The 108,775-nt window shown below is 49.7% G+C and overlaps 4 protein-coding genes and 1 non-coding gene across 16 annotated transcripts; 2 read left to right on the top strand and 3 right to left on the bottom strand.

The window, feature by feature from the left end:
• Positions 1-2,567: 2,567 nt before the first annotated feature.
• Positions 2,568-42,360, bottom strand: USP20 (ubiquitin specific peptidase 20). 7 transcript variants are annotated; one of them, XM_054236999.2, is made up of 27 exons: positions 42,313-42,360; positions 40,660-41,941; positions 32,328-32,439; positions 29,701-29,797; positions 25,717-25,770; positions 23,963-24,025; positions 23,499-23,630; positions 21,486-21,582; positions 20,984-21,053; positions 19,322-19,435; positions 17,917-17,995; positions 14,642-15,086; positions 14,085-14,225; positions 13,658-13,773; positions 13,240-13,412; positions 12,566-12,660; positions 10,275-10,308; positions 10,055-10,100; positions 9,005-9,185; positions 8,806-8,932; positions 8,274-8,443; positions 8,095-8,176; positions 7,543-7,651; positions 5,706-5,808; positions 4,623-4,694; positions 4,002-4,181; positions 2,568-3,844 (listed from the first exon to the last, which is right to left on the bottom strand). In XM_054236999.2, exons 4-26 carry the CDS (start codon positions 29,779-29,781, stop codon positions 4,018-4,020), a joined length of 2,748 nt encoding a protein of 915 aa, XP_054092974.2. In that variant the 5' UTR covers positions 29,782-29,797; positions 32,328-32,439; positions 40,660-41,941; positions 42,313-42,360; the 3' UTR covers positions 2,568-3,844; positions 4,002-4,017. The 7 variants fall into 7 exon arrangements, with proteins under 7 accessions (XP_054092974.2, XP_017832235.3, XP_078185479.1 ...); XM_017976746.4 differs by lacking the exon at positions 40,660-41,941 and having other exon boundaries at positions 42,191-42,360; XM_078329353.1 differs by lacking the exon at positions 29,701-29,797.
• Positions 42,361-42,550: 190 nt separating this feature from the next.
• Positions 42,551-51,123, top strand: C1H9orf78 (chromosome 1 C9orf78 homolog). 2 transcript variants are annotated; one of them, XM_002743377.7, is made up of 9 exons: positions 42,551-42,685; positions 43,058-43,117; positions 44,116-44,167; positions 44,304-44,374; positions 46,628-46,705; positions 47,532-47,729; positions 48,911-49,047; positions 49,155-49,253; positions 50,512-51,123. In XM_002743377.7, exons 1-9 carry the CDS (start codon positions 42,603-42,605, stop codon positions 50,601-50,603), a joined length of 870 nt encoding a protein of 289 aa, XP_002743423.1. In that variant the 5' UTR covers positions 42,551-42,602; the 3' UTR covers positions 50,604-51,123. The 2 variants fall into 2 exon arrangements, with proteins under 2 accessions (XP_002743423.1, XP_078185640.1); XM_078329514.1 differs by lacking the exons at positions 44,116-44,167; positions 44,304-44,374.
• Positions 51,124-54,796: 3,673 nt separating this feature from the next.
• TOR1A (torsin family 1 member A) lies at positions 54,797-66,465 on the top strand. Its single transcript, XM_002743376.4, has 5 exons — positions 54,797-55,038; positions 55,773-56,038; positions 59,836-60,011; positions 60,109-60,236; positions 65,211-66,465. Exons 1-5 carry the CDS (start codon positions 54,861-54,863, stop codon positions 65,459-65,461), a joined length of 999 nt encoding a protein of 332 aa, XP_002743422.2. The 5' UTR covers positions 54,797-54,860; the 3' UTR covers positions 65,462-66,465.
• A 1,232-nt stretch (positions 66,466-67,697) lies between these two features.
• TOR1B (torsin family 1 member B) lies at positions 67,698-75,516 on the bottom strand. 5 transcript variants are annotated; one of them, XR_013519524.1, is made up of 5 exons: positions 75,255-75,516; positions 74,154-74,560; positions 71,111-71,679; positions 70,146-70,273; positions 67,698-69,829 (listed from the first exon to the last, which is right to left on the bottom strand). XR_013519524.1 is itself a non-coding variant. In XM_002743375.6 (5 exons), exons 1-5 carry the CDS (start codon positions 75,451-75,453, stop codon positions 69,588-69,590), a joined length of 1,011 nt encoding a protein of 336 aa, XP_002743421.1. In that variant the 5' UTR covers positions 75,454-75,516; the 3' UTR covers positions 67,698-69,587. The 5 variants fall into 5 exon arrangements, 1 of the variants encoding a protein (XP_002743421.1); XR_013519525.1 differs by having other exon boundaries at positions 71,504-71,679; XR_001913808.3 differs by having other exon boundaries at positions 74,295-74,560.
• Positions 75,517-79,655: 4,139 nt separating this feature from the next.
• Positions 79,656-79,762, bottom strand: LOC118148059 (U6 spliceosomal RNA). The gene has a single exon (XR_004734840.1). It is a non-coding gene; the product is annotated as a U6 spliceosomal RNA (small nuclear RNA).
• Between the last annotated feature and the right edge of the window lie 29,013 nt (positions 79,763-108,775).

The following is a 108,775-nucleotide window of genomic DNA, read 5'->3' as shown; positions in this document are numbered from 1 at the left end:
GAGTTGGTGGGGACCCCTGGCGGGAGCAGATAACACACTGCAGCAGTGGAGGGGAGCAAGGAGGCCACCTTGAGGTGAGGAATGAGATGGAAGTGGGCAGAGCTGGGGCTCAGGCATGCCCCCTGCTATTTTTTTTTTGTTTTATTGAAGCGAAAGACTCAGAAATCATGAAATTCATGGGACAGCCTGGAAGCCCAACTCTGAACTGCTGCTGCCAGAGATGTATGGTGGGAAAGAGCCACCTTCCAGACTGGTCCCCAGCTCTGTGCACCCGTGTGGGGACGGCCTCCTCCTCCCTGGCCCCTGCAGCCCCCTCCAGAGAGGGAAGGCTGGGATCTGTGTTGCCAGCGCCCTCTGAGACCTGGCATGAGCACTTGAAGGTTGCCAGCAGGCACGTGGCGGTCCCTTGGTGTGTCAGCTGCTTCTCCAGGGCTTGGCCTTGACTTGCGCCCTCCTGCCTCCTGTTAGGCCTCCAGATGGTATAGTGACAATGCCCAGGCACATCTCCGGACCACAAGAGAAGCAGAGAAACTACCATATCTTTGTCCTCAGAGCTAAGGGGACAGAAGCTGCGGAGGGAACACACCCCACTCTCCCCATGGGGATGGAGAAAAGGCTCCCCTCTGCCCTGCGCCACCTGCTGGAACCCAGGACGGGTGGCATTCAGTCCACACAGCCTCTGGCTGCTGCGCTGGGCCAAGCTCAGCCCTTCAGAACCTGTCCCAGCTCCAGCTCTCCACACCCCCCCATCTAGGCTGGTCACTGGGGTCAAATCAAAGGAAGGAATGGAGGCTGCACCCTGAGAAACTGGGACACCTTTCCACAGCATGCACTGTCCAGGCTATCTACTGCTCCTAGCTTTCCCAAAGGCATGCATTTCTTCTGCACCCATCTCACCCTTGCTCCCTCCAGTTAGCAGGTGTCTCTGTGTAACTGGAGTTAGAGGAGGGAGGAGCCAGAGATGGCTGTGATTCCGAAACCCATGCTCACTTCCCCCAAGGCTCTCCGTGGCTCAACATTAGGTAGCATTAAGACTCTCAGGATAATTTATGTTTGTACTGAATTTAAAACAGAACGAAGGTAGGAAGCTGTACTTTTTGGGGGCTGCACCTTGCAAATATATTCAGATGCAGGTTTGTGAGCAGTGCCATGGTTGACAGAACCACAGGCAGGCGGCAGGTGCCCCTACAACACCCCACACTGTGCAGGGGCGGCTTTCCGACTCCTCTAAGAGGCGCTGCTGGAGCCACACCCTGGCTCAGTGCAGAGGAGCAGCCACCGTGGGCAGCACACTCAGAGTGAGGCCTGAGCCCAGCCTCCCCAGCCAGAGGGCACTCCCTGTCCCTGCTCAGTAATCAATCACAGACTACAGATCCCAGCATCTAAGTTTGACCGAAATCCTTGAAAGCCAGGTATTTTAAAGGAAGATATAAGGAAGCGTTTTAAGGCAAATTGGTACCTACTTCTAGTTCACCTTCCAGTAGTGCAAGAACTGTCTCCAAACCTCCTGTCTTCCAGACAAAGCTCTTTCATTCTCATTTTCCATGTTAAACATCAATCACATTGACATGTAGCTAACCTTCAAATGTGAACAAAGCCAAAAATACTGCTTAGAGATTCCCACATACATGTAACCATGAAGACCATGGTTGCCTTTTCCTCTTCTGGGGACACTGTCCTCAGGCACTCAGCATGGTCCAGTTTCACAAACCGTCACAGACTTTCCTAGAATGCAGCCTCTAACAACGCTAGGCCATCCTGCACCCCTGGGAAAAGAAACATTTACCTTTATACCAAGATTGGGAGAGAGCCAAAGTCTGCACGTGGCATGGGCTGGGCTGACTTTGAGGGGTTTGTGCTGTGAGACCTAATGTGCCTGTAAGACTGTCCAAGACCAAAAGCACGTCCGCAAGCGGCTGGGTGTCGTGGCTCACACCAGTCATCCCAGTCATACCCCGCGTTGGGAGGCTGAGGCAGAAGGATCACTTGAGCCCAGGAGTTTGAGGCCAGCCTGGGCAACAAGGTGAGACCCTGTGTACAAACAAACCAACCCGTCAGCAAAGTGTCTGGTGCTTCCATGTGAATGTGTTCCTGACAGGATCAAGTGTGCTTTCCTCATCAAGGAGCAGAAAGTTGCTGGGAAGGTGTTAAAGGCACAAGCACAGTCAGAAAGCTCAATTTTAAAATGACGCTTTTTTCAGCAATAAAAAAAAAGAAAAAGGAGGATGAGGGAACTGCGTCCAAGGAGCTACCTCGGGTGGGGCAAGGCGTGCTGGTGGGATGTGCTGGCCATATCTGGTCCTACTTCTCTGAGGCTGGGGCTGATTCCAGGAAAGGAGACACAATGGGCCTTTAAAGCAACTGGGTTCCCTCTTCCGCTCGCCCCTGCAGCCTCCAGGTGGTCTCTGGTTTCAGAAAGTCACATGGAAAGCCCCTTCCCGGGCCTGGTGACCTGCAATGTGAGCCCCGGGGCTCGGCGGGCTATCCCCATGGCACAGAGGCTCACCTTCCCTCCAGTAACAGAATTAACCTCAGTGAAGGAGAGACGACAGTGCGGCCATGGGAACGTTTGTTCTGTGTTTATTCTGACATTCTGAACACACACTAGACAGCGCAGATGTGGGGTCAGATCACAGCCTGCACAGCAGCCTCACTGTGTCACCACAGTGCAGCCTGTGGCCTCTGGCTGCAGCAGTGGCTTTGGGGCTGATGCCAGGGAACCCCAGGCTCAGCAGGAAGGGAGCAGGATCTGGGAGAGAAGATCTGAAAAGTGAGGCCTCAGGGCCTCTGACGGACCCACCTGCTAGAATTTCCACCAGCATCTGCTTCTAGAGACTAATGACCAGTTGTGAGGGGGGCCTGGTCCCAGAGCCCCTTCCCCACCCACGCCCTGACTGCTTTGACCCTGATGATGGCAGCACCTCTCACCCTGGTGGTTTCTCCAGGGGCTTTGGTGCCTTGCTGTGCTCAGTGGGTCCCTCCACTCAGCATCCAGAGGCCACTTCCCAGGATCCGCCTGAGCGCTGCCCCATGCACACCGGCTCTGCACTGCTGCAGCTGGGAGGAAGGGAAAGTCTGTCTTCCCTGGTGTCGGCCCGGGAAGCTGCCTCCGCAGCAAATGGCAGTGCTGTGAGGTATCCCTGTTTCATCATCTGGGTCCCTGGTGGGGGCTCGGCAAATTTCCCGTGAAGATGAACTGCTGAACTTCGAGGCAAATTACAATCCATCCAGAGGGCAGGCTCAGCAGGACGCAGTGCAGGGGACCAGCTGCCTCCAGAAACCACTAGTGGAAATCCAACCTCTCCTCCTGGCACTCCAATCACCAATGAGTCCAGAGTCCTGAGTCTGCAGGAAAAGTGCTGAGAGCAGCCTGGGACTTCAGGGCCTTTCTGGTGACAACCAGGAGAGGCAGGGGTGCAGGGAGCTCCTCCCTGGCAGGGGCTTCTGGCTGCGCTCACCGGCTCTGAGCAGCTCCCTCCAAGTCTTCAGTCTGGGCTGAGTGGAAGCAGCAGCTTCTCCCCAACTCTGTCCCAGGTCAAAGCCTCTGACTGAGGCGGGTGGCATTGGGCTCCAGGGATAAAGCTGGGCTGAGCTAGCAAGAGGGCAGTTGTAGGGGACACAATGATGACAGTGACTGGCAGGGGCACTGTCAGGACAAAGACCCAGATTAACATCACAGAGTCTTGGTCGTTTAAACAAGCCTGAAGTGCATGTATTTTCTAGATGCAGCATTACTCACTGCGAACCAAACCAGCTTTACTGCCTCTTTACACAGCAGGGTTCTGCAGCGGCCTGGCCTCTCTTCTGGGCATAAACACGCCCTCTGCGGGTGGGGCACACGGGGCTGTGGGGACAAGGGCACTCAGCGGGTGGGGCCTCCCACGGCCTCCAGAAGGTGCCTTCAGCGACCTGCTCTTCAGATGCTCAAGGGGACACAGGAGATCCCTGGAGAGGGAGGAGAGGACCCAGAGTGCCATGGAGGGAGCAGCCAGGCAACTTACAGACCAGCCCAGCGAGTCACACGGCCCGGGTCTCGGCTTCAATCTTCTGCTCCCCGTGCAGGCTCTCTGGGGCCAGCGGTTGCTGTGCCACGCTCTGGCGGATGGCGATTTCAGGGCCGCCCCCGTACAGGCTGTTCAGGTAGGTCCATGTCTCCTCTGAAATCTGCCCGTAGTCAGCTCCTGCAGGGCACAAGAGACACCCCTGGGCTCACCCTCACCGCCTCGAGGAGGCCACCAGCCTGGGCAGTGGGAGTTCCTGAGGCCCAGGACCTGAATTGGGGAGAGGGCAACCAGGACTTCTATGCAAAACTGTCAGATGGAAACAAGGATTTCCCAGAGGAACGCCCGTCCCTGAGAACCCATCTCTGACTGTGTCCTCTGTTCCTGGGGGTGGGGCTGACAGAAACAGCAGGGCAGGCAGGCGGAGGGGTGGGGCCTGGAGGACACAAGCAGAGACCAAGTCCCGTGGGCCATCTCTCAGCCACCTGGGCCTGGACTCAAGTGGACGTCTCAGCCTGGCTCTAAGACAGGTGACAAGGGGGCTCCTGAAGGGCAGGACTGAGCAGCAACCTGGCAGCCAGGAGGGGCAGAGGGGAGTCTGGCTGGCCCCAGGGGACTCACCCTGCTTCAGCTGGACGTGGCCACTTCCTTTGACCTGTGCGATCCTGCTGTTGTCAATGGGCCCTGGGGGCTCTGGAAGACACAGCAGACTTGGGTTCAGCCCCTCCACGCCCTCCACTCTCCACAGCAGCAGAGCCATCCCAAGTGAGGCCACCCAGCCCTGGGATCAGCATGGAGTCTCTAAGGGAGCCAGGCACCTGGGCCACCCAATGCTCCTCTGCAGCAGTCCGAGGACCCAGCAGAGGGAATTTCTAGGACACACGAGATAGTTTGTGCTGGCAGCAGGAGCTGGGGTGGGTGGCCACGCCCTCATCTCTGTTGGCAGCTGCCACTCACTGTGCCCCTTCCCCTGTGCCCAGCTGTCTCATTTAGCCTCGGCAACCACAGAACAAGACAGAGGTTTACGGAGTCAGAGCTGAGGCCTGAGCAGGTGAAGTAACCACTCAGGTCACAGCTGGTAGAAGGCCAGCATCCAGGCCAGGGTAGGGACTCTGCAGTTACATTCTCAACCACAGCCACCCTGAAGGCCTCAGCCAACACCAGAGAGGCCTCAGGGTGGCCCTGGTACCTTCCCTGACAAGCAGGATGGCAGCGAGACTTCCCGTTTCCCAAGCACAGGTGGCTGCTCGGGCTTCACACAAAGGGTCCCACAAGCAGAACCACAGGCTCTGCCCACCCTGCTGGAAACCTGAGCCACAGGCAACCATGACTTGGTTCTGCTGCTCTGCACTGGGGACTTGGGGGCCCTGGGAGCTTCCTCGTGATGGCACCTGTCTCTACCTCTATAAATTCAAGGGGTCAGAAAACAATCTGTCATTTCGGGCAACATCTTCTGAGGAAAGAGCCTTGCAGGTGGGCGGAGCAGCTTGCTGGGCATGCCAAGGAGGTGAGCCTCTGGGGAGGGACAGCGATCCCCGCTGGGGACTGGTAGAGCCCAATGCTCTCTCCTCGCCCTGGATGGGTGGCACCCGGGGGTCAGGCCCAGGACCTGCAGGAGCCCCTGTGTGCTGGCCCTCCCCTGCCAGCGTCCCATCTCCCAGGAGGCCCCCACGGTGGGAAACAGCCAGGCCCCCCTCAGCTCACCGTTGTCCTTCCCCTTGACGAAGGCCTCCCACTCCCGGAACCACTGCATGCTGATGCAGTAGATGACGCCCGGCGACTCCTCAGCCTGGAAGGCCTTGTTCAGCTGGGCCGGCCGACAGGGTCAGGAGGGGAGAGAGGGCAGGTCAGCCTCTATTTACCTTCAGCAGGGATTTCCCAAAGGCCCCTGCCCAGTCCCTCACCCAAGACTCTTACAAAAACATCAGATACTCAAGGTGAAAAACCAGAACCCCCAGATATGCTCAAACAAAATAAACACACCCGTCACTCAGAGAGGACTGCGGTGACATTCTGGGGACTCATTTCAATAACTGACCTAATTGAGAGCACAAGGGAGATGCTACTTCTCCCTGTGGAATAAAATGTTCCTATCTGCTCAGAGCAGCAACTCTCCTTCTGACAGAAGCATTTTCTTTCTTTTTTTTTTTAACGGCGGCGGGGGGGGGTCTCTCTCTGTACCCAGGTGGGAGCAGAGCAGCACAAATCATGGCTCACTGCAGCCTTGACCGCCTGGGCTCAAGTGATCCTCCCACCATAGCCTCCTGAGGAGGCTGAACCACAGGTGCTCACCACTATGCCCAGCCCTGACAGCATCTTTTTTTTGTTTTGAGACAGGGGTTCACTCTATTGCCCAGGCTGGGGTATAGTGGCACGATCACCACTCACTGCAGCCTCAATCTCCCAGGCTTAGGTGATCCTTCCACCTCACTCAGCCCTCCAGGTAGCAGGGACTACAGGTGTGCACCACCACACCCGGCTAGTTTTTGTATTTTTTGTAAAGATGGGGTTTCACCATATTGGCCAGGCTGGTCTTGAACTTTGGGGCTCAAGTGATCCTCCTGCCTCAGCCTCCCAAATTGCTAGGATCACAGGCATGAGCCGTAGCGCCGGGCTGACAGAATCCCTTCTTAGAGGCCACAAAGCATGGGCGGCCCTCAGTGTCTGTCACCCGGCCCTCCCTGTGAGTGGAGCGTGTCCTGTCCCTGTCAGAAGCAGCGTGGCAGGGAAGGAGTGTGCCAGGAGCCTCAAGTGCACTCAGCTCCCTTGCAGAAGTCCCTCTTCTAAACACACTCACACGTGAATCCTTGTTTGCACCTTGTTTTCACTTCCTGCTTATCTCGGGCAGTTGGAGAGCCCAGTGGTTCTCACCCGGAGCACAGAGGGTACGCTGCACCCCAGGGGACCCTTGGCAATGTCTGGAGGTCATTTTGGTTGCCACTGGCACTAGTGGGTAGAGGCCAAGGATGCTGCTAAACATCCTACCATGCATAGGACAGCCCCGCAATAAAGAATGGTTCGGCCCAAAATAACACAGCCAAAGCTGAGCCTTCACTTACTCAAGCCAACCCTCCCACCAGGAAAAGTCTCTTACACACCTGGCCATCTAGTCTCCTGCAGATGACTCCTTTCTTTCCTTTTTTTTTTTTTTTTTTTTTTGAGATGGAGTCTCACTTTGTTGCCCAGTCTAAGTGCAGGGGCACAATTTCAGCTCACTGCAACCTCTGCCTCCCAGGTTCAAGCAATTCTCCTGCCTCAGCTCCTGAGTAGTTGGGACTACAGGCATACACCACCATGTGTAGCTAAGTTTTGTATTTTTAGTAGAGATGGGGTTTCACCATGTTGGCCAGGCTGGTCTCGAACTCCTGGCCTCAAGTCTGCCCACCTCAGCCTCCCAAAGTGTTGGGATTACAGGTGTGAGCTACCACGCCTAGCCTCAAGACTCCTTTCAAACTTCCTCAGGGACTGCACAGGGCTCTTTTGTCCCCAAGTCCCCAGCCGCCCTAGGCAGAGGCTGGCAGAGCTGTCCCGCCACACACACCTTGATAAAGGTGTCGATCTCGATCCTCCTGCGCTTGGCCAGTGCCTCGATCTCCACCTGGCAGATGGAGCACACGTACAGGTGGTTCACGGCGGGGCCACCACCAAATCTGCCCAGGTTGGAGGGAGAGAGAGACACGGTCTGAGGCAGGACCGGTGAGGGGAGAGTGATCACTACCTTCCACTTCCCCCTCACGCCTGCTGCAGGCCTGCGTGCACCTCTGTCTTCTTCACGCCCTGTGAGCACCACGGAGCCTGCAAGGGAGCAGCACCCACAGCCCCCAGGAGACCCTGCTTCAAGGCTGAGGGGCTGACGGGCCAATGCACTCGGCTGTGCTTCAGCCAGTTTCCTGTCCCTTTCGACTGGAAGAATCCAAACGGGTACCCACAGACGACGTGGACAAATGAAGGCAGCTCTGTGCTGCCCGAGGAGGCCAGCCAGGAGGGGGTGCCCAGCGTGGGGTCCTGGCAGCATTCCTTCCCTGCCCTCCCCTCCTTTCCTGCCAGCAGGGCCCAGACAGGATGGAGGCAGGACAGCCTCCCGGGCTCTCACCTGTTGTACAGGTGCTCCCAGACGTTCTGCGGCAGGATGACCACCAGGTCGTCGATGTAGTGGTATTTGTTGGGTGGGATGCCTGGGAAGCAGGTACAGGGAGGGAAGCTGGGGCTTGGCTGCCCACCCACCCTGCTCTCCCACCCACCCTGCTCTCCCACCACAAGGAGGCGCCTCACCTCCATGGGAGCAGAGGAAGGTCTGGTTGGTGATGGGCCCCGGCTCTGCAAAGGTGTTGAACTTGTTGAGCCACTCACGGGACACGTAGAACCGCAGCAGGCTGGGCTCCCGCATGGCAGCCAGGGATACCACCTGCTGCCGCTCCCGCACAGCCTCCTCGCTGCTCTTCCTGCAGGATGAGGAGGTGGCAAGGAGCTGTGCCTGATGGCTGCCATGTCCAGATACATGCAGAGCCCCTCATCCCAGCGCACCTGGAGCTACTGGCCCTGTCTACCACCTCCTGGGTCCCCCAGGGGTCCTCGACATGTGAGCAGCCAGCCCTTGCCACCAGCCAGGGCCCTACGGAAGGCCCCAAGCTGACTTCTCCGGTTCCCCACAGCAGCCAGAGGGCTCTTTCTTAACAATTCAAGTCCTTACTTCCCTGGCTCAAAACCCTTCCAGGCGCTGTCCCCTACACACATGCAGAAGGCCCACAGGTCCCAGGCGACAGGGGTGGGGAGGCTCTTCCACCAGGCCAGGCCTGGTGCCCACCTGTAGAAGAGCACGTAGCCCTCGGCATTCTGCACCACGGTCTCATGGACCTCCGTGACATACTGGTCGTCGAACTCGTACCACTGCCCGTTGATCACATTCTGGCAGTAGGCAATGTAGTGCCCACCTGTGGCAACAGAGCAGATGGGTCACAGGGAACCCAGCAGATGGGGACGGTGGGGAAGGGGATGCGACTCACTGCCTGCCGTGCCGTGGTGGCAGATGACCGAGAGGAGGTCGTAGGTGGTGATCTGGGATGTGCACTCCTTGGCAAGGAAGGGCCGCAGGTCGAGCCCCTCGAGTGGGAAGGAGACGTGGCTGTTGATCTTGAACGAGTACATCACCTCATGCCGAAAGCGCTTCAGGTGAATGCACAGGATCTGTGGGGACAGAGAGAGAGCACCAGTCATCTAGGCAGAAGCAATACGGCTCCTCACAGGGGAGTGCTGGTCATCTAGGCAGAAACGACATGGACCCTTGCAGCCTTGCCCTCGGGCCCAGGCCACCTGATGGGATCATGCAAGCTGACTCCATTGGAACAAATACAAGAGTTCCACATAGGGGCCAGACCGGGCTCGCTCTAAGTCACACCGATCACTCCCAGATCCACTGCTGAGAACCGGACCCTGACAGCTGGACTGGGCCATCAAGTTTACCAGTCTGTCAGCACTGCCTTTGAGAAGCCACAAACCTTCCCCGAGGCAGCACAGCCCCATCCTGCACCCCCTCACCTGAGGCCCTCCTCTGTGCTCCAGCCATGCATGCCTTCCTTGGTGCAGACAGGCCTGCTCCTGCACTGGGGTTTTGTCTGCTCCTTCTGTGCCTTCCCTTGTCAACGTTGACCCCAGCCTATACCCTCCAGGCCTCACTCAGATGTCACTCCTCAGAAAGGCCAAGACAACAGCCCCGGCCAGGCCAGCTCTCCTCTGGCCACTCTGCAGCTGGCAGGGGCCACACCTGTCTCACTGGGGGTGGGGCCTCAGCGTCCCACACATCTGCTTCCCATTGGGCCCTCACACAACATGACCACATATGTGCTGAGGCACCGAGAGAGGGCACCAAGTCACAGTCAGAAAAATGTGTCCCATGCCCACTCTTCCCAGAGGTCTCTCAACCAAAGCTATGGAATCTCCATGGTCCCTGCGGCACAGAAGCTCCCGAGCAGTGGAGCAGGGTCAGCCCCCACCCAGTGTGTGCTAGTGTGCACCTTAAGATAGCTGAGAAGGAGGCTGCCAAGGCCGGCCCTCACCTCAGGCAACCGGAGGACTTTGCAGTACTTCACTCCGTTCCGCAACCTGGGAAGGAAGCACGAGCCAGAGTCAGGGGCAGGGCTAAGGGGAGCAGCCCTCCACCCAGGTCCCTTCCAGGAAGGCAGGATTGGGGGGGGGTGGGCTCTCTCCAAGAACCCAAGGGAAGTATGTAGGGCACAGAAACGGACAGTTAGGGAAAAGGCTCAGGAAGGCTCTTACTTCTTACAGCGCTCACAGCTGTACATGTTGTCACCTAGGGTATTAAAACAAGAGTCAGAAGTTAGCAGGGATGGGAAATGGGGGAGCAGAAAAACTGATTATGATTTCTGCTTAAGAAATAAAACCTGGTGGCTCATGCCTGTAAGCCTAGCACTTTGGGAGGCCGAAGCAGGCGGATCACCTGAGGTCAGGAGTTCGAGACCAGCCTAGTCAACATAGTGAAACTCCGTTTCTACCAAAAATACAAAAATTAGCAGGGCGTGGTTGTGTGCGCCTGTAATCACAGCTACTCAGGAGGCTGAGGCAGAAGAATTGCTCAAACCTGGAGGGCGGAGGGAGGAGGTTGCCGGGAGCTAAGATCGTATCACTGCACTCCAGCCTGGGTGACAGAGTGAGACTCTGTCTCAAGAAAAAAAAAAACCTCCTATAACAACAAAAAACAAAACAGGCAAAGGACTCACACAGATGTTTTTTCCAAAGATTTACAAATGGCCAGCAAGCACATGGAAAGACACACAACATCACTACTCATTAGGAAACGCAAATCAAAACCACAATGAAAACTTTGGGAGGCTGAGGCAGGTGGATCATCTGAGGTCAGGAGTTCAAGACCAGCCTGGACAACATAGTGAAATCCTGTGCTACTAAAAATACAAAAATTAGGCGGGTATGGTAGTGCATGCCTGTAATCCCAGCTACTAGGGAGGCGGGAAGCTGAGGCAGGAGAATTGCTTGAACCCGGGAGACAGAGGTTGCAATGAGCCAAGATCATACCATTGCACTCTAGCCTAGGTGACAAGAGCGAGACTCTGTCTCAAAAACAAAATAAAACAACACAAAAAAACCCACAATGAGGCCAGGTGCAGTGGCTCATGCCTGTAATCCCAGCACTTTGGGAGGCAGGTGGATCACAAGGTCAGGAGTTTGAGATCAGCCCGGCCAATATGGTGAAACCCCGTCTCTACTAAAAATACAAAAATTAGCCAGGCACAGTGGCAGGCACCTGTAGCCTCACCTACTCGAGAGGATGAGGCAAGAGAATCGCTTGAACCCAGGAGATGGAGGCTGCAGTAAGCCAAGATCACATCATCACTACAGCCTGAGCAACAAGAGCAAGACTCCGTCTCAACAAAGACAAAACAACAACACAAAACCACAATGAGACACCACCTCACACCCATGAGGCTGACTCCTATCAAAAAAGTAAACAGAAAGTAAGTGTGGGCAAGGATGTGGAGAAACTGGAACTCTTGTGCGTCACTGGTGGGAATGTGAAATGGGCCAGCCACTGTGGAACACAGTACGGTGGCTCCTCAATAAATTAAAAATGCACATATACCCAAAGGGATGAAAAGAGAGAGGGGTGCAACATACGCACAATAGTTAAAACGGAAGCAGCCCACGGCTGCTAATGGATGAACGAATAAGCAGAATGACCCCAGGTACCCATACAGCAGGACAATTATGAGCCGAAAAAAGGCAGGACCTTTGGACACACGCTGCAACGCATATGACGCTTAAGGACATCCTACTCAGTAAAAGCCATCAGTCACAGAACGGCAAGTACTGTCTAATTCCACTTATCTGAGGTCCTTAGAATAGTCATATTCACAGAGACTCGAATGCAGAGGTTGCCAGGGGCTGGAAGGGGGGACTAGGAGCTATTTCAAGGATGCTGAGTTTCAGGCTTGCAAGATGAAAAAGTTCTGGAGATGAATGGGGAGGATGGGCTGTACCACCATGTAAATGTATTTAACACTAATGAACTGTGCACTTTCTGCTCAAAATAGCATTTCAAATGGTTATGGTGGTAAATTTTAAATTCTGTGTATTTTACCACGATTGAAAATTGAAAAAAAAAATTTTTTTCTCAAAGGTTTAAATGCCAAATAGCCAACAGAGAAAAAGGGGAAGAACAGGAATGGGCAACGTTTAAATAAATACAAATAGTCAGTATATTTAACAAAAAATGTAGACACTCATCAGTAATCAAGGAAATGCAAAATTAACGTACAATATCATTTTTGCCCACCAAATTGGTAAAAAAAAAAATAAAAAATAAGTAAACACCCAAGAGCTGTAGTAAGATGGTCGGAGTGGGAGGGCGCGTGGCCCCGGCCCAGCCTGGCTGGCAGAGGGAGTGGGAATCTGATGGGTTCAACCTTGGAGGCAAAGTCTAGCCTGGCCATGTGTCCCACAAGCCCTGGGCTGCATGCTGGCCTGCAGGGGTCTGCATACCCCTGTCCCTGTAACTCCCCACCTCCCGCACCCTTGCCAGCCAGGCCACTCACCCTTCAGCTCATCAGCGGCAAAGAAGGCAGCCAGACAGTCTTCCAGGGTGATGACAGGCCCCCAAAACCAGCTGGGGGTACAGGATACCACAAACCTACAGAGAAGAAGAGTGCAGCTGCTACCAGGGCCTGGGCAAGAACAGGAGCTGAGGGGACTCTGGCTGAGTTCTGTCAGACCTGAGGCCCAGAGGCAGCTGGGCATGGTGGGTTGGGGCAGAGGCCTGGAGCCAGACCCCTCCATGTCCTGGGCCACATGACATCACCTCTCCCCAAGCTTGGCCTTCATCTGTGATGGGGCCATGATTATGCTGCCCCCTCCTTGGGGCAGTATGGGTCCATGACCTTGGACAAGTGAGGCGGTCCGGGGAAAGCTGCTGCCCTTCCTGCCCACCAGGCCTGTGTCCTGCTGCTGTCCTCCCTTCAACCTGCCACATGGTCACCTCCCTGCTGTTATTGCCCTCCAGCTCCAAGGGACCATCCAATCCTGGCCACTTGAAAGTAGCCAAGAAATACCCTGCTTATTAAGCCAACTCCTCTCCAGCCTTCGGCCTCCAGCTCCTTCCAGGATCTTCCTGGTCCCTCAACTCTGTGGACTTGGCTGTGTAGTATCTCCCACCCAGGAAAACCAGGGCAAGGCCTGGCCCATGTCACCACTAATGGCAAGGTGGGCGCACCGTCGGATGTACTCCACAATGAAGGCCAGCCAGCCCTGGGTGGCGTAGCTGTCTCCACAGGTGCCCGGCTTGGCGGGCACATTCTGGTAGATGGCTGAGTGGAGTTTGGCCAGGTCCTCCTTGCCAGGAATGGGCAGTGACAGGTCCTGGAACGTCTCCACCGTGGTGGACACCTGTGGGGTTGAAGGTCAGTCTGGTGCCCGCTCTCTGGCAATGTCTGCACCCCAACCCCCAGCCCGCAGGTGAGGGGCAGAGGGCCTGCTCCCCAGGCCATAGACATGGGATCCACACAGGAAGGGCCCTAGCCTCAACAAAAGCAGGGAGCACCCATGGAGAGCCCACCCTGCACCCAGTCAGGGCAAGAGCTGCCAAGGCCGCTGGCAGCCAGGCCCAGCTCCCCCATCCCTGGGGCACCCACCCGGTCACAAGTGAGACACTGCACAAGGCTGAGGATGGAGCCGTCGAAGATGTCGGAGATGACACTGCGGTAGCACTGCTCCTTCCGCCTCCGGCTGCCAGCACTCGAGACCTGGGCTAGAGAGACAGTGCAGGACTAGCCCAGCCTCCACCAGCCTGGCCGGGGCAAGGTGCAGGCACTGGGGCTTCCTTTGCCAGGATGTGCAGTGGCATCTGTGAGTCATGTGACTGGATAAGCAATTCACCTCCTTGTGTCTCCATGTCATCCTCTGCAAAATGGGGCTCCCCATACTGTTATCTCAGAGCTGTGCCTGAGAGGAACCTATAGCCTGTCCCTCAGCCACATGGGAGCCATGAGAAAGGCAGCCACAGGCGCAATCCGCACTCCCAGCCCTGAGCTGACCGACCCTCCCCTCTGCCCCCCGAACCTTTCTTGAGCACATACGACGGTGCTGTCCTCACGGGGCTTGCACGAGGGGGGCTGCTGGACAGCTTGGCATGGCCCTCGTGGTGGTGGACGGGGCTGCAGGGGCGAGAGGAGCTTCGCAGGTGGGCATCATTGTCCGGCTCTGGGGGCAGAGAGGGGAACTTGCTGGACCAGGACAGCCACGCCAGCTCCATAAGTGGGCAGGAAGAGGGCCTGCCAGCCCCTCCTAAAGGGACGAAGGCCTGACCCCAATGTATCTCCTCTGTCACATGCCCACTCTGGGCCCCAGCACACAGGCCAGAGCAGAGCTGTCCACTCCCATTTCTGGCTGAAGGCTCAGGGCTCCAGGAGAGGGCTGTGAATGAGGCTCCAGTATTAACTTGGGGGAACCTGGGCGCATCACTTAGTCCCCTGGAAGCTGACTTCCCAACTGTCATTTGAGTCTAGTGGAAGAACCTATCCCCCGGGGACTACTGCATGTCAATGCTCAGCACCCAGTAGGTACTGGGTCACAGGCTGACATTCCTGCCGAAGCCCCTGGCCAACTGATACTGATACCTGGCGTCCGGCAGGGGCTGGTGGACCGTGGTGTCAGGGGCTGGGCCTCCTCAGGCTGGTCATCAAGGGCAGCCATGGCGGTGTCCACATCAGCGTCCTCGTCCACTTGCTCCGAGTTTGTGCGCTGCTGGCCCCAGGAGAACTTTCGGTCCTTCATCCGTTCCTTCTCGGAGATGGCTCTGCCCGCCTCTTCTGGGATCAGCAGCTCCATCTCTGCCTGCGAGTTGGCCCCGCCACGACCCTGCCCGTCACCCTCACCCCGGTCGCTGCTCGAGTCGCAGGACAAAAACTCGTCTTCTGACGGGCTCCGGTCGCCCTCCCGTTTCTCATCCGTGTCACTTGAGTCTGAGTCCCGTGCCTCCATCAGCGTCACCGTGGCCACTGCTGGCTCCTTGAGCTCCTCGTGCAGCTGGTCCATCAGGCAGCGAAGGAACTCTTGGGTGTCCTAGAACCCGGGGTTGTGTCAACAGGGATCTACTGGGGGCAGGAGGAAGCAGACTGCAACACCCTGCGGCTGATGAGAGAGCACCAGCCTCCACCTAAAAGGGCCTCATGGGTGCCCCCTGCAGAGAAGCTGCTCATCCCCACAGTGGCCTCCCAGAGTGGTCTGTCCTAATCCCATTCTTCTGTGGATGACACTGAGGCTCCGAGCTGCTAAAGGACTCCCACCAGGACACACAGCTGTCAAGTGGCAGAGCCAAGTATGCACCTAGGTCAGTGCAACTCCCGGTTCATGCTCGGAATCGCCTGCCTCTGCTGAGAGCTCAGCGCAGGGAGGGAGAAAGGCAGTACCACATTCAGCCCAGTGACCTTTCACCCTACAGAAGAGGCAGTGGAGATGGGCAGGGAGCTGGCAGAAAGACAAGGGAGTGTGATGCCAATAAGGAGGGCTCACCTGAGTCCTGCCCCGAGCCATGCCACCCACAGGCCAGGCCGCCTTCGTGCTCCACCTTTCCTCGGGCTCCTCGTTCCCTCAATCCCTGTGCCAGCCCCCACATACTCTCGATCCCTGTCTCACCTTCCCACAGACCTGCGTATGACTCAGACTAAGCTGCCTCTGCAGGCTGCCTGGGTCTAAAATGACCATTTTGTCCTGACCACTCTGTGACTGGGCCACCAGCACAGCAGGAAGCCAAGGCAGCAGGGGCTCAGGCAGAGGCGCCCAGTGAGCCCCACTGAGAGCTGTGCACTCACCAGGTGCGCTGGGAGGTCAGAACGTGGTGGCAGCAGCAGACCCCTGGCAACTGGGGGGTGCTCGAGTGGTGCTGGGCAATGGAGAAGGACCTGGGTTCCAGGCCCAAATCAGCCCCAGCAGTCCCTGACCTGGATGTTATAAGTAGCCCCCAGCCCAGGCCCTGACCCCCAGGAGGCAGCAGTCACGTAGCAACCAGAGCCAGCCTTATGTCACACATCTGGAGAGAGGAGCCCGGCTATCTCCGCTCAGGTGCAGGGAAGGGGGGTTTGAGTGGGACTCCCCGCGGCAGTGTCAGATTCCAAGATCAGAGGAAGGAACCACTAGCTTATGTTGCATCAGGGTGGGGACACGTGACCTGTGGCAGGCATGATCAAGGGCCCTTTCAAGAATAGGCTTTCAATACACCATCTACTTCTCTTTCTGGTTCTTCCTTTCAACAAAAGTACTGTGTTCCTTGCCAAAATCTCAATCCATGTGGAAGCATGAAAGCATCCTTTGGCCCTTAAGAGGGGCCCACAGCTGCCTCTACAGTTCAGCCTCAGAAATGTCCTCTGCATTACGTCATAGAACCAGAGGAAGGGATGCTTCTGCTGGAATCCAAGTGGAGTCCTGTAGCAGCGCGTGGCCCTCCGTAACAGCATCCTGACCCAGAGCTGAGAACCGGCAGGACACCTTGCACAGAGTCGGGGCAGCACTGTGCTGAGGGATGGGCTCGGCTAGGCCTGAATGCCATCTCTGCCAGGATGAGCTGTGTGACACAGGTGAGGGGAATAAGCTCTCTGAGCCTCAGCTCTTTACCTATAACATGGGGGTGACAATACTGCCCACTTGGTGAGAGTTCTGTGAGGACTAAGTCGTGGCCACTTAAATGGTGCACAAGGAATGTTAGTGAGGTGTCCAGGCAGTGCTGAACCTCTCAAGCAGGAGCCAAAGGCCCCACAGCCCTCACCCTGGGACTGCCTGCAGGGGCAGCTTAGTCTGAGTCATGCCCAGGTCTGTGGGAAGGTGAGACAGGGAGTGAGGGAGCAGGGGGAGCCAGAGGAAAGGTGAGTCACGAAGGTGGCCTGGCCTGTGGGTGGCACGGCTCGGGGCAGGACTCAGGTGAGCCCTCCTTTTTGACATCACGTCGTAGAACCAGAGGTCCTTCTGCCAGCTCCCTGCCCACCTCCACTGCCTCTCCTGTAGGGTGAAAGGTCACTGGGCTGAATGTGGTACCGCCTTTTTCCCTCCCCGTGAGCTCGAAGGTAGAGGGTAAAGGAGAGGGTGGAAGTGTCCCCACATGACTGCTTCTCCATCCATGGTTCTCATTCAGGCAGCAAAAGAGGGGACCCCGCCAGGTCCAGCTCTGCCGTGGGCCATCTGGGGCAGGAGGCTAGAGGGCAGAGCCATCAGCCCAGGGCTGAGGTGTATGTGTGGCTGCACTCTTTGTCTTGGTCTTATGATCTTATAAAATAGAAAAGTGTGGTTGGTTTCAAAGGGGCTCTCTAGGTTAAAAAAAAAATTCTTAATCAAAATTTTTGCTTTAATAAAAGTGCAATTTCACCTGTAGTTTGGGGAAGTGAAACCCCGTGCCGTTTCGGGTTCAATGCAGAGGGGCAAAGGCCCTGCAGCAAGGCTGCCCAGGTTCAAATCTCCCCTCTGCCGGGTGCAGTGGCTCATGCCAATCATTGCAACACTTTAGGAGCCTGAGGCAGGACTGCTTCAGCCCAGGAGGTCAGGGCTGCAGTAAGCCATGACTGCACCACTGCACTCCAGCCTGGATGACAGAGTGAGACCCTGTACCATGCCCCCACAAAAAAGAATTCCCTCCACCATTTGCCAGCTGTGTGGCCTGTGCAAATGACTCGGGCCCCCTGAACCCCAGTCTGCCTGTCTGTGAAGTGGGGTTAAATATCAGCAGGCTGCTGGGAGGCACCACTGTCCCCACACATATGAAGGGCTTAGGAGTGACAGCCTGGTCCATGAGACTTACCAACCAGTGCTCAGCTGCCATTGCGATTCTCCACTCTGGTTTTGGCATCAAAGCCAGGCCTAATGGGTCACAGCCTTAGGTGTTCCCTGGGAAGCTCAGATGGCTTACCTGCTGGGCATAGCCTCGGAACATTGGGTTGACCAACTTGATCCCATGAGACAGACTTGTGGGGACCACGTAGCTTGGCCTGTAGGAAGGCCAAACCCATTAGTACAGGGAGGCTGCTTTGAGCTGCTCATTCCTGAGAGAAGCAGGCAGCTGGCCAGCCAGGCTGGACTGACATTTGTTTCCTGACATTTGGGGAGGCGCCTACCCAGCCAGAAGCCCCAAGAGGATCACACATCTCTACAGACAAGAAGAAAACGTGAAGTCATAGCTGCCTCAATTAAGCAAAGAGCTCAAGTAAGATGGCACCATTTCCTGCTGGCGCACAACAAACTCACCTAAACATGATTTGTTTTTGTTCTAAAATGCTTACTGTGGTTTTCTCATTTCAATGTTCATTACTGACAAATCTAAAATTTCAGAAAAGCGCAGGAGAAAAACACTACCACTAGTGGCACCAGATACTTACCATTAGATTTCTGGATTTTTCTGTGAAACTCCGAATGCATATATAAAAATACATATAGATAGACACTGAAAGTTGGCTCCTGACATGGGAGGAATTACACTGTTATCATGCTGGGTTGTTTTCTGTTTTTGTTTCTCCGGGACGGAGTCTCGCTCTGTCGCCCAGGCTGGAGTGCAGTGGCACAATCTAGGCTCACTATAACCTTCACCTCCTGGGTTCAAGCTATTCTCCTGCCTCAGCCTCCCGAGTAGCTGGGACTACAGGCACCTGCTACCATGCTCGGCTGATTTTTATATTTTTTGTAGAGACGGTGTTTTTCACCACTTTGGTTAGGCTGGTCTTGAACTCCCAACCTGTGATCTGCTGGCCTTGGCCTCCCAAAATGCTGGAATTACAGACATAAGCCACCATGCCTGGCCCCACGCTGGTTTGTAATCTGCTTCTACATGTAATACATACTTCTATGTGCTCATTTTTAATTCCCAACTTCGACTTTTCCTGGAGAAACAGGTCAAATCCCAGGCTCTGGTCTTTCAATTCATTTCATTCTGTGCCAGAAGCTCCATCTGATCTGCGCCCCCTGCCCCATACCTCCTTCCACACACACAGTTGTGGCTCAGGCCAGGTCACCGTGTCTTTTGGCAAAGACACCTACCCGTGCCTGCCGGCTAGGGTTGACAGCAGGTCAAATTCTAGCTCACCTTTCGCAGGTTCCATGACCTGAGCAAGATCCTTAAAGCTCTCTGCACCTTAGTTTCCCTATTTGCACAACAGGACTGGATGCAACTTCCACCCCACAGGCTTGCTGCAAGAATTACCCGGGACAAAGTGAGGCAAGTGCTCCCTGGGGGCTGAATCCACAGGAAGTGCTCAATCTTGGGTGCTGACAAGAAACCCCTGCCCCACACACCACCCGAGGCTAGGGATGCAATGGCTCACCGTTTCTTGTGCCAGACCTCAGAGACCAGCTTCTGGTAGCTCTTGCACAGGGCTGGCTTCTTGTCTGTGCGCACCAGGCCTCCACACTCCAAGAAGAACTGAGTCAGTGGAGGGCTGGGGGCAGGGGAGAGAGAACCAGGTCAGGAGAGCAAATGAGGGACATGGCATGGTTTAGAAAAGGCTGTGTAGTGGGGAGCCATGAGCGCTGGCACAGAGAACACAGTGGACCTGGACCCAGAAACATCTGAAGACGACTAGAAGGATCCTACCAGTTATGGGCAAAATTGGATTCTCCAGAATTAATCTGTGAAGCCCTAACCCCCAGTACCTGAGTGTGGCTGTATCTACAAACAGGGCATTTTTACTTTATCTTATTTTATTCTTTTATTTTGAGACAGAGTCTCACTCTGTCGCTCAGACTGGAGTTCAGTAGTACAATCTCAGGTCATTGCAACCTCTGCCTCCTGAGTTCAAGTGATTCTCCTCCCTCAACCTCCAGAGTAGCTGGGATTATAGGCACATGCCACCACGCCAAGCTAATTTTTTTGTATTTTTAGTAGAGACGGGGTTTCCCTATGTTGGCTAGGCTGGTGAACTCCTGCCTCAGGCAATCCACCCACCGTGGCCTCCCAAAGTGCTGGGATTACAGGTATGAGCCACTGCGCCCAGCCAAGACAGGGCTTTTAAAGAGGTGAGCCTGGGTGTGGTCAATTATTTCATTTTATTTTGTTTTATTTGAGACAGAGTCTCACTCTGTTGGCTAGGATGGAGTGCTATGGCATGATCTTGGCTCACTGCAACCTCCACTTCCTGGGTTCAAGAGATTATCCTGCCTCAGCCTTCCAAGTAGCTGGGACTACAGGCACATGCCACCACACCCAGCTGATTTTTTGTAATTTTAGTAGAGATGGGGTTTCACCTTGTTAGTCAGGCTGGTCTCAATCTCCTGCCTTCCTCAGTCTCCCAAAGTGGTGGGATTACAGGCATGAGCCACTGTGCCCAGTTTGGGTGTGGTCAATTATTAACAATAATTGACCTTCATTCTGCCACCTGATGTTACTAGGAACATTTTGGAACGCAGCCTTCCATACTTGTCTGCGCATCTGTACTCATTCCCTCTCTGCTTCCTGAATACATATACTGCCATCTCTAATCTCCACTGCGTAGAAGCATGTCCGGCACAGGAGACATCCCTGGCCTCATGGAGCTGAGAGCCTATCCCTAATGGAAAATTGCATTTCTCCCCTAAAACGGGATTGTACCATGCAATGCCTTATAACCTCCTTTTTCTCCCCCCATCACCAGATTCTGAACTCCTTCTTGTTTCCATGTATGTTGTCTTGTGCCATTTTTCCTGCACTTCCTGCAAGGCTGGGCTATGAGAATTTACATTCTCTTGCAGATGGGCCTTTCAACCGCTTCCAATAAACAACAGAGCATGGAGCCTCCTGGCACGTCCAACCTCCCCAGCATCTCTGGTTATCTCCTCAGGGTACGTTCCCACTTTGGGGATTGCTGGGTCAAAGGGCCTGGGTGTTTTTGGGAATTTGGCTGTGCATCCTAAGCATGTGTTTGTGGGCAACTGCCTGGGGGTGCTACCGATACTGTTTCCAGGGCTTTGCCAGGGGCAGCTCTCTGCTCTCTGACAAAGCATCGACTTACCAATTGGACAGGGCCTGCAGGGCCGCATTCATGTAGCAGGAGTTCCCAAGGTTCTTCATGCCCGTGAGGCCTGGCAAATAAACACAATGGGGAGGAGCAGGTGAGCACCCAGCCCGCCAAGGACACCTTGCAATTCACATTTATCACAATGTGGCTCTCAACTGCCCAGGACCCAAGAAGAGGACATGGTGGAAGTGTTCCACCCCAGGAATCTTCCCAGTAAATTAACGTGCTTCCTGCTCACAACAGTGGCGATTACCTGAGCATTTTAAACAGATGAACTGCTTTGCCCCTTTGCCCAGCCAGGCCGCCTGCCCAGGGTCACACAACTGGGAGAGGGAACAAAATGGCTAGCTCTCCAGAACACTGGCTGGGCCAGCCAGCTTCCAGAGGGAAGCCATCATGCTACACAGCTCATCCGTCACACCCCACCCTTCCTTGCCCAGATAGCAGGTGCAAATAGAGACAAGACTGTGGCACTCTCCAGCCTCCAGGCCGTTACCTCGAGGTTTCAGGTCATCATCCTCTGACTCAGACTCTCCTTCGTCGGCCACCGCAATAGGAACAGCTTTCAGAGGGTGGGAGGGTGGTGGGGAGTCCTGTGTTAAAGACCCAAAATGAGGAAAATGGGGAACACAGGAGCTGGGGTCAGAGGCCCAGGTGTCTCCTAAGGGCTGGAAATACAGTTCCACTGCCCAGAAGCCCCTGCTGGGCTGAGTCAGTCTATCTGTGCAGGAGGCACTGTGAAAAGAGAGAGGACTGGTGGCCTTTCCCTGGGAACTCCTTGATTTGTGTGTGTGTGTGTTTTTTTTAGACAGAGTCTTGATTTGTCCCCCAGGCTGGAGTGCAGTGGCACAATCAGAGCTCACTGCTGACTCCAACTTCTGGGCTCGAGGGATCCTCTCACCTCACCCTCCTCAGTAGTTGAGACTACAGGTGCATGCCACAGCGCCCAGCTAACATTTTTATATTTTGTAGCGATAGAATCTCACCATCTTGCCCAGGCTGGTCTCAAACTCCTAGGCTCCAATGATCCTCTCAAAGTGCTAGGATTACATGTGTGAGCCTCTGCGCCTGGCCTATGTAGACTTTTTTTAAGAGACAGAGTCTTGCTCTGTCACCCAGGCTGGAGTGCAGTAGCACAACTATAGGCCACTGCAACCTTGAACTCCTTGGCTCAAGTGACCCTCCCACCTCAGCATCCTAAGTCGCTGGGACAAGCATATGCTACCACGCCTGGCTCATTTGATTTTTTGTAGAGACAGGGTCTCACTATGCTGCCCAGGCTGGTCTCAAACTTCTGGGCTCAAGTGATCCTCCTGCTCAGCCTTCCAAAGGGCTGGTATTAAAGGCATGTGCCACTGCGCCCAGCCTGTATTATACAGACATTTAACTGTTAATACACATGCACAATAAAAACAAGATATTGCATATACTGTTTTAAAGCCTTTTCTACACAAATTCATAAACATCTACCAAGTTCACAGATGCATTCAATAAGCACTTATTGAGCCCTATTATGTGACTGTCTAAACAGAACAGGCTGGGTGCAGTGGCTCACGATTGTAATCCCAGCACTTTGGGAGGCCAGGGCAGGCAGATCACTTAAGGTCAGGAGTTCAAGAGCAGCCTGGTCAACATGGTGAAACCCCGACTCTACTAAAAACAAAAATTAGCCAGGCATGGTGGCAGGCACCTGTAGTCCCAGCTACTTAGGAAGCTGAGGCAGGAGAATCACTTGAATCAAGGAGGCAGAGGTTGCAGTGAGCTGAGATTGTACCACTGCACTCCAGCCTGGGCAACGAGCAAGACTTGATCTCAAAAACTAAAACTAAACTAAACTAAAACAAAATATTAAAAATATGGAGGAGACAGCCATGCAGATCTGCACACACATGTCCTGGCTTCTCCTCTAGCAGGCAGCTCTGCCATCCAGGGTGACTGACCATTCCCTGAGGACAGGCCTGGGGCTGGGACCTCCAGGGTGTGGGCTTGGTGACCCGCCACCTCTAAAGCTGCACAGTACTGCTGATGAAAGGCCCATTCTCTGGTTGATGTTACCGAGGTAGTTTCTGGGCATTTCCCATAGAAAAGTGTGCTGTAGTAACTACCTGGAATTCCCTTAGGAACGGTTTCACATCTGGGATGGCCCAGGCCATCTGTGACCTTATCGACCCTCTCCATAAGGCCTGGAAGGGTCTACACTTACCCCACAGCCCTGGGCCCACCCGACCCCTGTACTCTGCAGGGCCACCCCATGGCCCCTGAGCTCCTCAAGGGAGGCCCTACTCTCAGTCACCTCTGCACCCTCAGGGCCTCACTCACACCTTGGCACAGAGTGGGCTCAGTGAGCACGTGTGGGTGTGAGCTCCTCAAAGTCACCTGAAAACATGCTGACCCAGGAACAGACACCTCTGAGACCTACTGACCCAAGCTCCACGAATGCTTAAGTTACACCACCCCATCCTCAACACAGTGTTGCCAACAACCAAACAGAGCCCACCACACAGCTTACCTGTTCAGAGAACGTGGAGGAGGAGCCCGGCAGAGGGGCCACCAGCCGCTGCTCCAGGAACACCTCCTTCTCACAGGCATAACACCACAGCCGGAACGTGGTCAGGTTCACAGTCAAGTTGTGCTTTTTTGTCTAGAGGGTGATATCCAAAACAAGGTCCAGGGTACTCTGGCCTGACAGGTGCCCCAACCTGTGATGGCTGCTCCACGCCCCAGACTCTCGGTAAGTGGCCCTGTCAGGACAGAGGCTGGAAGCTTGAATTTCGATTACCCTGAGGGCTACTGTTTATCAAATGGTGCAGGTGCAAAATGTTTTTACCTGCATCATCTCTTGCTTCTTTGCAGAAGCCATGCTAGTATGACATCATTTATCGCCCTAGCATTTAGGCCCAGAGCAGGAAGGTGGAGTTGGAGTTTGAACCCCAGGCCATCTGTAGGGCCCACACTGTCAGCCACCACACTCACCTGTGCATGAATTGTGCTGTGGTCAGCAAAAGATTCTCCACAGCCAACATAGGGGCAGGCGACCTGTGGACACAGGGGAGGAGAGTGGACTGGAGCTTGCCAAAAGGATGGTGTCAACATAGTGTCTCTGGTTCCAGCCCAAAGTCAGTGCCCACCCCCTCCTGAACAGGGACCACAAGGGACTGAGGCTCTGCCATCTCAAAGGAACACGGGCCTGTGGGTTTGTACACCTGAAGTTCTGTTGAGTAGTGAGGGACGGTAAACAAAACCAAGGTATTTCATGTTTCTGAAGCCTTTTTTATAAAAATTCATAAACACTGTTACCGCCGTCTGCATGAAATAAGCAGTATGTCCTGGGCTGCAGCTCTCCAGCAAGAAGCCCAGACGGGGTCCCAGATGAGGACTGGCTGCTCGGAACCCAGATCCTTTCCCTCCAGGAAAACCCTACGTGGAAGGGGGGCAGTTATTGGGACCTACGTTTTTGGTGGGGATGCTAGGCCTCACAGCCATTTTCTAGTGGGGGATGCTGAATGGGTTCCAGGTGTTTGAAACAAGGTGCACAGGTAGTGGGAGCCCAGTATCAACCAAGTGCCCCACAGCAGGGCCTGCATGTCCCTGAAGACGCTGCCTTTGCCCTCACACTCTCCTATCCAAATCTACCTACCCTCCAAGGCCCACTCAGTGCCTCCACTGTGGGCCTCCATGCCAGCCAGGAGCCAATGGCCAAGGCTTCTCTACAGGATCAGCACTGCACAGGCTAGTGAGGGCCTTTTGGGGAAAACGGTGGAATAATTGGATCTTTACTATGTGGCTGATTCAGAAAGCACGTACCATGTTCTGCATCGGGCTCCCACATCTGTCTGAGGGGACTGTGGCTCCTATGAGGGAGGACCACGTCCTGCACTTTTAACAGCCCAGGAGATAACATCTGGCACTCCTTGCTGCCCCCTGGATACCCCAGTGTCTTGCCATCTACTTTGTGCTGAGTGACAGGCCAGAGCAGAAGAGGCCAGAGTCCCACCCAGGCCCCTGTGCTTCTGCAAAGACTGACTAGATGGCTTCACCCGCTGAGGCTATCTGTTGTTTCTACTCCTGGGTTTTTGTTTCTTTTAAAGAAATTTTAAGTAACAGTCCTTTTTGGTATGACCATAAAAATATATACTTGAAAACATTTTTAAAATACTATAGAGAAAAAAAATCAAAATTACCCGTAATTCTACCACTCAGGGGAAACTGTCATGTTTTCATACACTCCTTTTAGTAACCAGTAATCATCCAAACCCTTCCAGCTTCTCCTGGATGCAGTCTACAGGCCAGCCACAGGCACCTGCCTTGTCCAGTTCCACCCTAACCCCATGAGGTGGGGACAGCTGTCAGCTGTCAGTGTTGCATCCCCTCTCTTATCGATGGGAAATGAAGGTTCAGGGAAAAAATGAGACTGGCCCAAGGAGAGATGCTACTAAGCAGCAGTGCCAGGCCTCAACACCAAGACGCCCACGTCGACTCTCACATACACATGCCAAGCTAGAATTATGTGTCCTATGAAGACAGGAGCCTTCGGTCCAGAGCCTTCTCCAACCTGTTTTGTTCTTCTGTCATTTTTAATGGCTGGCAGAATGGCCAGCTCAGATTCGCTGACTCTGGAGCCCTGTGCCCCTGCCCAAGGTTCCTGGCAGTGCCCACCAGGGATGGAAGTTCCCAGCCCAGAGTCTAGAAGCAGCTCCATACCCCCAATACCCACAAGGATCTTTTACCTGGAGACAGGCCCAAAGGTTTGGTCCAGTGACCCCACACGACTGACAGGTTCCCTGTGTGGGTTGAGAGGAGAGAGAAAGAGCAGGTGTGAGGAGCCCATGGGGGGCTAAGCTCTGGAGCTGCTCCTGCCTGGAGGCCCCACCTGGCTGACACTCACTGAAAAGGTCTCAGTGTCAAGCCCTGGCCCTGGAAGGCCTTACCCAGACTACCTGTCCAAATCAGGCTCCCAGGGGAACCCTGTACATGCTACTGTTTGAATTCTATCATGTGCCTGTAAAAACATAATCAACATTTTATTTTAGTGTCTATAACCTAATCTTGGAAAATAAAATCATGTAAGAGACTTGTTAACATGCTCTCTTACTATTCCTTCTATGCTTCCTTCCTTGCAGTGAATTATTTCAGCCTTTCTACCCATTAGACCAGGGCTCTGTGAAAGAGGGATGGCCTGTTTTACCAGCCCCTGTGAGTCCACAGGGCCTGGTATAAATGAAGAGGTCAAGGACCTGGCAAATCACAGGATATGCCCAGGTTTCTGGTGGTCTGGGCGACAGGGCCTGCTCTGTGTCTATTTGTATACTTTCTACTCCTTACTTTAATAAGCAGATGCATGGATTTGAGCTGAGCACACAGCTAGTCTGCTGCAGATGATATTTTCCAGCTTCCACCATGATCACATGGCTCAGTTCTAGTCAATGAGATGACAGCAAAAATGATGTGTGCCACTTCTGAGCTGTGTGCTACCCTTGCTCCTTCTCCTCTTACCATTGGCTGGAATGTAGATGTGATGGCAGGAGCTGAAGCAACCACCTTGGACTCGGAGATGAAAGCCCCATGTTGAGAATGGCAGAGGCACCCTACCAGTCCTACCTACCTCTGGTCTGTTCTGTGAGAGAAACAGAAACTTCTATCTCATTTAAGCCACTCTATTTCAGGGACTCTTTATTACAGCAACTCAAGTTGTACCCCAAATAACTGTATCTGCATTTCTATAACAGCAGTTCCCAGCTGAGGCCCTACAGCATCTGTCTTGCTTCCATCAGTTGTGGGAGGAACTACGGGTGCTGGTCGACAGCAGCTATAGTATCAGGCTCCACCATGGTGGGAGTGGACTCTTGAAGAGAGATTACAACAAGCCAGGCCTCCAGCTGAATTCTTTTTTGAGACAGAGTCTTAATCTGTCACCCAGGCTGAAGTGCAGTGATGAGATCTTGGCTAATTGCAACCTCCACCTCCTGTGTTCAAGCAATTGTCCTGCCTCAGCCTCCTGATTAGCTGGAACTACAGGTGTGCACCACCATGCCCAGCTAATTTTGTATTTTTTAGTACAGACAGGGTTTCGCCATATTGGCCAGGCTGGTCTCACACTCCTGACCTCAGGTCATCCACCCACCTACGCCTCCCAAAGTGCTGGGATTATAGGTGTGAGCCACCGCACCTGGCCTCCAGCAGAGTTCTTTACACAATGCTCACATAATCCCCTCCAGTCTCTGTAGCAGGGCCCACCAACATCCCCCTTTCACTGATGATGGGGACTCATAGAGGTCACACCCTTGTCACAGAACAAGATCAGCAGATGCAGCCAAGGAGCCTGGACCCCAGTGCAGCAAGGTCACCAAATCTCCCAACAAGAAAGCCTGGCTTCCCCCACGGTGGCCATGTCGGCTCACTACACCCAGATCCCAGTCGTGTTTGTAAAAAGCCTGAACAAGGGATTGAAGTGAAGCAGCTCATCCCATAGATGAAGCTGAGATCTGCAGTCTGTGGTTTAGGGTCTCTCATGGAAGATGCTAGGGGTGCCAAGAGATCAGCCTGCTTAGCAAAAATCAAAGCTGCTGCCATGAACCTTCCAGAATTTGTCATCTCTCTTGTGATTTTTTGATTTCACAATTCACCCACCTCTTCTCAGGTTTTTCTTTCCATTTCAGTTATTTGATTTATAAAAGTGTCTTATATATTTTTACTATACTTACTTAACAATTCAGATGACATCTATATGCTGTATATGATATGAAATATTTCCCTCTGTACCTTCTTCTTATATAAAACATGGATGCCTAGATCTTGAAGGGTTGACTTTTAGTAAAAATAAGATCACCTAATACATATTTCTCTATAATGAATGTACCTGTGTCTCCTTTTAGCATCACCCAAGCTTGTACATAAAGACTGCATCTCCTCTGTGTGATAACTGCACACCCTGGACACAGCCATGCAATCAATTCCCTTCTTGAGCAATATTCAGGTGGCATCAGTTTTTCCCTTTTACAAGTAATGCTCAATAAATCACTGCTGTATCATATCTTTATAAATGTGATTACATTCTACGGGATAAATTCCCAGAAGCAGAATTGCTTCCCTAAAAGTTACAGTAACTCCCAGCCCTTCCACAACGTGAGTGGCTCATTTTCTCCCTGTCAGCTATGAGTGGGATCAGTCTCTTTCCACCCATCTGTAAAATGGTTATCATCCTGTTTCATTAGTAATATCCATAAGCACGAGAGTGAGGTCAGCCATCTTTTTCCAAAAGTTTGTCATTTCCATCTCCTTTACTGAGAAATACCTGCTCATATCTTTACCCTTTATGAGTATTGTAGAACAGTGCTGGTTTTCTTTTGTAACTTTCTGGATACCCAGAGAGGAATTGAAGTTGTGCTCTCTGACACACAGGCCCAGAGCACCCCAAACATGCCCAGTCTCTGCCCTAGAGGCACTAACAGGCTTCTGAACGGCTGCCAGTCCCAGTGCAAACCTTTCTGTGCTCTACCTCCCTTCTCCCACCTGCTTCATACTGTCCCTGCTCTCAGATTGCTTAAGAAGTGGAGAGAAACCCATCATCAGACAGTGCAAATACACCCAAGCCTCACTCTGCCCCACTTCATGCTGCAAGAGGCAATGTCACTTCAAAAGCAGCTATAAACACTATGAAGAACCGCTCCCATGTCAGGCCCCATGATGAAACCAGCTCAGGCCAAAGGCCACCAAGGACCTGCTGGTGCAGTGAGGCCACAGGAGCAGCATTAGGTGCCAACATGCCCAGGAATTCCACTCCTGGGAACATGCCTGCCTGCAGTTCTGCCCATGGATGCACTGACTTTTCTACAAGGTCATTCATCACAGCATCTTTTTACTGGCAAGAGGTTGCAAAAGGTCCAGGTGTCTATCCACAGTGCATCAGTCACTGTGGCCACACAATAAAATATGATGCAGCTTCAAGGTAACAAATGAGAAAGCTGTCTCTATGCACTGACGTCCAAAGAGCTCCGAGATACACTGTCATATAAATAAAGCAAGTTTCAAGACAGAGAGGGTGGTATACCACCTTTTATGTAAGAAAGGGCAAAACTGAAAATGACTTTATCTGCTTGTATTCACATTAAGAAACTCTGAAAAGATACAAAAGAGAATAAGTGGTTACCCGAGGATGGGCTGGGGAGAGGGGGCACTGGGGTAAGAGGAGGACTTCTTGACATTTATCTTTTTATACTGTTTCATTTTTATTTTTAAGTGAGAACAGAAATATACTGTTTCACTTTTAACCATGTTCAAGTATTACCTTTTCAAAAACTTTGATTTAACAACACAAAAAGGATGGCAATGCATCCTCCTACTCTGAGAGGAGGCCCAGCTTCCTGCCCAGGCCTCCCCGAGCTCTCCTCAGGCCACATTTATAAAAACACTCCTGGATTCTGAAAGCAGCTTTCATTCCCTGCTTTGGAGAGGCTCTGTGCACCTGCCCCAACAGCTAATGGACAGAGAGCATTAGTGGTTCCCAAATGGCCTGGTATAAATTATAATTAATGGCTATTAGGACAGAGACCCGGAAGGTGGCCTCACAAGCAGAAGCCAGCATTTCCATTTACACAGAAGGCTGAGCACAGACTGTCAGGGAGCCAGTTTTTCTACTCCTTCAAAAATGTCCACACCCCAAGAAAGAGGTGGCCCTGGGTGTGGGCCCTGGCCCCTAAGGTCTGACCCTTTACCTTAGATTTGAGCAGCAAGTCCTCTTTGGTCACCTCCCCTATAGAGTCAAGGTGAGGGCAAAGGTCCCTGGAGTCCCCCATCCTGGCCTGGGCTCACCTATGAGAAGACACAAGCAATCCTGGGTTAATGGCAGCCAGTGCTGACAGGAGGTGGGGAGGTGAGTGGTTAAGTACATGACTGTGCCCTTAAGTCCTGGTCTGCCACAAACCAGCTGGTAACCTGGGGACAGTGCTTAACCTCTCTGAGTATCACTTCCCTTATCTAAGAAGGTAACAGTTTTCCCAGTGGGCCACTCCTAGGATTCATGGAGACAATGTCTGTCAAATGCCTGGCATAGTCCCTGATAGAGGAAAAGCCCAGGGCAGGTGGCAGGTATCATGACTGAAATTATTGGTAGGGAAGACACAGGAGTCCTGCCTGCATGCAGGGAGCTGCACACCAGACAATCTAAAACCACGGATGTTTTGTTAGAAGGACGCCAAATCCATGTCCATCCAAGGATGCAGGCAGAGGAGGGGCAGTGTAGAAAGGCTGGGTTTCAAAAAGGCAAGCAGCTGATGTTGACTCTGGTCTTCTTAAGAGCCTCTGGGAGGCCATGTGCTGGCAGGCCACTTATCCCACTTCTTGTGGGAGCCCCACAGGGAGTGGGGCTTGAACACCAGACCACCATGGAGACAGGCCATGTGGCACTGCCTCCAGAGAATGTCTTCTGAGAGTATGGAGAAAGTGAGAGAAAAGCAGGAGAACAACCTAGAAAGCAGTCTGGAAGCATTTACAAATGAGTAAATAAATAAATCCTGTTTGCAAAACATCACCAGTGGTGCATCTGGGTGATGGGTTTCAAGATGAAAAAAAAGCTCTGTTGCTTTTGTTTAACTGATAGATTTTCATTACAGAAACAAAACTCAAACAAGAAAGCACAAAGTGAAATAAATCACTGCTAACATGTAGCAAACATCTTTCCCGACATTCTTCTGCATTTCTTTCTTTTAAATCGGGGGGGAAAAAAGATTTCTGCCTTAGAAGATAAATGCTTCACTCAAGGGAGTGCTGTGGTGGTGCTGAGCAGCTCTGTATCTTGATTGTGGGGTGGTTACATGATCTACACGTGTGTTAAAAGTGCAAAGAACTGAACATATACCAGTGCCTGCAGAACTAGTAAAACTGGAAAAGCTCCATGGATTAAGTCAATGTCACTTTACTGATTGTTCTACAGACATACTAAGATGTATTATTAACTGGGATGGTGGTGCATGCCTATAGTCCCAGCTACTTGAGAGGCTGCGGTAGGAGACTGCTTGAACCCAGGAGTTCAAGGCTGCAGTGAGCCATGACCATGCCACTGCACTCCTGCCTGAGTAAAAGAGCAAGACCTTGTCTTGGCCAGCGTGGTGGCTCAAGCCTATAATCCCAGCACTTTGGGAGGCCGAGGTGGGTGGATCACAAGGTCAAGAGATCGAGACCATCCTGGTCAACAAGGTGAAACCCCATCTCTACTAAAAATACAAAATTTAGTTGAGCATGGTGGTGCGCCTGTAGTCCCAGCTACTCGGGAGGCTGAGGCAGAAGAATTGCTTGAACCCAGGAGGCAGAGGTTGCGGTGAGCCGAGATCGTGCCATTGCACTCCAGCCTGGGCAAGAAGAGTGAAACTCTGTCTCAAAAAAAAAAAAAAAAATGAGTAACTAAATAAATCCTTCACCTACAGTATGTTAGCAGAATCACATCCAGGAATCTGACTGCTGATTATAGCTTCAAACTGTTGCCAAATAAGGTCCAAACCAACCAAAGCTGTAACTGGAGCCAAGACTGCTTTACCCAAATGCAGAACACAGTGGGACTGCATGTGTTTTAAAAACAGAACAAAAACGAAGACAGAAGCCACATGTGTGCCCACCTGATCTAAGAGGCGGACCCCAGATTCCTCCTTACATGCCCTTCCCTGTTCCAAATGGTCAGCCGGGGTCAAGGCCAGATTCGCAGCTGGTGCATGAGTTACTAGCACTGATTAGGTATCAGATACTAAGCTAAGTGCTTTCCGTGCATTCGTTTATGAAAAACTCTCCCAGCCCATCGATGGTTGAGGCAGCTGTGATTAGCCCCATATCACAGACTAAGAAACAGAGGCTCCTTCTTGTCCAAGGACTCACAGGACTGTTGACGCTAAAGCTAAAACTCAAGTTGCTCAGATCCTAAGGGCCTGCTCAGTTGCTTTCGAACTTATAGAAAGTGTAAATGTGCTCGTCACTGACGTGAGGGGGCAAAGAAAAAAAAGTGTAAATGTGCAAAAGCAGGCAGAACTTACTGGCACACTGAAGACAAGGGCAAAGAAAAAAAAAGTCGACAGAACTGTGTAACACACTTCCACGTGTCCATGTACCTAGACTCATCAATTAACAACTCATGGCCAATCTTGCTTCATCTCAACCTCCTGCTTCCTCTTGCATTTTGTAGCAAATCCCAGTCACACAGGCAATCACATTTCATCTGTGTATTTTTCTAAGAGATAAGAACTTAAAAAAAAAGAACCATAATCACAATTCCATGATTTCACCTAAAGAGAAAAATTCATGTGTCCTCCTGAGTCCATGCTGAAGGGACACACCTGAGAGGAGGCCATGGGCTTACCTCTGGGTGAAGCAAAGCCTGCAGGAAGTGGCCAGCATTCGCATCCTTCTTTGACAGCTGACAGCGATGGGCTCCAGTGGTCTGGAGTGAGTAGAGGCCTCTGGCAAGGAACCTGGGGGATGAACCAGTGCATTTCACACAGCTCTGTTATTACTATTTTTGAGTCAGGGTCTTATTCTGTTGCCCAGGCTGGACACTGCAACCTTGACCTTCCAGGCCCAAGTGATCCTCTCACCACAACTTCCTAAGTAGCTGGGACTATAGGTATGCATCACCACACCCAGCTAATTTCTTTAAAATTTTTTGTAGGGACAGGGTCCTGCTTTGTTGTCCAGCTGGTCTTCAACTCCTGGGCTCAAGTAATCCTCCCACCTTGAGCCTCCCAAAGTGCTGGGATAACAGGCATGAGCCACTGTGCCCAGCCAGTTCCCTTATTTTAAAATCACTCTTACCACCAACTAGAAGCTAAAAAGGGCCCAGCATTCCTCCTGGGAGAAACAAGTGGATTTTGGAATATTCAGGATGTCCACAGGCTAGAACTCCTCCCTGTGAATCCACATCACTCCTGGAATAGCTAACCAAGGCTCAGGAAGAGCTGGCAACGGGGCAGCCCCTCCTAGGGAGTGCTGGCCTCCACCAGTCACTGTTGGGGCATTACCTTGGTGATTCCCCAGGACGAAACCTTCACAGGTCGGCTGGAGGGGTCTGCAGGGCCTCTCTATTATCCACTCAGGCTGCCACAACCTATCAACCTTCTACACATAAAAGCCCAGCCCCTTCCATACATGCCCACCAGGTCCCTCAGATCATCCCTGAGAACCCCCAACCCTTAAGTGTTCAGCAAACCCAGGCCATAGGCAAATGGGTTCATACACACATTGCCACTACCCACACTTCACTGGCAGGTCACCATCTCCCAGATGCAGACTCTCAAAGAGGGAGAGGCAGTTAGAAGCTACCATTTAAAATAGTCACATGACAATGACAGGTTCAAGATTCCAAATTCCAAACCTCCTCACTTGAAGCCAAGTGTTTTGGTTTTCTTGGCTGTTTCTGCTGAGGCCACGTGCCCTGTGCTGGTACTGGTCCTACCCTGTAAGCTGCAAGGTGCGGGTTTTGTAGCATTTTTGGTACGTGCTCATCTCTCCAGGCGGATGGCGGGGTGGGAGGGGCAGATTACAACTTGGCACGTTCTTTTGTTTGTTTGTTTGTTTTGACAGTCTTACTCTGCCAACTCAGGCTGGAGTATGCTGGTACAATCTTGGCTCATTGCAACCTCTGCCTCCCGGGTTCAAGTGATTCTCCTGCCTCAGCCTCCTAAGTAGCTGGGATTACAGGCGTGTGCCACCACGCCTGACTAATTTAACAGGCCTATTCTTGATTTGCAAGTGCAATTGGACTTACATTCCTGCAACTTCAGATAGAAAACTCTGTCCTGTAGCTAACAACCCTCAATGTATTCTCACTACTCTCATTTTACATATGAAGAAACAGAATTGGAACTTAACTAACTCAGGAACTCGGCTGAGGTCGATCACTTGGCTAGTTTGTAACAGGTGTAGCCCTGATCAGATCTGTCTGGTGCAGTCTTGCTTTAAATCATGAGTCGAATTTAGAGAAGCATTACACTGAGAGAAAAAAAAAAATCAGATACAAAAACACACTGTATGATTCTATTTATATAAAATTTCTAAACAGACAAAACTAACCTATGATGATAGAAACAGGATCAGTGGTTGCCTGGGACAAAGGGCACAGCTATATTGCAGAGACGAGAAGAAACTTTCTATGTTGTTGGAATGTTCTAGATCTTCTCTGGGTTGGGGATTAATCAGGTGCATACACCTGTCAAATCGTGTAACTGTATCTTTAAAGTGCGTGTATTTTATTACATGTAAATTATACCTCAAAAAAATTGATTACAAGCTCTTTAAATCAGAATGAGACCGGGTACAGTGGCTCATACCTGTAATCTCAGCACTTTGGGAGGCTGAGGTGGGCAAATCACGAGGTCAGGAGTTCAAGACCAGCATGGCCAACATGGTGAAACATGCCTCTAAAAAAAATACAAAAATGAGCTGGGCGTGCTGACAGGTGCCTGTAATTCTAGCTACTCGGGAGGCTGAGGTGGGAGAATCACTTGAATCTGGGAGGCGGAGGCTGCAGTGAGTTGAGATCACCTACTGCACTTCAGTCTAGGCAACAGATCGAGACTCTATCTAAAAAAAAAGTGTTGGCGAGGATGTGGATAGATTGGAGCCCTGTGCACTGCTGGTGGGAATGTAAAATGGTACAGTTGCTGCAGAATGCAGTATGGTGGTCCCTCAAGAACTGTAAAATAGTACCACACTATTGAGCAATCCACATCTGGGTATACACCCAAAAGCACTTAAAAGCAGCAACTCAAAGAGATATCTGTGCACCCATGTTCACAACTGCATTACTGCAGCAGCCAAAAGACAATGCAAACCAAATGCCCATCGATAAATGAACAGACAAAATATGATATATCCCTACAATGAAATATGATTCAGCCCACAAAAGGAAATTCTGACACATGCTACAACACAGATGCCCCTTAAAGACATCTGCTCAGTAAAACAAGTCAGGTTGGGTGCGGGGGCTCACGCCTGAAATCCCAACACTTTGGGAGGCTGAAGTGGATAGTCACTTGAGGTCAGGAGTTCGAGACCAGCCTGACCAACATGGTGAAACCTCATTTCTGCTAAAAACACAAAACTTAGCAGGGCGCAGTGGCGGATGCCTGTAATCCCAGGTATGGGTGACAAGAGCAAAACTCCATCTCAAAAAAAAAGAACAAGTCAGTAACTTCTCAGAAAATATTTGCTGAATGGTTCAAAAATACAGTTAACAAAACACTATTAGACCATGTTGCGTGGCTCATGCCTGTAATTCCAGAACTTCTGGAGGTTGAGGCAGGAGGATTGCTTGAGCCCAGGAGTTTGAGATCAGCCTGGGCAACACAGTGAAACCCCATCACCAGGAAAAATTTAAAACTTAGGTGGGCATGGTGGCGTGCACCTGTAGTCCCAGCTACTCAGGAAGCTGAGACGAGAGGATAGTTTGCACCCAGCAGTAAGAGGCTGCAGTGAGCTATGATGGCGCCACCGCATTCCAGCCTGGGCAACACAGCAAGGCCCTATCAAGGTGGGGGAAAGAACTTTTATTATAATAAACTCTTATTTTGGTGAAATAATGTTGTGTTTTGGGCCTAAGGAAAGGATGCTATTATCACTTCTGGAGGATAGAGCCAAGTGATTTTTATTTCCTTTTGCTTGTCTGCATTTTCTACAGTGAACTAGTGTTGCCTTTTTTCTTCCTATACTTGCTTCCTGAATGACTGTGCTATCATCATTCTAATCTAATAATCTAGTAACGCCAGTCACAGTGGCTCACACCTGTAATCCTAGTGCTTCTGGGAAGCTGAGGAGGGGGGCTCCCTTAAGCTCAGAGCTGCAGTGAGCTAGGATGGTGGCACTGCACTACAGCCTGGGCGACAGAGCAAGGCCCCATCTCTAAAAAACCAGCATCCAAAAACAACAAATGCTTTTCCTCTCTGCAGTTCCCTCACTCTCACTAGAGACAAAGCTGTTTTCCTTTATTTCTTTTGCCTGTAAAACCTCTGCTCCTATAAACAAAAACAAAAAAGAACACCAAGATTGGTTACTTTTAATGGTTTTTAAAGTTTCCATAATAAGAAATAGGAAGAGTGTGTATCTGGCTTCCTACGTATGCTGCTTTTCCCAATTCCCGAGGGCACCATAGGGGACAGACCCTCTGTCCCCTGGAGTTCTCCAGGTCCCTGTGCCAGATATGGCCCTGGGCCTACACAGGGTGGTTTTCAGAGAAGGGGCAGCAGCATCTGAGTGGTCCCAGAAGTCCCCGAAGCTGCTACCTGGATGGCTCCCAAGCACACCTCTCCACGTGACTCACTCAGGTCAAGATGTGCACTCAACAACATGTTTTTTTGTATTTTTGTTTTTAATTTTTACCTATTTATTATTTATTTATTTAGAGACCAGTTTATGAGGCTGGCTAATTTTTATATTTTTGGTAGAGACAAGGTTTTGCCATGTTGCCCAGGCTGGTCTTGAACTCCTGACCTCAGGTGATCTGCCCACCTTAGCTTCCCAAGTCCTGGGATTACAGGTATGAGTGGCTGCACCCAGCCTGTTCTTTATTGTTGTTGTTGAGACGCAGTCTTAGTCTGTCACCTAGGCTGGAGTGCAGTGGCATGATCTCAGCTCACTGCAACCTCTGCCTCCAGGGTTCAAGCATTTCTCCTGCCTCAGCTTCTCGAGTAGCTGGGATTACAGGCACCCACCATTACACCCAGGTAATTTTTGTATTTTTAGTAGAGACGAGGTTTCACTACATTGGCCAGGCTAATCTCAAACTCCTGACCTCAAGTGATCCAATCACCTCGGCCTCCCTAAGTGCTGGGAGTACAGGTGTAAGCCACCACGCCCAGCCTACATCTTTGACCAAAAGAAAAATTACTAGGTCAAAATGTGTGCTTTGAAGGCTCCACATAGATACTGATAAGCTTCCCTTTAGATTATATAAATTTATCTGCCTATCAGCAGTATATGAATACGTGCAACATAGAAAGTTAAGGGTTTATTAACATTTTTTAAATTAATGGTTAAAAATTATTTATACAAAGGGAAAGAGCAGTAGCATGGAAAACACTGGGTACTTAATATTACACACACAGGGCTGTGCACGGGGACTCACACATGTAATCCCAGTACTCTGGGAGACCGAGGCAGACGGATCACAAGGTCAGGAGTTTGAGACCAGGTTGACAAACATGGTGAAACCCCATCTCTACTAAAAATACAAAAATCAGCCAGGCGTGGTGGTGCATGCCAGTAGACCCAGCTACTCAGGAGGCTGAGGCAGGAGAATAGCTTGAACCTAGGAGGCAGAGGTTGCAATGAGCCAAGATCATGCCACTGCACTCCAAGCATGGGTGACAGAAAGAGACCCCATCTCAAAAAAAAAAAAAAAAAAAAATCCCACACACAGGACCTAAAATATCTGAAGCACGTGGGTCGACAAGAGGGTGCACATCTCAGCTGTCTGAAAGTTATCATTTTGCTTTCTTTTGGTACCCAACCAATACTGACCATGTAACCTCCTCAAGAATAGTGACCTGGGGTCCTGGGAAACAGCCAGGCACAGGTCCTGCTCTTGTGGGGCACAGAGTCCCATACTTCAACCTCAGGGTACTTGCAAGCAGCCACTAGGGAGGTAATAATCACCACCAGCACCACCTTTTCCTACACTCACTGAGGGTCAGCTGCTGTACATACATTATCCCAGGAGGTGACGGTCACTATGGAAGGAAATTACAGAGACAAGTAGCCCTGGGTTCAACACCTCACTCTGCCCCTTGCAAGTCTGTGACTTTAGATAAATACATCGCCTGGTCTCCACATCCATAAAATGGGGACAATGACAGCACCAAGGGTTCCTGAGAAGATGAAGTGACCCAATGCACAGTAAACACTGTTTAATGACTTTCTGGGTGGCTCAGATTTTCTACTGATTTGCATGACAAGAATGCTCAAAAAATGTTTACTACTATAATTTGTGTCACTGGCTGGTTTTTTTTTTTTTTTTGAGATGGAGTTTCGCTCTTGTTACCCAGGCTGGAGTGCAATGGCATGATCTCGGCTCACCCCAACCTCCGCCTCCGGGTTCAAGCAATTCTTCTGCCTCAGCCTCCCGAGTAGCTGGGACTACAGGTACGTGCCACAACGCCCAGCTAATTTTTGTATTTTTAGTAGAGACAGGGTTTCACCATGTTGACCAGGATAGTCTCGATCTCTTGACCTCGTGATCCACCCGCCTTAGCCTCCCAAAGTGCTGGGATTATAGGCGTGAGCCACCGCGCCTGGCTGTCACTGGCTGTTTTATACATTAGGACACTGAAATTCGTAGGAATGGAAATCACATGTTCAAAGTCACTCAAAGCCCTCCATGAGGCCACTCAGGGCTCTGCAGGCTAACCAGCCCGGCAACAAACAGGCACCATGGTGATGGAGTCAGACACACAGCAGGTGACTCATTCACGGAGTCCTGGTGCACTTAAGATCCAAACTCACCTCCTGGTGCTTTTGACATCAAAGAAAAAGCCAGGAAAGGCAACTTCATGGACAAGAGCAAATCCTTCAACTGCTTTCCTGTCCTGGGTCAGCCTGTGCTCCTGAACCCTCATTCCTGCTGAGCACTTCTGCTTCCTTGCAAATTGAAGATTCCCTTTCTCCACCAAGGCTGAGACAAGGTTTGACTGTTCCAGGCAAGACACTAAGAGACATGACAAAACTGGGTGGTGGATCAAGTGGGGGGATGCCACAAAGAACATCACTGGGACAACCAGCACGTCTGAGTACGGACTACCTATTGCAGTACAGTATTTGTTATAGACTGAATTGTTCTCTCCCCCATTCATATGCCAAATTTCTAACCACCAGTACCTCAGAATGTAATCAGATTTGAAGATAACGTCTTTAAACAGGTAATTAAGTTAAAATAAGATCTTAGGGCAGGCCTTAATCTAATCTTACTGATATCTTTATGAGATGAGAAATGTGGATTCACAGAGAAGAAAGACCAAGCCACTACACAGCAAGAAGACAGCCATCTGCAGGCCAAGGAAAGGTCCTTCAGAAGAACCAAACCCGTCGTTCCCTTGATCTGAGATTTCCAGCCTCCAGAACTGTGAGAAAATAAATCTCTGTTGTTTAAGCCATCCAGTCTATGGTACTTTGTTACAGCAGGTTTGGGAAACAAATATATGATTCCATCAATAGGAACGCTACTAGGCCGGGAGCAGTGGCTCATGCCTGTATTCCCAGCGCTTTGAGAGGCTGAGGCTGGCAGATCATCTGAGGCCAGGAGTTTGAGACCAACCCGACCAACAGGGTGAAACCCGTCTCTACTATAAATACAAAAATTAATCAGGCATGGTGACAGGTGCCTGTAGTCATAGCTACTTGGGAGGCTGAGACAAAAGAGTCACTTGAACCCAGGAGGCAGAGATTGCTGTGAGCCGGGATTGAGCCACTGCACTCTAGCCTGGGTGACAGAGAGAGACTATCTCAAAAAAAAAAAAAAAAAAAAAATTGTTGTCAACTCACATGACTTCTCCAAGTGTCCTCTTTCATCCTAATAAGAACCAGCTGGATATTTGTTTGTCTTGTTAAGGTGAAAAGCTAAGAAAAGCCTGGCTTTCATCAACCTTAAATACTCCACAATCAGGACCTGAGTTCAAGGTGTACATTCTAAATAAAAGCTTTTGTAAAATAAAGTTCAAGCTTACAGACCCTTAAAACCACCAGGCAGCGACTGGAACCCAAGGCCTATCAGTCCATCCTCTGCTGTGTCCGTCACTTCCTAGCCAAATCACAAACGAGAATGCGCTAATTTTAATTTGCAGCTCCACTCTCCCTCCCTCCTGGAGGCAATTCCCTTGCCTTGCCCTATTTTTTACTTTTCCATAGCACTTATCATCTTCTAACATATTTTATATACTTTATTATCAGAACACACACTCAACTAAATCAGGGATCTTTTGGGTCTTCTGCTCACTGATTTATTTCAAGCACCTAGAACAGCACCTGCTTCATATAGTAAATGCTAAGCATCTGTTGAATACATTGATCCAATAAATGCATTTATTGAATCCTGACTCTAGCTGGGCTGTGAACTGTAACACGATGCTGGATCCCAAATCCACCCAGACATGAATGCTCCCTGAACCCTGAAACAACCCACATTTCATCTGGCTCCAGAAAGGAGCTAGGAAACCAATCCAAACCTAGTTTGCACCTGTACAAACAACTAAACTCCCAAACAAGACTAAGATCTAGGACTCGTCTTGGAACTGCATAGAACCTGTATTTCTGGGAGGGTCTTTTTGAGAGGCAGTCTCACCCTACCCTCAAAGGGGCCCAGCAAGGGCCGGGCGCAGTGGCTAACACCTGGAATCCCAGAACTTTGGGAGGCTGAGGCAGGTAGATCAAGAGCTCAGGAGATTAAGACCATCCTGGCCAACATGGTGAAACCCCATCTCTACTAAAAATGCAAAAATTAGGTTGGCGTGGTGACGTGCACCTGCAATCCCAACTACTCCGGAGGCTGAGGCAGAATTGCTTGAACCCAGGAGGTGGAGGTTGCAGTGACCAGAGATTGCGCCACTGCATTCCAGCCTGGCAACAGAGCAAGACTACATCTCAAACAAAACAAAACAAAAAAGAACCCAGCAAGACTTGGGCTGCAGTCTCTCCGCAAAGTCACTTACTGCCGGATTCATAGCTGCCACTTTTTCAGCCTTCCTTTTGCTGCACAGCACTCAATTAGATCTGCCACAGCACAAGTGGTGGGTATCACTGGGTACTCTAGCCTCATGGAGCAAGGGTGTGGGCAGCTCATCTGTAACCTGGGACTACAGATGATGATGAGGGTCCAGAAATGCCCCTGGCCTTCTTGCCCTTTCCTTAGTAGTGTCTGGTAACCCCTGGTGGATGGGCTGCTGGATGGGCAGATTCAGAGCCACCTCTGAGAGCGTGAGAGCTGCAGATGCTGACTTCCTGGGTTCCTGCAGCAATGCCCAAGGAGTCTCCATCATCTGACAGGGACTCCACATCCAGTGAGTGCACGTGCATCTGGCTTTGGCTGAACCAGTCTGCAGAGGGCAAGGCTTTGAGACTTTAATATATGGCTTTTGACCAAAGATAAAAGGCTGCTGAAGGAAGTCGTGAGTCTATTTTTTCCAGTCCAAAGAAGAGAAGAACAATCTCAGTGGAGATTGTGCCAGAGAAAACACAAGGCATTCCAGAAAAGCTGCCTTGCTTCGGAGTGGTCTTCCAGAGGAGGGAACCCCAAACAGTCCCCATCGCCCCTTCTCCCCAGCCAATGAGATGTAACAGCAGCTGCAGCAGCAAACACCTATAGCACTCCTTCTGTGCAAGGCCCTGTGCAAACCGTGCGGCAGACACAGACCTGCAATCAATTCCTGCTCCACCTCCCAGCTGTGTAACTTGAGGCGCGCACTGCCCCTCCGAGACTCCGCATTCTCATTTGTGAACAAAAAACAAGCTACCTCAAAGGATTGCTGGGAGAATTCAATGAGATTATGCTTAGCCCAAGGCCTGCCACATAGTAACTGGTTCATAAGAGGTAGTTCTCAAAGGGATGATACTGAGAAAAGGAAAACTACTGTTGCTTAAGGGGTTCTTAAAAGTCCTAGAAGCCATTATTTATACATGTTGGTATTTCCTAAGCGTTTGCTGATACCAATTTTTCGAATAAACTTTATCCTCACTGCATCTTCGGGGTGGAAGGGGCGGAGGGTAGAGCGACAGACCTCCTGACCAAAGGAGGAAAATGAGACCCATGAAGGTCCAGAGGGGTGGCCGGCAAGCATTGAGGAGGAGCCTCCCTGGCCTCAAACCCTCCTGCGTGGCTGGCTTCAAAACATCAGACGCGCCTCTCCTCGCGGAGAAGCTGGAGGCCATTATTTGCGGGGCTGTCGGCGCTGGGACTCTAATTCAGCACCGCAGGGAAGTGGTCATCCTTTGTTCCTAAAGAAAAACATGCACGTCAGGGCTCAGAGCCCGAGGAAAGAAAAGTCAGCGCCCCAGCCGCGAGACGCCACGCGGATGCTTTCAACGCTAGGTGAGGCCCCGGCAGAAATGAGAGGGGGGCGGCCAGGGTTCTGGAGAAGGCACGAGCCCCCACGGGGCTCAGAGTCGGGTGCTGGGGCCCTGAGGACCCCCTGGACGCCGACCCGAGGAGGGGAGAGGGGCGGCGGCCGGGGTTCCCGGGCTCACCTGGCCGCGGCGTCTGGCGCACCTGGCGAGGCCAGGCCCTGTCAGCCCGCAGCTGGGCTGGGGTCGCCCAAGCTCGGAGAGGCCCGGCCCACAGAAGCGGCCGGTGGCGGCCCTGAACTCACCTGCACTAGCAACGGCGCCGCCGCCGCCTGTCAGTCAAGCGCGCCCCCTCCGCTGCGCCGCACAGGGTTGTGGGGCCGTCCGATGACGCCCCACCTCCTTCCCTCTGCTGTCCAACCGGAAGAGGCTGACGTTGAGGAGGGGGCGTGGACACGCGGGCAGTGTGTGCCTACGGCGGGGAACGCCCGGCTGGGGGCGGGGCCAGGCGGGACTGGCGCTCTGACAGTGCTGCGGCGCGCCGGAAGCAGCCTGGGCCGCGGCGCGGCGGCTGGACAGCCGGGACGTTGTCAACATGCCGGTCATCAGGAAGATTTTCCGTCGCCGCCGGGGCGACTCGGAGTCAGAGGAAGATGAGCAGGACTCAGAGGAGGTTCGGTGCGTTTGGGGCGGAGCTCCCATGGGCCTAGAAGAGACAGACTTACTTGGGGGACTCACCACCCGCCGGGCGCTTCGCTGACTTTAAGTGAGCCGGGGCGGTTATTCCTTCTGCTAACGCAGAAATTGAGGCTGAAGGAGTGAGGCCACCTCCGCAAGCTCGCACAGTTGGGCGACATGCTTCTGGGATGCGCAGTGGCTCTGACTCCGGGTGGGTCTAGGCACAAGGTCGTCCTCTGGACCCCTGTGGTGGTGGCTCAGCAGCCGGGCTGGGATGCCCTCGAAGGTGCCTTGCTGTCTCTGTTGGTTTTGGATTCCGCGGGAAGTCACTCAGCCTATGCTTTCCTTCTTATTCTTTTTTTATTTTTTAAGATTAAAACTGGAAGAGACCAGAGAGGTACAGAACTTGAGGAAGAGGCCCAACGGGGTGAGGTGGGTACCACGGGGGGAGGGGGAGGAGGAGGAGGAGGCGGGGACAACAGACACACCTGCGCCGGGGTTGCTGTCACAACTATCTCCAGAGACGTAGATTCTTCTCTTGACACAGTATACACCTTCCACTGCCACTGCCCAAAGAGGAGAACAGCATTCTTTGCAAATGTTTAACCAGGACATGCCCTAAGCTGTGTCGTCTTGGGGTGTGCTCCAGAGGTACAGAAACAGGTCACTAATTCGCATTTTTTATTAAAACCAATTAATTGTGAGATGCGTATCGATCGTTAAGAGTTTGGATGATTTAGGAAAGTATAGTCAATACAATAAAAAGCACCCGTAATTCTCCCATCCAGAAATAACCAGTGTTAACATATTTTTTCCTTGCAAAGCCACCCAAGAATGCGCTGGTGTTAATATTTAATACTCTTTCCAATTTGTTTTCTCTCTCTCACTCTCTCAGATTGTAAACAACTTCCTAAGTACTTTTATTCCCTGCTCTTTTCAACTCATTATGGCATTGTGGGCATTCACACGTATTGTGGAATATTTTTCAGAAAACCTTTTTAATGGCTGCATAATATTCTACCAGACGTGTGTATCATAATTTGTTAACAAATTCTCTATTTTGGGACATGTAGGTGATTTTGTAAATTTTTACTATCAAATAAAGCTGCAGTGGATATTCTCTTAAAATTATCTTTAGCTGCACTTTCCATGATGAGAATATCTTAGAAATGAGATTTCTGGGCCAAGATAATGCCAAATGGCTTTAGAGGAAAGTGGGAAAGTGTACTGCTTCACCACCAGCCCACCCTTCTTCCACCATCTATGGTGCTTGTTGAGCCCTGTTTTATGCTTACAGGCTCTTCCAGCTGGCTTGCCTGCCCACCCCCCAAATCCCTCAAATGTTGCAATCCACAAACTTGAGAGGGTTCTTCCTTATCTCTGAATGATGCCATTTCTCTCTCTCCCTCTCCTTTTTTGGTTTTGCTCAGTGCTGTGGCCCTGCTGGTGGGAGAGAAGGTACAGGAAGAGACCACTCTAGTGGTAAGTTATGGGGTCTTCCCTGGGTTTTATGGCAGCCCTCCCTGCAGTGCTCTTCAGTGAGTGGTTGTGCTTTAAAAAATATATTCCACTACCATTTACTTAGATGCTTCCTCTTAACTGTGTTTGCTTTCCACAGGATGATCCATTTCAGATGAAGACAGGTGGTATGGTGGATATGAAGAAACTGAAGGAAAGGGGCAAAGATAAGTGAGTGCAGAACAGGCTGATATACAAATTCACCTTTAGCCGCCGCCTGGGTCTGGGTTCCCTCAGAGAGCTGGGGCCTGTAGCAGAGCTGGGACATCTTGAAGCAGGTTTTGTGCTTTGCAAAGGGTATGTTCTTTAAAAACAAAAGAAAGCAAAAACTCTTTAAAAGTTAACCTAGAGCCAAGTTGGTAGACTCCTTTTGTAAACGTATATTGTAGACATGATGACTCATGCCTATAATCCCAACACTTTGGGAGGCTGAGGCAGGGTGATAGCTTGAGACCAGGAGTTCAAGACCAGCCTGGGCAACATAATGAGACCCCTGTCTCTAAAAAAAAAAAAAAAAAAAAAACTATTTGGGTGTGGTGGCATTTAAAAAAAAAAAAAACTATTTGGGTGTGGTGAATAGTCCCAGGTACTCAGGAAGCTAAAGTGGGAGAGCTTGAGCCAGGGAGGTTGAGTGAGCTGTGATCACACCACTGCACTCCAGAGAAAGACCCTGTCTCAAAAAAATAAAATAAGTGAACCCCTGGGGAAATTTCATATAAAAACACAATTATAAAAATAATACATACAGACCAGCTGCAGTGGCTCATGCCTATAATACAAGCACTTTGGGAGACTGAGGTGGGCTGATTACCTGAGGTTGGGAGTTTGAGACCAGTCTGGCCAAAAAGGTGAAACCCTGTCTCTATTAAAAATATAAAAATTAGCCGGGCATAGTGGCTCATGCCTGTAATCCCAGCTCTTTGGGAGGCTGAGGTAGGCGGATCATGAGGTCAGGAGTTCAAGACTAGCCTGGCCAATACGGTGAAACCCTGTCTCTAAATTAGCTGGGCATGGTGGTACGCACCTGTAGTCCCAGCTACTCAGGAGGCTGAGGCAGGAGAATAGCTTGAACCCGGGAGGTAGAGGTTGTGAGCTGAGATCGCACCACTGCACTCCAGCCTGGGCAACAGAGCAAGACTCCGTCTCAAAAAAAAAAAAAAATATATATATATATATATATATATATATATATATATGTTAGTGGGTGGCAGGCGCCTGTAATCCCAACTATTTGAGAGGCTGAGGCAGGAGAATTGCTTCAACTCAGGAGGCGGAGGTTGCAGTGAGCCTAGATCACGCTGCTGCACTCCAGCCTGGGTGACAGAGCAAGGCTCCATCTCAAAAAAAAAAAAATAAATAAAACATTCAGCCGAGCGCAGTGGCTCACGCCTGTAATCCCAGCACTTTGGGAGGCTGAGGCAGGCGGATCACGAGGTCAGGAGATTGAGAACATCCTGGCTAACACGGTGAAACCTTGTCTCTACTAAAAATACAAAAAATTAGCTGGGCAAGGCTGGGCATAATGGCTCACACCTGTAATCCAAGCACTTTGGAAGCCAAGGTGGGCGGATCACCTGAGGTTGGGAGTTCAAGACCAGCCTGACCAACATGGTGAAACCCCATCTTTAAAAAACAAAAAAAGAAAGAAAATTGGCTGGGCGTGATGGCTCACGCCTGTAATCCTAGCACTTTGGGAGGCCAAGGTGGGTGGATCACCTGAGGTCAGGAGTTCAAGACCAGCCTGGCCATCATGGTGAAACCCTGTCTTTAAAAAGAAAAAAAATTATAATTAAAAAAAAGATAAATTAGCTGGGCAAGGTGGCACACACCTGTAGTTCCAGCTACTCAGGAGGCTGAGGGAAGAGAATCACTTGAATCTGGGAGCCAGAGGTTGTAGTGAGCCAAGATCACGCTGTTGCACTCCAGCCTGGGTAACAAGAGCAAAATGCCCTCTCAAAAAAAAAAAATTAATACATTCAAATAATTCAAAAGCTTAAAAAATAAAAGTACACTGTGTATTTTTATTTTGTGACAGCTATATAGCATTTACAATTTATTAGGCATTATATGTAACCTATAGATGATTTAAAGTAGATGGGAGAATGTGCATAGGTTACACTATTTTATATAAGGGACTTCACTAGCCGCAGATTTCGGTATCCTTGAGGGGTACTAGAACCAATCCCCCATGGATACCTAAGTATGACTGTATCCTCTCAATCTTTGGAGGTATCACTAGCAGCCACCAGTTTGTTTGCATATATTTCTAGAGTTTCTTTTATTTACATGTTATACTATAGCATATTTTTTCTGCCAACCATAAATACGATATAAATTCCTGTTGTCTTTGTTTTCTCAGAACATAAGACTCAGCCACACTGAGTTGTGACTTGAAAGCTCTGCCTCATTGTTCTCTCCCTTCAGGATTAGTGACGAGGAGGACCTGCACCTGGGGACGTCATTTTCTGCAGAAACCAACCGAAGGGATGAGGATGCAGACATGTAAGTGTCAGTCTGTTTGGCTGTGAGCAACTGGGGCTGGACTCCAGTCAGAGTCCAAGATATTTAATCGCAGGTGACATTTCTAGAATTTTCTAGAAGACGTCTAAGTTGGCCCCTCTCTTTCTACCTCCCAGCCTAAGAACTTTGAAAACCTCTTAAAAATTCTTTTCAGGTTGGGTGTGGTGGCTCACGCCTGTAATCTCAGCACTTTGGGAGGCCAAGGCACGCAGATCACCTGAGTTCAGGAGTTCGAGACCAGCGTGACCAACATGGAGAAACCCCATCTCTATTAAAAACAAAATTAGCCAGGTGTTATGGCAAGCACCTGTAATCCCAGCTGCTTGGGAGACTAGGGCAGGAGAATCGCTTGAACCCAGGAGGGGGAGGTTGTGGTGAGCTGAGATTGCCCCATTGCACTCCAGCCTGGGCAACAAGAGCGAAACTTCATCTCCCTCCCTGCAAAAAAAGTTCTTTTCAAAGGTGGTTCTATGACTAGTAATATTTCCCCAAAACATTGCAGGGATAAAACATAGGCTTGCCCACTTTTTATTTTGCCAACAAGGCATTGGCAACTATCATCTTTCTGTCTTCAAAGAATCTTATACATCATAACACCAATAGATTAATAGGCCATAATCTCATAGGTTGGTGCTTCTTTAAGTGGAAAATTTCTAACTTGATGAAAAAACTCAGGCTTTTTAAAAATTTTTCTCATTTCTCCATGGACCGTCACTGGTCTGTGGGACAGTGTTGGGGACCAGTCATTTAGAGAGCACCTGGTATGTCTTTCCCACCCCTCCCTGACGCGTGTGGGTTTCTACTTCAGGATGAAGTACATTGAGACAGAGCTAAAGAAGAGGAAAGGAATTGTGGAACATGAGGAACAGAAAGTGAAGCCAAAGAACGCAGAGGACTGTCTTTATGAACTTCCAGAAAATATCCGTGTTTCTTCAGCAAAGAAAACTGAGGAGATGCTTTCCAACCAGATGCTGAGTGGCATTCCTGAGGTGGACCTGGGCATCGAGTACGTTTCAGACCCCCTAGGCAGAAGACACAGTGCTTTCTAGTTAAAAGTTATAGGGGACAGGTGTGGTGGCTCATGTCTATAATCCCAGCACTTGGGAGGCCAAGGCAGGAGGATCACATGGGGCCAGGAGCTAGAGACAGCCTGAGAAGCCTAGCAAGACCCCTGTCTCTACAAAAATTAAAAAATTAGCTGGGCTCTCACTTGAGCTCGGAGTTGAGGCTAGAGTGAGCCATGATTGAACCATTGCACCTCAGCCTGGGTGACAGAGCAAGACCCTGTCTTAAAAAAAAAAAAGGCTAGACGTGGTCACTTGTGCCTGTTATCCTAGTTCTTTGGGAGGCCAAGATGGGAGGATCGTTTGAGCCCAGGAGTTCAAGACCATCCTGGGCAATGTAGTGAAACCCCATGTTCTTATCTGTGTCCTTAGAATCCTACAAATAGAAACGAGAGTGTCTCTGGCAGGTGGTTGTTAGAAGTTTCGCTGAAGGCTTGGTCAGAGTAGGAAGGGTCCCTGACTGCTGAAAGCAAAAGTGCTTCTTTAGCCTCTGTTGACAGCTGTTCAGCTGGATCAGGCCCTTTATTCCTCTTTTCTTCTAGCAGGAGCCATGTTAAAGTCTCACTCATCCTTTCTCCCCATGGTCCTTCTTTCATTTTAACTATAAAATATCTACTTTAAAAGGGGATTATCATGGGAGAAGTGCAATTGTCAGAATCATCTTTTAGTACAGTCAAAAGCTGGGAGGATTCTGGGCTCTTTTCTGGCCTTGCAAACTTTGAGCCAGAAAAAGGTTTTGATGACCTTGATGGTTTGAGGAGTACTGGCCAAATCTTTGGTAGGCTGGCCCTCTGTAGGAATTTGAGATTTTTCTCATGATGAGACTAGTGATACGGGGTTTTGGAAGGAAGATCACAGAGGTAAAGTGATCTTTACCCAAAATGCCTAAGGCATTTTACTCCTCTGAAGCTCAATTTGCTCTTGATCAGAAGAGCAGAGTAACTCTAGTTCTCTGATGGTGTGAGAATAGGACTACAAGTGTGCTTGGTAAACTGGAGAGCTGTGCCCCAGGACACATGATTTTCTTATCATGTGGCTGGGCTGCCAGCCTCAATGCTCATTTCTGTCTGAGGAGTAAGGTGCTATGATCTTATAAGTGGTGTGGTTTTCTTTCTCTCTATAGTGCTAAAATAAAAAATATCATTTCCACGGAGGATGCCAAGGCTCGTCTGCTGGCAGAGCAGCAGAACAAGAAGAAAGACAGCGAGACCTCCTTTGTGCCTACCAACATGGCTGTGAATTACGTGCAGCACAACAGATGTAAGCCCCTCGGAGAGAGCAGTCTTGTGCCCACTCCCCTGTTTGGGTTGAGGTCCCTAGGAACCTCATGTTCTGTCTGACATGTCCCCTGGTCTGTTTTGGTTCAGTTTATCATGAGGAGCTCAATGCGCCCATACGGAGAAACAAAGAAGAGCCCAAAGCCCGGCCCTTGAGAGTAGGCGACACGGAGAAGCCAGAGCCTGAGCGTGAGTGCAGCAAAGGCATCAGGGCTGCCTGGAGTGCTCGGCGCTGTGGCGGGGGGGGGGGGAGGTCCATGGAGGCAGGGTGCAGCGGGGGCAGGGCAGAACTTGGCATTGGAGCCGGGCATCTGGACCATGACTATGTGCCTTCCGTTTCTAAGCCTCAGTTTCCTTATCGATAGAATGGGAATCCTAATAGAACCTACCTCTTAGGATTGCTCTGAGAATTTGCCATCAAGCATACTGTCTCATATTCTCAAGCACAGCAGAGACTCAAGAAGTTAGAAAATTTCAGTAAGGACAAATAAATTAAAAGCTACTCATAAAATTAGCTGGGTGCAGCAGCACACACTTGTAGTCTCAGCTGCTGGGGAAGCTGGGGCAGGAGGATCACTTGAGACTAGAGTTTAAGGCTGCAGTGAGCTATGATTGGACCACTGCACTCTAGCCTGGGTGACAAAGTGAGACCACATTTTTTTTTTTTTTTAAGAAAAAAAAAAGGTATCAGCCAGGCACAGTGGCTCATACCTCTAATCCCAGCACTTTGGGAGGCTGAGGTGGGCTGATCACTTAAGGTCAGGAGTTCAAGACCAGCTTAGCCAACATGGTGAAACCCCATCTCTACTAAAAATAAAAAAAATTAGCCAGCTATGGTGGCACATGCCTGTAATCCCAGCTACTCAGGAGGCTGAGGCAGGAGAATTGCTTGAACCTGGGAGACTGAGGCTTCAGTCTCACTGTACTCCATTGCCCCACAGCACTCCAGCCTGGGCAACAGAGCAAGACTCTGTCTCAAAAAAAAAAAAAGTATCAGCTTGGTGCAGTGGCTCACACCTGTAATCCCAGCACTTTGGGAGACTGAGACAGGCAGATCACCTGAGGGCAGAAGTTCGAGACCAGCCTGGCCAACATGGTGAAACCTTGTCGCTACTAAAAATATAAAAGTCAGCCGGGCATGGTGGCAGTTGCTTGAAACCCCAGCTACTCGGGAGGCTGAGGCAGGAGAATCACTTGAACCTGAGAGACAGAGGTTGCAGTGAGCTGAGATCGTGCCATTACACTCTAGCCTGGGCGACAGGGTGAGACTTGATCTCAAAAAAAAAAAAAGAATAAAGGTATCTCCTGAGGCCCTACTCTGTTCACTGAGTTAGGTGCTGGGGCTCCTGTGGGGAAGGAAACAAGCAGTTGTCCTTTCCTGGGTGGAGTAAAGTCTAGCAGTGGGTTCCAGCCTAGCAAACCACCTTTCCTGTTCTTTCCTTCTCAGGTTCCCCTCCTAACCGTAAGCGTCCTGCTAACGAGAAGGCAACTGATGACTATCATTATGAGAAGTTCAAGAAGATGAATAGGCGGTACTGAGCTGTGCGGAGTGGGCTGTAAATACTGCCTTCCTCTCCCTACATCCCTCCCGGGAGAAATGGCTTCCTGGACAGAGCATGCTCATTTGCCAGCAGACAGTTCGGGAAACAGCCTCTATTAGTCCTTCTGCTTACCTGCTGTATTTTTCAAGCACGAAATTTATAACTTTTTGAAACAAAACAATATGTAATTTTCCACCTGAGGGCAAACTATTCTTGTGAGCATTATTAAATTTTGTTTTTAAATATATTGACTTTCTCTTAATATTCGCTCTGGGTCAGGAAGAAACTGTGTTCATGGTGTGATAATATCCTTTAGATTGTGCTTTTGTTATTATCATAATGATATATAGTATAATGATATTATAATGTCTTCTGCTTTCACATATCTGGGATGGGGTCAGAAACGCTGTCTCCATTGATTATAGTGGGTCCAGCTGACAGAAAAATCTAGGATGAGATGAGGATACTGGTGTTTTCTGACTTTCACAAAATTACTTGTTTTCATTAAAAAAGAAAAAGCAAATCTCTGTTTCTTATTACTATTAGAATTTAATTATTAAATATAAAATGAGTCCAACCTTACTGTTTGTATTATGTTTCCTCATACGAACGTCAGGGAATATGTCAAAGCTCAGGGTTTGGGTAGTGCAGATGTCACGCTGAATTACCAAGATGGGTTTTCTCATTGATTTCAAAAGTCGTAGACATGCTGCTACCTGCTAACTGTCAAGTACCTTCTTACCTAAGCCCTCATTTTTCCTGAGGCATCCACATGGGTCTGGAAGAGGACAGAGCAGATCGGCTGACTTCCGGGGGGTTAGAGCAGAAATTGTGGTTACAGTGGTTTGGCCCAGGAGTCAGATCTGAGCCCAGCTCAGATTAGTAAGCTCACAGCTTACTAATTGTAGCCTTGGACAGATCCTTTTCACTCTTAGCCTCAGTTCTCTCATCTGTGATTTGAGAACCAGTCTGACCCTGTGCGTGGGTGCCCTGTGTCCTGGCAGTGACGAGGGAATGAGAAATAAAGACACCAGGATAGAATTTTAAAGCATGGGTCCAGGGGTCCAACACACTCTCGTGGGTGATCTGTGTTGGCATCGAGCTCTGGGGCTCCAAGCGCTTTTATTAGGTATCTTGTTAATATTGCAGGCTGTGAGGAGGGGGGTTGAGGAGGAAGACAGCTGGAGGAAGAGCACGTGTCTGCAGCATTCAACAGCATGCTAAGGACACAGACTTTGCCACCGATTGTCTATCCAGGTGTTTTGGCAAGAGAGGTGCAGCAGATAAGGTGCCATAAGGTTTGACCACACCCAGTGCATCAAGGGGATTTTATCTCCCTACCATTGTGGACACAGAACAATCAGAATTGCTCCATATTGTGAGAACATACAGCCTGTGGTGTTCTGGTGTCTCTGCCTTACAAGGCTTTCCGGCCTTACCAGCACCCATCTGCGAAGACCCTCCCGAGTCTTAGGAGCAGATGTTGCATTTCCTTCCCAGAGTCTTTTGCATAAGCTCCCTTTACAAGATCCTTGAACACACTCTATGTTGGGAAGATCTGTGTGACCAAAGCAGTTTTTCCTGCTCTGCAGCCACACCGCAGTGTTCCGCAGTTCTAGGACGCTCTCAGATGGTCTTTACCACAGGCCTCCTGTTACCGCTTGATCTAGCTTTTATTTTACTGCACCATAGTTTGGATGTGATCTGTGGTGCAAATCTCAGTGTATAAAAAGCAAAGCAAGCTTGTAATCATTTAACTATAAATAACACAGGTCTGCCCTGGCCATCTCTTCCCACACATGGGGACATCCTTCTAAAGAGTAGAGTATAGAGGGGAGGGGAGAAGAGTAAGTGTACAGTGGGGAGACTTGACGAACACTACCTCAGTCAAGTGATCAAGTTAGTGCCAACAGTGATAGGTAATGTTGACGGTAAGAACCCTCCCTTGGTAGGATAAGTTGAGCATAGCATTTTACCGTTGTGATTGTCCTTCCAAAACCCCATAACGCTAGTCAAATCCTGAGAAAAACATCAGATTCCAATAGAGGGCCAGCCTACCAAAGATTTGGCCAGTACTCCTCAAACTATCAAGGTCATCAAAAATAAAAGGCAGAGGCCGGGCACGGTGGCTCACGCCTGTAGTCCCAAACCTTTGGGAGACCAAGGTGGGTGGATCATGAGGTCAGGAGATCAAGACCAGCCTGGTGAACATGGTGAAACCCCACATCTACTAAAAATACAAAAATTAGTCGAGCATGGTGGTGTGTGCCTATAATTCCAGCTACTCAGAGGCTGAGGCAGGAGAATCACTTGAACCAGGGAGCCAGAGGTTACAGTGAGCTGAGACCACATCACTACAATACAGAATAAAAAATAAAAATAAAAGGCTGAGACACTGCCACTAACAGGAGTCTAAGACATGATAGCTAAATGTAATGTGGTATCCTGAATGGAAACTGCTAGGTCTCCATATGCAATCCTGGAGTCTGAAACTCTGGGTCCTGCTTGCATAGGCTGAAGTCTCCCATCCACAGCCTGCATTCGCCATTGTCCCTGATCCCCTCACCCAACCCTGCCATCTTAACTGTTCTTATGATAATGTAAATACCTCTCACCCAATCCTGCCATTGTAACTGAACTTGTGGTCATGTATACTCCCTTGCCCCTACCCCCCACCACTGTAACTGAACTTACATCGCCGCCCCCCTGAAAAACTACCCAAACCTATAAAACCAACTCCTATCCCACTGCTCTTTGCTAATGCCCTTTTCGGCCTTAGCCCACCGGCACCCAGGTAAATAAACAGCCATGTTGCTCACACAAAGCCTGTTTGGAAGGTCTTTTCATTCAAAGCACGCGCTTTTCAACAGAAACCTGGAGCAGAAAAAGGCATTAAGTCAAAGTAAGGAAATCCGAATAAACTGTACACTTTAGTTAATAATAATATAACAGTGCTTCATTAATTGTAACAAATGTTGCACACTAACAATTTGATGTTAGTATGCGGGCGCGGTGGCTCACGCCTATAATCCCAGCACTGTGGGAGGCCGAGGCGGGTGGATCACGAGGTCAACAGATCGAGACCATCCTGGTCAACATGGTGAAACCCTCTCTCTACTAAAAATACAAAAATTAGCTGGGCATGGTGGCACGAGCCTGTAGTCCCAGCTACTCGGGAGGCTGAGGCAGGAGAATTGCTTGAACCCAGGAAGCGGAGGTTGCGGTGAGCCAAGATCGCGCCACTGCACTCCAGCCTGGGTAAACAAGAGCGAAACTCCGTCTCAAAAAAAAAAAGATTTTAGTAACGAGAAATTGCAGGGAGGAGTGGCACATGGGAACTCTCTGTACTATCTTCTCAATTTTTCTGTAAATCTGTTCTAAAAAAAAAAGTCCATTACCTTTTTTTTGGCGGGGGGAGGAAAGAGACTCACTCTGTCGCCCAGGCTGGAATGCAGTGGTGCGATCTCAGCTTACTGCAACCTCCGCCTCCCAGGTTCAAGCGATTCTCATGTGTCAGCCTCCCCAGTAGCTGGAACTACAGGTACACACCACCACACTGGCTAATTTTATATTTTTAGTAGAGACGTGGTTTCACCATGTTGGTCAGGCTGGTCTGGAATTCCTGACCTCAGGGGATCCACCCGCCTCAGCTTCCCAAAGGGCTGGGATTACAGGCGTGAGCCACCACGCCCGCAAAAATAACCTCGATTACTTTAATTTTTTTTTTTTTTTTGAGACGGAGTTTCGCTCTTGTTACCCAGGGTGGAGTGCAATGGCGCGATTTCGGCTCACCGCAACCTCCGCCTCCTGGGTTCAGGCAATTCTCCTGCCTCAGCCTCCCGAGTAGCTGGGATTACAGGCACGCGCCAGCATGCCCAGCTAATTTTTTGTATTTTTAGTAGAGACGGGGTTTCACCATGTTGACCAGGATGGTCTTGATCTCTTGACCTCGTGATCCACCCGCCTCGGCCTCCCAAAGTGCTGGGATTACAGGCTTGAGCCACCGCGCCTGGCCAACCTCGATTACTTTAAACAAACAAACAAAAACACGTGGCCGACAAGGGCAGTGCAGAACAGACCTTCCGGAAGCAAAACAAGGCTTTGTCCCGAAGAAAGATGGCGGCCGCCGGCGTCGGTAGGAGGGCTGCCCTGAAGAAAGATGGCCTTCGCGGCAGGAGGAACCGGAAGCGCGAGTCTGGCGGCGGTACTAGTGCGCGGTCGGCGCCAGAACGCGCAGGGCGGCGCGGGTCCGGGCATGAAGCTGAGCCGGGCTGCGCTGGGCCTGCTGCTGCTGGCGCCGTCCGTGGTGCAGGCGGTAGAGCCCATCAGCCTGGGACTGGCCCTGGCCGGCGTCCTCACCGGCTACATCTACCCGCGTCTCTACTGCCTCTTCGCCGAGTGCTGCGGCCAGAAGCGGAGCCTCAGCCGGGAGGGTAGGATGGGGAGGGGGCTGGAGGCTGGGGCTGGGGCTGGGCGATGGCACTGGGGCCAGGCCAGGACCTGGGGATGGAGGCTGGGGGATGGGGGATGGCACTAGGGCCCGGCCCGGATAGGGGTCAAATCCCAGGACGGCCGGGCCTGGGCAGAGCTGAGTCCACGGGGGCTGAACCCCGGAAGCCGAGCGGCCCGCCTTCAGGATGAGGCCTGGCTCCTTGGCCACGACCACAGACGGGCCAGACTTCAGTCGGTGACCAGAGGAGCCGGTCTGCAGGTTGGGCTGCTTCGCGCCACGCTGGGCAGGAGGGGGAACCGGTGGTAACCTCCCTCCGAAGGGGGTTCTGCCTCCTAGCAGAACGGGAGACAGGAAGGATGGTGAGGACTCTTCCGGAGCCGACAGGAGCGGCCAAACTGCCTCCCTTCCTCGCTCTGCCTTGGGGTGGGAGGAGCAGCACAGAAGTTAGGGGTGCAAACTGGTGGCTGTGGCATGGGCACCGAGGCCCTTTTCGGGAAGGAGCCGGGCCAGGGCTTTAGAATAGGCAGGACCAGCAAAGGGAGGCCCTGGACCGCCGTCCGCACTGGGCCAGGAGCTTACAGCCCGTAGTACTTAAGGTTTCGCAAGGTGCTTGAAGAGCGCCTAGGCGGCTTTGCCGGCTTTCTCATGGGCTGTAGATGTGGCTACCTTTTGCCACTCTTTCTTCCCCACTCCCGATTGCCTTTGTCTTTCCAGCGCTGCAGAAGGATCTGGACAACAAGCTCTTTGGACAGCATCTTGCAAAGAAAATCATCTTAAATGCTGTGTTTGGTTTCATAAACAACCCAAAGCCCAAGAAACCTCTCACCCTCTCCCTGCATGGGTGGACGGGCACCGGCAAAAATTTCGTCAGCAAGATCATCGCGGAGAATATTTACGAGGGTGGTCTCAACAGTGACTATGTCCACCTGTTTGTGGCCACACTGCACTTTCCACATGCCTCAAACATCACCTTGTACAAGGCGAGGATGGAAGTTTGGGACCCTTTCCTGGATGTCGTGGGGTTTGGGATCTCTTTGTTGTGGGATGAGATTTGGGAATTCTGTGTTGAAATGAACAAGTCCTGAAATGGTTCACGTCTCAGTTCCCCTTTGAAAGGTGTAGAAATTACAGAGAGTTTGGGCTGCATGGAGCAGTTAACACCATCAAAGCTGCATTGTGGTGGGTTCTGGAAACAGGTCCAGTGAGTACCTACGGTCATGGAATTTTAGGGGTGGATGTGATCAGATCCATCTTAGAGATCATCACATCTCACTCCTTGTCTTTCTTTTTGTTTTCTTTTTGTGTGCGTGAGACGGAGTTTCATTCTTGTCGCCCAGGCTGGAGTGCGGTGGCATGATCTCAGCTCATTGCACCCTCCACCTCCTGGTTCAAGCAACTCTCTTACCTCAGCCTCCTGAGTAGCTGGGATTACAGGCATGTGGTACGACACCCAGCTAATTTTTGTATTTTTAGTAGACATGGGGTTTTGCCAAGTTGACTAGGCTGGCCTCAAACTCCTGACCTCAGGTGATCTGCCCGCCTCGGCCTCCCAAAGTGCTGGGATTACAGGCGTGAGCCACCACGCCTGGGTACATCTCATTTATTTTGTCAAAGAGGAATCATATGTAGCAAGTCCTAAATTGGCTGAACCTACTGCCTCCAAACTGCTTTTTTTTTTCTTTGTGACAGAGTCTCACTCTGTTGTCCAGGCTGGAGTGCGGTGATGCCATCTTGACTCACTGCATTCTCTGCCTTCTGGGTTCAAGTGGTTCTCCTACCTCATCCTCCCAAGTAGCTGTGACTACAGATGTGTACCACCACACCCAGCTAATGTTTGTATTTTTAGTAGAGACAGAGTTTCCCCATGTTGGTCAGGCTGGTCTTGGACTCCTGACCTCAAGTGATCCACTCACCACAGCCTCCCAGAATGCAGGATTATAGGTGTGAGCCACCTCATCCAGCCACAAACTGCTTTTATGGTTGAACTCACTGATTAGCAGCTTGGGCTTTGGCAGCAGACACACCTGGATTTGAGTCCTAACTTTCCTAGCTCCAGAGTCTTGGGAAAGTTGCCTGATCTGAGACATAGGTTCTGACTTACAAAGTGTTGCTTGTAACAATCCAGGGAGCTCTGTCAAGTGTGTAATGTGCCTGGTGCATATTACAAACAGTTGTTAACTGTTGCCTTGTAGATCCTTGTAACAGACCCTGCAAGATGGGCAAAACAATCAGTTTTTTATTTTATTTTATTTGAGACTGAGATCTTGTGTGGCTCAGGTTGGAGTGCAGTGGCGTGATCTTGGCTCACGGAAAGCTCTGCCTCCTGGGTTCAAGCTATTCTGCCTCAGCCTCCCAAGTAGCTGGGACTACTCGCGCCTGCCACCACACCCAGATAATTTTTGTATTTTTAGTAGAGATGGGGTTTCACCATGTTGGCCAGGCTGGTCCTGATCTGACCTCAGGTGATCCACCTGCCTCGGCCTCCCACAGTGCTGGGATTACAGGCATGAGCCACTGCACCCAGCCGCAATCCGTTATTTATCCCGGACTCTTCATAGGAAAAGTGTGGACACGTTTTTCTTTTTCTCTCTCTTTTTTTTTTTGATAGAGCCTCTCTCTTGTTACCACTCAGGCTGGAGTGCAGTGGCACGATCTTGGCTCACTACAACCTCCGCCTCCTGGGTTCTAGTGATTCTCCTGCTTCAGCCTCCTGAGTAGCTGGGATGCACCACCACACCCGGCTAATTTTGTATTTTTAGTAGAGATGAGGTTTCTCCATATTGGTCAGGCTGGTCTCACATTCCTAACCTCAGGTGATCCGCCTGTCTCAGCCTCTGAAAGTGCTGGGATTACAGGCATGAGCCACTGCCCAGATACATTTTTCCCTTCTGTCTGGGTAAGCAGGTGGGTCACCCACTATCTAGTGGCTCTGTCTGGGTAAGCAGGTGGGTCACCCACTGTCTAGTGGTTCTGTACTAAAACAGGAACGTTCTATGGATGTGGTGGCTCACCCCTATAATTCTAGCACTATGGGAAGCTGAAACTTGAGCTCAGGAGTTCTAGACCAGCTTGGGCAACATGGTAAAACCCCATCTCTACTAAAAAAATACAAAAAATCTATTCAGGCTTGGTGGCACGCACCTGTAGTCCCACTTACTTGGGGAGCTGAGGCAGGAAGATGGCTTGAAACTGGCAGGTTGAGGCTGCAGTGAGCACAGAGCCACTGCACTCTGGTCTGGGCGACAGAGGGAGACCCTGTCCCAAACAAACAGGAACCATTCTAGATAAATCAGGATGAGTTGGTCATGGTAGAACTGAGGTTTCACTAAGAATAACTGTGTCTTTGGGCAAGTTACTTCACTCGTTTGTGCCTCAGTTTCCTGATTTGTAAAAGGAACACAACAATAACTACTATGATGGGTTTTAGGAGGTCACAGTAATATGTTTTGTGAACAGGCCAGGTATGGTGGCTCACGCATGTAATTCCAGCAATTTGGGAGGCCAAGGCTGGGGGATCATTTGAGGTCGAGATTTCAAGACCAGCCTGGCCAACATGGCGAACACCCACCCGCCACCCCCCCGGTCTCTACAAAAATATAAAAATTATTTGGGTGTGGTGGCAGCTACCTGTAATCGCAGCTACTCAGAAGGCTGAGGGAAGAGAATCACTTGAACCTGGGAGGCAGAGGTTGCAGTGAGCCAGGACCACACCACTGCACTCCAGCCTGGGCAACAGAGTGAGACTCTGTCTCAAAAAATATATATATGGGCCAGGCGTGGTGGCTCACACCTGTAATCCAAGCACTTTGGAGGCCAAGGCGGGCAAATCACCTGAGGTCGAGAGTTCAAGACCAGCCTGACCAACATGGTGAAACCCTGTCTTTAAAAAAAAAAAATATATATATATATATATATATATGAACAGTCCTTAGAATATTGTCATGCCCATAGTGAGTGCTCAGTACGTTTCCTATTACCACGTATAAATTGGGTCACCAGAGTAGGAAAACCTTGGCTGCTGGAGCTTAACAGGTCTGGGTGAATCCTTATTTATTTTATTTATTTTTTATTTTTATTTTTTGAGATGGAGTCTTGCTCTGTCACCCAGACTAGAGTGGCAGTGCGGCGATCTCAGCTCACTACAACCTCTGCCTCCTGAGTTCAAGCGATTCTCAAGCCACAGTCTCCGGAGTACCCGGGATTACAGGTGTCTGCCACCATGCCCAGCTAATTTTTGTATTTTTAATAGACGGGGTTTTACCATGTTGGCCAGGCTGGTCTCGAACCCCTGACCTCAACTGATCTGCCTGCCTCAGCCTTCCAAAGTGCTGGGATTACAGGTGTGAGCCACCACGCCCAGCCCCGCCCCCTTTTAAAATAAAGATCAGTATCCTCCTGACATCCCACATGACCTCTTTGGTGACAAAAGAGCAGCAGCTCTCAGCATCCATGTGGTGTCTTGCAGTGCAGGAATCAAAGTGTTGGGCTTTGGCGTCAGGCAGGACTGGGTTCAGGTCCCAGCTCTGCCATATACTCATTTTATAGTCGGGCAAGTGGAGTAAGCTCTCTCTGTGCCTCAGTTCCCTCATCTGTGAAATGTGTATGAGAGTGCCCACTCCACGGGGATGTTAGGAACAGAGAAGATTTTGCACGTGTGAAGTTCTTGGTGCTGAGGGCACAGTGGTCTGTAAGTGAAGCTGTGGCTCTCAGTGGCAGAAGGAGGTGCCCGATGGCCCTGGCTGAGAACTTTGTGTTGGCTTTTCCCCTTCTACTTCAGGACCAGTTACAGTTGTGGATTCGAGGCAACGTGAGCGCCTGTGCGAGGTCCATCTTCATATTCGATGAAATGGATAAGATGCATGCAGGTCTCATAGATGCCATCAAGCCTTTCCTTGACTACTACGACCTGGTGGATGGGGTCTCCTACCAGAAAGCCATCTTTATATTTCTCAGGTAAGGTCCGGGCTAGGACATGAGGGACGGGCCTCGAGCCTGAGCCTCTGAGCTCTGGGAGAAAACCCCGTCCTTACCCACTGGAACTGTTTTGCAGCAATGCTGGAGCAGAAAGGATCACAGATGTGGCTTTAGATTTCTGGAGGAGTGGAAAGCAGAGGGAAGACATCAAGCTCAAAGACATTGAACACGCCTTATCTGTGTCGGTTTTCAATAACAAAAACAGTGAGTAGGGCTGTCCACCACCAGTCCCATCTGGTTCCTAATCCTGCACCCTAATTGTGAAAGCGTTAGGGTCACCATCACCATCACCTGGGAGCTGGGTAGAAATGTAGATTCTCAGTCCCCTTCCGAGTCAGAACTCACGAGGGGAATCTTTGTTGACAAACTCCAGGTAACTTTAATGAACACTGATGTTTGAAAAGTGCTATTTTATTTTTATTTTTTTGGAGACAGTTTCACTATTGCCCAGACTGGAGTGCAGTGGCAAGATCTCGGCTCACTGAAACCTCCAGCTTCCGTGTTCGAGCAATTCTTGTGCCTCAGTCTCCCTTTTAGCTGGGATTGCAGGTGCACACCACCATGCCCGGCTAATATTTATATTTTTAGTAGAAATGGATTTTGTCATGTTGGCCATGCTGGTCTTGAACTCTTGACCTCAGGTGATCTGCCTGCCTGGGCCTCCCAAAGTGCTGGGATTACAGGCTTGAGCCACTGCGCCCAGTTTATTTTTTGAGACAGGATCTTGTTCTGTCACTCAGGCTGGAGTGCAATGGTGTGATCTCAGCTCACTGGAGTCTTGACATCCTAGGCTCAGCCACCCACGTAAGTGGAACCACAGACTTGTGCCGCCGTCTCTTTTTGTAGAGATGGGGTCTTCCTATGTTGCCCAGGCTGGTCTTGACTTCCTGGACTCAAGTGATCCTCCTGCCTCAGCCTCCCAAAGTGCTGGAATTACAGGCATGGGCTACCACACCTGGCCTGCTATTTTAAGTAATGAGGAAAATTGTTGGTCGTTGAGATCTTGAAGATTAGTTCCCCCCTCCCTTTTTTTCTTTTTGAGATGGAGTTTAGCTCTTGTTGCCCAGGCTGGAGTGCAGTGGTGCTGTCTCAGCTCACTGCAACTTCCACCTCCCAGGTTCAAGTGATTCTTCCACCTCAGACTCCTAAGTAGCTGGTATTACAGGCGCCTGCCACCAGACCTGGCTAATTTTTGTATTTTTAGTAGAAACGTGGTTTTACCGTGTTAGCCAGGCTGGTCTTGAATTCCGGACCTCAGGTTATCTGCCCAATCCGCCCATCTCGGCCTCTCAAAGTGCTGGGATTATAGGTGTGAGCCACCACGCCCAGTCAGTTCCCCCATTTTCTTCAGCTACGTGATTTTCTTCGTAGAAGAAAGAGCCAGTGGTTGAGCAAGGAAGGCTGCCGTGGGCAGCTCAAGGGGAGGGATGACCCATTAGTTACTCCCTTTCTCTGCATTGCCCAAGAGCAACAGCCAAATCGTGGCCGGACCCTTACTCTGTACTGGGTGCCGTGTGAAACACTGCCTGCGGATTTCACTCAGTCTTCCCCATACCTTGTAGGGTAGAGACTGAGACTCAAAGATATATGGCAGCTTGCCCAGGGCCAGGCAGCCTGGGAATCTTATGAGACCTTTGACCTTGAACCCAGGGAGGTAGAAAGCCAGCTTGATGGAGGCCGACTCACCAGCTGACACTTGTGGGTTGTACAGGGCTGTTCACACCTTTGCTCCTCAAGTTCTGGAGATGACAGAACAGAAGGGCACATTTGAAACAGACTTGCCAGGAAGTTCATGCTACAGTTAGTGAACAGCGTGGGGCACTGTATGTCAATTTGTGCAAGTGGAATACTACTGAGGCAAGACAAGTATTTTGTAACATGCTGGACAGTTTCTTGGCTTGCCAAAAAGCATGCACACATGCCGCAGAAACTGTAGAAATGCTGAGGTGGATGAGGCTAGTGGCCCAGAACCCACGCAGTGGAGGTTACACGGCATTCCGGAGTGCAGACTTGGGAGTCGCGTAGCCCTGGCCCACAGACTGACTGTGACCCTGGGTAGATGGCTGAACTCATTCAGCAGACGTATGTGGAGCATCTGGTAGGTTCCAGGAATCCTACCTAGGACTGGGGATAGCCGTGAACAAACACAGAAATTCTTGCCCTTAGGCCAGGCGCAGTGGCTCACACCTGTAATCACAGCACTTTGGGAGGCCAAAGTGTGTGGATCACTGGAGGTTGGGAGTTCAAGACCAGCCTGACCAACATGGAGAAACCCCGTCTCTACTAAAAATACAAAAATTAGTCGGGCATGGTGGCACATGCCTGTAATCCCAGCTACTTGGGAGGCTAAGGCTGGAGAATTGCTTGAACCTGGAAGGCAGAGGATGCAGTGACCTGAGACTGTGCCATTGCACTGCAGCCTGGGCAACAAGAGTGAGACTCCATCTCAAAGAAAATAAAAGAAATTCTTGCCCTTATAGATCTTACATCCTAGTGATAAGAAAGAAAGAAAATGGACCGGGTGCAGTGGCTCTTGCCTGTAATTCCAGCACTTTGGGAGGTCAAGGCAGGCGGATCATGAGGTCAGGAGTTCAAGACCAGCCTGGGCCAACATGGTGTAACCACGTCTCTAGTAAAAATACAAAAATTAGCAGGGTGTGGTGGCGAGTGCCTGTAATCACAGCTACTCGGGAGGCCAAGGTAGGAGAATCACTTGAACCTGGGAGGTGGAGGTTGCAGTGAGGCAAGACCGTGCCATTGCACTCCAGCTTGCCTACACAGCAAGACTCTGACAGAAAAAAAAAAAGAAAGAAAGAAATGAGAAGAAAGGGAAAAGAGAGTATCAGATGGTGGGGGATACATATGTTTATGTGTTTAATGTGTTCATGTGTGTATATACGTGCAATACATACGCACACATCACACATGGACACACATAAACATATATATCTTTCCCCTCAGGGCTAGGAGGGGAAAAAATCAAGAAAGACATTGGGGTACAGGGTAAGGATGGGCTCTACGTTAATAGAGTGGTCAGGAAAAGCTCCCTTTGAGGGTGGCATTTGGGCTGACCCAAGGGCATGAGCCATGTGGATGTCTGAGGGAAAGCATGCCCCAGAGCCAGCAGCACTTCCAGGGGTCTGAGGGGGCCTGTGCTTGGGTCACTGTGAGTGGTCCAGGATAAACAGGAGGGGAACAGGAGGTGATAGAAGAGCTGAGATTTGGGGTGGAGATATAGACCATGGAAAGCCTTGTGGGCCATGTGAGCCTTGGTTTTTATTCCAAGTGGAAGAGAGAGGCTGCAGGGTCCAAGGCAGGTGGTGCTCTGATCTGACGGGGTCTTCACAGGAGCTTGCTGGCCACTGGGTGGAGGACAGACCCACAGTCACAGGGGCAGGGAGCTCAGCACGAAAGCAGTGGTGGTGGAGAGACACGGTCGGGTTCTGGGTGTGTTTTGAAGGTAGAACCTGTAAGACTTCCTGCAGAATTGTACATGGGAATGAGAGAAGAACCAAGGACCTGGCTTGAGTGATGGGAAGGATGGCCCTGCTATTGAAGGGAAGTGACAGCAGGAAGGATGGATGAGCTCAGTGAGCAATGGCATCTGGGACATCAGAGCAGAGCGGTGGAGCTCCAGAGAGGCCTTCAGGCTAGGAGGGCAAACCTGGGAGTCCTCAGGAGATGCTTGTAAAGTCTCAGGGCTGCCTGAGGTCACCTGTTCTGCTGACACTCCCTGGTCCGTGTAGCTGGGTCCTAGTCGTTCAGGCACTGCCCTGAGGTCCTGCCCAGCCTGGCTTCATGGGAGCACCTGGCCCTTGCCTCCCGCCATCATGTCTGTTCTGTGTAGCATTTGCCGCTCCCAGCACCATCTGAGATTGTTTCCTAGCACAATTGTCGGGTGTCTCCTGCCCTAGCGTGGTAAAGCCGTGAGGGCTGGCTGCCCTCAGCTGTGTCCCCAGGCCCAGGGCATGGCTGGCACAGAGCAGGCCTCCAAGAACGAGCCTCGCACGTGAGCTTTCGATAGCAAGACTGCCCCTTGTTCCTGTTCAGTGGTTGGTCCTGTTCTTTCCCTGGCCACGAGCTCCACTCTATCCAGTCGGCCACACATTTACTGAGCACTGGTTGTGTGCAAAGCACTGTTGGGCATGAAAAGCATTAACCCGGTGATTGAGGAGGAGCTTGGGTTGGGGACTGGGTCCCGGAATTACCTGGCAGAGCAGAAGGGAAACAGCTCACGGGAAGACACCCTTGGGCTGGTGGACGATGCAGTGTGTGTGTCATCTGGGGCTGGGAGCGGATGTCCTGGGTCAGGAGCTCCAGGAGTAGTAGACGGGGCAGGTGCAAAGCCTGTCCTCACTCAGGGGAGAAAACAGGGCCGAGGCCAGGCCTTCATGGGGAGCTCAGTGTGGGCTCAGCACTCCCGAGGCTAGTTTTGGTGCCCACATGCTCTATAGGGGTTGGGCACTGTGGCAGTGGCAGCAGGCTTCTACCCTGTGGCTGGTCCAGCTGCTGAAACTTCAGGAGAGTCAAAATTTTCCCAAATAAGGGGGTGTGGCTGGTAGAGTCGTTCCCGGAACTCTTCCTGCTTCTGCTTTCTGTGGAACTCGGCCTTCCCCACTCCGCACCTCTGCTTATTCCTGGGCCCCAGGACCCTGGGCTCATGACCTTCTTTCCCACCTGCGATCTCTAAGTCACACCTTGGGAGGCCTCCCCCAGCTGCAGTGTAAAAGAGGGTGTCCCTTTCTACTCTGTCACAGAAGCATCTCAGTGTGCAGGTGCCTGTTAACATCTGCTCCTCATTGGTCCGGAGCTTCATAAGGGAGAGGGCACAGCCAGTAGATGTGTGTGGAATGGATGGGAGGGTGACCCCCAGGAGACATGTGTGGGACGGATGGGAGTCCCACATGTTTAAAATTTTAAAACATTAAAAAAAATTTTTTTTTAATTATGTTTTAATTCCAAGTGTTTCTGTTTCAATGAAGGGTGAATAAGTTTTACTGAACATGTGATAACTTTATTTAAAATGGTTTTTAGCATTGTGAGAGACTGCTCAGATTCTGGGTGTGTAGGTGGGTGACCCCCAGTAGACGTGTGTGGGTGGGGTGGTGAGTGAGCCCAGGAGAAATGTATAGGGCGGGCGGGTGGATGTGGATGAACAGCACTTGTTTTTTCTTCCAGGTGGCTTCTGGCACAGCAGCTTAATTGACCGGAACCTCATTGATTATTTTGTTCCCTTCCTCCCCCTGGAATACAAACACCTAAAAATGTGTATCAGAGTCGAAATGCAGTCCCGAGGCTATGACATTGATGAAGACATTGTAAGCAGAGTGGCTGAGGAGATGACATTTTTCCCCAAAGAGGAGAGAGTTTTCTCAGATAAAGGCTGCAAAACCGTGTTTACCAAGTTAGATTATTACTACGATGATTGACAGCCATGATTGACAGCGAGAGTCACTGCCTGGAGTTGGAGAGGAAACTCCACACTCAGTCCTTCCCATGCCTCTGCCCCCTGCTCCTTTCCCTGAGGAGGACTCAAGTGAATGTTTCCTGTTTGATGTGACAGGAATTCTCCGGGCATGGTTTCCATCCCTGGTGCCTGCAGGCCACCTTGGGACCATGGGCGAGGACAGGAGGCCTCCCGAGCCCTCAGAGAAGGAAGGAGCCAGCTCCCAGCACACTCATCGCAGGGCTCATGATTTTTTAAAAATTATGTTTTAATTCCAAGTGTTTCTGTTTCAAGGAAGGATGAGTAAGTTTTACTGAAAATGTGGTAACTTTATCTAAAATGGTTTTTAACATTGTGAGAGACTGCTCAGATTCTGGGTTGTTGGCCTTGTGTGTGTGTTTTTTAAGTTCCCATCATCATAACATAGACTGTGATGTATCTTTACTGCAAATGAGCCCAAGCGCACGTGCATGGCATCGGTTCCACAGGAGGGCATCGCTGGGGATGTGGCTGGAGCACGAGCCAGCTCTGTCCCAGGAGGGTCCCAGCAGGCGCTGCCAGGGCAATGAAGTGTTTAGATGAAGGACAAGTAGGTAAGAGGAGACCTTTAGGCACTGCAGATAAGCCTGAAATGGCCTCACCAAGGGTTTTAACCTTCACAACAGTGGGAGCTGTGGGAATGATCTTGGCAACATTGTCAGCAATTGTTAGAAAAGCATCTGCAGCTTGTCACTTCCCAGTCACTGGTGTTGCAGAAGGCGGCCCTTCACTGTCCATTCCTGAATGAGCCACATGTGCTCTCTGCTGGAATCTAAATTATGTGAATTTTGCCATATTAAATCTTAATTTATCATATTTTCTGTTATGTTCAATCAGAATTCCCAAAACCTAAAAAGCTTAGCTGCCCCTTCTGAGGATGCTGAGAACTGTGTCTTTATTTATAAATGCAAATGGCTACCATTTTACAATAAAATGTTGCGTGTGTCATTGGTTGAGTACATTTTTGAAGAGGGTGTAGGCCTTATGAGGTGAGGCTACCAGTGAAGACCTAGCAGGTCAATCCAGGTTGGAATGAAACAAAGTCTCACACAGAGCTCTAAGGATCCTAGGACACCTCTGTCCCCTCACCCAGTGATCTGGGAAGTTGCCCTCCATCGGGGGTTCTTGGAGCTCCTGATGTCCAGCCACAGAGTTCAAGTACAGCTGAGATGCCAGCAAGAACGGTGGCGTAGACTAAGCTAAGCACACCTTGTTAGGCAACACGCCTGTGTCCCTGCATTTGGGCTGTGCTCCCATGGTTACAGCTGCTGCAAGAGTGCTGCAGGGACTGCTTCTAGTAGGCACAGAGACAAGTTGGTGGCCTCAGCTGCAGGTCTTATGCAAGACTCCTCTGCCTTATGGCTCCCCAGCCTGCATGGGGTTCCCCTAGGGCAGCCCAGGCCACTTAAAGATGGTTCCACCTGTTAGAAAGTTCTGGATGTTGAGCTGCAGCCGGCCTGTTCTGCCCCTGGGAGTCAGATTAGGTCTAATCATACATTTGAAGACTGGCCCTGGCATCAGAAGTCCCTAATTGGGGAACACAGGGGTCCCCTGACAATTTTGGAAGGTTCTGTCTTTGTAGATGAGGCAGTGTGGGGTGGAATAGGAACTGCATTAGACTGAGAACAAGACCTAGAAAGTTGGTCTCCTGGGAATTCAGTACCTTATGTTGAGAAATTCCTAAGGGAGTGGGTGAGGTGATGGCGATGCAGGTTTGAACTTTCTAGTAAACCTGCTAATCCTCAATCCTTTGAAAGAGGGTGAGTGTTAGCTATTCACTGATGTGAGATGATACCAGGTTATGTGTCATTAAGCAGAGACCAGATTAGCACAACTAAGATTAGTTTACCAGTTTCAGGCAGTGAGACCCAGTGGTTAGGTTTCCTCACCTGGGCTCAGGTTCAGGATGTCAGAGGTGAGTCATACTTTACTAGTACCTCAATTTCCTCTATTAATTTTGGGAGAAAGTATTTGTTGGAAGTCCATATCTTTGATGAAATATCCATCAGCTAATTTAACTTCTATTTGGGGTAAGAGTATTTAAGGTAAATATTGCCTCTGTATCACTCTGACTGCCCACCCGCCTGTCCAGGTTATGGCAAGTCTCAACAGCTGTGCTGCTGAAATTCATTTTGAACTTTGATACCAAATAAACCAGAAAAAGAAGTTAGCAAGTGACATTTCACATGATAAAATCTGGGCTTTATTATTTCATATTCGGTAGGTCAATAAAGCTCCCATCCACATCTTACAAGGCTGGGGGGAGGTGGGGTCATGATCAACCATGGCCTTTTCAAGTTACAAATCAGCAACAGCAGTCCAAAGGTGGCGAACACGTATTTATTGCATCATTGTAAACAGAGAAAATCTTGTCTCCTCTGGACCAGATGCCCAACAGGTTAGAAAAGTGTAACTTAGCTTCACTTTGAGGATACGTAGTAAAAAGTGTAAGCCTCACCTTGGTGTTTTTTAAAGACTTAAGTGTGACACCCTATAAGGCATTTCCATGTCACAAATTCTACCATATTTTTTTGTAAAAATGCACGTTCTGATTGTGTCTGCAGCTGTGCTGTGATTATGGGAGATACAGTGACTCACACTGGCTGGAATCTAAGTCTCACTTCCCAGGGATCAGGGCAGTCCAGCCTGGCACTGCCACAGAGGGTGGTACCATCAGATGACACCCAGGAGCTGCCACAACTTTAGACTGACCTTGTTTGATCCACATTGTGACCATGTATTACCACAAATTTAACAATAAAAAATGGTTTTAAGAGTATCTGAGAAAGGAATAAGCAATCATTCCATGATGTGTCCTTCCCTCGTTTTAAAATAAGCAATGTCCTATACTTCCATTATTTAAGATTCAGAAGTAAAAACATTATTTAAAAAAAAACATATCCTCAAAAACTCCAGCATTCCTAGTACACAATGCTCTCACTTCTTTGGCAATACAGAACCTGCAAGCTGACTGTTCAGCCTGGGCCCGTGTCATCTCTCCAGGACGAGCACGTCCTAGGATTTCAATTGGTTCCACAATGTAACTGAGAGGATTGACCCAAGTATAAAGTCAAGCATCTCCTGTGGGAACCAAGGACTCAAATCCAAAGCCAGTGGTCTCACTGTGATTCAGCCTTGATGGTGTGGCTGGGGGGACTCTAGCAGTGAGCCAAGCTGAGATGTGGCACAAGGCAGGCTGGGGCTGATGCCAGCAGAGAGATGGTGAAGGATTCCACAACCAGAGTTGTATTAGAGCCAGAACAATGGACAGATGGGAGGGACCTGTCTGCCAGGTCTGCTGCAGAGGTCTTAGGTGGAAGCTGCACCCCACATACAGACAGGTCAGCCCAGATCAAGAGCACTCAGTGGGCACGGCCTGTCCTCCTGTCAGACACCATGGGCACCTCCATCCCCGATTTTAAACAGTATACTTCAAGTCAGTGAACTCTCTCTGTGTAAAGAATGGAACAGAACAAAAGGATATTTTTGGCTGGTGGGAACCCAGTGCCCCCAAGCATGCAGCAGGTCTCTGGACTCCTTCAGTTCTGAAAGCAGCTTCTGAGGTGCAGATGCTCTGGATCAGAAAACACTGCCGGGCCGGCCACACACACCTGTTTCCAGGCACTTCTGTCAGTTAGTACCTTAAGTGTGAAGGGGATTTTAAAAGTTCACCCTCAGCTGCAGAGAACAGCTGGACTTCTGTCATCTTGCAGAATGATAAATACACGCAATAGATTCACGTGTTTTCCAGAATCAGCTCTAAGATGCTAGATCCCAGCTGGGTGAAGTGGCTCATGTCTGTAATCCCAGCTACTCGGGAGACTGAGGCATGAGAATCACTCAAACCTAAAGGTGGAGGTTGCAGCAAGTTGAGGATTGCACCATCGCACTCCAGCTTGGACGACAAAGCGAGACGCTGTCTCAAAAAAAAAAAAAAAAAAATTCTATATCCCAAAAGTCTAAGGTGCAAACAGGCAAACCCCCAAAGGGGTCTTCAGAGTTCTCCCAAAAGGCAAGGCCTCTGGTGTGCTGAGCCTCCCGGCTGCCTCCTTCCCCATCTGGATAGGAGCTCAGTGGAAGTCAAGCCGTGACTGCACAGTCTTGCAGCCCTTGTCTGAGTAGATCTTCTCGTCTTTGGGGAAAAGCGTCATTTCATCTGCCACACTCGAGACGATGTCTTCATCTACGGCAGAACCACGGGCCCTCATCTCCGCCCTCACACACATTTTCACATGTCTGTACTCCAAGGGCAGGAAGGGGATAAAGTAATCAATGAGGTTTTTGTCGATCAGTCCACTGTGCCACAGGCCACCTGCAGAACAAGACACAGCTGGGTTTCCCACCGCCACCGCCACCACCACCTGGACAAGCTCCGATCCCAACCCTCAGCATGTTCCTCACATCCGTGCCCCTTGAGAGAGTCTTTCTGTCAGTGTCCAAAAAGCCCATGTGAGACTCAGCTGGACGCTCACTCACTGGTTTCTAGACCACAATGCCCTAAGAAAATTCCCAACTTTAGCAAAGCCAGCAAGTCCAGTGGGATTCTGTGGCTTTGTGAAACACTCAGTGAAAGAGAAGACGGCTCACTGCCAGACAGTTAAGGAGCTCCTTCACCCTGGCAGACTCACTGTGTTTATTATTGAAGACTCCGACAGACAGCACAGGTTCCAGGTCCTTCAGGTGAATGTCTTCCCGCTTCCTTCCAGCCCGCCAAAAGTCCAGAGCCGTCTTAGTTATGAGGTCCCCGCCTGCATTGCTGAGTTTGCCAGAGAAATAAAGATTAAAATAACATATTAAGAGTTCTGTGTCTTGCCAAGAAATGAACCTCCTCTAAGATCTATTCTTTTTTTCTTTTTTGAGACGGAGTTTTGCTCTGTCGCCAGGCTGGAGTGCAGTGGTACGATATTGGCTCATTGCAACCTCTGCCTCCTGGTTCAAGTGATTCCCCTGCCTCAGCCTCCCGAGTAGCTGGGACTACAGGCATGCACCACTATGCCCAGCTAATTTTTTGTATTTTACTAGAGACGGGCTTTCACCATGTTGCCAGGATAGTCTCGATCTCTGGACCTCGTGATCCGCCTGCCTCGGCCTCCCAAAGTGCTGGGATTAAAGGCGTGAGCCACAATGCCCATTCTTTTTTTTTTTTTTTTTTTTTTTTTGAGATAGAGTCTTCTTACTCTGTCACCCAGGCTGGAGTGCAATGATGCAATCTTGGCTCACTGCAACCTCCACCTCCTGGGTTCAAGCGATTCTTCTGCCTTAGCCCCCTGCATAGCTGGGACTACAGGTGCATGCCACCATGCCCAGCTAATTTTTGTACTTTTAGTAGAGACGGGGTTTCACCATGTGGGCCAGGCCTGTCTCAAACTCCTGCCCTCAAGTGATCTGCCCACCTTAGCCTCCCAAAGTGCTGGAATTACAGGCGTGAGCCACCATGCCTGGCTGAGGATCTATTTTTCATCAAGGAATATTTACTGAGTGCTACTAGACAAAAAAGTGTCTAATCTCAAGGAACATAAAATGTTTCTTCACAACTAGCTGGAATAAGGCCTTTATGACCCTAAAAACCAACATGTGCAGTTAATAAAATTACCTGCTTTCATTTCGATTTCATTTTTAGTCGGGATCTCGACGTGTCCCCCAGGCTGGAGTGCAGTTGCGTGACCACAGCTCAGTCAAACTTGGAACTCCTGGGCTCAACCAATCCTCCTGCCTCAACTTCCCAAGGAGCTGGGACTACAGGCCCATGCCACCATTCCTGGCTAAAATTGCCTGCTATCAGCAATTATTTCTTTAGTTCATTTCCCCTGCCCACACTGTGTGACATGCTGAGGCTGGCAAAGGAGAAGGAAAGCAATAGGTAAGTGCCTTGTGCCCAGCAGGCACTTCTGTCCTGGTAAATAAAGTGCTGATGGTGCTGAGGACCTCCTTTTATCACTGAGAGAATGAGGTGCTTGTGTTCCCCAAGAAACCACCTCCCGCTGACCTGAGGAAGATGAAGATGGCTTTGCGGTAAGAAACGCCGTCAACCTGCTCGTAGTAGTCTAGAAACGGCTTGATTGCGTCAATGATCCCAGGGTGTAATTTATCCATCTCGTCAAATATGAAAACAGAGTTCGCACATGCACTCACGTTACCGCGAATCCACTTCTGTAACTGGTCCTGGACCGGCCGTGAAAGAAGAAATAGGACGCGAAGCTCAAAGGGTGAACCAAGAGGAGCGTGGGCAGCATCTGCTCCTCCTGCACTGAAGGTCGAGGTCAGAGCTCTTACAACTGCACCCTCACCCCACTTGCTGCGTAGCAGCTGTTCCAAAGCCTTAGTACTGCTCCCTCACCCGCATTCACTGGGCAGCAGCTTTTCCAAAACCTCATCTCTAAAAAGTAGAAATTGGCAGACGGGTGCTAAAGCGCAGAGAAGCTTTTTCCTAACTCAAATGATATATTAAATGTAACCTTTTAAAGGTATAAGATCTTTGATTTTTTTTTTTTTTTTTTTGAGACAGTCTCACTCTATCCCCTAGGCTGGAGTGCAGCAGCACCATCTCAGCTCACTGCAACCTCTATCTCTCCGGTTCAAGCGATTCTCCTGCCTCAGTGCCCCCATATAGCTGTGACTACAGGCGTCCCCCACCACACCTGGCTAATTTTTGTATTTTTAATAGAGATGGGGTTTTGCCATGCTGACCAGGCTGGTCTCGAACTACTGACATCAGGTGATCCACCCACCTCACCATCCCAAAGTGCTGGGATTATAGGAATGAGCCACACAGCCAGATCCGTGAATATTAACACTCACTGTGAACCTATCCATAGTTTTCATCTCTCTTGGATTAGTCTCAAATTCGTACTGCCACACATGCTGAGGAAGAAGGAACTAGATGAAGACCTGCACAGTGCACGGTGCCCCAGACCAACAGAGCTGACTCGACCACATTTCATGGAAAACATCTGTTGCAGATGCTTCCCTGAAGCAAACATAAAGGCACTCAAGCAACCAGCCCTCAACCCAAAAGTGTGAAAGGCTGTACCATGAAGCTCCCCCAGACATGCCCTCATCCATCTCTATTATTCTGTTTCTGGAGATTTATAAGAGAATGTAGAAAACAAGAAAATTCTCCTTCTTTTTGGCAGTCTTCCCTGTCTCATGCCAGTTTGGATGGCAAACCCTTCCACTTCCTTGTTCAGTTAAGTTTCTGTTTCTTTTTTCAGTCCCCACCTAACAGGAGGAATTTTTTTTTTTTTTTTTTTTTTTTTTTTTGATAAGAGTCTTGCTCTATCACCCAGACTGGAACACAGTGTCACAACCATGCTTCATTGTAGCCTCAGCCTCCCAGGCTCAAGCGATCCTCCCACCTTGGCCTCCCAAGTAGCTAGGAAGGACTACAGGTGCATGCCACCACACCTGGCTAATTTCTTATTTTTTTGTAGAGATGAGGTTTTGCTATATTGCCAGTGGGAATGCTAACCTTGACAAGGGCAACATTCATTTAAATGACAACTAACCCTCCTAGACAACTTAATACAAAATAAATGTGGAAAGATCTCAAAAGGAGAAAGAGTCTCAAGGTTCAGTTCTTTGAGGCTTCCTTTGAAGAAAAAAATGACAAGGATGTGAAGGATGAGAGGAACAAATGAAATAAACCTGTCTAGGAGAAAGAAGACCTCTAGGCTACATAGCAGAGAGAGAGCAGAGGCAAAGCTGAGGCTGCACTAGAGGTGGGCAGAACTGAATGAAGCCATGCCCAAGGAAATCCTTGAAGACTGAATGCCCCTCTCACCAACTGCACTGCCAGGGATGCTGAATGCCTTCACTCACTGGAGAAGGTGGCTACCATGTCTACTGGGAGTGAGGAGATTTTGGTTCAAGTTCCTGCTCTGCCACAAAGATTATAAGGAGTAAGTCACCTTGCCTTTCTTAGCTCCAGGCTCCAGCTTTTTTTTTTGGCGGGGGACAGAGCTTCACTTTGTTGCCTAGGCTGGAGTGCAGTGGCACAATCACGGCTCACTGCAACCTGCACTTCCCGGGTTCAAGCAATTCTCCTGCCTCAGCCTCCCGAGCAGCTGTGATTACAGATGTGCTTCACCATGCCCGGATGGTTTTTGTATTTTTAGTTGAGACAGGGTTTTGCCATGTTGGCCAGGCTGGTATTGAACTCCTGACCTCAAGTGATCCACCCACCTCAGCCTCCCAAAGTGTTGGGAATACAGGTGTGAGCCACTGCACCCAGCCTTGCCGACATCCATCTTTTTTTTTTTGAGATGGAATCCCACTGTGCCGCCCAGGTTGGAGTGCAGTGGCGCAATCTTGGCTCACTGCAACCTCTGCCTCCCGCATTCAAGCCATTCTCCTGCCTCAGCCACCAGCGAAGCTGGGATTACAAGCGCCTACCACCGCACCTGGCTAAGTTTTGTACTTTTAGTAGAGATGGGGTTTCACCATGTTGGTCAGGCTGGTCTCAAACTCCTGACCTCAAGTGATCTGCCCGCCTTGGCCTCCCAAAGCGCTGGGATTACAGGTATGAGCCACCACGTCCAGCCCTTGGCTTCATCTTTTCATGGAAATAACATGCCCTACCCCACTGGACTGTTTTGGAACCGAGTAGGAGAAACGTCGTAAGAGAGCTTTGTAACTACCTGGACTAAGTGTGCCTTAACTCAGTGGAGCCAGGAGCTATTGCAACACAAAGGAAAGAGAAGCAGAGGCCAGAGTTAGTGAGCAGGTCACCCAGACCAGTCCCAGTGGCCTGTGGATGAGATAATAGTGGGTTCTCTTGCCTGGTACAGTTTTATCTTCTGCTCATGAGGGAAGTGCAGAGTCGATACAAACAGGTGGACAAAGTTACTCTTCAGACCTTTTGGGTGGAGATTTTCAGCCACAATTTGGCTGACAAAATTCTTGCCTGTGCCAGCCCAGCCGTGTAAGGAAAGGGTCAGTGGTTTCTTGGGATTTTTGTTGTTCTTGAAGCCAGTCAGCGCCTTGAGAATCACTTCTGTGGCCAGATGCTGTCCAAACAGCTTCTCCTCCAAATCCAGCTTGAGGGCTGCAGGAACAGCCCCAGAACAGAGAGAGAAACAGACGTTAAAAATGCATCAGCAACGCAGCACTATCCCAGCTAGTCAAAACGAGAAGCACCGATTATTCAGGGTCCCAGCAGGGCGTCTGCCAAACCCTAGGGCCAGCATGACACTGAGGCACTGATGCCACTTTCAAGGAAATGCATTATGTGGAGGTCCTTAACGCTTCGGCGTCCGATAGGGAGACTAAATGCTCATCCATCCAGATATGAACCATCGCTCGACTGAGGGCTTTCTATTCCCAGCCACCCCTGCTGGCCTGTAGGAAAACCGGGGGCCCAATGTGGGCTTTGTGGGCGACGCCGCATGTCTGAAAGTCACTTAATAGGGTAGGCAGGGCGCAGAAGGGCCGGCCACAGTACTTTCCGTTTCTTCAGCCTCTGATCCCCAGGAACGGGAACTTCAGAAAGGCGCTGGGCAGAGGCCCACGATCTGGAGGCGGTTTGCGAAGGCACTGCTTCCAGGGCTGGAGTCCGGACCGCGTTTCCGCGAACGGTCGGTTTCCAGGGCCGCCGCCTCTGCTCCCCGCCCACCCCAGCTGGGACTACCGCCGTCTAGAGGCCGCGCGCCCGTCCCTCCGCGCGCCAGGGCCCTGCCAGGGGTCACAGAGGCCCCGGCGCCCCCAGCAGCGCCGACCCGCCGCTCGCGCGCGCACCGTACCCGAGGCGTTGAGCGGCCGCTCCTCGCGGCAGCACTCGGCGAAGCGGCAGTAGATGTCATTGTAGGTCAGGTAGCCGGTGATGGCCGACGCGGCCCCGATGGCGATACCCACGGTGATGGGCTCAAACGCCGCCACCACTCGGGTCGCCAGCAGCAGCGCCAACACCGCGTCGCCCCGGAGCCACCCGGCCTGCAACATCCCGCACCTCACAGCCAGCAGCCCGGAGCCCCCGCTGAGCTCGGGGGCCCGTGGCTGACAGGCAGGACGGACTTCCGCTGTGCGTCACTTCCGCCCCTCAGACCCGCTTATCCCCCCTGGGGGCGGCCATGTTGGTGAGGGGCGGAGAGGAGGGCGATGCTATTATCCTTGTGAAGTGGTTCGAAGGTGTCGGTGACTCTCGTTTTCCTTTTCTTTCTTTTAAAAGTTTTCTTAAAACTTTCTTATTTTCTTTTCTCGTTTTATATATATATATATACATATACATATATATATATATATACATACACACACATACATAATTTTGGGGACAGGGTCTGGCTCTGTCTCCCAGACTGGAGTGCAGTGGCACGATCTCGGCTTGCTGCACCCACCGCCTCCGGGTTCAAGCGATTCTCCAGCCTCAGCTTCCCGAGTAGCTGGGACTACAGGGATGCGCTACCACGTCTGGCTGATTTTGTATTTTTAGTAGAGACGGGGTTTCACCATGTGACCCAGGCTGGTCTAGAACTCCTGACCTCAAGCAATCCAACCGCCTCGATTTTCCAGAGCCTGGGGTTACAGGCGCGGGCTCATGCCTGGGTTTGTTTTCTTGAGAGCTTCTCCCAGCCCTCAAGCTTTGCTTTGTCATCCCTCCCTTCACTTCCCTGGAGCTATCATGTGCATTTCTCGGGTCTGCCCACCCTCCGCCTGCCTTCTTCCTGAAACAGTTTATAAGTGACCATGCTGGGCCCTAGGCTGAGCACTGGGGATGCAGCGACACCAAGACAGACCTGCCCAGGTTTCCACACTCAAACCCCAAGGTCCATTCTTTCATTCAGCACGCTAGGTGGCAGGCCCCTTGCCGGATGGCAGGAATGACAACGGACAAAGGAATAGAAGTTGGCCGCGGGAAATGGCTCAAACTTTTTTTTTCTTGAGACAGAAGCTCACTCTTTTGCCCAGGCTGGAGTGCAGAGGCATGGTCTCAGCTCACTGCAGCCTCTGCCTCCTAGGTTCTAGCGATTCTCCTGCCTCAACCTCCCTAGTAGCTGAGATTACACATGTGCACCACGATGCCCAGCTATTTTTTGTATTTTTAGTAGAGACAGGATTTCATCGTGTTGGCCAGGCTGGTCTTGAACTCCTGATCTCAAGCGATCCTCCTTCCTCAGCCTCCCAAAGCGCTGGGGTTACAGATGTGAGCCCCTGGGCTGCACCCAGCCCACAAACTTTTTATAAGTAACTAAATAACTAAAAATGTTTGGAAAATGTATCTCTCTCTCTCTCTTTTTTTTTTTTTTTTTTTGAGATGGAGTCTTGCCCTGTCACCCAGGCTAGAGTGCAGTGGCATGATCTTGGCTCACCGCAACCTCTACCTCCAGGGTTCAAGTGATTCTCCTGCCTCAGCCTCCTGAGTAGATGGGATTACATGTGCCTGCCATGATGTCCAGCTAATTTTTGTATTTTTAGTAGAGACAGGGTTTCACCATATTGATCAGGCTGGTCTCTAACTCCTCACCTCAGGTGATCCACTCACCTCAGCCTTCCAAAGTGCTGGGATTACAGGTGTGAGTCACCGTGCCTGGCTGGAAAATCTCTCTTTTAATAGGATGGATGGAGGTTCTCTCTTTTCCATTTACTTCACATGTCCACAGGAGAAAATTACAAAGTGACTTTTCCCTTCCTAGGCATCTCCAGAAAGGGGAGATGAGAAGGAGCATGGGGCGGCTGGGGCCACTGGGGCCACGGCCAGGGAGGAAAGAGGCTGTTTCTAGAATTAGGATCCTTAGAGTGATCCACTCTTTTTTTTGAGAGAGAGAGTTTCACTCTTGGTACCCAGGCTGGAGTGCAATGGCACGATCTCGGCTCACTTCAACCTCTGCCTCCTGGGTTCAAGCAATTCTCCTGCCTCAGACTCCCAAGTAGCTGGGACTATGGGTGTGCACCACCATGCCCAGCTAATTTTTGTATTTTTAGTAGAGATGGGGTTTCACCATGTTGACCAGGATGGTCTCGATCTCTTGACCTCGTGATCCACCCGCCTCGGCCTCCCAAAGTGCTGGGATTATAGGCGTGAGCCACCGTGCCCGGCCAGAGTGATTCACTCTTATGCACCTTTGGGAAGTCTTCACCTACCTCAGAGGGTCACGTACTCCAGGCTAAAGAGGGCTAGCCTAGGGCAGGGAAAGTCCCACCACAAGGAATGTCACCACCACTGCCCAGAAAAGGCAGGCTGTGCCAGCACCTCTCCCAGGGCCATGTAACCAGCAGTCTGGCACCCAGTGCTGCACTGTCTAATGGAAACGCTTCTCCAGCAGGCCCTGAGGACTGAGAGGCTGCCTTGGGCGAGTCCAGCATGTTCGTGAGAGTGCAGCTATTGTATCGGACCGAGCATAGAAAGTCAACACCAAGACAAAAGTATGCCAAATTGCAGGGTTTATTGCCGGCGACCACGTCTCTCCAACCCGTGGCAGAGGAATAAGGATGACAAGACCTTTTTATACCCACAAAACCACCTTGGGAGTGGGGGTGAAGAGTGGAGATGGGAATGAAAGCTGTCAATCACATCCTAGGCTGAGACGAGGGTGAGGGGGGCTCCGGACATTCCAAGGGCCAGGGGACTTTTGTCATTCCGATTGCCACTTAAGAGGTTTACAGAAGTTAAGATAAACATTAGTTTATACATTATTTGGACAGGTGTGGGGTCCACATAATTTTAGGTTACTTAGCACCAGGATGGAATTATCGAGGGGTGCTTACTCTGGTCATTACTGGTTAACAAAGACCAGCAATTCTGGCAGTTACAGATAAGAGAAGGTATGCAACTTTACCTCTTTGCAAAGTAAACTAGCGGTCTTACAGAGGCCAAGGTTAGCATTCATTGTGAGGAGAATGGAAACAGTTTTCTCATTTTATAAAATGGCATTGTACCGGTTCTAACTCTAGGCCAGCTATATCACACAGCCACAAGGGACAAAGGGGCAGCTCTGCTGTCTTCAGGGGCTTTGCAGCATCAGAAGTTGGGAGGGAGAAGAGGTTGTAATTGTAAATCACAACCTGGTTTGTTCCCTCTCTTCCTAGCTGAGTGGCTTAGGAAATGTGATGCTACCTTTCTGGACTCAGTTTCTCTAACTGTAAAGTGGGGATCTCAATAGTCCCTTCTTCTTGGGGTTGTTGGGGTACCAGTGAGCTAGTGCATGCAGAGCACTTAGCACTGCCTACAGTTAGAGTTCAGTAGGATCCATTTGCTGGGACTGTCATCTCCTTTGACCCTCAACCGTCCTGTGAAATTCACGTCAGGACAGTTTAGCTCACAAAGGAAATATTTGTGGTCTTTAAGGATTATGCTGAGGAGCTGGCAGGATTTGATAAGTGGTGTTTAGTTAGATCTGGAATTGCAAAAGCTCAGTATCTTGTATTCATCAAACAAAATACACACAATGCCTGCAAGACGCAAGTGGGTTGGTGCTGTGGTTAATCTCCACTGTGGTGGTGTTAAGAGGTGGGGCCTTTTCCGAGGTGATGAGGCCAAGAGGGCTCTACCCTCATTAATGGAATTTATGCCCTTATAAAAAGGGCTTGAGGGGCTGGGCACCATCTATCACAGCCATAACCCCAGCATTTTGGGAGGCAGGTGGATCACTTAAGGCCAGGAGTTCAAGGCCAGCCTGGCCAACATGATGAAACCCTGTCTCTACTAAAAAATACAAAAATTAGCCAGATGTGGTGTTTGGTGCCTGTAATTACAACTACTCAGGAGTCTGAAGCAGGAGAACCACTTGAAGCTGGGAGGTGGAGGTTGCAGTGAGCTGAGGTCATGCCACCGCACTCCAGCCCAGGGCAACCGAGTGAGATTCTGTCTCAAAAATAGGGCTTGAGGGAACCAGCTAGACCCTTCCACCTTCCACCTTGTGAGGACATAGCAAGAAGGCAGCTTTCAGCAGGTACCAAATCTGCTGGCATCTTGATCTTGGGCTCCCCAACCTCCAGAACTGTGATTAAGAAATTTCTTTCTTTTTTTTTCTTTCTTTTCTTTTTTTAATAAGATAGGTTTTTGCCATGTTGCTCAGGCTGGTCTTGAACTCCTGAGCTCAGACAATCCACCACCTCGGCCTCCCAAAGTGCTAGGATTACAGGTGTGAGGCACTGTGCCCAGCCATAAATTTCTTTTTCTTTCTTTCTTTTTAATTTATAATTTAAAAAAATATATGGAACGCTTAATGGATTGGCATGTCATCCTTACGCAGGGGCCATGCTAATCTTCTCTGTATCATTCCAATTTTTAGTATATGTGCTGCGAAGCGAGCACCATAAATTTCTTTAAAAAAAAAAATTGGGGGCCAGGCGTGGTGGCTCAAGCCTGTAATCCCAGCACTTTGGGAGGCCGAGGCAGGTGGATCACAAGATCAAGAGATCAAGACCATCCTGCTCAACATGGTGAAACCCCGTCTCTACTACAAATACAAAAAATTAGCTGGGCGTGGGGGCACGTGCCTGTAATCCCAGCTACTTAGGAGGCTGAGGCAGGAGAATTGCCTGAACCCAGGAGGCGGAGGTTGCGGTGAGCTGAGATCCCACCATTGCACTCCAGCCTGGGTAACAAGAGCGAAACTCCGTCTCAAAAAAAAAAAAAATTTGACCAGGTGTGGTGGCTTGTGCCTATAATCCCAGCACTTTGGAAGACGGAGGCAGGTAGATCACTTGAGGTCAGGAGTCTGAGACCAGTGTAGCCAACATGGCAAAACCCTGCCTCTACTAAAAATACAAAAGGAGGCTGAGGCAGGAGAATCACTTGAACCGGGGAAGCGGAGGTTGCAGTGAGCCCAGATTATGCCACTGCACTCCAGCCTGCGCCACAGAGTGAGACTCTGTCTCAAACAAATGAACAGAAAGTTTGTAACCCATTTATGTTATTTTGAGCAATTGTATTCTAAAAATAATCCAAAAAGAAATACTTAGTACTTAGGGCTTTGTGGTCACAAAAAAACTGTATTAAGTTTCACAGTTTTAGGCTTCACAGGCCTATGTTAGGTTTTAATTTGTAGCATATACATGTCTCTGCTGCAGAGAAATAAGATAGTATGATCAATAAGACTGTTAGGCAAAAAACCAACCAAAAACCTTTCATTCACATGACATTTGATGAGAGCAGAGTGGAAATATGGGTTCTAGTACAAAAAAGATCATAGGGTCTGACTCATTCATATGTTTGATACATGGATGGTGGGCGGTTCAATTGCTATGGCATCTAGAGTCCAATGAGTAACTAGAAGTGCAATGCAACAGTGTTATCTTTTTTTTTGAGATGGAGTCTTGCTCTGTTGCTAGGCTGGAGTGCAGTGGTGCAAGCTCGGCTCACTGCAACCTTCGCCTCCTGGGTTCAAGTGATTCTTCTGCCTCAGACTCCCAAGTAGCTGGGACCATAGGTGCGTGCCACTATGCCCGGTTAATTTTTTTTGTATTTTTAGTAGAGATTGGGTTTCGCCATGTTGGCCAGGATGGTCTCGATCTCTTGACCTCGTGATCCACCCGCCTCGGCCTCCCAAAGTGCTGGAATTACAGGCATGAGCCACCGCGCCCGGCTGACAGTGTTATCTTAAAGTGCAAATCAAGTCTTTTCTGATCATTTAAACTCACAGTGGACCAGGCGCTCACAATCACCTGTAGTCCCAGCTACTCGGGAGGCTGAGGCAGGACCATCACTTGAATCCAAGAGGCAGTGGTTTCAGGGAGCCGAGATCAGGCCACTGCACTCTAGCCTGGCGACAAAGTGAGTCTCTGTCTTAGAAAAACAAAAAAAATTCTGAATCGAGTCATCATTCCAATGATTACAACTTGCCAAAATAGCACTGATATGTTTGTGTTTAGAGACAGGCTCTCACCTTGTCACCCAGGCTGGAGTGCAGTGGTGTGATCATGGCTCACGGCGCTTCAACCTCAGAGGCAGAAGTGATCCTCCCATCTCAGCCTCCTGAATAACTGGGACTATAGGCGTGTGCCACCATACCCAGCTAAGTTTTTATTTTTTTTAGAGCTGGGGTCTCATTGTGCTGCCCAGGCTGGTCTCAAACTCCTGGGCTCAAGCAGTCCTCCTGCTTCAGCCTCTGTTGGAAGTACAGCCGTGAGCCACCATGACCGGTGAAGGTATCTTTGAATAGCTTTCAACGTCTCACTTGGATTAGGAGCCACTGCTCTGTCCTGGGTGGTGGTGGTGGTGGGATCTTGGCCTCTGTCACCCCTCCATTGGTTGGCCTGAGGCAGTGGCTTCCCAGGGTGCTGGGGCTGATCTCTTGGAGGTAGATGGTCCCCAGGGAGGTCCAGGTGACATTGGCTTAGCTGCTTTGTTACTTTGGATGGGTGAAGGGAAGGGGGATGCCTCCCTGCATTTTCTCCACATGGGCTCAGTAATCAATCCCTAGTCCCCACATTTCCCTAAGCACCTGCTGTCCATCTCCCACTTGCTCAGTGGCCAATTACTCTATCAGTTCAGGTTCTTTGTTTCCAAGCAGCAGAAGCTTCCCCTGACTTGGGCTTTTGTAGGACTTGTTAGAGGAGCTTAGGGTGACTCTTAAAAATGTGAAAATGAGGACTGACCACGTCTCAGGACGAGCAGGGTTCCCGGGGGTGTCATGTAGGACTCAGTGGCAGGAGTTGGGGGCCCTGTTGCTGGGGCATTGCCCACAGGAGGATCCGGTTTGGCAGCTTCCCATACCTGTATGCTTGGTTCAACTTCAAGTTTGCAGAGAGAGGATGTGATAGGCTCAACGGTTGACCTTGGATCAAGGAGCTATGGGCTGGGGATCATTGCGCCTTGGTCTCCCCGCCCCTAGTTTGTGCTACTCAAATTACTTGGATAACATTTTGTTCCCTTAAAAGTGTGGTTATTAGCTGGGCACGGTGGCTCATGCCTGTAATCCCAGCACTTTGGGAAGCTGAGGTGGATGGATCACCTGAGGTCAGGAGTTTAGGACCAGCCTGGCCAACATGACAAAACCCCACCTCTACTAAAAGTACAAGAATTAGCTGGGTGTGGTAACAGGCACCTGTAGTCCCAGCTACTTGGGAGGCTGAGGCAGAGGAATCACTTGAACCCCAGGAAGTAGAAGTTGCAGTGAGCTGAGAGCGTACCACTGCACTCCAGCCTTGGGGAAGGAGCGATACTCTGTCTCAAAAAGAAAAAAGGGGGGGCTAACACTATTTTTGGCCTTAGTCCACCTATACCCAGATGAATAAACAGCCGTGTTGCTCACACAAAGCCTGTTTTGAAGGAGCGGGGGGGGGGGGTCTCTTCATTCAACGCACACATTTTAAAATTTGGTGCCAAAAAAAATAATAATGAAAAAGAAAAAAATGTGTGGGTGTTTCCTCATTTGTCATTTGATCATTTATCTCAAAGTTTGCCACTGAAATCCATGGAGCATGGGATGACAGCAGCAGCAAAGGGCCTTCAGACCCTCAAAGCGAGAGCTCTGGGTGGCCCCAGCAATTGCTCCCTGCCCCCACTACGTAATGATCCTGACATTGTTTTGTGCCCCGTTCCTCTTATTTTATTTTATTTTTTTGAGACTGAGTCTCACTCTGTCGCTCAGGCTGGAGTGCAGTGGCACAATCTCTGCTCACTGCAACCTCTGCCTCCCAGAGTCAAGCAATTCTCCTGCCTCATCCTCCTGAGTATCTGGGATTATTGGCCCATGAGACTACGCCCAACTAATTTTTTTCTTTTCTGAGAGCGAGTCTTGCTCTGTTGCCCAGGCTGGAGTGCAGTGGCACGATCTCGGCTCACTGCAAACTCCAACCCCCGGGTTCAAGTGATTCTCCTGCATCAGCCTCCCGAGTAGCTGGGATTACAGGAGCCCACCACTACGCGTGGCTAATTTTTGTATTTTTAGTAGAGATGGGGTCTCATCATATGGGCCAGGCTGATCTCAAACTCTTGACCTTGTGATTCGCCTGTCTTGGCCTCCCAAAGTGCTGGGATTACAGGTGTAAGCCACCGTGCCCGGCCATGCCTGACTAATTTTTTTGTTTTGAGTAGAGACGGGGTTTCACCATGTTAGCCAGGATGGTCTCAATTGTGATCTGCCCATCTTGGCCTTCCAAGGTGTTGGGATTACAGGCATGAGCTACCGTGCCTGGCCCATTCCTCCTCTTTTAAAAGAGTTAACAATTTTTTCCTTTTTCAGTTTTTATTTTTGAGACAGGGTCTGGCTCTGTCGCCTGGGAAGAGTGCAGTGGCTTGATCTTGGCTCACTACAACCTCCGCCTTCTGGGCTCAAGCTATTCTCACCATCAGCCTCTCAAGTAGCTGGGACTACAAGTGTGCATCACCACATTTGGTTAACTTTTGTATTTGTGTGTGTGTGTGTGTGTGTGTGTAGAGACAGGGTTTCACCATGTCGCCTAGGCTAGTCTCAAACTCCTAAGCTCAGGTGATCTGCCTGCCTCAGCCTCCCAAAGTGAATTTTTTTTTTCTGAGATGGAGTCTTGCTCTGCCTCATCCTCCAGAGTAGCTGGGACTACAGGCGTGTGCCACCATGCAAACATTTTAAAACAAAACAACATATATTTCAAATCTGCAAAAGTTAGCATAATTTATAGTATCTTTTAAAAAATTCTCACACATTTACAGGTGACATTTATAGTATCTTAACATAGTTAGCCCTTGGGCTGGGCATGGTGACTCATGCCTGTAATCCCAGCACTTTGGGAGGCTGAGGCGATGGATATCCTGAGGTCAGGGGTTCAAGACCAGCCTGGCCAACATGGCAAAACCCCAGCTCTACTAAAAATATCAAAATTAGCTAGGCATGGTAGCACGTGCCTGTAGTCCCAGCTACTCAGGAGGCAGAGGCAGGAGAATTGCTTGAAGCCGGAGGCAGAGGTTGCAGTGAGCCTACATTGTGCCACTGCACTCCAGCCTGGGTGACAAAGTGAGACTCCATCTCAAAAGAAAGAAAGATAATTTGCCCTTGAGTGATAACTTCCTTTTCAGTTCTTTGAGTTCTGCAAAACATATCTAGAAAATTTACTGCTGTGGGCCAGGCATAGTGGCTCATGCCTATAATCCCAGCACTTTGGGAGGCCAAGGTGGGTGGGTTACTTGAGGTCAAAAGTCCAAGACCAGTCTGGCCAATATGGTGAAACTCCACCTCTACTAAAAATACAAAAATTAGCAGGGCTTGGTGGTGGGCACCTATAATCCCAGCTACTCAGGGGGCTGAGGCAGGAGAATGGCTTGGCCCAGGAGGTGGAGGTTGCAAGGAGATGAGATGGCACCACTGCCCTCCAGCCTGGACAACAGAGGGAGGCTCTGTCTTAAAAAAAAAAAAAAGAAAGAAAGAAAAGAAAGAAAAATTTATTGCTGTGAACAATGAAGACTGCTTAAATCAAAAGGGCAGGAAGGACCTGTGGCTTTTCCTTTGAATTAGCTGCCGTAACACTGGCCTCCAGGCAGCTCAGGGAGTTTCACATTTTCTTTAGATGTCCTTAGATGCCGGAGCTCTTGCAGGACCACTTTGAAGTTTCATGTAATAAATGCTGCCATTTTGTCAGCACCAATGTGGCTCTTGGGTCCACTACTCCATTCAAATTGTTAACTCTGTTCATATTAATTCTTTTTTTTTTTGAGACAGAGTCTCACTCTGTCATTCAGCCTAGAGTGCAGTGGTGCAATCTTGGCTCACTGCAAACTGTGCCTCCCGAGTTCAAGCGATTCTCATGCTTTAACCTCCCAAGTAGCTGGAACTACAGGCGCCTGCCACCATGCCTGGCTAATTTTTTTATTTTTAGTAGAGATGAGGTTTCACCATGTTGATCAGGCTGGTCTTGAACTCCTGGCTTCAAGTGGTCTACCCGCCTCGGCTTCCAAAAGTGCTGGGATTGCAGGTGCAAGCCATTGTGCCTGGCCTCATATTAATATTTTTATTAGAAATCTTGCCAAGGGGGTGATTCCAGGTATTTAGGTCTACGTTCTATTTTAATACTATATTTGGTTTTCATAATTGTCCGAGCCTGTGGTGGCTGTCGTCCTGAATTGCTGGAAGGCCAGCATATTACTCATCTCACATTCGTTCCCCATTCTCTTTACTCTATCATTGCTCCAGAGCGTTGCCTGCGACATTTAAATAGTCTATCCAAAACATTCAAAACTACCAGCTGAACTCCTCGAGGCCATCATCAATGGAAAGAGGGCCCGGGAAAGGCATGGAGGGGTGATTCAGCTGCAGAGAGGGATCTGGACTTTGGTTTCGCGGCTGACTGTGACTTTCAGGACCACAGACAGCGCCCCGGGTCCACACCGGTTTCCCACCCAGCCTCAGACTTGAGGATTGTAAAGAGAGGTGTCCTTGTGCTGATAGACGGGAAACTGCCCACAGCTAGGAGACTTCATGTGCTCACACCAAGGAGGCACTAGAGGGTGCTGGTGAGCTGCAGGTCCTCAGACCTGCAGCTGGGCTTATCTGTAACCTCCAGATTGGGGGCGGGGGAGGGGAAGAAAAAAAAAAGAAAAAGTTCAAAAACCTAGATTATTTAAAATGTCAACAGTTCTGCTGGGTGCTGTGGCTCATGCCTGTAATCCCAATATTTTGGAGGGCCACGGTGGGTGGATTGCTTGAGTCCCGGAGTTTGAGACCCCGTTTAAAAAAAAGAAAAAAAACCAAAGCTGCTTACTGCAGCCTTGACCTTCAGGCTGAAGCGATCCTCCCACCTTAGCTTCCTGGGTAGTTGGGACTACAGGAACTCGTCACCACATCTGGCTAATTTTTGTAGTTTATAGTAGAGACGGGGTTTTGCCATATTGCCCAGACTGGTCTTGAACTCCTGATCTCAGGTGATGCACCTACCTCAGGCTCCCAAAGTGCTGGGATTACAGGTGTGAATCACTGAGCCCAGCCCTCTTTCTATGAAGTCTTAAGATCATGGAATATTACACGTGCTTTCACACTGCTTTTTTTTTTTTTTTTTTTAGTTTCACTCTTGTTGCCCAGGCTGGAGTGCAGTGGTGTGATCTTGACTCACTGCAACTTTTGCCTCTCAAGTTCAAGCGATTCTCCTACCTCAGCCTCCCACGTAGCTGGGATTACAGGCATGTACCACCATACCCGGCTAATTTTGTATTTTTAGTAGAGATGGGGTTTCTTTATGTTGGTCAGGCTGGTCTCGAACTCTGACCTCAGGTGATCCACTTGTCTTGGCCTCCCAGAGTGCTGGAATTATAGAGGTGAGCCACTGCACCTGGCCCACACTGCTTTATTGATGTATAATTGATACAGAAAAAACTGCACATATTTAAAGTGTGCAATTTGCAGTTGCGCGCTGTGGCTCAAGCCTTTAATCCCTGAACTTTGGAAGACCGAGACGAGTGGATCACCTGAGGTCAGGTGTTTGAGACCAGCATGGCCAACATGGCGAAACCCCACTTCTACTAAAAATACAAAAATTAGCTGGGCATGGTGGCAAGCACCTGTAATCCCAGCTATGTGCGAGAGTGAGATAGGACCACTTGAACCTGGGAGGCACAGGTTGCAATGAGCTGAGATGGTGCCACTGCATTCCAGCCTGGGCAACAAGAGTGAAATTCCATCTCAAAAGAAAAAAACAGTGCAATTTGCTACATTTTGACATTTGTACGCACCCATGCAACCATTGCCACTAACAAGTTTGTGAACATACCACAACCAGAAGATTCCTCGTGCCACCTTGTCATCCTTTCCTCTCGTCTCTCCCTCACATTCCTTCCCTGTCAACCACCGATCTCGTTCTGTCACTATAGATTAGTATACTCTTTATACTGTTACAAATCCTACTACTAGATAGTATTTTATTTACGACATGCTTGCTCAGTGCCAGGCTGTGGGAATGTTCCAGTCATTATCTCATTTAAATCCAAAGCAACCCTGTGAGGAAGCAGTGGAAATCTGCATTGTGCAGGCCAAGAAGGCGACATGCAGAAAATGAAATAACTTCACCAAGGGACTTCCTATACATATAGAAAGTGCTAGAGGCCAGCTGTGGTGGCTCACATCTGTAATCCCAGCACTTCAGGAGGCCAAGGTGGGCGAATCACGAGGCCAGGAGTTCAAAACTAACCTGACCAACATGGTGAAACCCTGTTCATACTAAAAATACAAAAAATTAGCCGGGCATTGTAGCGGATGCCTGTAATCCCAGCTATTTGGGAGGCTGAGGCAGGAGAATCACTTGAACCCTTGAGGTGGAGGTTGCAGTGAGCCGGATTATGCCACTGCGCTCCAGCCCAGGCAACAGAGCAAGACTCAGTCTCAAAAAAAAAAAGTGCTGGAGCCAGGACACACGGGGTTCCACCCCACTGTCTGTCCTGCCTCTCTTTCCCCCAACAGTCCAACAGGGAGGAGCACACTGCCTGGGGTCCAATTCCGCCTTTGCCATGACCATGACCATGACCCTGGGCAGGTTGTCCAACCCCTCTAGGTCTGTTTCCTCATTGGTGGCATGGTTGTCCCTGCTTTATGGGGTTGTCTGAGGTCACTTGAGATGAGCGAGGTGGCCTCTCAGCAGAGACCTTTCAAGACAGACCAGTAAACAAGTGGCCACAGTGTAGGATGTGAGTACAGTGAGACAGACGTGCAGGAACCAGGAGATCATAAGGGGGTGGCCAGTGGCCGGGTGCAGTGACTCACGCCTGTAATCCCAGCACTTTGGGAGGCCAAGGTGGGCAAATCATGAGGTCAGGAGTTTGAGACCAGCCTGGCCAACATGGCAAAATCCTGTCTCTACTAAAAATACAAAAAATTAGGTGGGAATATTGGCGGAAGCCACTCAGGAAGCTGAGGCAGGAGAATTGCTTGAACCTAGGAGGCAGATGTTGCAGTGAGCCAAGATCGCACCATTGCATGCCAGCCTGGGCAACAGAGAATCCGTCTCAATAAAATAAAATAAAATAAAATAATAAAATAAGGGTGTGGCTGGTATGGGAGCCAAGACTTCCAGGAAGTTCTCTCCTTCAACTCTGGGCCACTATCATCTGTCCTGCCCATGTTGGAAATGCATCGCCCATCTACCTGTGGCCAGGGGCTTCCTCTTTGTCAGGTGTTGGGACTCAATAGTGAATAAGAAAGACTTGGCGTCACCTCCCAGGGTGCCCATCTGGCCAGGGGGTGCGGCAGAGGACCAAATCTCTAGCAATTACAGTCCAGTGGGATGAGTGCTGCGCTGGGGGAAGTACAGGCACATACTTCACTTTCACAGTCCCTCCAGCTTCCAAGCTCTCCCAACCTTGCCTGAGATAAGAATTCTTCCTGCTGCCCAGTGGAGAATTCTTTGTAAGTGCAATATTGTTGACATACACCCCAAGGACGTTGCCGCTGCTGTTAAAAGACTCTTTGGGCTTGTGCATATACACTACTCTGGCCTCCCACTATCGTTCCCTTACCAAGTGCCACCTCCAGCCCCAAACCCATCACAAACTGGATGGCCAAGCGCTGGGTGTGGGAATGACTGGTCTGAAGACCAGCCATGCCGCTACGGACTGTGCAACCTTGCCATTATTTATTTTTAGTCAAGGCTCAGTTGTTCACCTGTGAGTTCTGTGCAGAATATGGTTATCCCAGAGCTGGCTTCTTTTTACCCTGAGACCTGCCCACACCCTTTGACCTCCCAATGGGTGTGGACTCAAGGGCTGTCAACCCACTTAAAAGGCAAAACATAGTGGGGAAAGCAAAACATCTGCTGCCCAAAGGATCACACACCACCAAGGTACCAATCCAAGGATGGAGAAGGAGGCTGATGGGTTGTATCCATAGGGACTTCAGGGAATTTTTTTTTTTTTTTTAAGAGAGGGTCGGCAGGGCAAGGTGGCTCGTGCCTGTAATCCCAGGGCTTTGAGAGAGAGAGAGAGAGAGAGAGAGAGAGAGAGAGAGAGAGAGAGAGAGAGACTCACTCTGTTGCCCAGACTGGAGTGCAGTGGTACGATCATGGCTTACTGCAGCCTCAATCTCCTGGGCTCAAGCTATGCTCCCTCCTCAGCCTCAAAAGTAGCGAGAACTAGTCACATGTCACAAAAATTACAAAAAGTAGTTGGGTGTAGTGTCGTGCGCTTATAGTCCCAGCTACTGGGGAAGCTCAGGTAGGAGGGTTGCCTGAACCTGGAGTTTGAGGCTGCAGTGAGCCATGATTGAGCCACTGCACTCCAGCCTCGACAACAGAGCAAGACCCTGTCTCAAAAAAAAAAAAAAAAAAAAAAAAAAAAGGATACAGAGATCCGAAGCAAATATAGCAAAATGTAATTTCTGTTAAATCTGGGTGGAGAGTATGTTCTCTCCTCTATCTTCGATGAAATAGTTTATAATTAAACAAAAAAGTTAAGATGGTTTCTAGATGGGTAGCTTACACACATCTGGAATATCTGGCCTTTGGTCACCTCAAGAGCATTGCTATTTTTGCCTGTGAGAGAAGGGCTAGAAAGCATCCGTTTCTCCCAAACCGAGCCTCACCAGGGGCGTGGCAGAGGGAGCCTGGGGTACTTCCCTAATCTAACCACTAGATGGGGCCAATACTACGGGTTAGAAATGGGGGGATCCGAAGGAGGGATGTGGGATCCTTCTGGCTACTCAACACAAGGACGAATCAGTTTCCGCAAGAGAGAAACAGGATGAGAATTTACCTGAGAACCTGACAGACAGGTGAAGGTAGAAACAGCAGTCACAGCTGGGTGAGGTGGCTTACGCCTGTAATCCCAGCACCTTGGGAGGCTGAGGAGGGCATATTGCTTGAGTTCAGGAGTTTGACACCAGCCTGAGCAACATTAGTGAGACCCCTGTCTCTACAAAAAATAAAATATTAGCCAGGCCTGGTGGCATGGCGCCTGTAGTCCCAGCTACTCTGGAGGCCGAGGCAGGAGGATCACTTAAACCCAGGAGTTTGAGGCTGCAGTGATCCACAGTCGTGCCACTGGCTGGGCAACAGAGTGAAACTCTGTCTGGAAAAAAAGAAAAAGAAAAAGAAAAACAGGAATCAGATAACAAAAGAACCCCTGGCTACAGTAGCAATACCATCCATGGGTGTTGATAAAGTACCTATTTTCTAAGTGGAAATTACCCAAGATGCAGTTGTTAAGCCTTAAAACAGATGCCAGTGGGCTCAGGGAAATTCCAGTTCCTATCCCTTTGAGTTTGTTTTTTTTTTTGTTTGTTTTATTTTGAGACGAAGTCTCCCTGTTTCCCAGGCTGGAGTGCAGTGGCGTGATCTCAGCTCACTGCAACCTCAGCCTCCTGGGTTCAAGCCATTCTAGTGCCTCAGCCTCCCGAGTAGCTGGGATTACAGGCATGCCACACCCAGCTAATTTTTTTTGTATTTTTAGTAGACATGGGGTTTCACCATATTGGCCAGGATGGTCTCAATCTGCTGACCTCGTGATCCACCCATCTTGGCCTCCCAAAGTGCTGTAATTACAGGCATGGGCCACTGCGTGCAGCCTAATTTTCGTATTTTTTAGTAGAGACAAGGTTTTGCCATGTTTGCCAGGCTGGTCTCGAACTCCCGACCTCGATGATTCACCCACCTCGGCCTCCCAAAATGCTGGGATTACAGACGTGAGCCACCGCACCAGGCCCCCATCCCTCTGTCTGATTGATATCATTCCACCCCCATTCACTGAACCACCCGGAGGTGTGTGCACCTTCTGGAGTTGGAATGACCTGTGTTCCTCTGAAATACGTGGGCTTTGGCGTAAAGGCCCTGAGTCCACCTTTGCGCTCTGCTCCTGACCAGCTCTGTGACTCTGGGTGATTCTTTTAGTCTTTCTAGGCTTCTGTTTTCTGATCTGTAAAGTAGGGATGATAATAATATTACCTAGCCTGTAGTCCTAGTTATTTGGGAGGCTAAGGTGGGAGGATCCCTTGAGCCCAGGAGTTCGAGGCTGCAGTGAGCTGTGACCGCACTACCGCACTACTGCACCCAGCATGGGCAACAGAGTGGGACGACTATGCTATCTCCAGCAGGCACCTAGGGCCTCAGAACTTAAGCTCATGTGATCATATCTCTGCCCTCTTCTTGGCCCTAGAATCCTCATGCATTTGCTCTGCCCAGACTGAGCTGTGTGTTCCTCTGGGAAGGGGTGGTGTTTGTCTCGCTCATATCCCAGGGCCAGCGCAGGGATAAACTTAAAATTCTTTGGAATAAACACACACACACAAATCAGGGCTGGGTGTGGTGGCTCATTCTTGTAATCTCAGCACTTTGGGAGGCTGAGGTGGAAGTATCACTTGACTCCAGGAGTTTGAGACCAGACTGGACAACACAGTAAGACCCTATCTCTATGAGAAATTTAAAAATTAGCTGGGCATGGTGGTGTGCCGGTAGTCCCAGCTACTCCAGAGGCTGACATGGGAGAATTACTTGAGCCTGGGAGACTGAGGCTGCAGTGAGCTGAGATCATGCCACTGCACTTCAGCCTGGTGACAGAGTGAGACCTTGTCTCAAAAAAAAAAAAGAAAAAGAAAAAAAAATAGATCGAATGTGGTGTCTCAAGCCTGTAATCCCAGCACTTTGAGAGGTCAAGGTAGGGGGATCACTTGAGGTCAGGAGTTTGAGACCAGCGTGGCCAACACAGTGAAACCCCATTTCTACTAAAAATGCAAAAATTAGCTGGTTGTGGTAGCATGTGCCTGTAATCCCAGCTATTCAGGAGGCTGAGGCAGGAGAATCACTTAAACCAGAAGGCAGAGGTTGCAGTGAGCCGAGATCACAGCATTGCACTCCAGCCTGGGTGACAGAGCGAGACTCTATCTCAATAAATAAATAAATAAATAAGTCAACATAGTCTAATCCAGTGAACATCTAAAATAACATTATTGAGGCATATTTTCCATATCATAATTCACCCTTTTAAAGTGTGCAACATAGCAATTTTACCACGTCATCCATCATAGTCAATCTACTAAACTACTATGGTGCCGCCACCACCATAAGTCAGTTTTAAATTATTTTCATCATCCCGATATGACCTCTCTCTCTCTCTCTCTCTCTCTCTGTCTCTTTCTGAGACAGGGTCTTGCTCTGTTGTTTAGGCTGGGGTGCAGTGGCACAATCTCTGTTCACTGCAGCCTTGACCTCCTGGGCTCAAGTGTTCCTCCCAACTCAGCCTCCTGAGTAGTTGGGACTACAGGTGTGCAATATCGCAGCCAGCTAGTTTTTCTATTTTTTGTAGAGACAGAATCTCACTATGTTGCCCAATCTGATCTCTCATGCACATTAAAATGTTCCAGTCTCTGGCTGGGAGTGGTGGCTCATGCCTGTAATCCCAGCAATTTGGGAGGCCGTGGTGGGGGGCACCTGAGGTCAGAAGTTCAAGACCAGCCTGGCCAACATAGTGAAACCCTCATCTTTACAAAAATACAAACTTCAGCTGGGCATGATGGTGGGTGCCTGAAATCCCAGCTACTTGGGAGACTGAGGCAGGAGAATCACTTGAACCGGGAGGCAGAGGTTGCAGTGAGCCGAGATTGTGCCACTGCACTCCAACTTGGATGACAGAGCGAGACTCTGTCTCGGGGAAAAAAAAAAAAAGAAGGAAAGAAAGTTCCAGTCTCTGCTACAGCTCCTACCCAGACAACCACTAATCTACCGTCTGTCTTTATAGCTTTGCCTTTCCTGGATATTGCACTGAAATGGTCTGTGTAATCTGTGGTCTTCTGTGTTGGTCTTCTTTTCCTGAGCATGTCTTTGAGTTTCATCGGTGTTGCAGCAGCTGTCTGGGAATGGTTCCTTTCTATTGCCTGGTAGTTCCATTGTAAGGATATGTCACATTGCACCTATTCATCAGTTGATGAATGCTTGAGTTGTTTCCAATTTTTCTCCAGCCCAGCAATTTTTTTTTTTTTTTTGAAACAGAGTCTCACTGTCGCCAGGCTGGAGTGCAGTGGCACAATCTTGGCTCACTACAACCTCCGCTTCCCAGGTTCAAGCAATTCTCCTGCCTCAGCCTCTGGAGTAGCTGGGACTATAGGAGTGTGCCACCACGCCCGGCTAATTTTTTGTATTTTTAGTAGAGTCAGGGTTTCAGTGTGTTGGCCAGGATGGTCTCCATCTCCTGACTTTGTGATCTGCCCACCTCGGCCTCCCAAATGCTGGGATTACAGGTGTAAGCCACCCTGCCGGCCCTTGTCTTTTCTTTTGACTTGAGAATTAAGGGAAAAAAAAAATAGCACCTATAATGAGTGCGTATATTTTAAGATATATTTTTTAAATGACAGAAACACAGGCCATGTATTGAAGAAAAGCAGAAGATATGAACAAGCAAAAATAAAAAAAAAACCTCACATCCCTACCATTGATACTATTTTTCTTTAAATATCAGTGGACAGCCTCCGAAGCTTTTTCCAGGCATTGCATATTGGAGTTTTGTTTCAGTTCAGTTTTCCCAGCTGTGATCTTATATGACCAGATCACTGGCTGATGGGAGCCACGATTTCATATGAGAATGTTATCGTTCTTAGGAGATGCTGATTAAATACGTTTTTTTACGTTTTTTTCTTTTTGAGACAGAGTTTCACTTTTGTTGCCCAGGCTCGGCTCACTGCAACCTCCACCTCCTGGATTCAAGCGATTCTCCTGCCTCAGCCTCCCCAGTAGCTGGGATTACAGGCATGCACCACCACGCCCGGCTAATATTTGTATTTTTAGTAGAAACCAGGTTTCTCCATGTTGGGCAGGCTGGTCTCAAACTCCTGACCTCAGGTGATCCGCCCGACTTGGCCTCCCAAAGTGCTGGGATTACAGGAGTGAGTCACTGCACCCAGCCCTAAATAAAATCCCCCTTCCCTTCCCTTCCCTTCTCTTCCCTTCCCTTCCCTTCCCTTCCCTGCCCTGCCCTGCCCTGCCCTGCCCTGCCCTTCCCTTCCCTTCCCTTCCCCCCTCCCTCCTTCCCTCCTCCCTTCCTTCCTTCCTTCCTTCCTTCCTTCCTTCCTTCCTTCCTTCCTTCCTTCCTTCCTACCTTCCTCCTTCCTTCCTTCCTCTCTCCCTCCCTCCCTCCCTCCCTCTCTCCCTTCCTTCCTCCTCTCCTTTCCTTCTTTCTCCTTTCCTTTCCTTTTAAAATTTTCTTTCTCTTCTTTCTTTTTTGGATGGCTTCTCATTCTGTTGCCCAGGCTAGAGTGTAGTGCTGTGATAATGGCTCACTACAGTGTTGACCTCCTGGGTTCAAGCAATCCTCCCACTTCAACCTCCCAAGCAGCAGGGACCACAGGTACACACCACCATACTCAGCTAATTTTTAAATTCTTTGTAGAGACAGGGTCTTGCTATGTTGCCTAGCCTGGTCTTGAACTCCTGGCGTACATGATCCTCCCACCTTGGCCTTCCAAAGTGCTGGGATTAAAGGCAAGAGCATGACTGAAGGACCTTCATGTGATTTCATTTGGTGGTAACAAAACAAAATTCACTGTGTTATAACCTGCTTTAGTCAACTGGCAATTTACATTTTCTAGATTTTTATCTGATCTAAAACAAGGTTTTATTAAGATGTTCTTAGCCGGGCACGGTGGCTCACGCCTGTAATCCCAGCACTTTGGGAGGCCGAGGCGGGTGGATCACGAGGTCAAGAGATCGAGACCATCCTGGTCAACATGGTGAAACCCTGTCTCTACTAAAAATACAAAAAATTAGCTGGGCATGGTGGCACATGCCTGTAATCCCAGCTACTCAGGAGGCTGAGGCAGGAGAATTGCCTGAACCCAGGAGGCGGAGGTTGCGGTGAGCCAAGATCGTGCCATTGCACTCCAGCCTGGGTAACAAGAGGGAAACTCTGTCTCAAAAAAAAAAGATGTTCTTAGTGAACCCAAAAGTTTCTTTTTGTGTGTGTGATGTAGTTTTGCTCTTGTCACCCAGGATGGAGTGCAATGGCACGATCTCAGCTCACCACAACCTCCACCTCCCAGATTCAAGCGATTCTCTTGCCTCAGCCTCCCGAATAAGTGGGACTACAGGTGTGATCATCACGCCCAGCTAATTTTTGTATATTTAATAGAGAAGGGTGTTTCACCATATTGGCCAGGCTGAGCTTGAACTCCTGACCTCAGGTGATCCACCTGCCTCGGCCTCCCAAAGTGCTGGGATTACAGGTGTGAGCCGCGCCTGTACTTATTTTCCTTTGAAACAGAGTCTTCTCTGTCACCCTGGCTGGAGTACGGTGGCTCAATCTCAGCTCACTGCAACCTCTGCCTCCTGGGTTCAAGTGATTCTCCTGCCTCAGCCTCCTCAGTAGCTGGTATTACAGGCATGTGCCACCTGGCTAATTTTTTTTTTTTTTTTTTGTATTTTTAGCAGAGATGGTTCTGCCATGTGAACCAGGCTCAAAATTATCTTTAAAATAAAATTCTTTTTGAGACAAGAGTCTTGCTTTGTCACCCAGGCTGGAGCTTAGTGGCACAATCTTGGCTCTGCAACCTCTGCCTCCCTGTTCAAGTGATTCTCTTGTCTCAGCCTCCTGAGTAGCTGGGCTTATGGGCGTATGCCACCTGGCTGATTTATTTTTATTTTTTTATTTTTAGTAGAGATAGGGTTTCGCCATGTTGGCCAGGCTCAAAATTATCTTTACAGCTGATTTGTGCATTCTGGCACCGTGTCCTACGTCCGATCGCTGTGCCCTTGGGGTTTAGTCCGGTGTGCCCCTCTTTGGTGACAGTGCCCCAAGAGAGGACTGGGCCAGATGTCCCATGGGGAGGGAACCCCACCTCCTGGATCTGTTGCTGCTCTTGACATTGTTCAACTCATTCCCTACTCCCTGTATTTCTTCCAAGCTGGAAGTTAAAGTGTGCTGGTGATTATATGTGTCCACTTGACTGTGCTACGTGATGCCCACACATTTGGACAGACATGATTATCTGTGAGGGCATTTCTGGAAGAAATTAACGTTGGAATCAGTAGGCTAAGGTGAATTGTCCTCTCTAATGTGGGTGGGCCCATCCAGTCAACCGAGGACCGGCACAGAACAAAAGGCTGGCTAGGACCGAGGGTAGCCTGCCCAAAGGCAGGAGCCCGGCATCAGCTCCTGCCTGCGGGCTGGAACCTGTGCTATCAGGGCTCCTGGTTCTCAGGCCTTCACTTGGACTGGAACAACTGACTGCATGGCTCTCCCGGGTCTCCAACTTGCTGAGACCTTGTTGGAATAATTGTGTAAGCCAATTTCTTCTAAAAGATCTCTCTCTAATATAGTGAGAGGATGTGTGTGTGTATCCTATTGGTTCTGTATCCTATATATAAACATACATAGTGTGTGTGTGTGTGTGTGTGTGTGTATGTGTGTGTGTGTATCTTACTGGTTCTGTATCCTATATATAAACATATATGGTGTGTGTGTGTGTGTGTGTGTGTGTGTGTGTGTGTAGGCCAGGCACAGTGGCTCACACCTGTAATCCCAGCACTTTGGGAGGCTGAAGTGAGCAGATCACCTGAGGTCAGGAGTTTGAGACCAGGCTGGCCAACATGGCAAAACCCTGTTTCTACTAACAATACAAAAATTAGGCCAGGCACCATGGCTCATACCTGTAATCCCAGCACTTTGGGAGGCTGGGGTGGGCAGATCACCTGAGGTTGGGAGTTTGAGACCAGCCTTACCAACATGGAGAAACCCTGTCTCTACTAAAAATACAAAATTAGCTGGGCATGGTGGCACATGCCTGAATCCCAGCTACTCTGGAGGCAGAGGCAGGAGAATTGCCTGAATCTGGGAGGTGGAGGTTGCGGTGAAGTGAGATCGCACCATTGCTCTCCAGCCTGGGCAACAAGATTGAAACTCCATCTTAAAAAAAGTGTGATGGCCACCATGCCTGGCTATGTATATATATATATATATATATATATATATATATATATATATATATATCACTGCAATCTGGCCTGGGTGTCTCAAAAAAAAAAAGCATATATATATGTATTTACATATAATATATAAAACTATATATGGTCATATATATATATGCTTTTTTGAGACAGAGTTTTGTTCTTGTTGCCAAGGCTGGAGTGCAATGGCGCAATCTCAGCTCACTGCAACCTCCGCCTCCCAGGTTCACGTGTGCACCTGTGATCCCAACTACTCAGGAGGCTGAGACACAAGAATTGCTTGAAACCTGGAGGCAGAGGTTTCAGTGAGCTGAGACTGCATCACTGCAATCTGGCCTGGGTGTCTCAAAAAAAAAAAGCATATATATATATATATATATATATATATATATATATATGGTATTTACATATAATCTATAAAACTATATATGGTAATATATAAGCATATATATAGTCACAAATATTCTATACATGTTTATACATAGGATAGAAACAGAACCAATAGGAAATATACATATATAAATATTTATTTATTTATTTATTTTGAGACAAAATCTCACTGTCACCCAGGCTGGAGTACAGTGGCGTGATCTCTGCTCACTGCAACCTCTGCCTCCCAGGTTCAAGCAATTCTCCTGCCTCAGCCTCCCAAGCGCCTGGGATTATAGGCGCCCACCACCACATCTGGCTAATTTTTGTATTTTTAGTAGAGACAGGTTTTCACCATGTTGGCCATGACTGGTCTTGAACTTCTGACCTCAGGTGATTCACCCACCTCAGCCTCCCAAAGTGCTGGGATAACAGGCGTGAGCCACCGTGCCTGGTGCTCTCTCTCTCTCTCTGTATATATATATATTTTGAGACAGAGTTTTGATCTTGTTGCCCAGGCTGGAGTGCAAATGGCACGACCTTGGCTCACTGCAACCTCTACCTCCCAGGTTCAAGTAATTCTCCTGCCTCAGCCTCCCAAGTAGCTGGGATTACAGGCATGCTCCACCATGCCTGGCTAATTTTGTATTTTTAGTAGAGACAGGGTTTCTCCATGTTGGTCAGGCTGATCTCGAACTCCTGACCTCAGGTGATCCGCCTGCCTTGGCCTCCCAAAGTGCTGGGATTACAGGTGTGAGCCACTACACTTGGCTGCATTTATATATTTCCTAATATACATATATAACTAGTTATAACTATATATTATATATATAAATATATAATATATAGTTATATATTATGTGTATAGTTATATATTATATATTACATATATATGTAGTTATATATATATATATATAACATCTCCTGTAGGTTCTGTTTCTATTCTCTATAAACATGTGTGGAATACATACATATGTGTGTGTGCATGTGCTTCTACATCTCCTGTAGGTTCTGTTTCTATTCTCTATAAACATGTGTGGAATACATACATATGTGTGTGTGCATGTGCTTCTACATCTCCTGTAGGTTCTGTTTCTATTCTCTATAAACATGTGGAATACATATGTGTGTGTGTGTGCGTGTGCCTCTATATCTCCTGTAGGTTCTGTTTCTATTCTCTATAAACATGTGGAATGCATACGTGTGTGTGTGCATGTGCCTCTATATCTCCTGTGGGTTCTGTTTCTATTCTCTATAAACATGTGTGGAATACATACATATGTGTGTGTGCATGTGCTTCTATATCTCCTGTAGGTTCTGTTTCTATTCTCTATAAACATGTGTGGAATACATACATATGTGTGTGTGCATGTGCCTCTATATCTCCTGTGGGTTCTGTTTCTATTCTCTATAAACATGTGTGGAATACATACATATGTGTGTGTGCATGTGCTTCTACATCTCCTGTGGGTTCTGTTTCTATTCTCTATAAACATGTGTGGAATACATACATATGTGTGTGTGCATGTGCTTCTATATCTCCTGTAGGTTCTGTTTCTATTCTCTATAAACATGTGTAGAATACATACATATGTGTGTGTGCATGTGCTTCTATATCTTCTGTAGGTTCTGTTTCTATTCTCTATAAACATGTGTGGAATACATACATATGTGTGTGTGCATGTGCTTCTATATCTTCTGTAGGTTCTGTTTCTATTCTCTATAAACATGTGTAGAATACATACATATATGTGTGTGCATGTGCTTCTATATCTCCTATTGGTTCTGGTTCTCTTCTACATATAAATATATGTAGAATATATATATGTGTGTGTTTCCATATTTCTATCTCCTACTCTGTTTCTCTGGAGAACTCTATCACATAAAATGAGGCTTCATGGTGTGAGATGAGCCTGTGAATAGAATTCCTGGTGATGCAGATGTGTGTCAGTTAAGGACGGGAGGCCGCCCACCCTGCCTTTACCTATCCTCATCCCTGAGATGGTGAACGCTGCTGCTGGCTGGGTGCTCCTTCTTCCAGACCTTTTGCTCTGCTGATACAAATGCACAGCTCTCTATGCATGGGAATTTGCTTTTTTTTTTTTTTACAAAAAAAGAGGTTGCTACAATAACTCTTGTTGTCTTAAGCAATGTAACATACTGTACCAAAATTTTACAACTTAAAAAGAAACATCAGGGTGTTTCAGCCATCTGTCCATATTTCTACATAGAGAGGGACCCTTGGGCGACAGGCTAGGTCAGCAGCCCAAGTGGGGGCCTCGGATCCACCCCAGGCACCCATGAAGGGAGATCCTGGCCTCCACTCAACATCAGGGAGATAAACATGGATGTTTATCTCCATGTTTATATATATATATGTTATATATATATGTTATATATATATATAAACATGGATAAAACACATGAATTATTATTATGATTATTATTTTTTTTTTGAGATGGAGTTTTGCTCTTGTTACCCAGGCTGGAGTGCAATGGCGCGATCTCAGCTCACTGCAGCCTCCGCCTCCTGGGTTCAAGCAATTCTCCTGCCTCAGCCTCCTGAGTAGCTGGGATTACAGGCACGCACCACCATGCCCAGCTAATTGTTTGTATTTGTAGTAGAGACGGGGTTTCACCATGTTGACCAGGATGGTCTCGATCTCTTGACCTCGTGATATACCCACCTCGGCCTCCCAAAGTGCTAGGATTACAGGCCTGAGCCACCGCGCCCGGCCGAAAACACATGAATCATAAAATAATCTGTCTTAAGAAGTGTTTTGATAACAAAAGTGACTGAAAGCGTATGGAATTAAGTTCTGGCCACTTTAAAGGAAGCAGTTCTCTCCTTGCTATCTGGGAAGGGGTGGGAAGGACACTGGGGCATTCCCTGGGCAGAAAAAACCCGCTTCGCCTATGGCTCCAGCTCGCTGGGCCTCATCCACCAGCTTTGGATGTGTCGGAACACAGGTAGGGTATTCCCAGGCCAGAGACTCCAGCTGCCTTATTCCCACCATTCCCACACCCAACTCCATCCCAACACACAGGCTCATTCAGTGTCTCCTTAATAATCCCTGGAATCATTTGGGCGCAGTGGCTCACGCATGTAATCCCAGCACTTTGGGAGGCTGAGGCAGGTGGATCACCTGAGGTCAGGAGTTTGAGACCAGCCTGGCCAACATGGTGAAAACCTGCCTCTACTAAAAATACAAAATTAGCTGGGCATGGTGGTGGGGACCTGTAATCCCAGCTACTAGGGAGGCTGAGGCAGGAGAATTGCTTGAACTCAGGAGGCAGAGGTTGCACTCCAGCCTGGGTGACAAGAGCAAAACTCAATCTCAAAAATAAAATAAATAAATAAACATAAATAAATCAGTCTTGGAAGCTAGCATGGAGGTTGGTACCCCCTTTTGCTGCTGTGGGGAGCAGTTATGAGAAGCAAGGCAGACACCCATTGGGGCATTTTGCTGGGGACTGAATTGTGTCCCCTTAGAATTTGTGTGTCAAACTCCAAATGCCCAATGTGATGGTATTGGAAACGGCCCTTCGGAGGTCATTAGGGTTTGATGAGGTCATGAGGGTGGGGCCCTCAAGATTGGATTAGTGCCCTTATATGAAGAGATACCAGGGAACTTGCTTCCGTTCTCTCTCACCATGTGAGGACACAGTGAGAAGCCATCTGGATCTTGGACTTGCCGGTCTCCACAAACATGAGAAATAAATTCCTGTTGTTTAAACACCCAGTCTGTGGCATTTTACTTATTTATTTATTTTAGGGACAAGGTCTTGTTTTGTCACCTGGGCTGGGGTGCAGTGGCAGCATCATGGCTCCCTGCAGCCTCAAACACCTGGACTCATGGGATCCTCCCGTGTCAGCATCCCGAGTGGCTGGGACTACAGGTGCCTGCCACCAGGCTTGGCTTTTTTTTTTTTAGATGAAGTCTTGCTGTGTTGTCCAGGCTGGTCTTGAACTCCTGGGCTCAAGTGATCCTTCTGCTTCAGCCTCCCGAAGTGCTGAGATTACAAGTGTGCGTTACTGCACCTGGCAATGCCATTGTATTATGGCAGCCTGAGCTGACTAAGGTGGGCAACAGAGAAGCTTCCGTGCATTCCTCTTTGGGGAGTCTGAACCCCCTGCGGCCTGCCTCCCTCCCTGCAGGACGGTGGAGCATGTTCAGTGATAGCTGCTCTGGGCCTGAGGCTGTGCAACTCACGAACCCGGAGCCTCTCTGTTGCTAGAAAATGCTTTCTTTCCTTTCGATTAAGGAGAAATCTGCCTTCCTGGGCCTCCCTGCGCCTGGGGCCAGCTCTGCTCTCTGCGTTTCTAGACCCTCCCATGTCCTTCGGAGACATCCTCTTTCTTCTCTTAAATGGCACCCTTCAGTAGTTGTCTTCTGCGTATTGTGGTTGGGTCTCTTGCCACATGTCTCTTTCCTGGACACCCTGTAGGTGTCCAGACAGTGACCATCCCCAGGGGGTCACTGTCTTGTTGGGGAACAGAACACCCCCTGTCTTTTTTTTTTTTTTTTTTTTTGAGGCAGCATCTCGCTCTGTCTCCCACGCTGGAGTGCAGTGGTGCCATCTCAACTTACTGCAGTCTCCGCCTCCCAGGTTCAAGTAGTTCTCCTGCCTCAGCTTCCCCAGTAGCTGGGATTATAGGCATGCCCCACCAAGCCTGGCTCATTTTTTGTATTTTTAGTAAAGACAGCATTTTACCATGTTGGCCAGGCTGGTCTCGAACTCCTGACCGCAGGTGATCCATCCCCCTCAGTCTTCCAAAGTGCTGGGAATATAAGGATGAGCCACTGCACCCAGCCTCAGTCTCTCTCGTAATCATCACCTTGTCCTGGGCTGGGTCCTGACTGCTATGAGCACCCAGCAAGCCTCATCTTACCAACTAGAGCCACAGCCCAGGATGAGGGGAGAGAGGAATGACGGGAAGTCACTGGGCCATGGTTGCAAAGGTGGCAAATGGCGGATCTGGGACACACCCACAGGGTGTCTGACCATGATTTTAACTGCTTGTTTTATGCCTCCATGAGTGAATGAATGAATGAATGAGAGAACACATGTTCTATTACCAGAGATCTAGCAACGCTTTGGAAAAATTATAGGTCTATCACTAACCAGTTGAATTTGGTTATCAGGTCACTTTCTTGGCCAGAGAAGAGGAAAAGGGAGGAGGAGATGGGAAGAGGAAGAGGAGGAAGGAGGAGAGAGGATAAAGAGGCTCTGACAGGACCCAGTAGTTCAGGGCAGAGGGTGTCTCTAGAGGAAGCATCCCTTCACTGTGGCAACACCTTCCTGAGGTTTGGTGTTGGTCTCCCGCAGCACACAGGGTCTTCATCTGCCCAGCGTCTGAACCCTGACCGCAGAGGGTTGAGAGACAGAGGTGGGGGCCCCCACAGGGCCTGTGGTTTGAGTGAGGAAAGCGATTGCGAAAAAGTGGAGAGCCTTTCCACAGCCCAGGGCCAGTCCCGCCTGAGTCATGCTTGAGAGAGAGGGAGGAGCAGGCAGGTGCCCAGAGCCCCCTGGATTTCAAGCTGGCCGAGGCCTCCAGAGTAATGAGTGACGTCGCTGAGGTCATTGCCTGATGAACTCAGGCAGAGGCGCCTGGGACGGGGTAAGAGGTGAGAGGGAGGGCCATGGGTGTCTTGGGTGAAGCCAGGCCCCAGTTGGAGACTGTTATGGCGAGCGGTCCACCCCACTCCCAGGCATCATCTGGGATACTCTGGCATCCCATTCCAATGGCTGTTCTGCCTGGGCCTCACCCTGGCTTTCTGGTCTCAGGCCTACTGTGTCTGCCTGTTTGGGTGTGCAGGTCAGTCAGTGCAGAGCTGGGGAAAACTGATCACTCAGAGCAAAGGCGGCTTTCAGCCAGGAGGGAGAAGCATTGCTTCCGCTAGAATAATGGCCAATGCAGAGGCCCCAGACCAGGTCCCCAGGACCTGGGTGCTTTGCTGGTGATGATATCCCAGCGGGGGGTCAGGGCCTCCCAGGACCATCAAGCTGGGCTGCTTGGGTCCCTGGATCCCTGGCTGCAGGTGTAGGGGTGGGGCTGGATGGCAAGGGGCATAGCTGGCCCATTCCAGACTCCAGCCTCAGAACGCTTTGGGAATAAGGTTACCCAGCCCTGTGCTCTGGGCTGAGTGGTCAACTGCAGTGCCACGCCCCTTTACTGTGATTCCCAGATAGTCAAACTGGAATGTGGATACTCTGAGTAAGGTCAGGACATCCAACAGGGCCCAGCTGGGAGATCAGCTTGATGGGTCTCCCGCAGCCTCCTCCAGGCATCAGCCCCTCATCAGTTCTCTGAAGAGTCTTTTTCACATTATATCACATAGATAGAGAGGTAGGCAGATTGGTAGGTAGATAGATAGAAAGATAGATACATAAATGGATGATAGATTGATAAATCACAAAGAGAGAGATCAACAGCCTTTTGCCCATACAAGTGTTTAACAGGATCTATGTGATATTGATCTATCTATCTATCTATCTATTACCTATCTATCTATCATCTATCATCTATGTATCTATATCTATCATCTATCTATCAATCATCTATCTATGTACTATATCTATCTATCATCTATTACCTATCTATCATCTATCATCTATGTATCTATATCTATCATCTATCTATCAATCATCTATCTATGTATCTATATCTATCTATCATCTGTCATCTATCTGTCATCTATCATCTACCTATCAATCATCTATCATCTATCTATCATCTATCATCTATTACCTATCTATCATCTATGTATCTATATCTATCAATCATCTATCTATGTATCTATATCTATCTATCATCTATCTATCATCTGTCATCTATCTGTCATCTGTCATCTACCTATCAATCTATCATCTATCATCTATCTATCATCTATCATCTATCTTTCTATCATCTATCTATCATCTATTATCTATCATCTATCATCTTCCTATCAATCTATCATCTATCATCTATCTATCATCTATCTATCTTCTATCATCTATCTATTTATCATCTATCATCTAGCTAGCTATCTATCATCTATCTATCTGTCATCTTAGTGTAGTTTAGCACAGACATTGGTTGAGTCATGTCACTCCTCTGAACTCAATTTTCTCATCTTTAAAATGGGGATAATAGGCCAGGCATGATAGCTCATGCCTGTAATCCCAGAACTTTGGGAGGCTGAGACAGGCAGATCACCTGAGGTCTGGAGTTCAAGACGAGCCTGGCCAATATGGTGAAACCCTGTCTCTACTAAAAAAATACAAAAAAAAAAAAAATTAGCTGGGCTTGGTGGCATGCACCTGTAGTCCCAGCTACTAAGGAGGTTGAGGCAGGAGAATTGCTTGAGCCTGGGAGTCAGAGGTTGCAGTGAGCCAAGATCCTGCCATTGCACTCCAGCCTGGGTGACAGAGCAAGACTCCACCTCTAAGAAATATAAAGTAAAATAAAATGGGGACAGTAATAGACCCACCTCCTCGGTTTCCTATAGCTGATCTATAGGAAACACACAGTGTCTGGCAGGTAAAGGTGGCCGGTAACGTCATCGACATTGTTACATCGCAATCATTCTTTTCATTAATTTTATTGCCCAGTTGGTGTCCCAGCCCCAGCTGAAGCCCTGTCTCTTGGCCATGATGTCCAGGAGGTATGAGCCGGTTCTCTTTGGCCATATCTTCTGCTTAGCTTGAAGCCAAACTGTGGCTTCCCACTCTCTGCTCAGCCCTCTCCCCAGGGTGCTGGTTGGTCTCTCCTCTCCACTGCTGCAGTGACATGCGTCACAATGCAACACGCCCACGGCCCCACTGGCGTTGATGGGTTCGTGTGGCCAGAATCATGTCCGGAGAATAACCTGGCAGGACACACGTGGCAAAGGGCTGGTCTGGGTCTATGCTGTGCTATCAGTGCCAGGGAAAACCCAGCTGTTGGAGTGGGTGAGAGCAGGGAGGCCTTCGTGGTGGTGGAGTTAGGGGATGGGAGAGACAGGGAAGCGTGAGGGGCTTGCACAGAAAATATCCTCTTGGCTGGATGGAGTGGCTCATGCCTGTAATCCCAGCATTGTGGGAGGCTGAGGTGGATAGATCACAAAGTCAAGACCAGCCTGGCCAAGATGGTGAAACCCCGTCTCTACTAAAAATACAACAATTAGCTGGGTGTGGTGGCGAGTGCCTGTCGTCCCAGCTACTAGGGAGGCTGAGGCAGGAAACTGCTTTCTGCTTTCACCCGGGAGGTGGAGATTGCAGTGAGCTGAGATTGCCTCACTGCATACCAGCCTGGAACAGAGCAAGGGTGAGACTCAAAACAAAAAAAAAAGAAAATATCCCCTATTACCCTAAGTGCCCAGATGACAAGTGAGACCTGAAATGACTTTTGGCGGGGGCCTCGGCTTCTGGTGGACCCCAGCCTCCGACAGAGCCAGTGGTGGTGGACCCCAGCCTCCAACAGAGCTGGTGGCAGAGCCACGGGAACCAGGGCTGGTGTGTGGCAGTTTGTTGTTCTTATTGCCATTGCTGGGTAAACTGAGGAAGTGGATTTCCCCCCGGGGCACACATTCTTCTGGCTGCTTCTGCTGCTGGCAGCCAAGTCCTTGTCCCTGAGCCCAGCCTCCTCCTGGTGTGTGTGTGGGGGGTCTCAGCCCAGGTCTGCACCCACCTTTCTGTCTCTTGCTGGCATCTTCAGTTCTCACTGGGGAAGCCCAGTTTGGGTGGAGCTCCGGCCAAGTTGTGGATTTCATCTGCTGCTGGCTGGCCTCACCATTGGCTGCCTGCAGCCAGGTGCTCACCCCTGCCCAGCAGCTGTGGCCGTGGTGGAGGGAGCTGGGAGAGGAGCATGAGGCATGCAGTGAGGAGTGGCTTAGGGCTGCTTCCCTGGGGGAGATGTGTCTACTTGTGGATGGGGAGAGACCCCTTACAGGGCAGCAGGCAGGTCTGCATTCTGGACCTTGTCCAGTGCATCCTCTGGCTTCCAACCAGCCAACCAGGCTCCTGGGGGACCCACCAAACCCCCACTTTCTTCTCTGTATTTCTCTGCTTACCTGGCAGACACACATGTCTTCATTATGGTTCTTATGTTGAGAGAAAAACCTGTCCCTCCCTCCCTCCCTTTCCTTCCCTCCTTCCTTCTCTCTTTTTTTCTCTCTGTCTCTCTTTCTTTTTTTTCTTTATTCCACCCAGGCATGATCATGGTTCACTGCTGCCTTGACCTCCCAGGCTCAAGAGATCCTCCCATCCCAGCCTCTCAAGTAGCTGGGACTACAGGCATACACCACCCTGCCTGGCTATGTTTTTTTTTTTTTTTTTTACTTTTTGTAGAGACAGAGTCTCCCTGTATTGCCCAGGCTGGTCTCGAACTCCTAAAGCTCAAGTGATCCTCCTGCCTCAGCCTCCCAAAGTGCTGAGATTACAGGCATGAGCCACAGCACCCTGCCTGAGACAATGATTTTTTTTTTTTTTTTGAGACGAAGTCTCACTTTGTGGCCCAGGCTGGAGTGCAATAGCCTGATAGCTCACAGCAACCTCCACCTCCTGAGTTCAAGTTATCTCCTGCCTCAACCTCCTGAGTAGCTGGGATTACAGGCGTGCACCACCATGCCCAGCCAATTTTTGTATTTTTAGTAGAGATGGGGTTTCTCTATGTTGGTCAGGTTGGTCTCAAACTCTCGACCTCAGGTGATCCGCCTGCCTCTGCCTCCCAAAATGCTGGGATTACAGGCATGAGCCACTTTGTCCGCCCGACAATGATTTCTTTCCAGTCTCTACCACCATTGCACTGAGTCGGTAGGGGGCTGCAGACTTGCACACATGCACCCCCGCCCCTGGGCCTCTGGCAGGGTTTGCTGGGTGAGTGTTTACCCAGTAGCTGTGGGAAAGTGTGTGTGGAGGATGGGGTGGTAGGCAGCTCCCACGAAGCACTCCCTCCTCTCTGGGCTGTGCTGGCAGGAGCACGTCTGACCCTGGCAATCTAGGTCATCAGGGGGTGAGTTAACTAACTTCCTTGTGTGTCCTAAGTGGCTGCTGCGTATTCCTTGAGTGTCTCAGAGTAAATGTGGTTGGTGGTGCACTCATTCCCATGCCTTTTAGCTGGTGGGACTGGATAAAAGCTTGTCCTCTGCATAAAAACTTTGCCTCTGGGATTAGCCTGGCTTGGTTGAGTCTCAGTTGTTAAAATAACAATAGCAGCCGGGCACGGTGGCTCAAGCCTGTAATCCCAGCACTTTGGGAGGCCGAGGTGGGTGGATCATGAGGTCAAGAGATCGAGACCATCCTGGTCAACATGGTGAAATCCTGTCTCTACTAAAAATACAAAAAATTAGCTGGGCCTGGTGGCGTGTGCCTGTAATCCCAGCTACCCAGGAGGCTGAGGCAGGAGAATTGCCTGAACCCAGGAGACGGAGGTTGCGGTGAGCCGAGATCGCACCATTGCACTCCAGCCTGGGTAACAAGAGCGAAACTCCATCTCAAAATAAATAAATAAATAAAAATAAAATAAAATAACAACAGGAATACCAATAGCAGTGTTAGCTTACATGTACCACCATGCTCCCTGCTACCTGGACTCTCTCAGTAATCTTAAAAGGAAGGTCTATTATCATGCCCATTTTAGAGATGGAAGAAGTGAGGCTCAGTATGGCGCTCAGCTGGGAAGCAACAGTGCCTGGTGGTAACCAGGCAGGGGCTCAGGGCTTCTCTCCTTCTTGCTCCTCAGCTGATGGGCCATCATGGGCAGGTTACTTGGCCTCTCCAGGACTCAGTTTCCCCTAGTCCTCAAGTGGGTTAAGAAGGTTTAATGCAGCCGGGCATGGTGGCTTGTACCTATAATCCCTGCACTTTGGGAGGCCGAGGTGGGTGGACCACTCGAGGTCAGGGGTTCGAGACCAGCCTGGCCAGCATGGTGAAACCCTGTCTCTATTAAAAATACAAAAAGTTAGCCGGTCATGGTGGCAGGCACTTGTAATTCCAGCTACTAGGGAGGCTGAGGCATGAACCAGGAGGCGGAGGTTGCAGTGAGCCGAGATCGCACCACTGTACTCCAGCCTAGGTGACAGAGCAAGACTCCATCTCAAAAAGAAAAGAAAAGGTTTAATGCATGAAGTGGTTACAGAAAATAAACACTTTTCAAACAGTGAAACTCAGCCCC

The sequence above is a fragment of the Callithrix jacchus genome, chromosome 1, assembly GCF_049354715.1.
Source record: "Callithrix jacchus isolate 240 chromosome 1, calJac240_pri, whole genome shotgun sequence".
In the NCBI taxonomy this organism is placed as follows: domain Eukaryota; kingdom Metazoa; phylum Chordata; class Mammalia; order Primates; family Cebidae; genus Callithrix; species Callithrix jacchus.
The sequence above is the reverse complement of the archived record's forward strand: the minus strand, read 5'-3'. Positions and strand labels throughout refer to the sequence as shown.

Coding starts and splice junctions, on each gene's coding strand:
- C1H9orf78 (XM_002743377.7), top strand. CDS start 42,603: ATGCCGGTCATCAGGAAGATTTTCCGTCGCCGCCGGGGCGACTCGGAG. Junction 43,118..44,115: donor AAGAGGCCCAACGGGGTGAG/GTGGGTACCACG, acceptor GGTTTTGCTCAG/TGCTGTGGCCCTGCTGGTGG. Junction 47,730..48,910: donor GAGGTGGACCTGGGCATCGA/GTACGTTTCAGA, acceptor TTCTCTCTATAG/TGCTAAAATAAAAAATATCA.
- TOR1A (XM_002743376.4), top strand. CDS start 54,861: ATGAAGCTGAGCCGGGCTGCGCTGGGCCTGCTGCTGCTGGCGCCGTCC. Junction 55,039..55,772: donor GCGGAGCCTCAGCCGGGAGG/GTAGGATGGGGA, acceptor TTGTCTTTCCAG/CGCTGCAGAAGGATCTGGAC. Junction 56,039..59,835: donor CAAACATCACCTTGTACAAG/GCGAGGATGGAA, acceptor CTTCTACTTCAG/GACCAGTTACAGTTGTGGAT.
- TOR1B (XM_002743375.6), bottom strand. CDS start 75,453: ATGTTGCAGGCCGGGTGGCTCCGGGGCGACGCGGTGTTGGCGCTGCTG. Junction 71,680..74,294: donor AGAAGATAAAACTGTACCAG/GCAAGAGAACCC, acceptor CGGCCGGTCCAG/GACCAGTTACAGAAGTGGAT. Junction 69,830..70,145: donor AGTCTTCAATAATAAACACA/GTGAGTCTGCCA, acceptor CTTGTTCTGCAG/GTGGCCTGTGGCACAGTGGA.
- USP20 (XM_017976746.4), bottom strand. CDS start 29,781: ATGGGGGACTCCAGGGACCTTTGCCCTCACCTTGACTCTATAGGGGAG. Junction 15,087..17,916: donor TCCGAGGCTATGCCCAGCAG/GTAAGCCATCTG, acceptor CCCGGGTTCTAG/GACACCCAAGAGTTCCTTCG. Junction 7,652..8,094: donor TGGGAGCACCTGTACAACAG/GTGAGAGCCCGG, acceptor CAACCTGGGCAG/ATTTGGTGGTGGCCCCGCCG.